Genomic DNA, 144,179 nt, shown 5'->3' with positions numbered 1-144,179 from the left:
GTTCCTCTGCCCTTCTGAAGGACCTTCAGTCCTCTCGTCTGTTGAATTAGCATCTTTCAGTGGCACACAGTTCACTTTGAAATATAGCTGATAAGTAATCAGGGAAAAGCATATTCTGCAGACAGAATATTATCTGAGCAGTTTTTCTGCAGAGAAGAGAATCTTAGGAGGGACCTTCACCTAAAAAGTTTCGAGTCCACACTTTCAAGTAGTACAGGATTTTTATTTTATTTTATTTTTTTGCTTTTGCTTGTCATGCCAAGATCTCATTAGTCTAATCTGTATTTGCAAAATTAGTTTGGGGTACAGCAGTACATTAGTTTGTCAACCGCCTGTAAACACTTCAAACACCATCAAAGATTTCTTTTCTGGGAGGCATTCTCATTGTACCTGGTGTAGGTATGCATGCTCCTGATAAAAGTCCTCCAAAAAACCCATCTACCAGGGAGCAAAATGTTCTACAACATTCTAGCAAGAAATCCACTTTTGCACCAACTTCAGAAATTCCTCTGCATAATTGCAAAAGAACTTGCACACCATTAAGACATTTTAAAGGCAGCTGAAATGAAATGAAGAATAGGGTAGAGAAAAACATGATGTCTGCCTGTAAAGCAATGGTCAGGACTTATCCAGAACCCAGTATATGGTACAGGCCATGTGATCTCTGAGAGGTTATGACAGAACTGAAAGAGCTCCTACTCGGGTGATTGGACTGAGCAAAGACTCGGAAAATCCTTCATATGTCAGAGAAATTGAAAAGATCTGATTAATTTGCCTTAGAACAGTGAATAATAAGAAGGGATATAATACAGATCTATAGAAAAACAAAACACCTAGAGATGGTAGATAGGGAACATCTCTGCTCATGCATTAGCAAGGGAACATTCAATAGGTGGAGAGGCAGCAAACTCAAAACTGGCAAAGGACATATTTTTTCTCACCAAGTATAATTGGGCTGTGGAATGAAAGTAGTCAAGAACCTGCAGAAAATGAAAAAGGAATGCTTATTTTAATGAGTATATTATTTTAATAAATGTCAGGAATATATTTTGCTGGCATTGTGTTGTGCCTACTGCCTAACACAGATTAAAAAAGCCTGCAAAGATGTATTACAAACACTATGCTCTACTTTGCAAGAATGTGTTTACAGTCTTGGGGATTTAATAACTTTATAGTCATTTGCATTGTTATGAGGAAGAAATTTCTTTTGATGAGGATAAGAAAACAAGGCTAAGGGGAGTACTCTTGCATGCTTAGCGGCATAGCACAAGCTCCTCTCTGGATCTGGAGTCAATTCATTTTCATATTCTGTCAACACACTGCAATTCTCTTAGAGAGGTGCTGGTCCTTCAGAAATGGTTTTGTTCCTGACTGCTCACTGAAAAAAATGTGCAGAAAAAGGGGGCATTCACTCTGCAGCAAGAAAAAAAAAAGGAAAGCAAGACAGGCAATGATGACCTTGGAAAACGTTCTCTGTGCCTTTTTTTTTCTTATCTTTTTAATTGAATGCATAACACTAAATTATGATCTTTCCCTTGATCAGTGGACTGTAGCATTCTGATGGCACGTTCAGATAGAAGGGTCTGTCACACAGTATAGGGAAAAAAATATGTTATTATCTGACTTTTCCAGATTAGAAGCTAAGGCACACAGAATTATTGAACAGCTGGAGCCTGTGCTTGAGCCAAGAGCTGAACCTGGATCTCTAGAGCCACATTAACCATAAGAGCAACATTCATAACCTTAAACTGTGTTGTCAAACTGTGTCTGAAACTGTGATGACAAAACAATAGCAGCTAAACAGAAGACTTAATTCCAGGTCTCCAAAGAACAATATTAAAGTATCTTTTTCCATATTACTCCAGTAGGACCCAGAGACCCTGCCTTTGGCTGAGGACTCTGTTCTGTTGGACACTCTTTAAACCTATCAAAAGAGATGCTTGGCCAACCAAATGACAAAATACAAGTGGGGAAAAAGAACTATTTCAGATTAAATCCTATGCATTAATGATTTTTTTTTTCCCTTAGTAGCTATGTGAGCTACTTAGCCAAGTAGCTAAGGATTGCCTACAGCCTGTACACAGAGAAGTTCTTTGGTGCATTATTACTTATTTTGATTTTACACCCTACTTGCAATCCTACTTGTAAGTTTGAAATTCCCTTCCCTGCTCTCTGGCATTTCAAACTTCACACTATGAAAAAAGATTGAATCATGTTGTGCTTGTGTGTGAACAAAAAATCGTCTAGCCTTTTTTCAAGTAGGACTTGTACTCAATTCTCCTTATACAAAGGCATGTAGTGATTGGACAAGAAGCAATGGTTTCAAAAAGGCTTAGATTAGATATTACAAAGAAATTCTTTACTCTGAGGGTGGTGAGGCCCTGGAACACTGTGCCCAGAGAAGTTGTGGATGCCACATCCCTGGAAGTGCTGAAGCCCAGGCTGGGTGGAGTTCTGAGTAATCTGGTCTATTGAAAGGGGTCCCAGTCCATGGCAGGGAGATCAGAACTAGATGATCATTAATGTTGCTTCCAATCCAGCCCAGTCTATGATACCATAATTGCAGGTTTTTTTGCTGTGGGCTAAAGACCAGGGAGTAGTGTAGTCTCTTCTGTAAATTTATTGTGCTTCTCTTAGTAAAAACAAAGTCTGATAGTCGTAAAGGCAGTATATAAGCAAAGCCTGAATAATTTTACTGCGCCAGTGTCAGATCTTGTGTCCTGTTTGGGGGGAGGCGGGGGGTGGAAGAAGATGTTTTAATGAAGATGTAGAAAAGATTGCTGCAGATTTTAGATTGTGTTTTTGCTTTAACAGACAGCCCTTAGGTGAAAATTAGATTAAAGCATTGCATTTGCTTAGTCTGACTGCTTTTGTATACTATAACATACTGTCCTCAGCCTCAGAGCAGCAGGAACTTTCCACCCTCAGCCCCCATGCAGCCTGGCTAATGGAGAAATCGCTCCTGGGTGGATGAAAAATTTAAGTGAGGTCATTGTAGGTTCTTGCAGAGTGATACACTACCAGCAATACATAATGAAAATTCATCTCATGTTGTGAAACATATTGAACTGCTAAAATAAACAAAGTGCTGGCAGGGAATGTTCTTTGAGGTTATCTTTAGATTGAATCTGCTTGGACTTTTGACACCTACTCAGCAATGTCTCTTGGCACACAAGAAACATCTTATCAAAATGCTGAAAATTTTTAGTCAGTAACTAATTTATTCCCTCATAAATGTTTTTATTTCCCAAATCCTCTCCCTCCTTTCTTATTTAATGTTTGGATTCTTAGTCATAATCATGGTGTGAAGGAGATAGAACTTGTGACCTTGAGAAGGACTTACCTCTCTCAGGGTAAAGGTTTTTCATATTAATAATCTATCACTAAGTTTTATACCGTCACTACATTAATTTCACTTGTTACTATGGTAATGGTATGTGCATTTATTTTACACGGGTAGGACCTCTAGTTTTGCCAAGAGGAGGGCAAATTGGTAATTTTTGAGGAACAGTATATTTATGCATGATATGTACATACATGAGTATGGTATTTAAGCACCCAGTGTACTTACCTTACATTAAGTTTGGAAGCTAAAAGTAGTGCAAGAAACAAGCCAAAACTAAAACCAAGCCGAAACAAAGGTGGTACATACAAACAGGTTACACATCCCACGTGTACAAGGGACCTAAATAAAGTCCTCTGTGTGGGAGCAAGTAATTAGCACCCATATGAATGAGGCTGTGTAAACTTTTGCCTACAAATAGAACCATAACCTCAGCTGCAAACCAATGACTTCTTCCAGAACACAGATTTATCTTCTACTTAATCATAAGCACTCTGCATTATTAATTGCAATTCAGCACCCTCACAAAATGCAATCATACATAGAACCATAACCTCAGCTGCAAACCAATGACTTCTTCCAGAACACAGATTTATCTTCTACTTAATCATAAGCACTCTGCATTATTAATTGCAATTCAGCACCCTCACAAAATGCAATCATACATTCTCTGCAAATCTCCTGACTGTCTCACCTTGGGATCTTATTTCTGCAAGCATTTGCTTCATGTATCCTTTAAAGTCTAACACTGACCCTCCCTACCCAGTCTTTGAACTACTGCAAGACAAAACAACAGAAAACTTAATTCTAAACAAAAGATAGTACAACTCAAGTACACAAAATATTTCGAAAGTAAAAAGAAAACAGAGATATATCTTTACTGGCTGTAAAATCCCAGCAGGACAGCTAAGTTAGGGCTTTAACAGAACAGCCAAAATATTTGTACTTCAATCTGAAGGTGTGAACATGCAGATATATTTCCAAGGACGAAAGCAAATCTGTAAATTTTGAGCTTCTGGGATTTGCTAAAAAAAAGGAGAAAACTGAAATGTTTTTTCTTAAATGTTCTTTCTGCTAAACAAGAGTAAAGCAAGGACATTATGAAGGTTATAAAGGAAAGCATTTCTTTTCCATAACTGGTAAGCTTATTGTCATAGAGGAAATCTGCTCCAGAAAAGATTTAACAGCAGTCAAGAGGATACTTGCTCTTGCTGTGAATAATTATGACACTAGACTTCTCCTAAAAAGTAATAATGTTTTACATCTCATTGTACACCACATATGAGTTTTTCGCCTTCCCATGCTGCAGAATTAGCGAAGTACAAACCCCTTTGGTGCAACAGGCTTGAAGCAACAAAGACAAGTCTTAAAAGTAAGTGAGCAGCTTTATGTGAGACTTCATTCTCTAGCCCAGTCAGCTTTATAGCAATCAGGCATTGTACATAAACCTTATTCCCCCCAGACAAGTTTTGTTGCAGTTTGTAGCCAGGAGGAGAGATACTGCACTACAGCAGAGTGGAAGAGGAAATGAAGCAAAATACCACACTTAAAGGAATTTTTATTGAATTCCACTCTATATTCCCTGTCCTTAAAGAGTGTGGCATTATTTCCAGACCTAATCTCATCAGGAGAGACTTTGGCCAAAGAATCCCTTAGGAAAAGTAGATTTTGACCTCTGTCTTCAGAGTAATGGTGCAGCAAACCCTCTTCTGTGTAGAGGGCATTGTCTTTTTTGCCAGGGTTTGGCTCATATAGTTTTCAACATAAGAAAAAAATCTCAGACTTTTTCTCCCATTGTGAGAGAATATGTGGCATTGAGATTTTAAAAACAAAGCCAAAAGTGTTTTCTGTGTAAAAACAATCCTTGCCAGAAGGTGTTTACTGAGCAGCACAAGTGTTTTTATTTTATCGTAATTCCTCTCTCTGCACCTCTCTACTCCACTGTGGTCAGGTTCCCCACAACTGTTCTTATTGTTATATGTTCCTGTTCTTCTACATTTTCTTCTTGCTGTAATAGATTTTTTCCCCCTTCCTGTTTCCTTCCCTAAGAGAGCAGGGACTTGCTGACATTTTACTTTGTATGAAACTTCTGAATACACCCCATTTGCAAAGGTTCCTCTTTAGTAGGGAGACGGAAGTCAACCTTCCTTGTTATAGCTTCCATTAATTGTGCTTCAGCAGGTCACAGGAAAGCTCAAGATGTGGACAAAGCTGATTCTATAAAACACCAATAATGGAGATGAAACCTTCTTCTGGAGTATCCTAGATGGAAGTGATTACAGCAGTAAAATACCTTATTTGCGAGAAAAATCATTTAATAATAACTTGGTGGTGATTCATATTACTGCTGTAACTTAGAGATGAGCACTCAGGTGCATCAAGAGCTTTAATAGTGCATGTGTAGATGGCAAATTATCCATAAGGAACCTACTGATTGTGGATAATGCTCATTTGATATTCTCAAAGATAATGTAAGCCTTTGTGCACGTGTCATCTCATGCCCCATGCTCATGACATCTAGCAGGAATACTGAAAGTACAGCGTGCTGGCCACTTCTCTGAGCATAAGCATTCTTTGTCCTGCAAGCAATATGAACTCCTATGGAGTCAGCAAATAAAGAGTTTAGATTAAACGTACAACACAGAATAAGCTAAATTTCATGTCAAGGGCCTGCACGAGTTTACCATACAACATTTCTTTGCTCCACATTAAACTTCTTACTGGAATCACTTTGGTGTCTGATGAATCAGAACCTTGGAAAGATAGGTTTGTCATCCAGCCTCTCTGCCTGCAAATATTTGGTACAAAGTTATGAGATATCTCTTAACACAGCATCAGGATTCCTGCTCTCCCTGCTCCATCCATACCCAAAATGGTCTCTCTCCTGCTATCTCTGTCCTTAGGAACATTCAATTGTTTCATGTTAAGCAAAAGAACTTTGACATAAAGGGTTAAAAATAATGACAGAAGTAAAAACTTTCATACTTTGTCCAGTGTGGCTGTTTTTCTAGCAGCACTTCTTAAAAGTAATCCATGCAATGGAATATTAGAGCTTTTGCTTTTCATCCTCAGCTTGGTGGTAGTGACTTGTATTTATAGAAAATAAACAGCCATGACCTCACATGGAAGGTAAATTTCCCCCTGCCCTTCTCAAACATCCCCAAGGCTCAGATAAGACTGTATTCATCCCTTCACTGATTTGAGAAGTATAGTGTAAATTCTCAGAACAGGAAGATATTTAGAATTTTTTATAAAATCATTTATCTATTTTTAAGTAGCAGAACTAAAAATCTGTCAACAGTCCACACTTCACAGTACAAAAAAGCTATTTCTAATGCTTAAAAGAAAGACAATTATAAACAGTTTTTGAAAAATTGTAACACGTTGTCTAGTTTTCTAAGCATTTTTTGCTGAACATTTTATACATGAAGAAGCGAATTCATACTTCTGTATAGTCATACAACATTCTGGAAGAAAGCCAAGACATTTTGTTTGGCTTTTTCTATTTCTTTCTTTATGGTGGGGAACCCTGAAATATATTAATCTGATCCATAACCACCATGCCCTTGAAAGCTTTAGAGGATCCTTGGGAAAGAAACTCAATAGTTCAAAATCCTTGTTTGCAACATGCACAGCAAATCCAATATAGTGAGCAACTAAAATATAATGAACTTCAGAGATTTGCCAAGCTCTTTGTGCTAGGTCTTTGGCAGGTCTTATCCTTGATCTGCTTCTAGGCACCTTGGTATGTTTATTGATCTTTGTGACCCAGAGGTCAAATGACACCTACATGGAACGGCACCTTCCAGCCACTCCGAAACTACAGCTGAGGAGACTCAGCAGGACACAGCTCCTCAGCTGTGCTTGCCACCAAGAGCCCGTGAGCTCCAGGCTCCTGGCCACCAGCTGGACAACTCCCAAGTGAAGATTGAGCTGTTCTTCAAATGGGCTGCTGTGGGGAATCTTTTCTTTCCATGCGTGCCTCTATTATAATCAGACAATAGTGCTCGTCCTGGCAGTTGCTTCCTTCTCTGAAGTGCTGGGACTGGCCAAAACCCGAGGTTTTTTCATGTATCACTCCTAGCTGCATGTACTAGCTGCCTGAAAACAGCCCTGAAAGTCCCTCCCAGAGCACCTCCCATTTTCCTGTCATTGTGCCCCTGTCAGAAGTGACCTTCAGAGCTTGACCACAGGAGCCATGCTGGTCAGCCCAAGCAATGGGCACTTCTGGGTGGGGATGGGCTGAGGCAGAGGCCACTTTTCCTCTTCAGAAAAAGTCTTCAATGGTAACTGATCACTTCAGAAGTGGTGTAAAAATGGTGACTTAGGAAGTGAAACAATCTCTTAATGAGAAAGTGAAGGGCATCTGCATGTATTTTTGAACAAGGCTTTAATAACCTATTTTATACTAGTGGGGGTTTTGCTTGTGTATGCAGATATGCAAATCAGGACCAAGTGCTCACATAGACCAAAAATACAAACCAATGCATATATTAATTCACTGCATCATTAATAGTCAAACAGCCATTTGTTAACAGGCTAAATTGCAATCATCATCTTTTGAGCATTATTTTAAAGGAATTCCATAGTTCTGAAATTTCACATCTTCCTAAGCCATTGAGAATCTCTTCAAAATGGAAAAGTAGAAAAAATTACTTTTTTTTTTTTCTTAAAAAGACCTTTTTTAGTTACTTAAATTGCTTTGGCAATTTCACAATGGAAAAGCTTTGGGGTTTTTTTAATTGTTTCCATTTCATTTGCATTTTTATTACACCTCTAGCTGGACTTTATTTGTTAACAGCAATCACTTTTAAAATACCACCTTGGGATGCAAATGTTCTTTCTATTCTCTGCATGGTCAAATGCCTTTTGTATCCTAAACTTTTTGGAGGTAGTCTTATGATTAAATAGATTTAAAGAAAGTGCATGCACCTGGCTGTATATAATAAGGAGATGATTGAATGGTGTTGGTGATGTAAACTCAGAAGGGAAGTGATAATGTGCATTAGAGCATTATATTCCCCACTGACTGGCTGTGTTTTATTTCACCTGCAAACAAGTAAACACAGCAGGAGACACATCTTGCCCAGCCCCTGAGCTGCTCGCCTTGCCAGGCTTAGTTTGCAAAGGATGCAGAGCTCCTGCACTGGCTGTGCTGCTCACACTCTGCCAGCAGTGACATGCCACCTCTCAAAGGACACCGTGTTGGAAGCCCTGGGGCCCCTCCTGCCCTACCTGACCTGCAGAAAAAAAGGCTCTTGAGAAAAGGAGTTGCCTCTTTTGATGTCCCCTGCATCCTTATCCTCTGAGCTGAAGTCACTGAGAAAAGGCAAACCCAGCATCCTCTGCAGGCTCTGATCCAGAGGGCACTGCTGCCCTGCACCGTGGGGGTGGGTTGCGAGGGGCTAAGCAGCAACCACCTGCTCAATAGAGGTGAACACATGAGGTCAGATGTGTGAGAAACCAAACAGCCTTCATCTCAAGGCTGAGCCAAATTTGTTGGAAAATACTTCAAAATATGCCACTTAGGGGGAAAAATAATCTTATGCTGGGCAGTTTCTTTTCCTCTTCCTCAGTGTTTTCTGTACCAAAATGACAAATTGCTTTTGGATTTTCTTTGTTTTGTTTTAAGGAAGAACAGAAAAAAAAAATGCAAAGTGAACATGGCACTGACTTCCCTTGGGAGATTTTTTTTTTTAGTTCTTCAGGTCAGTGTGGTCCTTGTGGTTTGGTGACATTTCACTAAAAATCCAGACTTTAGACTTACATTTATTTGAAATGAAACTGCAAATCCAGCCACTACTGATGAGAACTGTAATGCTGACTATTCTTATTCTAGCTACATGGTCTATGGGAATGACATCACTGAATAACTAAAAGACTTGACATCATCAAAAAATTGCATCCTACTTGTACTGTAAAAATAGATCATAATTATTTCTGTAGTGTCTAAAGAGAAATTGATTTTTTTGTGCCTTCTGTGAATGCTGCAGTGCTATTTTAGTGTAATGCTTTTATGTCTATGGCAGCCAATTGCTTTGACCCTGAAGTCTTTCTTGCAGTAGTGCTGACTTGCTGAATCAGAGTTCATTCATATCCTCTTGCCACAGAATAATATGCTGAATACAAAACTTGCCATAATAGCAATATAAAAAATGCCACGAGATAACACAAAAATAAATATAGAAGAAAAAATGGAAAATACATAAAATAATAATAAAAGACCTGTCAAGTCCAAGTAAATGTGAATGGCAGTGTGACTTTACATGCCACAATTTTAAGTGTTACTCTTTATCCCTGAAGGGTTCATATGAGATCTTTATCTGGCTTCCTCTGGTGTTTCAGTGATGGTAAAAACACTAAAGTCAGAGAATTCAAGTCTGATTCTTGCGTCACCTTTTATTATTCCCATAGTGAGACAGAATATCCATCCTGAACTAGGTAAAGTGTCTAGGAGAGGTAAAGGGTCTGTGGAGCTAAAGCTGAAGGAGAGGCCGCGTTCCAGAGACAGCGAGGAGACAGAGAAAGAAAAACAGAAAAACCACGAGGTCAATCTGCCCCCGACCTAGGAATTCCTCCGATAAAGAAGAATTAGTGCTAAGTGTCATGCAAGATGAATATGTATGAACTTATTGTGAAACTGTATGCATATGCATTTGGAAGGGGGATAAAAGGAGGTCTGAAATCTTCAGGGGTACGCATGCCCTTTTGGGGAGTCTTGCGTCCGGCGCGCGTCGTAATAAAGCATACCGGGCTTTACAACTTTTACAAGTTGTGAGGTTTCTTCTTTTCTCCGCAAAACATTTTGGCGAGCCAAGGCAGGAGTTCTCTGTCCCCGCGGGGGCAGGGGGGATAGACGGACCTCCAAGGCGCGCCCCAGGATTTTTTCCTGGTGGGGCTCCGCTTGTCTCAACTTGCCACCTGCGAGGACAGACAACGACCCGCTGGCCTGCGGAGGAGAATACGGTATGTATGGGGCCCCAGGGGGGGAAGAACAAGGAAAGAACAAGGGAATTAACGACCCAGAGACGTCTGGGATCAGCCGATAGAGCGGCTGTATTAGAGACGGGGTTCGTTCCATCGTCCTGATAGAGCAGGACTGCCAGCGGCTCCGGGGTAAGCTAGCTGCAGCTGATAGAGCGGCTGTATTAGAGACGGGGTTCGTCGCCTCGTCGTCCTGATAGAGCAGGACTGCCAGCGGCTCCGGGGGTAAGCCGGGTGAACCCGTGTATGCGTGTATTAGAATTCAGATTCTGATAGGGCAGAGCTGAATTCGCGTATGTTTCTTCTGTTTGTGCGTGTGTGAGTGGTGTCCGGACACTGTGTTGCTGTATGGTTAATGTGTGTGGCCAGTGCACTGTGTTTGTGATCGTGCAGGTGATATGTGTATGGTGTATAAAAGAGAGTAAATCTACAGTGCCCTACAGTGCGGGGATGGGTCAGTACTCCCCGTGTTTGAAGCAGCCGAGTGAGGCCAGAGGCGCCGGCTGCAGCAGGCTGCGGGGGCAAGGAGAGAAGTGCCTGCGGAGAAGCGAGTGGAGGAATGTCAGTGATGGTATTTATCGTGTTTGAATGTAGTGATTTGTGTAGATTTGGTACATTTTAACCGTGAGTATGAGCTCAGAGAGTTCCTTTGCCTTGGATGTTTGGACTTGATCTCTAGACTGTGTGCTGTTATTTTGATTGTGTCCAGGAAAAATTGATTTGAGTAAATGCCGAATTATGGTGTGCTGTGTTGTGTTGAGAAAAGTGAGCACTTTGAGAAATAAGCCCTTTCCCAGTGATTTTGTGTGGTGATTTTTTTCCGCTGCATTGTGGTAATTTGATTCTCAGATTGTATAGTGGTGTTTGTGGAGATTTTAAGATTTTGTTGCAACAAGAGTAGCATTTTACATAGGAGAACTATAGTACGGTGATTTATGTTTAACTTCGATAAAGCGAGTTAAAGGAATTCCAAGAATTCTCCCCCTCATAGTAATTCAAGCCATGGCTCTAGTGAATTTGAGATAAGGGGAGGGGGGGAAGTGAGTGCGTGTGTCTGTGTCTGCAGGTATATCAGAGTTTTGGCTGTGACTAGCACAGCCTTTTTGCAAAGCAGCAAAACAAGTGTAAGTAGACACAGTGCCTTAATTAGATTGTGCAAGAAGAGAACTAGAAAAGACTGATATTTTGTAAAACAGAGTTTATATAGAAGAGGTGAATGAGATGAATTAGTTAATGAGACTTATGAGATTTATGAGACTTCAGTTGGTACTGCAGTAAGTCTTTACTGGAAACAATCTGCTGTAGGGATTTAAAGTTCTCTGTAACAAACAGAATAGCCTCCCTTTGTGAGCAATTTCGGGGAGCCTTTGGTACATCAAGAGGCTAGCAGGCTGTGTGAGGTGACAGTGGCTGCGCCCTGGGCACAGGGACAGCTCTGGCTGCCCTGTCTCCCCAGGGAACACGGGAATGGCCTGTGGGCAAAAGCTGGATGTGCAGGTATTATTGCAGTGCGGTGTTTATGAGAAACACTGGTATTGCTGTTTTGCTGTTCCAATAAGTGTCAGGGTACACGCCCCGAGTGTAAATTAAAGGTTTCTGGTCAAGCAGATTCAGAACCTAAGGTCTTAGAGCTTGTGTGTGGGAATTACATCTGATACCTGCCACCTGGAGCTGTGTGTATAGGAGGAAAACTGAGAAACTACTGTGAAGGTCTGTAAAAAGGTTTGAATGGAAGCGGGATAGGGCAAGGAGAAATAAATAATAAGAACTGACCAGAGCAAACAGGTTCCTAAATTAGCCCCTTTTGGGAGGGGCTCATTGGGAGGAGGTTGCCAGTAAGAGCAGCTCAGAAAATAAAAAGATTTATAGTGCTTCATTGCTGTTAGTACTGTTTTATAACAGGAAGATAAATGGGATAGTTTTTGTATGCTGAAATGTCTTTTGTTTTAAGAAATCACCCAGAATGACAAAGAGACTGTGAGATCAGACTGCTCTCTGGTCTTGGCCCCTGAAAAGGAAAACAAGGCAAAGAGAAAGCAAATCAAACATGTTGTTCAGCATGCAGCATAAGATAGCAACGTATGAAATCAGGCAAGGATTATCACGCTGAAATGCGAAGCAATCACAGTTCGCAAAATGAGTACATATGATTTGTAAAGGCTTCCTCCCAAGGTAAGGGAGGAGGGGTAAAGGTAACCTTCCCAAAAGGGAAGAATTTTTGTCAGCACAAGGGTCATGTGTTCAGTTTTAAATAAAGCTTTAGTACCTGTGGAGAATGTTTATGTTGTAGTGTGGGGAATGAACAACTGGCCAGTCTGAAAAGGCATACTTTTGAAAACCTTTAAAGTAACATGTGTACTATGTGTACCTAAAAGCTTTTGTACAATTCGCTCAATTTGCTAAATATTCTCAAATGAGAAAGGTTACTCTGGAGGCAAATAATATAAAGATGTTAGGCTTAATATTAACAGACACTGAAATTAAGAAAGACATTAGTAAGGAGATATTAGAATAAGTAAATAAGTGTTTTCAAGGGTATGGGCCTCTGCTGCACCAGGGAGAGTGAAAGATGCTCCCCCATGGGATGCTCCCCCATCAAGCTTAATGAAAGAACACAACCAGTGAGAACTGAGTAGTACCCTCAAAAGGAAGGTAAGGAAGGAATCAGTCCAATAACTGGTAGTACTGGATTAAGAGCTGTCAATAAGATAACACAGAATTTGTACCCTGTGGTAGCAAATCCATAGACCTTACTAACTTGTTTAACACCTGAGCTAACCTGGTACAATAATACTAATCAAAAGAGACGTACAACTGCAAGGGGTGGGCTACCATTGAAAGAGAGCTAGTAATCCCCTCCCATTTTCGTGGTTACTAGTGAAGGAAGGGCACTAGAAAACACACTAGGGCCTAATTACTTAAAGCCTTTTATAGAGTGTGGCTCCTTTCTCAAAATGACCGAGGCTGCGAGTGATACAGAGTGCACTGGAATGAAGTGTTGACTTTGAAGTAGTAATTCCCACAGGCTTTCTAGAACACACATCTGATTGAAAGGACTGTTGTATCATTGTCAGGAATCTATATGCCACTATCACTCAGGTGAGCTGATAATGTGATCCTTGCCTCCAGACTAACCTCAAAATACCCCCGGGCCAAAACTTGGTCAGACTGGGAGAGGCCATGGGCCTGTATAGCAGTGGCAAATCAACTTTTCAGAACTCCCAAGGAAAGGGGGGTATCAGTATTTACTGGTATTAATAGATACATTTTCAGGGTGGCCAGAAACATTCCCCACCAGAACTGTCAAAGCTCAAGAGGTGACCAGATCATTTTTACAAGAGATAATACCACGCTTCAGAGTTCCAGCCACAATATCCTCAGATAAAGAATCACCTTTCATTTCCAAAATAGTGCAACAGATTAGTAGCCATCTGGGCATAGATTAAGAACTTCACACCCATACTGCCCCCAATCAAGCGGCCAGGGGGAGAGAATGAATCATTTGATTAAGCAGCAAATCGTAAGACTGGGGCAAGAAGCTCTTCCACTAGCACTATTGCAAATTCAAACTAAACCTTTTGAGCTAAAGGAATGCTGAATCCTTTTGGAATGCCTTATAGAAGACAATAGAATACAAGGGGAATGTCCAGAATGTCCACTTACATGGTGGCATTAAGCAAACAGCTCAGAGTAATTGAGAAACTTGTGGCTGGAACTCGGAGCAGGGAGTTGGATAGCCTGGGGTTGATGTATATGTTAAGTCTCTTACAGAGAAGACTTCGGAACCACAGTGGGAGAGACCACTGCAAGTACCTCTCACCACCTTCACTGCAATCAAAATCAAGGAGCAGAATGCTGGATCCATCACTCTCGGGTGAAGAAGGCCCAGAAGCCCTTCAGGAGTGACACCAGGAGACAATGAACTGAGACTAAAACTTATTCGGGCAAAATGAGTATATTGCGGTCGGGAGTAGCTCATACTTTAGTGTACAGAATTGTTTTGTATGGAATTATAACTGAAGTTTTAGAACTAGAGAGTACCTCTACCCAAAGCAATGCTGAATGGCCTTGGTCCCTGGCATTTAATCAGTATACTGGATCCATAGGAAAACCTTCTGAGATAAAGAAGGTTTATATTAAACATATCTACTGTAGTAATCCACGAGAATCAAGTATGTGAGCAGTAAAAATAGCAAGAACAGGAGCTGTAAACACTTCAAGGAATCTGAAGAGAAGAAATCAAAGTAAAGTGCTTAGTCATCAATAGGATGGCTTATGAGAGACCAGATGTAATTAGTGTCTGAACCTCCCCTGGTGTATATGAGCACCAGGAAGTCTGTGATGACCTAAGTGAATCAGACTGTTGGTGTAATTTCACCCTGACACAGCCTGTAGAAGTGACCTGCCTTTGAGCTCAAGTTACTGTCAGATTTTCATTTGAATTCAAAGTGGACACTGCACTTTTTACCACAGCGGGGCCTTATAAGGTGATTTTCCTTATTTATAGCTATCCCTTTTCCTACTGAGATTTGGATCAGTGATTGTCCCAGTCTGAGGTGGTTGGATTCTGCTTAAAAGAGGTAGAGAGAGAGAGACCCCCTCAGAGCTCAGCAGCAGGCTGTAGGATTTTGAGCATCACTTTTGTGCTGAGTGTTTCAAATAGCAGAAACCTGATCCCAGTTTCTTCTGAGGCACTGCAATGAATTTAGGCTTTTCTCTCAAGATTTCCCCTCCATTATCTTCTGCCCTGAACACAGTCCACAGCTTGATCTTAGCTAAGGGCAAGGTGGGTGACCAGGAGAGACATTCCTGCTTGCCACACATCTGGGAAATCAGGTGCTTTGGAGGGAGAGAGAGAAGTTAAGATTCCCTGAAGTCTCTACATTTCAGAACAAACATCTGTCTCAAGTATGACCTAAACCTCTGTCAGATACACTTGTGAAGTGTGTCTGAATTTGTAGTAGGAGCCCAGCACATCCCTCTGGCAGGGAGGGATGATCATGGACAGAAAGCAGTTCCTGTTCCCCATAACAAACATCTAACTGGCATATTAGGGACAAGATTAGGAGTTTTAAATAGAATTGATTCAGAAATACTGATGAATAAACTGGCTGCTGCAGCAGGTAGCCTAACAAAATTGAAGCAGCCTTTATAGTAATCTCTACTGGCATTAGGAACTAGCCAGTGACAGGTTTCAAAAGTACTGCCAAAGTAAAGAAGAATGAACAGGCCGGGGACCAAGACCACAAATTGATAGTAGAAGCACTTAGTATAGTTCAAGATAATGTGTCTTTAGCTTTCAGTTGTATACAAGCACAGTTATGGATACAAGCAACAGCAGCTCTGATCATATAGGAAAGGGGTGAAGGTAATTTTCCAGCTGAAATTCAGAAAATTGAATGGGATAATGCAATTGATTTTGAAAGGAAGTTTTAATCCTGGTGGATTATGGTGAATTTCACCTATGATCCTATTTCTAATGTGGCCACTGCCTTTGTGCTTACCATATGTAATGCCACTGTTTATGTTATCCATCCCATCATTGCCCTAAGATTAAACCATGAAGAAACAACACTCTATCCTTCAGAACATAGAGTGTGGGCACAAAAAGATGAATGAAAAGTGGCAGGTAGTAAACTTAGAATCCTGCATTACTAGAGAACAAATGGGATTCATTTGTGAAAGCAATACTGCTAATGCCCAGGATGTGTTTGGACACTGAACAGAGTATTTGTCACTTTGAAATTCATCCAGTCACTGACCAGAAAACTGTGCTCGTATATACTGGAAAAGGGTGTATGTTTGAGAACTGCTTGTACTGCTGTACAAATTAATAGCAATGATGTTATTCTGTCTAGTAGAAACCATTCTAATCTCTGTATTTGTATTTGTAATTTTGTTAAGATTATTGGGTGTGATTTTTTGTATTTGGTACCAGTAACATCCCACCAGCTGATTACAGCCAATTACACAATGTATCACAGACTACCACCTACCCCTATCGGGGTGAACCTTACATTGGTAAAACAATAATTAAGCACCAAGACCTATTAGAAGTCTTGAAAGAAATCCGAGAAAGTGGAAAGAAAACCTTAATTACTGTCCAACATGGTACAAAAGAAATAACCAGAGTTCTACAAAGAATAAAATACGGATAATCACTGGTGAGATGTGATCTTTGGGTGATCACCAACTGCAAATGGAATCTTTGATAAGTTGTGCCACCCTATTCTAGTTTTACTAATATTAGTTGGGATAAGCTTAGGATTATCTATTACATTGTTAATTTGGAACTGGAGAATGCTACAACGAATAGCTGTACTAACCTCTTTGTCAAATGTACATGGTAAAGCGCTAAAAGACACTTATTGTCGTGGAAATTTTCCTTAAGTAAAAGAATTTACTTATTTCCTAGGAAAGGGGGGAATGAGACAGAATATCCATCCTGAACTAGGTAAAGTGTCTAGGAGAGGTAAAGGGTCTGTGGAGCTAAAGCTGAAGGAGAGGCCGCGTTCCAGAGACAGCGAGGAGACAGAGAAAGAAAAACAGAAAAACCACGAGGTCAATCTGCCCCGACCTAGGAATTCCTCCGATAAAGAAGAATTAGTGCTAAGTGTCATGCAAGATGAATATGTATGAACTTATTGTGAAACTGTATGCATATGCATTTGGAAGGGGGATAAAAGGAGGTCTGAAATCTTCAGGGGTACGCATGCCCTTTTGGGGAGTCTTGCGTCCGGCGCGCGTCGTAATAAAGCATACCGGGCTTTACAACTTTTACAAGTTGTGAGGTTTCTTCTTTTCTCCGCAAAACAATAGGATGTTAAAACTTCAGAATGGTATAAAATGGTTAGGGAGTGATGGAGGTGCCTGAATTTCTCCAATTCCACTGTTAAAGGTGTAGTGCTGCATTGTTGCGACTAGATCTCAAAGATATCCAGAGGCACTTTATGTGTTATAACATTAAAGTTCTTGAAGTATCAGAAATTCCATATCCTGAAAGGAAAAAACCTCTAAAAGCCTTGATGCTTCCAATGAAGCAGTTTGGACTTAATGCCTTCTTGGAAGCCCATGCACACCAATGCAGATTAATCTTTCCCCTTTCCCTTTCCCTTTCCCTTTCCCTTTCCCTTTCCCTTTCCCTTTCCCTTCCTTTCCTTTTTCTCACTGCTGTTCCTTCAGCATCCAACACACTTTATATCTGGGGTCACACAACAGGAGAGGAGATTTCTCCTGCTGCAATTTAACACCAAAGGCACCCCCTCAACCATGCCTTGATTTGTGCCTGGGATTCACCTGACCTCTAACCGGGTGGACACTCATTCCTGTTTTGTGTTCAGAGGGACACTGTTGGGAATTCAAGAGATATCCACGTGCTCCCATTCTTGCCTCTGTCAGCTGAGGGAGTCACCCTGACCTGCTTGCTTGGAGAGCATTGAATACAGCACAGACCTGACCGTTTGCTGACCTCCACCCAGGTGGGGATTAATCCTCTCTGAATCAAAGGATACATAATCAGAGCATAGCTCATAATCTGCAGTTAGCTCCTTTAAAAAAGCAGTTCAGAGGAAGGTCCTGCCCTGCCTGTTGAAAGCAGGGTTCTGTGCAGCCAGAGCACTCTGGAGGCAGCACCTTCAGGGCCCAGCTGCCCCTCAAAGAGGCAGGAGGTGAAGTCTCTCCTCCTGGCAGGATGCAGCCCACACCACTCTCTGGTCTGGCAATGAGGGAATGAGGTGGAAGGGCAGCAGGGAAAGAAGGTGGGAACATTGAGGTACACCCTGACTTCCATAGTCCCAAATTCCCACCTTGCATCCCTTCCCTTCTGTGCCTTTTTTTCTGAGTTACTTGACCTTTTCCATACGAAGCAAAGGGAGTCTGAGTACCTAAACAAGGACTTTAAACTTCTGCTAAACCCTCTGGGGCTTGTGACACCAAAATCCTGTTGAGTAACTAGGCACCGGTTTCAGTGCACTTTTCTGCCAATGACAGCCATAAGCAGGCTACTGCACAGCGTGGTCACACCACCCTGCTGTCCACTGGCAGAAAATTCATCATGGACAAAAGAAGACCAGCAAGTGCTTGAATATGCTTGCATATCTCCCTGTCCCAGCAACGAGAATTTTCTTAAGGCCTTGCACTGATCAGGTCTTCAAGCCATGATGGACGTGTCATTCCTTGTATTTCTTCCTGTTGTGTAGTCCATCCAGTAGCAGCGTTTACTAATGATACTGCAATGAATACAACCTGGAAGTAGAGAAGCATGAAACTCAGAGGCAGAAATAAAGAGGTGAGATTTTTTTTCCAGCCACAACTGAAGCAGAGGCTGTTCTGGTTTCCAAAGGATTTTGGTCTTCAAGATCCTAAATGAATCTTTATTGACATGTTATACAGCTGAAAGAAGACTGATGGGTAATAACAGGTAAATTTAAAAGCTCTATTCAAAAAAAACTGAATTCAAAACCTCAATTTCTTTTTTAAGAAACACCATTGAAAGATAAGAAAGGACTTTGTCTGTATACCAGCCAAAAGTATTCTATTTCATTAACTCCATTATCAGCCTCCATTATTTTCTTCACCTGGGTGGACTCCTCCAGCATGCTCAGATTCCTCCGGGCAACATCCACAGTTACATATTTTCCCCAACAGCTTCAGTGACCTGACCACACTGGGGCATGTACTGGGCTTACAGATCCCACAAAACACCTAAAAGCACCTGCCAGGATCATGGGGTGAGACCTCTCCACTGCAGTCCTGAGCAGCTTAACAAGGGAGGAAATTAGGGAGTCACAGCTTATTTACAGATGAACTGGAAAGTGTGAGTGTGAGGTGCAGTCATCTTCCCCTTCATGTTTCCTAGAGTGCAGTTATGATAGAATAACTTTGTGTATGTACCCTGTTGAGTAGGGCTTGGGTACACAGCTAGCTACTTAGGCATGCAATGTCAGATACAAAATTTAAGTCATATTCTTGCCAAAAGCAGCACTTTTACTTGATCATTTGTAAACAGGCAGTTGTAGCCATCCAAATCCTACTATATCCGAAGAAAGTGCCTTACACAGCTCACAAGCTGTGTGACATGGTGTGCACTGCTCCTGCTTTTGAAACTGGTGGACTGGAATGGCAGTCTGCCATGTCTCAATGCTCAGCAATCAAAACAGTACATAAAACTTCCCCAGATGTCTGACACTAGACTGCTTTCAAAAGTGTAGCATAAAACAATTGATTTTGTGATGTTACTCCATCTCAGTTTCTGATGTCCTAAAAAATTAAACCATGTCTAGCTTCAGAACAATTTTTAAAAATCTTACATAGTTTTCAGGCACTGCTCCTATCACCTTCCATGAAATTTAGGATTTTGCCCTTCTCTTGCATGTCCTGTGTTCCAAGATGACAGATACATTTCTGGACAGTTATGTTCCATAACTGAGGACACCTGAGGTGTAGGAGAGTATTTTTGTTTTCATAAGAGAAAGAAATAGAAGGAAAGGTAGAAAGGAGAACAAGACATTAATCCAGGATTTACTGGCACAACAAGTAAGCAGTGTTATTTTAGGAAGCTCTTCAGAAACAGGATTCCCTTAGCCTGTTAAGTCATCAAAAATAAAGCATTAGCCAAGTCCTCTCTCGGTGTGATGGTCACACTGGGCAATCCTCTTCTCTGCACACACATGGGAGCAGTGACCCTGACCTGCAATGAAAGCCATCCCAATGTTTGGGGGCATAAGTGGGTATAAATGACTCACTAATCCTTTAATATTTCCGTTCACAATGAGGATCAAGTCTAAATGACAATGACATGATCCTTTTTCAAAATGAAAGGGATGAGTCTCTCTTGTCTGTGCCTCACTGACCTTGTTACTGTTCTTATATTCTAAATAAGATGGTGACTGTGGCTAAGCACAGCAGGGAATAGTAACTCTTCAATTTGTTCCAGATGTGTCTGATGAGACAATTCCTCTCACCACATGATCTTGCCTCTGTAATAACTAATGTTGGCATATTGATCAGCTGAGGTGGCTGAAGTAAAATCAGGTTTCCAGCACACATGGAAAATCTGAGCCATGAGGTTTACAGAGGAACTGGGCTGGGCCCTGCAGGGCACAGTCAGAGCTGAGTTATCTCTGGAAATGCAGCACTGTCCCCCATCCCAGGCAGGGGGTGTGTGGCTGACATCTGCTCACTGTGGGAGAATCGAAACATGCTAGTTTGGCTGCATTGCTGAGGAAAATAAAACAGATGAAGCTGCGGCTTAGGTCCTGTCAGTAACAATGCTGTGAGAGTCTTAGTCTGCCTGAGCTGCCTAAGTCCCACATAAGTAACAGATGAGTGTGAAGGGAAAAGAGACCCTGGTCATCTAATAAAGATGACCACACAGATGAAATCAAACAGACCCAGACTGGGATTTAGTCATGTTACCAAAGCAACCTGCAGCCTGTAAACATCTGAAAACAAATGTACGTAGGGTTCATGCTGACTCCTGCCAATCTGTCAAGAAACCCTGGAGGAGGAGAGCCTGCCTGGAGGGGACCAGCAGGGTGGCAGGCACCATCTTCCCTTGCAACAATCCACAGGGGAAGGCTCTTTCAGGACATTAAAGGATGTGCTGATTCAGGGATACCCCTCAGCCCCACCATCCTGCCCATTGGTGGGGAGCTGTGTGGCAGAAGTCTCTGAAAAGATCTAACAAAACCACAGTACTACTTCTGTGAGCAGTGAGTATACTTTGACCGCATGAAGGTGAGATTAGCTCTCTCTCTGTACCTTGCTATTAGTCCATGTGACTGCAAGCCTGAGGCATACTGTAGCAATGTGTTAAGACTCCATAAGTACCTCACTGAGTGACTCAAACATAGCTGGTGTGTATTCAGCGCATTTCAGAAGAGGGGCTCATCCCTTCAGAGGTTTATCAGTTGCCATTTTTAGTTTGTGGTGTAGGAATTCAAGGGCAGTCTGTCATGAGATCATGAAAATAATCTCCTTGTGCTTCATAGGTAAAGAGAGGTTGAGGTTTCTCTTTTTAAGTGTAATTTGTTTTATTACCAATTAACATGTTCCTGTTTGTCAGACTTTTGATTGAAGTTCTAGGATATGTTTACACAAAGTCATGCTACCACCCCTAATTTGATGGCCTATTAATACTACTAATAATACTATTATGTGCCAATTCAATATGACTCTGTAGGGCTTGCAACTTGGAGCTGCTTCAGCAGTTCTACCCTTTAGTCATGTCAACAGTACTTGAAAGATCTAAAATACTTAGATTTAGACCAAAGCTCACAGCTGAGATCTTGCTGGACATCACTGGGTTTAGTTTGTGTTCAGAGCCAGAATTAAGAGATATTTGACATTACAAAATATTCCAAAGTATTCATTCCTAATAGGAGTAAATAAACATAAAATAACAAGGTCAATAAAGGATAATACATTTCCATTGCAATCTATATTTATACAGCAATTTTTAATTGAAAGACTAGCCCTAGAATGCAGAGTGCTATGACTTAACAACTAGGAATTGCTCTTCCCACAACCTCAGCAGAGTCACCTGTGCAGAAACAGACCTTTAACAGCATGCCAGAGTGCTCTGTTTGAATGGAAACTACAGTGTCTCTCAAAACGGGGAGGGATACAAAGACAAAAGGAAATTATTAACCCTAAATAGAATTTGGCCAGGAAATGATGCTGACTCACTCATCCACAAATTATATTGTCTTCTTCTAACTTTTCCTGCAAAAGATTAAAATCTAGTGACTTAGAAGACATTGTCTACTTTTAATTGTCATGCCATGCCTTTATTGATCAGGGAAGTTGACATTTGAAAGGACTGTCCAACACAGGGCAAAATAAAAAGCAAAAACAATCCCTGAGATATCCATTTCTGTTGTGTCCATGTCTTCTGTCTCTATGTTCTACTCCCACTCGATGCAGTGGCAAAACCAACTTGGATGTCAGTGCTTTGATGTTGAGCACTGAGATTCCACTTCCCATAGTATTTTGCTGTTGGGAAAAGGGCCTGATGGAATACAGCAGGGATGTGCACAAACTGAAGGTGGCAATGGCAAACACCAGGGAAATTGTATCACAATTCTTCTTTCAAAAGCTATGAACTGCATGGAAATACACCTTATATAAATTTCAAAGCTGTTTTCAATACAGCACTCTTGTTTTCGTGCACCTGTGCAGTTTGGCTTAAATCTCCCAAGCACTGTCATTGCAAGGTGATCTTTATGAACATTAATTCAATAGCTGGATGGCTAATACAGCATTTTGATCTCTGACAGAGTCCATACCAATCCTGAAAATAGCAACCTGAAAACACTTTGTCTTGATGCCTGTCTCTGAATCAATGAAGTGATCCAATTCATTTGTTTCAAGCAGCTTGGCCACTGAGCTGTGAAGCTCTGGCTCGAACACCTGACACACATGAGATGTTTTAAAGGGAAATCCTTTTAATGTGCCAGCCCTTATGCAAGTGAATTCACCTTGCAATATATTCATTTTTTATTTGAAATAATTGTGTGCAAGTAGAAGGAATTGTTTCTTTGAACAAATGAAGAAATCCTAGCACTTTATACAGTGTTTCCTATAAGACTGTCAACAGAATAACTGAAATTCAATTATTTGGATTTGCATTCCCAGGTAGATTCTTATTTTAACATAGAAGATTTTATAGATAGAGACACTAAGATCATTTAAGGCAGGAAGACTGCTAATCTTAGATTTAGTACCCCATTTAGATTACCAGAGAGGAAATAGCTCATCTTTGCTTGTGAGGCTCTAGAAATAGCCCAAACCTGATGTAACTAGTGCTTAAAAAGAAAGGTGTTTGCACTGATAGCAGACAAATCAAATTATTGCAAAGAAAGTGGGAACCCCCAAGGCACATGCTGTAGCTGGTGTGACACAAGAGGCATTCCCTACATGCAGGCTGAAAAGAACTCTATGGGGTGCAGCTTCACTGCTGAAAAACAAGCAATTTAAGAGTAAGAACTAGCTAAATAAAAATTGCATCAATGATGAGAGACCACTTCTGTGAAGAATTTTAGGGGGGAATTATGCTGAAATAGATGAGTTCTTTGCACGTTCACTGCAGGGAGGCTGTTTGCTATTACACACCTCTCTCCCAAGGCATCTTCCCCATTACCAGAAAAGTCAGGTATTCACATCATGTCCTCTCACGTCATTTTTAATCGATGATTTAGTTAAGCCAAATATTTAATTAGAGATTTCAATATAAAAGCAATTAGCAAGCTTCCTATGTATAAACCATAATTATGATGCAGCTTAGTAACAGAAGAATGACTAATAAACAACATTTTGTTGAAATTCTGTTTAGATAATTTTGTGATATGTTTTAAACTGCTGATTTATTTTTGACTCACCAGTCTTGGCTAAGAACATTAAATCCTCCCATATCTTGTATTTTTTGTTGTAATTTTTATTGCTTTGCAAATGCCAGTGTGTCACTTTGCTACGCTGTGACATCACAACAGAGCAGCTTGTGGCAATGGCATCACATGCCTACACCATAACAATGCAAATAAAAGTCTTGTTAGCAAGAAAAGAGTTTCCAGAGTTAAATTAAAATATAATTGCAGGTTTCAGGACATGGACCTGCCCCAGTAAAATCAGGCTGATCCTATGAAAGCTGATGCTTCAGCTAAGGCACTTATTTGTAGCAGGATCCTTCATAAAACCAGAACAAGATAAACAGGAAACACTCTCTATGTCATCTAAATAATAAGCTTCTTCAGCAGACTTCTATTCATGTAGGGGTCATCCTGCAATTATTGATTTATGATTATGGGGTTCAGGGGAGAGGTAAGAACCACTTTGTTGACAGCTGAGAGGAAAGAGTTTATGAAGCAAAATGAGGCAGGAGGGACTGAGCTGCTGGAGGATGGGATAGAAGGAGGGAGAAGCAGGCGAGTGCCCAGGGAGTGGCATCTGAGGGGCAGGAGCTATGAGCTGTGCATGCCTGTGGCTTCCTGTGTCACTGAAATGCTGCAGTGAAGAAGCAGGCAAGGAATTCAGCTCTGCGTCATTTACTTCATATCTGGTAACATCTCAGAAAACTCTCCCCTTGGAAGCAATTTCAAAAAATGCTCACAGCAATATCTTAAGGCAATTACAAATACCAGCTTATGAAGGAGTTAGCATGCACACAATAATATTTCAAAAATCAGAGATAAGAAATGTTGGCTACTTAATTTCTGCCCCCAGAAATCAGCTTCTCCAACCACTGCCCATCTGTCCAGTCTGCTGTGTCCTATCCCCATTTCCGTATTCACTTTTGCTAAAGGATAGGAAAGACACGGATCAGCAATTTTGTTCCCTTCCCTTCCTAAAGCAGGAAAGTTTCACTTGATTCAGGAATTATTCAATGGCATCCATGCAAGCAGAGAGACTGGACACTGATGGAAGCCGGACATTCCAAGCTTCTCCCATGCTTCTTCCCTCCACCCCTACCTCCCCCTCTCCCAAAACCCAGGCATCCCCAGCAGAGTGGGAGAAATGCTCTCCAACAAGTTCGTGAAGTACAGAAGATCATCACTCTGCCTTTATCTTCATAGACTTCACCACCTATGGATATATAGCCTGGTTAGGGTAGACCACGGTCATCTTTTCATACCTAGTTTTCCACACATAATACCTAGTGTCCCAGCTGCCATTATAATGTGGATTTCTAGAGAAGTTATGGACTAAGCCTGGCCTTATGTCTGGTACTAATGCTGTAAAATAAGAAACTGCCAGCTTTTTTCCTTCTCAGATGCTCTTTTTCACCACCTTCACAGAAGGGAGCTATTCAAAACTGGAGATAAAATTATCAGGTATGGGCAGAAGAGTCATTTGTACAATAAATCCCTTGCACATAAGGCTTCCTGCATGTGCATGGTGTTCTTGGATGGAGGCTCTGCCTGCTGCAGCAGAAAGCAGCCATTTCTTTGGAAAAGGTATGCTTGAACAGAGTAGTGGGTCATTTTATTGCCATAACATTATTTTCACTTCACTGCTTTGAGTAATCTGTAAGACTGCTAGGAATTTAAAATAAATAACAAAAATTACCCTGCACGGAAGTAGATAGAGTATGTCCATGCCTGGTAGTAGACTCAAGTAATCTTCATTTTGTTTGGAAGCAAGACCAAATATCCTGGAAAAGACAGCCCATATTTGCTTTGTGGAACAGGGTTCCTTTCGCAGTTTGAGCCAAATCTCACTGGATTTGGTTGTGCCCAGGAACCTTTGCAATTGGTTTAAATGGGCTCTGTGTCAGGGAAAATTGGCATCATTTTCTACTAAAATACCTAGCTTACTTAGAAATCCCTCTTAAGTTTACTGGGGAGAGGATAAGTCATAGAGTCTGGATGTGTCCTGCAGAACAAATCAGCCTTTCCACCTTCAAAGCTAAATACAATTCTCTTGATTTGCTGTTTCATAAAGAGTTATAGAAATACAAACTAGAAACAAAGACTCCAAATGAGAAAAATAGGATTAGTTTGAAAACTCTTAGCTTGTGGAAAAGTTAAATAAACTAGTGTATTAAGCAGTGGCAGACTGTTAGTTAGCCAGGAAACATTTCCACTTTGGAAGTGTGTACCCAAATTAAAGTGAACAGGACATATGGGGACTATGACAGACTGAGTATTGTCAACTGAGACAGCACACTCAATTGAAAACTCCAGGAACTAGGAACTAGGAAAATCTACACACCTTAATGTTGTGTTTCATGAAGAATGATCTAATGGTCAAATCACTAATTTTGGGAAAGCCCACAACCTCTTCAGGTAAACAGGAGTACTGATGTGTGGCCACAAACTGCTTCCACTGATACTAATGGCAAGATATTTAGTTATTTCAGTATGAATTTAATTATTTCAGAGGAAAGGCTCAGGATCTTAGATTAAGGCATGAAAATGTATCTACATACAAATGAAGCAGCATCAGCAGGAGAGAAACCCTGTAGTGTGGAAACAGCTAATTGTAAATGCAAGTCCATGAGAGATTCTGAATTTATGTTTGCAAGAGACAGACAAGACATGAAAAACAAGCCTTTTAGCCAAGGAAAATGGATATTAATTCAGTTCCTCAGCTAGGGCACCTGTGCAAACAATACCATCCCCAGGCAATTACAACAGAGAGCTCCATAGTTAATAGGGTAATGCTGATTAACACCTGACCACTTCATGGGGATAGAAGAATAGGTTTGGCAGATCTGCAAAATAAAATTATGTCACCTAAAAAGCCATTATTTCACACTCTACAAGAGTGCTTCTACAAGAACATTCTAGATTTGAATAACTTTGCTCAGAGAAAAGTTGAATATGTAACTATTTTTGTGAGGTTTGAAAAAAGTTTTGATTTGGTAAATCTAAATATTCCATGAATGCAATTTTAAAACAAACTTTATTTCTAACCATTTTTAAAGACCAAGTATTTTTGTTGTAAACCAAGCTAATTTTTTAACCAGAAAAATATTTTGCCACAAGTGGTACTTGAGTAGTTTAAAAACATTCTTCTAATGCTTTCCTAAAGTAGAAGTTTAATTAAATCAACTGATGCTCCTAAGTAATTTTGATATCTACTTTTTTTATAATGTTCAGTAAAAGGCATCATCAGAACATGCCTGCTCCAACAAATCCTATGACAATAAGTTTTGACAAAGTTTTGAGAAAATCAGTTATATCACAGTCCTCACTGTAGCAGTTTACTTCACCCAAAATCTTGCAGGTGGTTTTGGCTTTTCTGTAAAAGTGGACCTTAGAAACATGTATGACAGTCAGACAATCTCCTTTATTCCCTTCTCTCCTTTTTTGTATCTTTTCTGTAAGGCCGGAAAGTTTCCTTGTCCAGGAGCATTTAGTCTTCAGCAAACATGCTTCATTGATGTTTGCATTCAGCTCTCGTTTTTCCGCTTTAGGAGGGAAATGAACACCATGCGTTGATCACTAATACTAAAAAAAAAAAAAAAATCCAGGATCTAAAAAAATAGCCAAGAGGCCTATTCTTATCCTATTGCTAGGAAGACTAGAGATTTGTGGGACCAGAATACTTTCTATCTTATATTAAGGTCTGTAATTAAACTGACAGGAGTTAAAGTAATCAGAACCCTTTAGATACTTTTAGCATCAAGCACATATATATCATCCACCTATCCTCAGACTAGACCTCAGTTTAAGGTTAACTTGAATTTTATGACAAGCTGATTTAAATAAGAAGAAACCAAAGCCAAACCATGATGTAGCTGCCAACAGCAGAGCAGGGCAGCAGCCTGTCACAGAGAGCCAGCTCAGGGCATTCCTCAAAGCAGCCTATTCACAGGAAGGCAAAACACAGACAGGTTTTATTTACAGCTTCCCACCACCATCCACACCAGCAGCTAATTGAGAATGTACTATTTTCGTGCTTGATCTTTGCTGAGCTATAAATGATGGGCACTGGAGAAGTATTTTCCCTCACACACTTAAGCAGTGCAACTTGCACTCAGGAAATTTCTGAGCAGACACTGACAACTGCCAAAAGCTCATTAAAGATTATGGAGTCATCATGAAATGATTTTTGAGTGACCTAAGAAAACATTTTATGTAAGAGACTTTGTGGATTGAGGAGGAAGGATGTAAGCAATCCCTTTAAGTGCAGGTTTGGAACTAGGTGTAGGACATTAGGCATAAAGTTTGGAAACTGTGCTCCTTTTATTTTGTTCCAATCCCAGCTTTGCTGGGTGAGTCAGAAAAAGGCTGGCAAGCAGCTGTGTGAGAAACTACCTCACAAGAGATAAGGGAACACTGAATGCCTCTATTACCTTGGTTTCCTCACTACTTAGAATGAAATTACAGTGCAGGAGTCTACCCCAGCTTTTCCATGTGCTGACCTCTTGCAGGACTCAGCTGCTAATTAGGTTTGCAGAGCAGGATAGAAAAGAGAATTTATAGAAGGCTCTGGGTATAGAGATTGAAGAATTTGAATTTGGACTGCAGAAGAAAGGAAAGAAAAATATGAGTGAGAAATTATTTTGCTAGAAAGATTGCTGTGCAGAGCCACATAAGACTGCCAGTTGAAGATAAAAAGACAAAACACAAAGTAAAGTTGGCATGTAAGCAACTCAATATAGGAAGAGAGAATTATTTTGCTTCATATTAGGAGAAATTTTGGGGCAAGGATCGTGTTTTTTACAATTTCCTATCTAGGTGGGTAAAACTCTGCTGTCGGTTCTATTGACATAGTTATTTTTCATGTTGTTAAGATTAAACTGGAAGTGGAAGTCTACTGTCCTAGGAATCGTGTGGGTGAGGAGAAGAGGACAGTCTCACCCTGAATTGCTTATAGTCAAAACAGACAAGACAAACAAAAACTAGAAAATGGTGACAAAACAGAGACCCACTTCAGCAAACAAGATGTTACCTGAGGTTTCACTGGGGCAGGGACAGGAGTGTGATAAGTGAAAGAAGACAAAGCATAGGAAGGTGACAGAGGAGGGCAGGCAGGACAGACAGACACACGATCATCAGAGGCAAGTCCAGGGGAGACTAGAGATGAAGAGCCTTGGATAAGGCTTGTGCATCTCAGCAAACAGCTGCTTGGCACCAGCTAGTCAAAGCTGTACAAAATATTATCAGTGTCTGTGAGGCTCATCTCACGTTTTCTGTGGCTCTTGGCACAAATGACCAGCTATGTCCCTGAAGGCCACTCTACTGGAAGGACAAGAATTCCCGGACCTACTGACAGATATAATTTTTCGCTTGAGCGTTTCTAAATATGGAAAGAACTGGAAACATTTCAGTCTGTGTATCTTATTCTGCAAAAAAAGGGGGCATTGGATCAGGAAGAATTGCGTGGAAGTCCCTAGCAAGTTCTTGAAATTGTTTCAGCAAGGGAAAAAGTAAAGGAATGTGCTTATTTAAGTTCAAATGTTTGGCTTTGAAATTTTTCAACAAATATTATGTGGATTTGTTTTTAAATTAATTGGATTAAACTGTACCTTCATTTTATTGGGCCTTAATTTTTTTTTCTTAATACTGACTAAGCCAGAAAAGTCACTAAATAATGTTCTAAATGCAACACAAGCCTAGTGGTATTGGACATCAAATTTTAGAATGCAGTGAAAAGTTTGTGGCTGTACTAGGTAAAGTAGTCAGAATTTATCATTAATGCTATCATGAACAAATGTTTTATATACTACACTGTTCTTTCTTTCTTTGTTTTTCAGGGTGATCTGGACAAATGTACACCTGATTAGTTGATCCAGAAAATTCTGCTTGCTCATCACCAGCAATGTTTACTTACCCTGCTCTCCAAACAAAACAGAACTTACTTTCAGCTTTTCAGAGGCTAGACCTTTCCACTCAAACACTGGAGAAAACAGAACTGGCTGCATGTTATTCTGCAGGTTAGCCATTTCAAGGCAAAAGGAAAAGGAGCTTTGGAGTTCATCTCTATTTGTGGAAATTAACTCTCCAGAAGAGTTTTTGCATAGAAAATGAGAGGTTCCTCATTAAATACCTCAGAGTCCTCCACTTCCATGGTCTCCCACAAACAAAGGTACAGTCTTTAAGAAGCCATTTCCAGATTTGGTGTGAGTTTAACAGTGAAAGATAACACCCTAATTAGCCCCCAGGAATGAAATGGAAGCAGAGCTTAGCACAGAGTGCATCCTTTAAGAAAGCCTGGCCAGCAAGCCAGCAGCAGCATGCCACTCCAGCTGTAAGCCATCCCAACCCACAGCCAAACTATGCAGGGCCTAAACTGTGCTCTGCACTGGGCACAGCAAATAAGCAATCTGGCAGGCAAAGAATCTGCACACTAAATTTAGATGTGTTGCCACTGTGAGGACAACCATCATGGTCACTATGGACCAAGGGAATATGAAAATCACAGCCTTCACCTCAAAAGGTAATTGCTTGGGTATGATGTAAGTAATGTTCTGTTGGCTCTTCCATTCATTTTAAATGTATTGTTGAATAAACTTGGGCTTCATCACAATAGAAGCAAACTGTACTGACTCGTGGAAAGAGCACCTCTGTGAGTAAGTCTTCAGGAACCCTTCCACTATGGACAGAGATCACCCAGGCCCAGGTGAGGAATGTGTCATGAGGTTGAACAAGCACAAGAGGCACTTAGAGTTGCAGTCTGGAGAGCTACAGGAAGTCTTTCATGCCAGTAGAAAGAGTGCGAATATGACATGTAGTTCATCAGGAAACCAATGAAGGGTTTAAAGGGAGGAGAGGTTGAATTAAAAAGGCTTTTTTTCTTTTGGCAAACCAAGAGGAAACAATGGAGAAGACCATAATGAAAACCACTGCAGTAGTCATCCACCCACCCATGCATTCCTGCATCACATCCAGTGTGTGTTCCTTGTGGGTTCCTTCCTCTCCTTCCAGAGAGGCTCCTTGGTGAATGCTCTTTTTCAAATATGGGCCTGGAGAAGAGGCTTGGTTCTGGCTGTGCTTGCCACAGAAAGAGGGCAAACAGAACTAAAAAAACCTACTTTGCCTTCTGCAGGAATTTTAACTGATTTTGCCAATATTTTTTGCATGAGAGGAATCCAATAAAGTGACAAAAAGAGATTGATGTTGCCCAAGCTATGAACATAACTTCCCTCATGACTTTTCATAATTGCTGCTTGAGGTGTGTATATAACACTCTAACTTATCAGAGGTATGCACACAATTCTGCCCATCTACTTTCAGAATACTGAAGCCTTTAGTATAAAATGCACATGAAGGAGAAAATGAACAATTTATGTACAGATTCATTCAAGGTCATCTACAAATGCAAATGTCTTCTGCGTCTGGTTCTGCTGCTTTAACTCTACTTGGAATTGATGGTGAGGAATGGCAATGCCAAGATCTGTATCCCTTCATCCATACCTAGATTTCCAAAAGAAGCCAGAAGACTGTCTCAAGAACAGGAAAGGAAAGGGCTCCTGGCTTGCACTGACTGAAAAGGGAAAGACAGGGAGACCAGTCAAGAAACAAGAGAGGATACAATAGCTAGGATACTAGAACACTTAAATTTTAAACACAAGAGAGAGGCATGGTGTCTGGAAAAAAGCCAATTTTCTTCCATGTTTCAGAAACAGAAATATTTTATCCCTGACACTGTGCTGCTATTCTTTTTTCTCTTTTTCCTCTGTTGTATCCCTACAGTTTTAAAAATTAATCTTCTTTCTTTTTCTCCTGGAGAAAAACTTCTAATTTTTTGCAAAATAGAGATGAAAAGGTATCCAAAATGAAAAAATCTGGAATAAACAGGAGTTCTAATAATATAACTAGGCTCATTAGAGGAATAACATGATCTAAAGAACATCTAATGACACTCAAAACCACATCTGCAGCTTTTTATTCATGTATCTGCTAGGCTGAGAGAGGAAACACAATTAGTGCAGAATCTGAGCCCCATGAAAAACAAAAAGAATTTTTTTCATTGCCTTTTGTGAAAATTGGATTAGATTCTTTGTGCTCATAACAAAACATCCAGTTTGTTAGAATACCAGCCAGGCAAAAGCCCTGCAATAGGAACATATGTACATTTGCTAAAACTGAAAGGCCCTTCCCATTTCTTTACAGGACTGGGGGCTTCATTCTAAATAATCTTATCTACAAGGAATTATAATTCTCCAGGCAACCACCATGTTCATGGCAAGCAATGGCCATGAACTAAAGTCTTAGAGGACAGAAGAGAGGTAAAAGGAGACAACCCGAGTGAATGATAGACTCACTCATTTATCAGGAATCAGAGGGAACATTTCTTTGAGCATCTACAGACTGGACTTTGTGTCTGTGTCACCAATTATCTTAGTGCAGTTACCAGGTACAAGGTCGTGACAGTATTGAATAAGAGGCGCTATGGTACCACACCCAGATGATATCCCTGGCATCTAAAGGTCTGGAAATAATCTGCTGCTTATCAGAGCTTTGAGCTGAGCAGGACACTGACCTGAAGGAGGGGGTGGGGACCAGCACAACGACTCCTCTGACCCCAGGAGAGACACATTTGCTGCCCCAGGCAGGGCCACTTGGAATTGAGCCACCATTTCAGTTGTCTCTTAGCCTTCCTTGTAAATCTACGAAATTTGTCATTCTAGGCAGGATAAAAAGGATTTTCTATTTTGCTTTTCTCAAACCTGAGCTTTGCTACCCTGTGACAACCAGCATTTTTGCAAAACTCAGTTTGCAGACAAATAGAATGGGCAGTATCATGACAATGTGCATTTTCCCAGGTTATCTCAGCAAAGGAAGGGGTGGGATTCACTTCTTTAAAGCTGGAAATGTTTGGGTTGAACATACAAAGTGTCTACATCTGGAGGAGCATCTCGGTGACACACTGAAGTACAGCCCAAAAATCTGTAGTGTGGTGGTGGTTTCTAAGCATTATTGAATGCAGTAATATTCCAGTAAAGTTCTCGTTTTGTGTGTGAATTTTAAGATTTTGGAAAGTAATGCCCTACTCTGTGGTAGCAGGCCTTTCCAAAAGGACATCTGCTTCCACTTATTCACAGTCTCTGCTTCCAACCTGAGTATTATAAACCAGTTATGGAAAGAGGGGATGCTCAGATCACTGTTCTTAACTGGCCTCCTTTCAGGATATGATACAGAATTCCATATTAATTAAGACTGAATCAGGATTAATTTATATAGTGTTTTGTATGGTTTTGTGGCATTCATAGGGATCATTTATTCTTATTTCCAGTCTGATAAGAAAAGTAGTTTAATGAGATCGTGTCCTCAGATGAGCCAAGTGTAGTCATGTACCTTTCATGGTCTGAATAATACATACCACTAAAGACATGGGGACAAGTTCTTAGTGTAGTAATGGTTTATATTGCTGAGCACTACTGTCTTGGCACGTTGAGATCTACAGCACCAAAAATGAGAAGGTTCTGTCTTTCATATACTGATTATTACTTAAAAACTCTGCAGCATAATCAAGCAAGTGTGAGCAAAAATTGGTCAGGTGAAAGACTTACTTACTTTTTCTTTTAAATTTGTTTTCCTGAATGGTCTATCTCTAGAGCAATATCTCTGTAAGTAAATACTTGTTGGAGAAGTGAGGATTGTTTGAGAGAGTTTCAGAAGTTTTGCAGATTTTCTGCATATTTTTGTGGTTGAGAACACACAAATCTGCAGTTCTGACTCATGTCAGGTTTGCAGGAGGTTTGAAAGGCTATCTGTAGTAAATGCACTGCTTTCTGTCATGCATTTTCCCTTCCAGTGCTCTATGAGGAGGCACTGAATGCCTTGTGAGAATTTTTCTAAATTTCTGATATTCATATCCTTTATGGTTTTTCCAGATTAAATAAAACTAGTGCTCATTTTGACCTTATGACTGGATTTCCCAAGTGCTGACAAAGTTGTATGTGCTCATCTCAATGCATCTCATTAAGGAGAAATCATTGAAGTAATTTTAGTGGCACTCCTGTATGATGAGCAGATGCTCTATTTGGAAGTGCACCTTCCAAGTTCCTGCTGAAGCCCAGACCCCCAGCCCAGAGCAATGATGTGCTTCCCTTCATGAAACTGAGGATTAGGGTCTAGGGGCTTATCCTGGCAAGCCTTTTAGCCATAAGCCAGAGAAGTGGATGAAAACAGAGAGTGACTTTCTTTTCCACTTTTAGAAATAAGTATTTGAGTTGAGGAGAGAAGCATACTGGAAGCTTCTAAGACATTCCTCTGCATAACTTAAGGATTTATCTCACTTTCATGCATTTCATTACGTTCTCAGGAAAGCGTGGCATTGGTTCTTGCCTTGTACTCCTTGGGAGCCCATGGCTTCATTTTTTTCAAGCCCAGTGATCTGTCTATTTCTACCTGAGGCTTCTGATGTGCTTCTGATAAGCTACAATTCTGATAAGCTACAATTACAGATGAACAGGTAAAACACGAATTCAAGGGCATTGCTGAAATGCTGGGCTCAGCAACCCTTACTATCTCTACCTTTGTTTTTCTACATTAAGAACATAACAGCTGAAAAATAAAATTCGCAGATCCATGCTATTCTCTGTCTACTTATCTGGAACTCATAAGCAAACCTGACATGAGTATGAGAAAAAGAATCCTGTCCACTCTTGCATTCAATTTCTTGTTACCACATTCGTTCCCTTTTACTGCACCTGCCCACCTGCAGCATGCACTAAACCAGGTCCAGGGATGATGTGGACTAAAGCTTACTTGCAGAATAAGAAAGGGAGCCAATCTCTCCCTCCCCACTCCATCTTTCTATCTAGTTGGGCATGGATTCATTGGGATTTTGTTGGCATATAGTGGGAGCTTTAGTACGCAATCAAAGGGCAGAGGTGGGGATAGGGAAGAATGATTCCTGGGAGGGTCCAGTCACAACTCCCACACCTCTGGGGCCTCATTCCTGCTCACCAAACCTCTACAATTCTTTTTCTCACAAAACGGAAACACTGCATGGTTTCTGCATGCAGCTATGTAGCTATGTGTGTATGTGTCTATGTATTGAATAAGCACGTGTAGGAGACCCAGTATTTCAACAAGAAGGCAAACATTTGTGACCTCTACCTGGAGAGAAGCTCATTCCAGTAGCTCAAAAGGGTTGTTTGAAATGCAGTCATTGCTGGAATATGAGGGACACTGCCAACTGCTTTGAAGGAGGGGCTTTCCCCAAGAAAGCCGGGGTCATTGTGATACTGAACAGTACAGTGGTGCAGATCTGTAACACAAACATGAGGGCTCTTGCCCTTTCCTGCCACCACCCTCCCTGCTTTGCACACACATTCCCTGTCATATGATGCTGCAGTCTTGTGACTGCAGAGCCTTTCTTCTCCCCCACATCCTCCACACTCAGGTTTCACCCGTCGCTGTAACCTCTACCTCCACCCAGTCATGAAGGCTTGAAAAAATGCAAGTGAAGCTACAGTGGTAGTCACAAACCAGCTCACTTATATAATGACATAAAATGGGAGCCCTGCAGAGCTCAGGTCAATCTGTGTCCCAAGAGAATAGGGCAGTCATCTGGTTACATATCATTGTCACCTTTGGTGACCTTTCATACAAGCTCAGCGTTTAGCTGATTTCTGCTAACTCCAGCGGTAGTCCGTGGGCAGGCAGTTCCTTCTAGGTGTAGATACCAACATGGTTGTGAAGGGCTGCCTGATGAGCCTGGCTTCTCACAGCCTGAGAGCAAAGCACGCCTGCATGCAACAACAGGGCTGAAAAAGTTCAGATGATGCTGGCTGATTGCTTTCAGCTAAGTGATCCCAAGCAGGTGTCCTGGCAGCACTTACTCTTGCCCTTCTAAGTCAGCAAAAGAAGATAGGAAGTACCTGAAGTACTTAGACCTCTGAAATGTGTCTCTGCTACAGGCAGGAATTAGCAAGAGATCAAGTGTGCCCAAAGATATTTGTTCAGTGACATGAAATTCATGCAATATTCTTGCTGCTACTCTCTGGACAGACTGAGAACCATGTGAACAGACACCTCTTCAGACCTTGTTGTTGATATACACACATATGTGCATATACATCTAAACATTTATATAAGCTCTGCAAACAGAGCTTACCAAATCACTTGCACTAAGTGCTTTTCAGTGAGTATTACTGTCATCTTTTGTACACTGCTTACCCATTAACACCTTTGCCATGTTTCCCAGATTCTTCAGTATTTCAACAAATGATGTGTAATCAACAATGAAATTGTGCTACTATCTTGGAGCTACTTGGACAAGCTATCTAATCCTCATCCTCTGAATAAAATAAAATAAAAAGAGGCTGACAAATCACCAAGACTCCAGAGAGTAAGGTTGCCTGCAGAAGGAGAAAATGCTTTAACGGGGAAGGTAGAGAGTGGTTTAAACTGTTGCTCATTAAAGCCATTTTCCTATACAATCTTCTGCTTTCTTGCTCAAATCCAGAATCAGACAGGGAAGACATCCTCTACCTTGAGACATGAAGAATCAAATAGTAACTCTCATTCCTTGCTGACAGGAATGAGAGCTGGGCTGGGGGAAAACTGAAGTGTGAGAAACTGACAATTGTAAGAAAGAGGAAATGCCATTTATTCATTCAAAAAAAATCAAACAATGACTACTTAGGACAAAATGTGTATTAGTTCCTCAGGTCTGTTTTCAAGTGCAGTTTCACTGAGGGACTTGTTTACAGCACAAGCCACTCCCTGTACCCTTTAAGAGCATTTAGGTCATTGCCTCATCTGAAGTGCAAGAGCTTCTTGACGCAGTTTCTACAACAATCTCATTCTCTGATCATGATGTTGGCTACATTTACAAAACTCAAATGGCTGTAGAAACTACCTGCATGTACAGTGGGATTGTGCATTATTAATCCATGCTACTGAAATGACCTAGGTCAGTTTGTAATATGTACAGAATCTCACCTTGCAGAGAACAGAAAGAAAAACTGGTAGTGTTTATGGAAAGAGAAACAATCCCCAGATGTTTCTCTACAGCTGTCACTGCTAGCTGGGGAATTTTCTGAACAGTCCTCAGTTTAATTCCCCAAAGCTTGCCATGGACTTTCATATTTGTGTAGCACCATAGACTTTCATCCAGCCTTACACCACCTTTCTCCTGACCCCAAGCATAGTCCACAGCCCACCTCTGATGAATTCACCCCTTTTTCACACAGATCTACAGCCCCTCTTGTCCCAGTCCCATGAACAACCCTACAGGTCAGCTCTCTTACTTATGGAATTCATCCTTAGCATATTTTCCATTCAATGTGTGCTCAACTCTCTACAGAGCTCTGCTCCCCAAGTCCCACCTCCTTCACAGCCCACTTGCCAGTCATGTCATTGCTGGAGCAAGAGCTCGGTGCTGGGTTCTGGGATCTGTGTACTGATGGCACATTTTTGAAGATCATGGTTCCTAGGTGTTTGGTTTGTGTGTTGCCAATTAAACTCACCTCCAGTGATTGTTCTGGGCCTCTTTGAACAAAGGATTGAGGAGTTAGGAGAAGTGATGACATTAAAGGCAACAGAGCTGTTCACACTGTCATAAATAAACATTTGTGCCACTGCTTGGCCAGAATGGGGCTGATTTCATTCAAAAATCAGCCTTACAGATTAAGCCCTTGGTGTCTGAACTTTTCTCCTGCTGTTTTTAATAGAAAATGTCCTCATTTAGAAACAGATCTTTCCCATGCACACCACAGGGGAGAGTAATTATATGTGATAGAAGTCATGACATCTAAGAGGAGATATAAGGTATCAGAATTCCCTGCCTTCCTTATAGACTTATTCTTAGATCATTGCTGGTTTAATTAACTTTTAAAGTTTAATTATCCTGTGGACTATAGTTCTGATTAAATGATCTGATGAACAAAACCTAGCCTTTAAGTCAGCATAGAAAAACTGTTTTTAATACAAGAGGGAGAAATTGCTCAATTTAACTACACATTTCTAAATCCCTGTAGTCTGCTTTCACTGCCTGATTTCATTAAATGCCAAAGCTACTCCCAGTAAAACAGGTCACATGCACAGAGTGAAGGGAGATTCATGACCCTCTTGGTTCTTCCTGCAGTACCTCTATCATCATATCAGTCCCTATGTAGTCATGCTGACACCAGTCAGGTGTCAAAGGCTGACCATAAGACCAGGGAAGTAGATGATGGATGTCTTGCTTTTTCTCCCCCTTCCCCTCTCCTCCCTTCTCCCAAATGCCCAGTATCACCAACACCTGCAGAGCCACACTCTGCTGCTGAGATCCCTCTCTCCAGCTGCAGCTGCTCAGTGGGTCACAGATCAGGTTGACCAGCCGCCTGGAGTTTAGGGAGCTGGGTTAAACAGGAGAGGCTTGAACACCTGGGAATTTGACATTGCTGTGCCTTGCTTCAGATTTGGTGTGCAAACCAGGACAGCTTGTGCAGACACGGACAGACGGGTCAAGGAAAAAGAATATGGCACAACAAAGAAGCAGGCTGCTACATGCACCTGAGCCTTCTGTTTGCCCTGTCCGTCGTTCCTGATGACAGCTTCACAGATTAAGCATACACAAAGGGGTGGTGCTGTGTCCTGTAAAGCCTGGCCCAGGGCCATGGCCATCATGCCCACCCAGAGCAGCTGTGCCTGTGGAGGTGACCTACACACAGGACAGTGTTTTCTGACACGATGCTGACAGTCAGGCAACTCTTTATAAGCCACCTGTTTCCAGGAGTGTTGCATTTGGTCGAGAATTGATGAGTTAATTGGAAGCTGGGAGTGCTCCCTACTAAAGCAAATCATTCCCCTTGGGGGAACCAATTTTTAGATTCTATAAATCATTTTGCTGGGGAGACTCAGCTAAGCTAAAAGATATGAAAATTATAGCCTGGATCCCTGCAGCTTTGCACTCTGGCTTTGCATGCCTCTGCATCCAAGATAGCCCCTCAGAGTTGCTGTAACTCATCTGTAAGGCCAAGGGACAGGTGCTCCCAGGATGTGACCTCGCTTAGCCCCAAGCCAAAGGCTGCAGTGGGATGAGGAGTTGACAGCAGCTGCTCAGTTATCCCTATCTCACCCTTGCAGAGGCCCTGGCAGGGCAGCAGGAGCACATGAGCTCAGCCCCTTGACAAATTCTAGCCACTAACTGTCCCTGTATTATAGTAGCAGCCGAGATCAGGTTTTTAAGATGGGCACCAGTTCCCAAACTGGTTCATGGGGCAGTACTCATTTGCCTCCCTGTTACTTCCCACCACCACCCATCACTGGCTGATCCCAGGCTCCCCCTGTCCCTGCCATGAGGATGCTGGGGATACCAGAATGCCATCACCAGGGCAGCTGGCACTGGCACTGGAAGGGGCCAGACACCCAGCTGGGCTTCCTGCCATGTGCCCATGTGGAATGCAGCCCTGTGGCCTATCTGGGAGCCCAGCAGAGCCTCCCAGACCCCTTGGGAGGTAGGGAACCCTAACAGCCTCGAGCCACTGCTCACACCCCTCACCCAAACACTTCCTTTTGACAGCTGATGAAGTGGAATTCCAGCTAAAATCGAGGTGGCCAGAGGCAGGGATAAACTCATGAGCAAGTGACCAAGTGACTGAGAGCAGAAAACACAGCCAGGGCAGCACTCCAGGACAAGTCATCCTACAAGGAGCTCTTTGTGCTCAGCCAGGCAGCACCATCATCAGCCCTGCCATGTGCCACACTCTCTGAAAAACAAATCTCTGCCCAGGCATCACAGCTCAGGGTTTTACCCCCAACTGCCATGGGGGTTTTCCCTCTCCCCTCCCATTTCTCTGTGTCTGTCCCTCCCCAGCACTGCACAATCTGGATCAGCACAGCAGCCCCAGAAACCCCACCAGCCAGTCCAATTGACTTCCCAGGCTGTTTGCAGCTGATCAGCAGCATGGCTCCTCACTTCTGATAATTTCCAGCCTTTCAGCATTGCAACATTACAAGCTGAGTCTGCCAGAGAGGCTGGTGATCACCAAAACGGACAGCTTTTATTGCATTTCTTTGTCCTTTACTCATAAAAATACTGCCATCATCTTCTTGATGCACTGCTTGTCAAGTTGCTGGTCAGGGAGCAAAGGAAATGCCTCCTTAGATGTCAGAGAAGGTGACATGGCTGTCAAACATGCAGTCAATTCAACATCACTGGGAATGCAGCCTGGCTGCAAAAACAGAGGGAAGTGTGGATATGTTGTGCCAAAGGTAATATTTCATCAGTTTGGAGGGAAATATTAAATTGATTTAAATTATAGTGAGTTGTGAAGGTGCCATACTGCTACTTATACTCACCTTTCCTCATACTTGGTCCCAGTCCTTACCTCTTGCTGCAACACTGAGGATGTCTGGTGAGGTCAGTGATTTCCCAGACAGGAATACAGCTTTGCAAAGCATCTATCTGTGCAGAGCCTGATCCACCTGCTGGGTTTGCTAACTTGCTCTGTGTAGAATCATAGAATGGTTTGGTTGGAAGGGAACTTAAAGATCACCTAGTCCCAAACCCCTTCTACTAGACCTGGTTGCTCTGAGCTCCAGTTCTCCAGCCTGGTCTTCAACATTTCCAGGCATGGGCCATCTGCAATTTTGCTGGGAAACCTGCTCTAGTGCCACATCATCACCTTAACTGTAAAGTATTATTTCCTAATATCTAATCTAAACCTACTCTCTTGTAGTTTGAATCCACTTCCCCTCATCCTGTAACTACATGCTGCTCTTGTAAAAAGGTCCCTGTATCCTTCCTTGTAGGCTCCCTTATATCCAGATCAGTAGGCTATAATAATCCATAGCCCATAAAGTATGGAGGGAGCCAGGGGAGGAAATATGAGAAAACTGTACGTGGTTTAAGGCTCCTTTTCTCTTCTTTGACAGTGTACAAAGTCATTAATGTAAACACAAACCAGGCCAGCAGAAATTTCCTCAGCAGAAGTCTAATAGAACACTTCAATCAGACACAGAGCTACTCCTGAGCAGTGGCTTCATGCCTTACTGACATGTGGCACTGAGCTAATGCAAGGCGTGCAATTACCCTCCAAATGGCTGTCACTGAACTGAGGGATTGTACAGTGGTAGCTTTCATGGCTAATAACTGAAAATAGAATCAAACCTCACATGAGCTGTGTAAATGTGCACTGTTTAAAATTAACTTCTATTACATGGTAGGATGGGTTATATTTATACCACAGAAGCAGACACCAAACATAATTATTACTATAATTATTTAGATTGCATTGCCTGGAAAACGATGTTTTAATTCTTTCTTCATCTAAGTCTTTTTTAAATACATAAGGGCACAGAAAAAATGAATAAAAACAAGAAATGTGCCTTTTAAAATGAATGCACGTTGACCATCATGAATGCTCAGTAAGATTCTCATCCTGTAATGTTGGACATGAAAGTTAGTTATCAATTTGCAGCCTCTTAAATAAGTCTGTAATATTGAGACAGCCAGGATACAGTGATCTCTATGGGTGATAGCACAGTGCAGATGATCCTCTCCCATGTCTCTCCACATGCTGATCAAATGATGTTCTCTGTCCTGGAACTAGATTTCATCCACATGTTCCCTGCATCCTTACCCACTCTTTCCAAGAAAAACAACAGAGAGCTCTGCATGGCTATATTAACAGTGAGAAAGTGATGATGACTGGCTCCATGAGTCTGGACTTGCTCTGGCTCGCAGCTGGCCAAACAAACCTCCCTGCATGCTGTAGCCTGCTCTTCTATTGATGAATCACAAGCAGAAGCTGAAGCACTTGAAACCAATAAACCAGTTTCTACTAGCCTGCATTTCAAGCTGCCATTTTAAGGGGAGTATGTCGGAGTGGGTAAAGTAGCTTGAGCCCTCCTTCTCCTTTCATTAACTCTGGCTGGTATCAGGTGGTTTGTTCATGGCTTCAGGGCTGACAAGCTTTCCTATTTCTGCCTGAACTGCACCCTGAATATATTTTCCCCTTCAGTAGTCACAGAACTCGTTGGCTGATTGGAATGAAATTTGACAACCTTTGAATACATTGTACCTGCGAAGTTCCTGCAAGGGTCAGAAGAACAGACAGCTACTGGAGGGGCCTATGAGTGAGGCTCAGACCTTCAGAAACTCTGAGTATTAGCTGCAGAAGGGAAGAGAAAGTCAGATAAGAGCAATGAGTACAGAACATCAAGTCAGTCTTCTTACAGAGATGAATCTCTTGGCTGATTTAACAGAACAATATTAAGATTTTCTGCCCCCTTTTCTTGTACTTTTCACATTTCAGTTCCCCTCCAGAATAATGTTGTACCAGTAAAAACCTTTGAGGGTTTCATCCATGTCTTGAATTCACTTCAAATCAAGGAGTAGGTTCAAAAGCTAAGCAGAAACAGAGTATATGCATACAGCTCACTTAGATACAGCCCATTAAAAAAAAAAAAAGGCTAAAAATATGACTGACAGAAACATGCCAGTAATTCTTGCATAACTCCTAAGGTTTTGGTTTTTTTTTTTTCCTTCTCACTGAATAACTTCATTTGCAATTTTGTCTAAACCTAGGTATTTCTCATGGGCAGCTTAAAGAAGTGACCATATACCAAACATAATTTTAGGTTTCTTCTTCTGGCATGGCCTTTCTCCGTTCTTTCTTATCCAGATGTAAATTTCTGAAAACTTTAATCTCCAGGTTCAAAGAAGGGCCACCATGCACAAACTCATAGCTGTTTGCTACTCCTGGGATAGGCTCCTCACAGGGTGCAGTGGGGAGCCCTGCAAGCAGCAGTGGACAACAGCAGAAGGGAAGACAAACTGGTGGAGGGCTATTACAAACAGGCCAGAACTCCTGTATTCCAAAACTTCTTACAGACAGGTATCTGAGTACTTTCACTTAGTATTCCCAGGCTTTCATTTACATTAGAAAGGCTGTGTCAGTGCTCTTCCTTCAAACACACTGAGTGGACATTAAACTTTTCTTCAGTACCATGACTGATGCTGGCATTTTTGTGGTTGTAAAATGTTCTTTTAACTAGTGCTCAGAGGACTGCCTGAAGCAAAGATTTCTTCCTCTGAAGTTTAAATTCCCCCAGGCAAAGAAAGGACAATTGAACCTGTGTCAACTGACCACAACTCAGTTGGACATTTTACCCTTTACCAGAAACATAAAGATGTTTTTCTCGTCCAGCTGTTTTAAATTACATTTTGAATGCAGTGTGGTCACATTGGGATATTCTTGGAATTCCAGCTGGATTAAGTTATTAAAGGGAGATGAGCAGAAAGAGTTCTATTTTCTTGATTCTGATTGGGAACAGAAATAAGATGGGCTTCAAGTTGCTCATCTCTGCCAGGGAGCTAGCATGAGGAGTTTGGACATTGTCAGGTGGGCTGATGGCTGAGGACTTTGTGTGACTTTGTTTTAAAAGTTTACTTGGTTAGTGATGTTCTCTTAATGGCCAAGAGAATTGTTTGAATTCCTGCATGACCCAAAGACGACAGTTATACTAAGTGTTGGTTATAATAAGTGTTTCAGATTTTTGGAGAAAAGACTTTGTACCAGGTACAAAAAAGAAACAACCTAGTACTGAACCCTGAAGACCCCTGACAATGAGGAATTCCAGCCTGCAAACTACAATCCTTGCTGAAGATAAAGGAAAAAAATAAAAAACCAAACCTCAAGATACTGTTTGACTATCTTTGGGAGAAAATCAATTTTCCCACCTCGAATCTGGTTATTGCTGTGACCCTGAGCATCAGGGGAAGATACACAAAGCAGATTGCTGAGAATATCTAGCATCTTCTGCCAGTGGTCTACCCTGTCATTGTCCTGCTTCTAAGTGGTGACCAGGTTCTGACACTTCAGAAAGTGGTAGGTGTATAGGGAATTAATCAAAATATATCTTGGAGACAGGGAGAAGGAATCCTTTCATAGCCTGAAGGCAATCATGAGAGGTACTCATTACTGATTGCAGGCTGTGATTTAGAGTTCCTTCCACCAAAGGACATTTATCAATGATTGGATCTTGTCACGTCTTTGTCAGTAAAAGTTTAAAAACTCTCTACTCTCAGATATTCATCCTGTGTGCTAACACTTGTACGAAACACCCACGCACTTTGTGTTTCTTTTTTGGGAATAAATTGCGGTCTTTATGTCTCCCCTCCTACAGTCTGCTTGGCAGCCCACAATCCAGCTTTGTGGCTCCCCTTTGAAACCTCTGCCGTCTTTCCCCAGCCTCCCTTGACAGCAGGGACCAGAAGGGCAACCCACAGTGGAAGGGCACACAGCAGTGGCTCACTAATGCCATACTCCTCTGCTTCTGCTTTCTAAATAGCTGTCAAACACTTCTGACAGAGCACTTAAAGCACTCACTAAAGGTAGCAGCAATAGTGTTCCCGAAGGTAAAACTGCACTGCACTCCAAGTTACTCACTGAGAATTCAGGAGGCACCGGGGTTCAAACACTGTGTTTGGCACAGGTCCTTTGGGCTATCTTAAGAAATTAATTTGACCTTCCTATGCTGCCGTCATTGTTACCTCATTCCCATTTCTGTGGGACATGTGCAATTCTTGCACTGCACCTTTACCACCTGGTGTATCTGCAGGCACATCTGCTCAGACCTTCCCTGCTCTGCCTTCCCTCTGAGTCAGACGAGTGAAAGCCTTCCCCGGGCTGGAAGCTGTTAGGACCTGTTACTGAGGGCTCTGCCCATGCTAGTTTTTCCTGCTTCCCCATGGAGAAAAGAGGCATGCCAAGGAGTTGAATTTACTGTTGTGAATACGGTGTCTTGGTGCTGAAGCAGTCTCAAGTCTCACTTTTCTCCTGTCCAGCATCTGATTCTGTCCCAGCTACAGTGAAACACCAAACCTCTCATAACCCTCCCTTGCCCTGCATTGCAAGCTTTTAGCTTGCAGTGAGTTTAGTCTGGGGTACCGTGTACACTGAGACTTTAAACTTACTATTAATTGTATGATCCATTGGTAGTGTTGTGGATATTTTACAGCTGGGTAATAAAATTATTATCGCCAGATGGAAAATCCTAAAGCCTTTGTCTTTAATAAAAATAATAAATAATTATATAGTGAGCTACAAGTCTCCTTGCTCCCTATCACCATTAATGGTGGAGCAGAGCTAAATGTATGTCTGCAACTTCACAAATGTTACAAGGATAGCTAACCTGCTTGACACGTGATATAAATTAGCCATATGAGATTCACAATATTCTTTCAAAGCATGGGCATATCCAGGCACTTCTACTGCACAGAAGCAGGAATCATGTAATGCTTCTTATGGCTTGCTGTGACTTCCCTACACTCTTGCTGTGTGGGCTTCTGTGGTAATATTACAGCAAGGTTGCATCCCTACAGCAGAGGGGATGATAATTAAAATGGCAAACCGGTGAATGAATGTGTAAACTAGTAAAATTCTAGGGTGAAGGTTTCGGTATTGTTCCTGAAGCAGGACCTAAATTCACTTATTCCTTTGTTTATCATTTTAACCTTTTATTTTTTAAGATTTAAGCCAGGGATTTTCTTGTTGGATTCCTCTGAACAGTCAGCCACCAAACAGTCTCTGTGATGCTTGTTCTTGCAAATATATGTCTAGACATAATTTAGATTAATTCTCCATAATGAAGCCGTCAGTTTGAATATATTACAATGCCAAGTGCATAATGTGCAGTTGAAATGAGAGCTCCAAACAAGATTTGCTCCGGCTTACCTGGTGTGTCTTAATATACTGCAATTATTCTAGCAGGACAAAAAACAGGGAACATGCCTCTTCCTCAGTTAAAAGGGGAAGTTTTACAAAGTTGTGTGGAATTAATGAATTCAGATTACATATATTCAGAGGCTGATCCTGCAGTGTTCCTACAGGCTTCCTCTTTAATGGCTACCCATCCTGTTTGAGCCTTCTTTTTGAAAGGGTTATGGAATTTTTAATGGATTTTTGATGCTTGTGTCAAGCTTATTGTTACAGAACATGACAAGGTATTATAGTCTATTAAGTATGGGCAAATTCCCCTCTGAAGACAATTTCGTTGCCATGCAGCTAGAGACTGTGTTCCTCCCTGCCACATGTGCAACACACATTTATGGAAGAGACAATGACAGCCCTTTGTAGGAAGACAAAATGGGACTTTCTAGAACTTGCTGCCCCAGGCAATTCATCACATGGCAAACACTGTCCACAACAAAGGTTCACGGTCCTTGCACCTCTTCAAAGCTGTGAAAGAAGTAAACAGACAGTATGAAGAGCATAGTCACCTTCAACTGGGGTGGAAAGTCAGACTTTCTTATTACAAGAGCCCTGGAAATGCTGTCCTGGAAATGGAGGACAGGGAAAGGCCTGGCTGGAAATGGAGGGAGGGAAAGGCTGGCTGGAAATGGAGGGCAGGAAAGGCCTGGCTGGAAATGGAGGGCAGGGAAAGGCTGACTGCTCTTTACTCCTACTGTACTTAAGAGGATAAACTCCATATACCTTCTCTGACAGTGGAAGGAGTTGCAAAGGGAAGTGTCTGATTTGCATAGCAATTTTAACCCATAGCTAAAACCATCCTGCCCTAATTTTATATTATAGAATCACAGAATGATTTGAGTTTATCAGGCTAATTGACTGATATCTATGCATAGATATCCATATATGTATGTATTCATGTGGATTTACACTGACTCTGCTCTAATATATGATTTAATTCTCTGGGCTTTCATAGGAGATTTTCAGTTCTCTCTATTGGCACCACAGCTACTGGAATATGTGGCATGGCAGCTCCCAGAGCTGCGTCCATCTCAAGCTACACCTTAGGAACTGATAATTTGAAAGTGTGATAGAAGCAGAGATGAAGTGAAACTCCCAGCCACCTCTTGTCCATACTATATGTCATGTCCTAGAGTAAAAATAAGTTTTAATATCAGCTACCTATTTGGGAGATGGACAAATTTCACAATTTCAGAGAAAATTAATTCAAGGCACATAAAAAATGAGATTACAAGTTCCAGGCCCCACAGATGTCTGTACTGTTTACAAAGAATCTAGGACTTACGAATCTGGTCTTACACTTTGACCAAAGTCCTTCAATGTCCTTATATCATCCACTTCAGAAGAATATGGTTCAAAAGGTGTGAAGGTCAAAGAAAGAACAAGTACAACCTGCACCATGAGGGCTTCTCAAAAATTATTTTTCTTGGAAAAAGCAATGAATTCTGTTCCAGATTCATTCTGATGGCATGAAATCACTACCGGCTTTGCAGGTATGAATCTAAATAAGCAGTGCATGCCAAACCTGCAGTACTGCAGACTTGTCACCTGCCTGCCTACCTAAAACCCTGCAGCTAAAAGAGCTACAGTACCCAGAACATTTTGTAAACCATTAATCTAACTTATCCTTGCGAGAGAGGTTAGTCTTACAAATGCTCTTCCCCTCAGCTTCCAACAATGAACAAATCACCCTGTAGAGTAGCTGCTTTCAGGTTTTCATAGCCCCTTAAACATTTTAGTTTAACGTCTCAAAAATAATGCCTGGTGTTTGATCAGTTGTCTCCAACTTTTTGCTCCCAGTATTCCAGTAATTGTGGAACCACAGTATCATGAGTGCATTAGAAATTCTACAGGAAATTAAAGAGCTGTGTTATATTACACATAAAGTGAAGGTCTAATCAGATTACCACAGAGACATTTAGTTGTAAGTTTTTTGCTCTGTTTTTTTTTTTTTTCGAGACATAGAGCACTATCACTGTCTAAATCAAACAGAATACTCCTGAGCAGTCTAAATTCTAGTCTTAAAGATCACTTCTGAGAAATTATTTTAGTTAAATACATTTTAACATGAAATGTCATAAAAGTCTTCTCTGGTTCAAAATGAGAAATAGGGAATTTTTTAGGGGTGCTTACTGACATGAGGAGGTACAGAGATCCTTGGGGTCCAGGGATGGATCTGTAATCAACTAATGCATATGTAAATGTGCAACCCTCTCTTATTAAATTCAAGTTTGCAGAGAGGAAAAAAATAAAGGGAATAAATGGCATTAAAATAGTTTGGGGATTTTTTTAGTCTATTCTTTTTAAGTTCTCAGATACCTGGCAAGCAGCATCAGAAGTAAAATTTTTGCCCAATTTATTTTCTAGACATTTCCTTCACCAGGCCAATTCTATACTCAAAATGAAATATGTCACATCAGCTCTGGTCCTTTCTACAGCTATGCAATTACTGAACAACAAGCCCAAAGATATTTGCAAGAACAACAGTCCTTGCCTGGTTTTCCACAGCTGTTTCTGCTCTCGCCTCCCGTAAGACACTTGACAGAATAATTACCAAGCATGACAGTATATCAGCTTGATATTCAGACATGACTTTTACATCTCTTGGCATGCCAATCCAACACAAGATGCAGTGGCAGCCAGAGTGGGAGCTCCCACTGACAGAGTTTGTCCCAGGACACTGAAAGAGTTAAAAACCACATGGCAATCTTTCCACACTATCACAGGCAGTTAATCTCACTTGAAGGAACACATTTTGCCTGCAGACACCATAGCCGCGGGGTGTGAGCAGGAAGGGGTGAGCGGGCAGAACGGGAGTGGCCCAAGGGCACAGGGGAAGCGGCTGGGACAGAGCCGCCAGCTGCCTCCCAGGGACCCAGCCCAGGGGTGCCCTTCTCATCCAGGGACGCCAAGGAGCACCTGACTGTCCCTACATACCTGTCCCCACCCCTGCACACTGCAAATGTGCATTCCCCGAGCTGCATTGCTGCGGGAGCAGCTGTCACAATGCCCAGCGGCTTCAGTGAGAGCCGTACTCACCAGTGTTTCTCAAAGAGGAGAGATATGCCTGCTGCAGGGAAACCGAGTTGGTGCCTCCTGGCAACGCTGTAAAGCCCCCTGCCCCGGTTCTGCCCTGCAGCCTTTCTTCTGCTGATACAAGACCCATGTATGCTTCGATGCCTTCAAAGCACACGCAGAGAGTGTTACCGAAAGATTTAATTCTCTGGAAGGTGATTGTGAAGTACTCCCTAATTATAGGAACTGCATTAAAATGTTCCCAAAGAATACATCAGCCTGAGGGCAGAAAGAACTATTCCCAAGAAATAACATATTAGGCTACTGGGCTTTTTTTTTTTTTTTTTTTTTTTGTCTGCTTGGTGAATATCCTCCAGCAATGTGCATTTGCTTTAAAATTATTTATCTGAATGCATTTGAATTGATTATTGTCACTACCCTTCTATCGCAGGGAATTATGCTGCATAATTGTAACTGAAGCTGTGCTGGCTGGTTGGAAGCAGTCACACAAGATGCAGATTTTATTCCCTGAGTGAAGAATGCAAGTATTTCCATAGCAAAGTATTCATGTTTAAAGTGAAGTCTCCTTGAGTGTGGATGTTTATAATTCCAGATTCCTTCAGAGCAAATATTTGTGTCTATAAAATCCATTTGCAAAAGATTTGACAGGATGTGTGGATGTATACAGAAAATAAAGGTCAAAACCATAAAAGTGTACTGAAAAGGATAAAAGTAAAGTCCTTGAAGTATGGTGTGTGTTGGCATGCATGTGCTACAGGTAAGAGCTATTTTAAACAAAATATTTGTACCTGTGTAGATGTAAATGTGCAGTTTTCTGTACCCCACAGAGAGATATTGTGTGTGTGTGTGTGGATGTGCACGCGTGCACAAAGGAGAGGGAGAAAGAAAATGAGGGGGAGAGTGGGAGGAAGATAGCTACAGAGCCAGAATTCTTTTTTTTTTTTTTATCTCCCATCAAGATGATTATAGTGTCCTTAGAAATGAGAGGGCTCTACCAAAGATTTTCAACTTCAAAGAAAAGTTCTCGGTGAAAGCTCATCCTCTCCATCTCTCATTAGTAGGCAGAAAAGCCTTTAACATAATCTAGCATAGAAAAGCAGAAGAGTGTATTTCCTTCCCAAGTCAAGCAAAACATTTCACAGGCATGTGATGGTTTAAAGAAGAAAAAGAAGCAGCAAGACTTTTAGGTGACTATGAATACAAATTTGAAAATATGAATGCAGCTTGGAGCTATTTAGGGGTAACCTTTGATATAAAACTCCTGTGGTAGCTTCATTTCTGGTGTCAGTGTCCTATTTTTTCTATAAATTTGGGTTGGATTTTTTTTAATATCTCCTTTTATTTCCCCAAATAGACTCTGTGCGTGTGCAGGAGGGAAAGATTTCTCTTGCTTGCCTGTGTCTAGACGTGGACAATGGCTCCATGTGTTCTGTCATGCCCTAGAAGCTCCCAGCCATCTGCTGAGCATGCCTGCAGCTTTGGCACAGAGTCTGCAGTTGCAGGTGTGCACTGAGGCAGATCTCAGGGCTGCCCACTGTTATCTGTGCAATCTGGTTGAATCCATCCTGCACACCCGGTGTGCAGCAAGGAGGAGGATGAACGTCTGAGCAGATGAAAAGAAACACAAAAATCACTGAGATCTAACTTATCAAATCACATCCAGCAGCTCTCACTTCACAGTATGAATGGGTCCTGTTTCAAATTAAATTAATTATGTTGAATAATATTATCATAGTTTAAAAAATCCTATGCATTTAGGGCCAAACCACAACTTAAGAAGTTTACGTTGTTCAGTACATCAGATCCTAGAGAATTTCCATGGCATCTTGAATCATAGACGAGCTTGGGTTGGTAGAGACTTTTAAAGGCTACGTAGTTCCAACCCCCCTGCAATGTGCAGGGACATCTTCAGCTGGATCAGGTTGTTCCATGCCTGATCCAGTCTGGCTTTGAACCAGGGGTGAGTCATGCACATCTTCTCTCCATATCACATGTTCCAATGTGCCACCACCCTCTCCTAATGAAGAATTTGTTCCTACTCTCTAACCTAAACTTGTCCTCTTGGAGTTTAAAGCCATTTCCCCTAGTTCTGTCACTCCATGTCCTTGTGAAAAGTCCCTCTCCAGCCCTCTTATAGGCCCTCTTTAGGTACCAGAAAGCCACAATGAGGTCTTGTTGGAGCTGTCTCTTCTCCAGGCTGAACAAATCCACCTCTCTCCATTCCTCAAAGGAGAGGAGAGCTCCATCCCCCAATCATCTTCATGGCCCTCCTCTGGTCCTGCTTCAACAAATCCACGTTCTTCTTGTATTGGCAGCTCCAATTGGTGTGGGCTCCAATTGTGGGGTCTCACCAGAGTGGAGCAGAGGTGCAGAATCCCCTCCCTCACCCTGCTGGCCAGGCTGCTCTCAAAGCAGCCCAGGACAGGGCTCTTATTCTGGGCTGAAAGTGCACATTGCCAGCTCATGTGTAACTTTTCCACCACCAGTACTCCTAATCCTTTTCATCAGGGCTGCTCTCAATCTCTTCACCCCCAGCCTGACCCATTTTCAGGGCCCTTACTTGGCTTTGTTGAGCTTCATGAGGTCCATGTGGACCCACTTCTCAAGAGTCTTCTCTAAGAGATTCCAGTGGTCAAGTTTTATTAATTTCTCCAGTTGTATTTTTTTGTTTTCTTTCCGTATGCTGTGCGAGTGGATTTTGTGGCAGCTTTCTTTTTGGTACTGAATATTTTACAATCCTTTGATTTAATTACCTGCCTTTCCATGTCATTATCTGGAGGTAGAAGCTACTATTTAGTGACAACAAAAATAAAGACTAAAAGAAGTAAGAAAAAAAACCTCCTTCCATTTTCTTCTCTTCCTTCAAGGAAGACTCTTCTAGCACAAATGGAAGTTGCAGGTCCATTTGCCGCCAGAGCCAAAAGCACAAATCAGACACTGATGCTGACATAATGAGCAATTCTCTATGCCTGGGAAACTATCATCCAGCTAGTTTTCATTGCAGAAGATTCAAAGATATTTAATGGACAAATATGTGTCTAGAGATGCTAGGTCTAAGGCACTACTAATCTGTGTCAAGTATGAAATCAACTGTCTAATATTAGATGGCAAGTCTCCTGGCTTAAAGCAGTGTGCATATGAAAAGGTTCTTTTTCCTGTTTTTTAGTATCATCCCTGTGATTGCCAAAATATATAGGAGCTGTAGGAATTTTATGTGCCAGAAAAAAAGAATGAGGAGTGGCAGGCTGATATACTGTTTGTAGTAAGTTAGCAGATCTATAGAATAAATTTTTATGAAATATAACCAGAAAACACATACATAATGTTTACAAAGACATGTGCCTTGTAAACATGCTGGGACTTCCAGCCTATGCTGCCCCAGCTTTTGCAGCACTTTTGCCAATTGCCTCACAAATATAAGCTGCATAATTTTAGTAGTTAGTATCTGGAATGTGAGAGCAGAACAGTAGCAATTTACATCTCTGTTAGCTCAAAACCAAAACCATAAGGACTCAAAAAAACCAAAACAAGCCCTATGAACTGAACATATAAGACCTTTACTGCATTTACAATTTGTATAAAAATGCAACTTTATGTTGTAAGGCCATAAAGAAACAATATTTTCTTTGATTTCACTGTGGTACATGAGAGCTCAGTGTCAGTGATACCCAGAGTGAGCTTGTCCATAGGCAAACTGCTGAGTATTCTGTCACTCACCATTAGCAATTATCTCAGTATGTTTACAGTGTAGTAATACAGCAATTCTGCTGTAGGCTAGAAGAGATAAATGATACCTCTGCTCAGCCAACAGCTCTTTCTTGTAATAAATTACAGGCACTTATCAGTTCCCAAAATATTCCTTAAAGACTTAAGAAATAAAATTTAAAAAAATATAAGTAACCCTAATTCTTCAGAAGTCGCTCCAGACTGATAGAACACTATACATCTATTTAATTTCAAGTCTACAAATTGAATAGTGGGGCTGGCAGAATGAAAAAGGATTTCTTTGAAAAACATTCCATCACAAAGGTATTCATTTGAAATGAATCAATTACTGCAGCACTGCAATGTCCTCTTTCATTTGTGACCATTAGGCAACTTTTCAAAAAACAGTGGAAAAATTTAAAGTTATGGTGTAGAAAGCCAAAAAGAAAATGCAATATAATACAAACAAGTTTTTTTTTTTTAATCTGTACTTTTTTATTTCACTTGGTGTTAAATGATGATAACATACAATAGAAGGAGGAGAGACATTAAGTCCTTTCCTGCCAACATAATTCAATATGACATAAGCACTGAAATTGGGATTTTTTAAATTGCAACCTAAGATCCCTCAGAAAATGTAACCTAGCCCAAACCTTTCAAAAGCTGGGCAGTGGTGAGGGGAGGGGATCCTGGAGGTAAGCACCTTCATTCACTCTTGTGAGTGTGACCTTCTCAGGGCTCAGCTCAGGATTGCTCACATTGAATTTCCATAAAGATGGGCAATGATGAAGAACTTTATTTTGCATGTAGCTCCAGGGACAGCACCTAAAATTGACATTGAAGCTAAGTACACTAGATTAAAAGAAACAGCTGTATGTAATAGGTCCCGAGTCACATTGTTGTATCATCAGAAGAACATTCTGAAAACAAGAAATCACTTCTGAATTCTGAAGAGGTTTATGGTTCAGTATTTATCATCATTAAATGGAATTTCCGTGCATAATGACAGGAAGCAGTCAAACTTCTGCATATTTCACCCAGTCACAGATAGAATTTGGATTCTACTAAACATAATGCAGCATAACATAATTTCTGTTTTGGATGAAGCTTGAAGAGATGCTGACATTTTCCGCTATTACTTTTGTGATCTTTATGGTTTCTGCTTGTCCTCACATCTAGATCTGTATCAGGTGGAAAACTCCTTTTTAATTTCAAAGTTGATCTGGCTTTAATTGATCCAAAATTTGCATGCATGGTCCTGAGGCTGATGTAATTAAGGTTTCACCTTTTAACAGTGAGCACTGTCTAATGCTAGAGGGTCATACAGTATTAACCTCAAATACACCAAACCTTCTTACCTCTTGACTCTGTATCTCAGAGGAGGCAGTACTGAGAAAAGGTCAGACCAATCTGTGTCAAAATTGAGGGGTAAAAGGTGAATGACAACTTCCAGTCAGAATTCACTGTCTCTGCTTTAACATGTTGCAAATGGGCAATCTTGGATGTGATGCACAAATGTGCATTCTGAGCCTCTAACATGCTATGCCTCCAGTCATGCTGCATGTTTGATACAACTTTCTCATATTTAACATAACCTCAAGGGCATGGCAAAACCTATGTAAGAGAGGCATCTGTGCTGAGAGCAACTTGAGTGTAAGGGTGCAAAATCTCATCTCCTGTAATAGCAGGGTGGCTGGCTGCAGGTGAGCCATGGTGTATGCTAAGGCTACAAAGCTGAAGACATCTGCCTTTGGATTTGGCTGTTAACGTGTTGCTGCTGACTGAGCTGCTAAATTATTGTTGTCTTTAACTCTGTCATGGAGATGCCTTTGTGACTGTGTGTTCTTCTTTGCATGCAGTTCCATATATTAAGATGTTCCAATAAGGTAAATATCAATGTATTTTGATTTTATTTTTTGCCTGATTTCCCAGCTGGTCAGACAGGGAACATTAAAAGCAGCAATTGTGGAGATGAAGAGGGCATTAGAATGTTTTTAGCCACAGAGTTGATGCTTGCAGTCTGAAGGAGGCTGTTATGGTGTCCCTCTCTAGCAAACAGTAAACTGAAATCATGAGTCTTTTTAGATAGAGCCTTTCCTTTTCTAAGAAATTAAGAATATGGTGCATTAGGAGTCCAGGTGATATTCAGGACACTTCAGGGTCCCTCTACAGGCTATCAGATAATGAAGTGGATAGTTGCTCTTTTAATGACAGGTTAAGCAGCTGTTCAATTTCCTTTTTGCATATGCTACACAATATATGGGTTGTAGCTGACTAATTTCTAGTTTATTTCTCAGAAAAATGAAGCAAGATAGGGACTGACTGGGTTTTGGTTTATCCTGTGTGCCAGCTGCCAGAGTCTGAGCACCTACATTAACTTGGACATGAACATCCCCCACAATTACACCTCATCCCATGTCCTCCCTGCCCTTCACTCGTCCATCTGCACTCAGAAGAGACGAAGGTCACCAGTAACTGATTTTGCTAATAGTTCTCATCATCTCTCACAGTGCCCAGAGAGCATTTCTCTACCTCAGAAGAGCCTTGCAGGGAGATTTGAAAGGCCATTTAGTATAGAGGAATATTTTCTATGTAGCCCCAAGTCAAGCCTGCCCAGATCCTGCAGAAAACTCTATCAATTTGCTTGCTTGGAGATAAAGTCCAAGGTTTCCTATATGGGCCATAGACACAGAGACCTTGGTCCATGTCAAAATTAGGTTAATTCAGCTAAGTGCAGAAATCAGCAGAATTTGTCAGCAACAGACAAGGTGACCCTAATTGGTTCTTTGATGATTTGAAGCTATTGTTCCTTTCCTTGCTGGATGCCTGAGAGGATCAGAGTTTGCCCTAAAAGCATTATTGTGTGGCATTGTGACCTCTTAGCCCTCCTGTTGAACATGCATAAGACTCTTGCTCCATTAATTAGTGATAGATATGTATCAGTATGTAAATCTGATGTCCATCTGCTACGAGCCTTGCCACTCACCAAAACAAGTGACATGGTGCCTGCACAGATTCATTGACTGTCCTGCCAGCAGTAATTAAATGGTGAACAGACAAAGAATGAGTTACATTACAACAACTGACAAGAGTTTCACTGTGCCACTGGCCCAGAGGCACCAGCCACTTGCATTTGGATCCCTTGTACTTGTGAGGACCTTTCCATCTGCAGCTGGTGAAGGAGGTACAAGCCTTCCTTGCAGTCACTTGGATAGGTCTGCATGGCATACAGGGAGACTGCTTTGTCAGCTTTGAGTGACACAAATGTGGAACAGCCATCACTCATGGAGCTCAAAGCCAAGATGCAGCACTGGATAGCAGTGCTGGTTCAGGGCCTCCAGCATCTGCCAGCCAGGAGCCCTGGCCATGGTTGTGTCTTGCCTCAACACCAGCACAGGTGTTGTCTCACTCTTGACCAAAAGCCTTAGTCACTTTGGGAACAGACAGCTCTGCCGCTCATGACAAAATCCTGCAAAATTGAAGCTGATACAGCAGAGGATTCAAGTCTCAGCTGTGCATTGAGCTCCTGCTTTTATGCTTAGGTTTGGTTCATGATAAGGATCTGTGTGAAGGTCAAAGTTTTGCTTTCATCATGTAGTCCCTGCACTGATTTCAGAGCTGTTACTGAAGAGGCAGTTTCTACTGTAGTCTAAACTAAAAACATCCAGTTAAGCAGTGAGTAGAAGAGAAGCCGATATTTGCTTTTCTGCTAAACGTGATATGAATTTTAATGTTCCTCTTAGCATGTGAGAGAGAAGAGGTCAAAAAGTAATATATTAAATGCTTTTTTTTGTAGGAAAATCAGTCAATTACTTGTGGTTCCAAATTAATTTATTTCAGATCAAAGGAACAACATTTAAAAAAATCATGGAACCAGCAACGGAATTGTGTAACAGAAAATCAAAGGATTTGCACATGAAATACACGCTGATGGATCAACTGTCTATTGCTGGATGATAGAGAGAGGCCTAGCATCACATAATAACTGGTTTTGTAATGTAATAAGGTCTAGGGCCGAAAAAAAAGTTCAAAATATTAACCATTTTAAACTCACATCTGTCTGAAAAGAAATGCTAAAATATTATGCCCTCAAATAAAGAATTTGTAAGTTTCGATAGGTTTGACAACACTGACATTGCCTCAGGACTCCTAACTAAAACCAGTGGTACATTATGCTGGGATAATCAAATGTTGACATCTGTGCAAGAGCTGAATGCAAAGCAGGTCTCTGATCCACAGGAATTCTTGAGATTTCTAAGCTCACTCAGGACAAAAAGAAAAGGAAAAGAAATTCTGTGTGATGTTATAACAATAAAAAAAATTACCTTTTTTTCCTGAGAACTGACTTTTAGTTTTTAAACCTTTTCATGATACAGTAATGAAAATTGCTGCAGAAAAAAAAAATTATCTTGTGTCAGAAAAGAAGACTTTTGCTTTAAAGAACCAAAAAGAGGTATTTTGACAATTTCAATTTAAATTATCATGGGACTTACTAAAACCAACTGCCTTTTGTGAATATCTTCTGTTTTGACATATGGAACTTTGTAATGAAAAGTGCTTTTTCCTGGAAATGCTCTAATTAGTTTTACCTTTCTTTCTTTTCATGGCACTGTCTGACATATGACACTGTAATATAATAGGAATTCTCTTTATGTTCCTAAAGTATTATCTGAATCATTTTCCATATGTTATTTTTGTTTATGATATATTAAAATCAAATTTGCTAATTATATTTTTCCAAGCATCATCAGATGTCTCCATGTTTGATCAGGAATACAGTTGGACATAATCCATTAGGGTATGTATCTCGGCACTAATGTTATTTGTTAATGGATATTTTTGACATTATCTGAACCAAGACATTTATTATAAATGATCAAAGGATTTCCTTAGCCTACCTGGTACTTGGAGGTGTACTGAAGGATGCAGACGTATTTACTCTGAATTCAGCCTCTGCGTATGCTGAATTACTGAAATTTGAAGGAGGTAAATATAAGACTAACAAAGGACCTTCAGAATAAAACACAAATCACAAGAAATTTGAAGACAGATTTTTAATGGCATCAGACTTCCATCAATGAGATTTTCAGAAGATTGCAAATCCTGCATACGGATGAACAGACTTTTAGAAGTACCAGTTTCTCTAGTTGAGAGCACTGAGATCTAAAACAGTGACAAATTTTGTTCAGCGCAGAACTCAAATATTTAGAAATGAATGCCTGTGTCGGACAATTTATAACAGGAGTAGTAGAACGTGTCATTAGTATCTATAAAATGGAAGCATAGGAAAAGCCTCTACATAATCCAGGTTAAAATGGTTCCACTTTTCAATGGTTCATACAGTAGCTTTCCCACCCAGAGGTATGTCACACATAGAAATTCATTAGTAATGCCAGCTAAGTGCTAAAGGACATTACTGCTGAGGCCCACAACTGCCACTCAGAAGAACTCAAGTCTTGTTGTGGAAGAGTGTTTAATATGAAAAGGCTGAAGTCATCTGGCAAAACAGCTTTATCCAGGGTGTTAATTTTCTCATATCTTGAAAACCTGTTTCATTTTCAGAAAAGGATGCCCAGAAAGTGGCCTGACACATTTTCTTCACACTTTCAGACTACAGAGAGTTTATCTTCAGGAAATTGAATACTTCTCACTCTAGTGATGTGAATATTCACTTCACAGTTCAGTCCTGATATCAGTGACACAGAAATAACACCCTTGGTCTCAGCTGCAAGTCCCCCTGCTTTGGCCCAAAATTGCACATTTTCATCAGTCACTTCATGCCCATATCTGTTGACATCAATTACAAATACTTCTTCCTTCACTGTAAAATGTGTAATTACTCTAGGGTTTCTAAGGAACTAAAGGGGTTCCCTCCTATGCCATCTGATAGCTATAATGTTCCTTTGTAATAGGAAAGGACATTGGAAAGGCTGTAAAGGAAACAGAAGTGATAAACATCAGCTTATTACTATGTTTTATTCTATGAAGCTCTCAGACTTGTAGTCACTGGACATAGAAATCCAAGAAAATTGGATCCCTTCTACAAGCAGTTCAGAGTTCTAAATTGCCATTTCAGCAGTACAAACATATAGGAGAAATACCAACAACTGAGTTCAGAGTTAGGCCAATAACTTTCACCTGGAGGTGATCTTCATGGATGAGCTTGAAGCAGAACATATCACAGTGGGGAGAAGGTCACGAGGAATGTCATTCCTGTATTTAATTACCTTGGGAACAAGCTTGTGAAGGTCTTTTCAATGATGCCTTCTCATTCCAGATGTTCAGTGCAGGCACGCTCACATTTTGTAGGCAATTACTAAATAAACTCTGGTAGGAAGTCAAGGAAGCACCTTCTGGAAGGGAAGAGCGGCTTTCTGTTACAGGAAAAGCACTGGAGGACTTGTCAAGTGCAAAATACTTTCGAGTAAAGTAAAAACCATGAGTTAGTATTTCCTCTGGGATTCTGCACAGAAAGTTCAGGACTTACCAGGCTATCCAAAACACTGCATTTCTGTTCATTTTTCCCACTAAATAAGAGTGTTTCCATTGAGTTTGTCTAGAATTTCAAAATCAGGCAATATGAACCACAGTTCTGGGGAAGCCTAAAGATGTGTGATTACACAATGTTAGTCAAGAAATGTAAAAATTACTGCAGACACAGACAGAGTCTGAAAACACAGCAGAAGCCTCAGAAAATGGAAAATTTTTTTCTGCTAGAACAATTACAGTGTAATCAAAGTTTCATTATAAATGAAACTGCAATTCCCACATTGAACATATGAAACAATTAGTGACTTTAATTTGCCTTGCTATAAAGGGAGCTTTGCTATAGCAGAGCTTACTGTGAAGATAGAATTGAGTGATTCAGTTGTAACATTACCTGACTGTTTTCAAATGGCCTGTACGCAAATATTTTCTGATACAAGCCTCTTTTGTCTTCTAACCACCAAAAGCACAGTCTTCTGGACTGGCAACTCACCCCCCTTTCCTCCTGAGAATGTGTCATATGCTCTTTTTTGACCCCACCACTTCTTAGCCCAGGCCTTACAAGCAGGCAGAGAGTGTTTGGCAGCTCTGGAGCTAAAATGCAAAAATCAGCTATCCTCAGTTGCCCTTTTGCAGGGATGGATGATGATGTGGCTTATCAGAATGTGTCAGTGTTACACTGCCTTGGAGAAATACCACTTGCAAACACTCCTACACAGACAGCTCATACCTTGGCTCTGACTGTGATGGGAAATGGTGGAGCTGCAAGTTTGGGAGAGAAGCAAGGGAGACTGAGTGGATCTTGGCTCTGTCTCCCCTGCATGACAGCTACTGTAACTGTACTGCACGTGGGTTGTTGAAATTGTTAGGTATTATGAGCCAGCATTAATAAGCTATTTCTCTGAGTCCCTCTCCCCAACCAGCTGAAGGAGAGAATGAGTAATTGTGACTCATCTGATACTTTTGAGAGATCAGGTTTCTTCAGAATATTTCTAAGTTGATGTTGGTAACATCAGAATCTTTTTCTCAGCCCTGTGCCGGAGAGTCATAAGCCAGCCCGTTTTAGATGGACTACATACTATTGTCTACAAAATGTTGATTTTGTATCATCATGTCTTTCTTCTGTTTCTACATGGCAAGACAGAGTGAAACAAAGGAATTTCAGGTGCCAAATTAAATGTATTTATTTACTTGACTGAAGTAGCTGGAAAACTTCCATTCTACTGAATTGCTTTTTTAAAGAAACAGAGGGAAATTGCTATAGTTCAGGGAGCGTGGAGGCCCTGACCTAGAATAGGGGAAGAGGAATCAAAAAGGGGGCATCTAGAGGTACTCCCACAAGGGCCAGCTGGCTAGGGAGAGGGAGCTAAGGCTGAGGGTGGCAATCACTGGGTTTGGGTAGGCAATCCAGTACCATTTGTGTCTAATGGCTCTGTGATATGACTGAAAAAGGCAGCTGAGATAAAACAACACCCTGGAAAGTAAGTAGATGGTAATAGTAGCTGATCTGCAGACAAAAAGAATTCCTCCAAAAGTGAAGGACAATGAGAGCTCACACCTAACTGCTGTGACAGCCAATAGATTTATTTTTTTTTTTTGCCTGGAGGGATGGTAGCTGTAATTCATTTCCCCACCTGCTAGTCAGAGTGAGCAGATTTCCACAGCATGAGAACTCAAGCATGCATGCTGAGCCTGCTGAGGAAAATGAACAGTATCTCCACCCTGACAGCAGTGGCAAATGTCCTAGAGAAGTGTGTGTCCTAGATGCGATTGTTTTTTCTTTTTTAAACAAAACGCACATATTTTTAAACAAAATGCACAAAAGGAGAAAGCTTAGACTACCAAATCCTTACAAAATGACAACATCCTCCACAAAGCATGCTTATTTGTAGTGTACCCAGTAACAATTCCACATTTCAGTTTCAGTGGTGGAGGATTGAGTCGAAGTCTTCTGTGGGTAGCTAGGTATTATTAGTGATTTTCAGTCCTGGATTTCCAGGTCCAGGGCAGTTGCTAACTCACTCTCAAAACACCATGGATTTGTTTAAATCTGTCCCAGCTTGGACCTTTACCAATTTCTGTCCATGCAGAAGCTGAAAGTTTCATAAATCCCTATCCCTGTAAATGTTATGACACAGCCCTATCCTGGTGGATAGCAAGACCAGTAAGATATTCTCATGGTAAGGCCTTTATTTCAGTTTTAACGATTTTTTTCTTTGTCATTTGTGAAGGTATTTTGCAGGGGCTTTTCTTCACTGCAGGTTTCCTTCTACCTGACAAGCTCTATCTGTTGCCTGGGATAACACACCCAGCAGCAGCTTGCAGGCAGCTGGGAAAATCCCAGTGCTGCTGGGCTGTGGCACAGGAGTGCTGGGCCAGGGCCAGGGCCAGCAGTGGTGCCCTGGTGCCGTGGGTGAAGCAGAGACAGCTCAGGGACAGAGGCACAGAGAGCTCATTCAGCCCTGGCTCCAGCTCTGGCAGGTGCTGCTGTGAAGGCACTGCTGGGCTTGGAGGAAAGTTTTGCTTTGGGAATGGCTGCAAGGAGTGGAAAAAGAAGCCAGGGAGAATTATTGACTCAGTAGGGTTTCCATAAAATTTGATTTTTCTCCCTAATGTTTTTTTGGCTCCCTATCTCTAAAAACCTTACAGATCAATCAAGATACAGTTAGGAAATCTAATTAAGGGCCTACAGTAATAATGATGACCTTCCTCTATCCTGTTTTCTTTTTTTTTTTTTTATGTTGAGCTTCTCTGGGAAAAAGAGAGTCCTGGCACAAACAAAGCATTACTGTCTATTACAGTGAAATCTTGCTTGCTTTAGAACCAGATCTCCTCTCTCTCTTTTTTGTGAATGTCAGTTTTATTTCATTTCATGGTTTCATGTATCATTTTATTTTCATTCCTCCTCTAAGTAATACTCGAGGAAATGAGATGCCTGAAATAATCAAACAGTGAAAGTCAAGTATGCAAAAATTAAACTCACTTAGGCACTTTAGCTAAGCTGACTGATCTTGGACATGGAAATTTCCGCAGTTTGAATTCTGCTCAGGTCAGCAGCAAGCAAAGTTCATTATTTTCTGGTGATTGTTTCGTGGCCTATAGGATATAGATTGATGTTTTCTTCCTGTGGAATAGGTTTTATATCCCCTGCTCTCTGTAGGCTAGAAATGGGAACTACGTACAGCTGGACAGAAGGGGATTTCAGCTCCCCTATGAAATATGGAACAATTGCTTCCAGGCCTGGAAGGATTTCAGACCATCAGACCTTCAAATTGCTTCTGATATTGTGTATGAATAGAAAGTGTTGTAAGCCATTTTTAAGAAGTTTGAAGTGCTAGTGGAGGAGCTAGATTTCCTTTTCTATTCAACCAGCACAAGCTGTGAAAGACTGGGTATAATCAAGTGGGTCAGGTGAAGGAAAGACTGGAGTGCTCTGGCAGGGCCCAGCTCTAGCTGTGCCATATTTCTGGACAGCACTGTGCAGAAGGATCTTCATCCTTCTTTTCTCCCAGCTGAGGAAACACCCCTACCCACTTTCTTCTGTCTTCCTACAATACAGTGTTATCTTACTGCAGGAAAGTACCATAATTTCCCTAGGATCCTAACCTTAATTTTTCCCTAAAAAAACTAGTGCTAGTTTTGAGCAATCTTCCAAAGTGCTAAATGCTTTTCTTTCTTCCCTACAATTTTATTAATGTCAGGATTTTATTGCTAGGCATTGTATCTCCAGCTTTAACTTCTGGTGTGTGTATGTGGTGGCTGTTTGTTGGGGTTGTTACGGTGTCATTCAGTGCCCCCCATTCCTCACAGTGACTGGGAGTGCACACAGCAGGCACAGAGGAAGAACTGTGGGGAAATTTGGCTGACAAGCTGCACCATGCAGTCCATGAGGTCCTGAGCTGCATTTGATCAGGGGCAGGGTTGGCAAATACAAGTAGAAGCTGAGGAACAAGTGATGCTTGTGAGCAATACAAGATGAAGAACAAGTGAGAGCTGGCCCAAGGATGGCGTCCACACAACAGGATTCCAAGGTAGATGTTGACAAGGCCAAAGCTAGAGGAGCAACCACAGAAGTGACAAGAACTGCTCTAAGGCAGTGCTGAGATGAAAGTCATATGGACACTCAACTAGACATTTCTGGACATAGAAAATGTTCAAACACCCATTCTGCTCTCTTCAGTTATTGTTCTTACTTTCTGAGCTGGTCCTGGGGTACTCTGGCAAACGAGCTGTGCCTTTCCTCATCATTGGACACCAGGGTAAAATACCAGTCATGGGTGTTGGAAGCTATCCACCTTTCCTGCCCACAAAGGAAGTGGGGGAAGCAGCACCCACAGACTGAGCAGCTGTGTAAGAACCCGTAACATTCTAGAAATGATTTGTCACATGTGGTTTTGGCCCCTGCCAGAGATGTAAGCACAGCAGAGGGAACCACAAAAAAGGGCTGTGATACTAAAAACTGTGACTGTGATACTAAAAACTGTGACTTCATACTGAGCATTCGTCTTAGTCAGTGGGAGAAAAAGCTTTAGTCTGTTAAGGTCGCAGCTAATTAAACTCGTCAATGTAATCTACTTGTTCCATGATAAACCCTGGATTGATTTACCACCTGTTATCTGTGACATTACACTTGTAAGCATTCAAAAGCAAGGCAAATTATTGGTATGCTGTGTTCATAAGAGGCACAACAAGAGAATGAGAATTCTGTTCCAGGCTTAGTGTCCTTTGCATATTATGTCAGTCAAAGGTTATATTATTTATTCAAGAGCTTCAAGAAAACCACCTTCATGCTCTCCCTGTGGGGCTGCCTCACAGGGATTCAAATGCTACCATGTGTTTTGCAGCTCTCCAAAATTCTGTAGCTGGAATATATGTGTATTTCTCTCCTGACTGCCCTAATAAAAAAACTTATTTTATCACTGGGGGAGTATATGACAATTTAATGGGAACAGCTAAAGGCTGTTAAAGCATGAAGTACCTGCAGGACTTGTTTAAAGTGTTTGGTATATTTGGCAGTCCACCAAGCTGATGAAAGCCCTTGATGTTTCGTGACAATCACAATAAAGCACAGCTGAGTGGGTTGTCTTGGCTGAAATTCTTATTTTCCTACTCAATTTTTATGCCTTTTTATTGAAGTTTAATGCAGTGAACATGGAGTTTTATGTTCATTTAAGGTTTAGTTATGAAGCCATGCTTTTTGCATCATAAAAAAAGTCAAACACTTTTTCTTGTAAAAATATCTCTGTCTTTAAATCTTTGGATTCTGGTGTAAAAACAAATATGTGGCATTCCCCTTTTCCTCCTCTTTCAGATTTTTGATCTTCTATGCTAGACACAAGGTCTGCAGACACTGAGTTGCACTCTGATACCTGTAGTAAAAAGAAAAATGTTTGCAAATAAACTCCTTGGAGGCCACAGAGCCAACGTGATTTCCACTGAGAAGAATTCTAATCAAAATATGAATATCCTGAAGAGACCAAGGAGGGCTCTCTGTGATTCAGGGATAGTGTCCTAGGTCATTCCCCTTGGAGCAATACACCTGCATTGAAAAATAACTCCTACAGTACTTTAAAACTATCAGGCTGCTTTAAAACCAGCTGGAGTTTTTCCTCTCTAATGGAAATTAACATAAGTGCATAGTTTGTTCAGCTGAAAAGAGGCAAACACCCAAAGAAAATAAAGAGCAGAAAAGGTCTGGAGGTCAAGGCCCTGGCACCAGGACTCAGGAGATATCCCCACAGGGCAGTCACCACCCCCAGCAGCCTGCAGGGTGCCGGGTTATGAGGCTGGAAGGAGAATGGCATTTCAGTCAGCAGCCTGGAAATCTTATGGAGGAGGTAGAGACAACACAAATGCTTTTGTGAAAAAGAAGGCAGTGCCTGCAGGAGAAATATCTGAGGCTGAGAGACAGATCAAAGCTGTGGCTGAATAGATCAAAGATCTCAAAAATAAATGTACATGCATAGCAAGCTTCCTGGTTTGCCTGAATGAAAGTCATTCTTTTGACAACCATTTTCTTGCATTTCAGATTAGCCAACAAAGCACATGGTGCTCAGGATAGTGAGAGACACCACCAGTAGAAATTGGGCACTCGCCATTGTCTACATCTCTCTGTGTAAGCACCAGAATATAGCTCTGGCAGCTCTAAAGCACAGCAGAGATTAACGAGAGAGCAGTGAGACTGCGGGATTGGCTGCAAGGTGAAGGAGGGTGGTGCTCACTTCGGGAAGCCTGGCAGAGGCATATTGAGAATTCCATATTTTCTAAAAATCTCCTCCATGTCCCTCTAGCTGGGCACTCTGAATTGCTGATTGGTTTTCAAGGGCTGGGCTGAATTGCATCTTGGCAAAATCCATTAGCCCCAGACAGAGGAGCAGAGTGGAAAATTCCCTCTGTCCTTGCTCCAGTGACAATTACTTATATAAAGTGAAACAATTCTGATGAGATATTGGCTTTTCAGCCCCTTGCTTCAGACAGTCCTGTAAGAACATCCAAAATCAAGATTATGTCTTTTGGACTGCTTGGACAAAAACTGTATCTTCCCAATGAGTGTCTTCATTTGTGACCTGGGATCAGGCTGTACTTTCCCCTCATAATTTTAACCAGAATTTTTAACCTGAGCCCAAGAAATATTTCTCAGACTATTATTGGGACTGCTGTGACTACTGCAATTAAAGACAAAGGGGAAAGACAGAAAAGGACAGGAAAGGTCAGAAAAAGGATGGAAAAGGATGGGGAGAAAAAGGGAAAAAATGGGGAAATAGGTATGAGGAAAAGAGGTTTTGGATGAATGCTGTCATACTATGTCCTTAAGAAATTCCAAGTCTAAGATGAGTGCAGCCAAATTGTTTATAAACTGTGATGGAGAGCTAAAGGTACAGAGTTGGGAAATACATGTTGTTGACTTGTAAAAAGGTCATAGCCCACAATCTGCTCTGGCTGGGGCCTCCAATGAGTTGCACAGGTCCAAAGATCTGTGGGATTCTCTGGGGAACAGCCATGGTAGTAGATGTATGTTCATAGTTTCACCTCTCTACAGGCAATAAGGGGAACCTTGCACTGGGATAGGATATACAGCTCTTATTATTAAAGAATCTTCAAAAGAGGAGATAAAAGGGACAGGGAAGAGTGACACAATATCTTCAAAGACTACTGAAAATGGCTTCCACTGAAAAATGTGAAATGCTCAGTCCATTTACCTACACATAGAGATGATTTACCAGTATCCTCATATATATATATATATATATATATATATACACACACACATACATATAAAAATATTCTTTATATTACTGGGCTGACCAATCTTGGAAGTTATGGCTCGAATGAGAAGCCAGATCAATATTAGAAATTAGGGGCTTTCTTGAAACTGATTTTTATTAACCTGGAACATAGGCTGATAGGAGGTCATGAAAATCCCATTTTATTTTCCAAACCTTTCTGGAAAATGTAGCTTAATTAAAATATACTTAATATACTTTACAGTTTAGTTAAACACATATTATTGGATTCACTGGACTTGGTGACATTTAACTCAATTGAATTTAATAAAAAGGAAGCTAAAAAAGGCACCTTTTCAAGATTCTTTCAGTCCTATTTCTAATGAAAAAACCCTTTGGGTTTTAAAAGCTACACAGAAATATCTGGACAAATGTGTCTGTGTCTGCTTGGTTCACATTTATCTGCACTATATATAAAAAATGTACTTTATAGGAACTGTGGGTTTCCTTTAAGCTCATTGAAGTCTCTACAGCATGTCCTGTCACATAACCCAGTATGGCATTGATCACCGGATGGGCATTTTTCCAAACTACCACTGTTTAAATCAGAACAACACAGGAAAAAGAATTTTTTTTAAATTGACCTGTGTTTCTTTTCATCTTACTCAAAGACTGTTCACATATAAAATGACAGCCACCCCTGTCACTCTCCCAGGGGAAAGATATTGCCTTTCAGCACTTCTTTCCCTGAGCCTTCCTACTATCCTTTGTATGGTTATTTGTGTTCGGCTGCTCTGCCTGTGCATCTCTCCCTCCCTCTCTCTCTCTCTCTCCTTCCCCCCCTTCCCCTCCCTCCCTCCCTCCCTCCCTCTCTCTCTGCTGTTGCTGAACTGCAGCTCCCACTGAAATTTGCACAATCAAAACCAGCTCTCATCTCAAGCAGCAGTGAGTCGCACCACCTGAAGAAGGAGAATAGCAAACTGAGCACGGTGTCCTCTGTGCTCGTGCAGCATGTGGCACCAGTGACTCTCACAGGATGGACGGACCCACTTTGTGTGAGCCCCACTTTGCCTGAGCTCTGCTGCCTCTGATCTGAGAGCTGTCACGGGATTTTACAGGAGTGTATGTATTTAGGGGATGGTTCTAAGAAGCTAATAGAGAGCTGCATCGAAAGCTGGGAAAGGCTGCTGCTGCCAGTGCTGTGCTGCTGCTGCAGTAGCTGGTGCAGGAGGATGAGTGTGTAAAGGACAGCTGCCTGAGCCGTGCCGGTGAGCCTGCTGCCCTGCTCTGCCTTCATCAGCTGGAAGAATACAGAGGAAAACAGATGCACTGAGCAAGTGCCACACTGGCACACTGGATCTATCACTGTGTACCCTTCACTGTGGAAAATGGTCAACAAAGACATGAATGGATTTCCGGTCAAGAAGTGCTCAGCCTTTCAGTTTTTTAAAAAGAGGGTAAGATTTTCCTTTAATCCTTTCCTGTTTTTTTTTTTGTTTTTTTTTTTCTATTTCTTTTATTATTGCTGCATTTCTTACTTAGTCAGAGCAGAGAGAAAGTCATTGAAAAAGGAAAGTGCTTTACATTGGTCTACTTTACGGAGCCCATGGGCAGTTCTACTGAAGAGCAAGGGCAGTAGCAGTGCAGGTGAAGAGGAGCAGGGCTGGGGGACGAGTCTGGGGGCTCCAAAGGCATTACATCAGCACTCTTTGCCGTGGAATGTGTGTCTCTGTCACCGCTGACCCCAGGGCTTGACGCAATACAGGCAGCTATTCAGGCTGGGATGATGCACTCCAAAGCAGAGTGCAGGGGTGTTGCAGCTTGCCTCTGACTCGCTCCTCTACATCCACCTAGGGTTATGACTCCCTCCACACCTTCCATTTACTTTCCTGAAGTGTAGCATTACCCTCATCCATTCATCATCTCACAAAGTAGGGAGAAATAGAGAACAAAGAAGCATCTGTGAGCTCAGGAAAATACTTCACAGCTTGTAATTTGCCTGTAATCATAACTCATGCAGGAGAAAAGAGTAAGGCTGAGCTACACCTGAATTTGATTTTCTTCTATAATTTTTAACTTAGATATGTCAGGATTTAGAAAATATTTGCTATGCCATTTATTTGATGATTTCCTCAAAGAAATGCAGGTGTAACTCTATCTCATCACTTTAGCTAAGTCTTTTCTGTTTCTTTGACTCTTTTCTAGTGATAATTCTGCACACTCTTTATTTAACTTGAGAAACAAAGTCATTTCCATGTGGCAGCAGGACAGGTATTCTGGATAAGTCTGGGTAGACCCAGACAGCAGAAGCAAAGCATCAGAAAGAGATTGTTAGCAGGGACTACACTGTGGAAAGGATTTCCTGAGTGATTAAAAGGACAACCCTCTCTTTAAACAGACTGGAGTAGGAGCAGATAAGCTGCTCCATTCACTCATTAGTTCATTCATTCATTCATTCATCCCCATTCATTCTCTCTCTCTCCATTATGCCAAGAATATGGTCAGTCCTTTTAACCCTTCAGGCAAAAAAACAATGAAGCCTACACCAGTAACTAATTTGTAAGCTGAGGTCAAGCCCTTTCAGGCACCAAGCTGCCACATTTAAGGGCAAATGTAGAAAATACTAGCTGGGTCACTCAGAGGAAAAAGGTGCAGTGTTAGACAACAAATGTTGTTTCCAGGGTGGTTTGTAGAAGCCTCAGAATGACAACTCAAACAGCACATAAATTCAGCCCATAAAAATGGTTCTCATCCCAACATGCTTCTCATTTAAATACATTACTATTGGCACATGTATGTCTGATACTCAGCTTACCAGCAAGGTTATCTGTTTGGTTTTTTTTATATCTGCTTGAAGGTTTTACTATAATTGTATTATTAAAGAGGAAAATAACTGGCTTACAATTCCTGTGTAAGGTTCCTATATTGGTAACTGTCTTCTATCTGTTTGGAGCCACTGAGAAGTTATCACTGGAAACCTCTACCTAATTTTGTTCTAGAAGAAGGGAAAATTGTGATTTGTGGGTTTTTTTCCAGACCTACACTGATAATCAGTGAATTTTCTGTCGAAAGAGATTGTTAATTGAAGTTGTCATTGAAGAAACTGGCATGCTGAAACAGTCCTGGACAGTGGAACAGGACAAATAGCTGCCTTTGGTTTCTGAGGGTTTTCATATTAACAGATGTTGCCTTTTTGCTGCTGTGATGAAGATAGACAAAATCAGTAAAACCAATTTAGATACACAAAGAAGGGATTTCTCTCCCTATGCTTTTCTGATAAGAGATATATGTGTTCATTGATGTTTCCCTTACCCCTCTTACCTTCCTCACAGAAAATCTCCATTGTCCAAAGCCAGTGTTTGAAACATACACAAACAAAAAAAAGCTACATGCTCATGACGTGTTGCTGGCTCCCAGAAATATTTCTTGCATTTGCTGGACTGGTGACATGTCACATGTTAACTGCTGGGAGAACAGGGAGAGATGGTTCAAGAGTTGATTTGGTCCCCTGACAGTGATCTGGACACTCTGGCTGAACAACACCAGAATCCTGCATGTACAGAAGCACACTTGCAAGGTTTCTTGGTCTGAGTGTGCTGTGTGGTGGAGCTGTTTGATGGTTTGCATCCCCATAGCACCAGTGCTCCATAATCAGCACCCCAGTGGATGCATCCTCCATCCATCCATCGGGAGCGGGAGGCAGCCCTTGCACTGCGGAGCCCAGCAGTCCTGGCTGCTGGGTGAGGTGCTGCTGTCCCTCCTTACTGACACATGCCTGAAGCCCAGAGAAGGAGAATTTTTATCTGGGTACTGCGCAGGCTTCTCCCAGACCACCAGATCACAGGGTCTGTGATGAAACAAGGGATGGGGCTCTGGTCTCTCCAGTTTGAAATCACTGTGTCTGTATCCTCAAAAGCACACATTCCTAGTAGAGGTGCTTTCCAAGTCTAATTCTAAAAAATCCAAATCAATGTAGAGTAAAACACACTAAATTTTGGAAAGTGCTGCTGTTTTTTCAACTCAGTTAGATTTGTTTTGGAAGAAAGCGCCAGATGTATCTTCATTGGTGTCATTTCCCATTGAGCCTTATGCTGTCATTAAATTGCAATACTGTTTGTTGCTGTGTCCAAGAGTGTAGAAAGGACTGGCAGAGCTGTGTGGATTTAGACTAGGCTGAAAGTGCATTCTAACGTTGACTTGAATTTGAGGAACAGATTTTTTTTAAGCCTGGCTTATTCTCTGATGACAAAGTCCTGCCCCTCTGGGATGCTGCCTGCTGTGTCAGATGATTCAGGGTATGGACTAATCATGTCCAGAGGTCAGAGAACAGGAAGGAAAGGCTGAAATTAAAGGGCAGCACACTTAATTAAAATTAAAAGGGAAATAGAAACTACTTGTTTTGCAGAATAGCCTGTAGCACTCACTTCTGGTGGGGTTGGAACAACAAAATAGGGGCTTCAACCACTTAAATGGGTGCAGATTGGAGAAAACCAATGGATTTACAAGGCCTGTCTTTTATTCATTGCAAGAGGTGTAACAAGTAATTGTGCCTAGAATCAGAAGTTTTAATGGTTAAATATTGGGTTTTAATTAAAGATGACGCAAATCTAGAAAGAGAAGGGGAGAAAAGAAGATGGGCCATATACAGGTACAAAGAGGAAATCTGAAGTTAATCCAATGAAGATAAATTGTAAACACCATTGTTCAAATAATATTTGGCCATGGCATAAAAGGATTGCCTTCTGACAAGGTTGGGATATTAAAAGACATTGTCATCCGATGGCACACAATTACCTTCATTTTTACAACCATTGTTTTCCTTGTCCACTGACATTGCATACTGGATATGGATATAAATAACCCTTAAACAGCTTTGGCTATAAATGGCTGGGAAATATCTTTTTTTTGTATACCAGCAGCAGCTTAACTTCCCCAAAGTTAAATAAAAATGGTTTGTTAATTGGCAGAAGTCACATCCTTCTGTTGTGAGGGGCTTGCAGGTCTCATCCTTCAGAGCTGTGCAGGATTGCCCACACAGCAGGATGCTCCCAATTCAAAAGATCATTGAATGAGGTAAACCTACAAATGTGTTATTCCTTGTCAGCCAATGGGACATCCCAGGGCAGAAGGGCCTTTCATTTTCACCTACTGCCATCCCTGCCCAATGTTTTTTGGCAAGTGGGTGTTTGTGGTATTTGCACTGCCTCTTCTGTTGCATTGGCCTACCTTATGAAGATTTTGGATAGTATTTTACAATATGCGACCTCCTTCATATCAAAACAACATGCCATGTCATATATCACAACACAAACCAACATGGTTAAAACAGAGTGGGTGATGAGGAACCGTCCCTGCCACTTAAATACTGCATTTATGATATGGTAACCTCAGTGAATATGGAAATTCGTTATCCTCTTAGGTATGGACCAAGACCAAATACAAATTTATTCAGAATGTGAAGAAGATAAATGACTGATAAATGGGAAAAGAAATAGCTGTCTTCCATAAAAGGGGAAAAAAAAAAAAGAAACAGGGCATGTCTTAGAGAAGAAGTTTATTGCAGGGATTAAGGATTTGCTAGTCTGAAACCTGATAAGGGAAAGAATATCCATAATCCTTTTTCACTGAGAAAATTTACATTAATTAGCAATTTAGGTCAAGCCAAAGCGAACGCGCAAGAATGAAGAGAAAATAGCAACCTTTGTTTCTATGCAGCTTTTCCAAACAAGCAGTTTGTGGAAGCCATGTCCTTCTCCTCTCTATGTTGATATTTTATGGCACTACATACCAGCAGCTTTCCCCATACACGAGCTGAAAAGACTAACCTGTAAACATCATTGTGCACCAAGATGACAGCCCGGGCTGCACTGGAGCCCAAGGCAACACATGGCTGAGGGGAGAGCAGAATTACCTGAGTTCCATTTTTAGGGCTACAGTAATTTAGTGGTACAGAAAGCCCTTGAATGCAGTACTTCCAGCTGAGTTCCTACAGATTATGGTCCCTCTGGTAGATTGTGCTGGGGGGGGTTGCTCTCTGCTCTGCCACTCTTACAAATCTAGAAATTCATTTAAGGGCTGGAGATACATTTTATTTAGGCTAATTGGAAGCTTACCTAGAAGAAAATGAGAGACAAAATGTCTATACCATGGAAAAATCTCAGCTCTATAGGGCATGACTGATTATACTGCTGCTTTTCTTAGCTGCTTGGGCCAATGTCACAAAAATACATAAATTTTAAAGCTGATTTCCAGAGACAAGGATCCTGGGTGACTGCAAGTAAGGCAAAGACTTGCAGCAGAGAATTTTTTCGCCATCTCACTTGTTCTGTGTGAGGAGGTGCTGAGCATCCATGGCTTTTTTCAGCACCAGTCAGAGCTGTAAGCTGCCAGCCTTGCCCACCACAGCCCAAATGCCTTCATCAGTCTATAACCTGAGCATTGCAGACCACAACTACCATGGGGCTTTTAGGTATCTGAGATGAAGGTGGCCTTGTATCTCTATCAAGCTTCAAACCTGCTGCAAAAGGTCATTGAGCTGACCAGAAGTTTTCTCATCTTCTGCCTATCGACTCCTTCCTGATAAAGCCTATTAAGTGAACACTTACTAAGGATAAGTATGGGATAAGTATGAGAATGGGTGAGAAACAGTGTAAGGCCCCAGTACTAGTTTTCCATTAAAAAAAATTTGTTCTGTCTTCCCATAAACCAAGACGAGCTTTGGGTTGGGATCACTGCTAATATTTTGGTTTTCAGCTAGCATACATGAAAATATTTATGAGACAAAACTGACAACATTTAGACAAGAAAATATCTGTGAGTCCCTTGTTCAAAACTAAAATATGAAAGTGCTGTTAAAACTAAAGTATAATAGCTTGGAATAAAATGAATAAAAGGAAAAAGAAATAGGGAAGAATAGAGGAAGGACAGCAGAATGAGAGAAAAGGAACGAAAGAAAAAGCTCAAGAGAGAGGAAAAAGTTATTTCTTATTCATTTCTCCTTCCTCTAACCTCTTCCATTCTCTTTCATAAAAAATATACTAGAAAGCACATCCATACTCCTTAAACTTAAGCTTGATCTTCTTTCCTAAACACATCTCATAATTCCTATCACAAATTTGTCAAGCTAATGCTTGAAGTTGCCCTGTCCTCTTCCAGTTTTGGAAAAATCCCTCTGCTTGAAAATTAAGAAATCCTCCTTTCATTTTCAGCCTGGTTTTACACATGACCAATTTATTCCCATTTGCTCTTTTACTAACACAAAGCAATAACTTATATAGATCGTGCCCTTCCCTCATCTATACAACCAGTGGTGTATTTATAGAGAGCAGTCATTTCTTCTTCCAGCTGTATTTATCTAGGCTAAAGACAAACCCTTTAGACACTTCCTTTAGGGTAGACTTTCCCTTGCCCAGTAACTCTAGCAGACAGAGACAGCTGTCATATCTGTTGGCCAGGAGATCTCTTTGGGCTTACCAAAGCATCCATACAGTCCTCTTTCAAAGCTCTTTCTCATGGGGTCTCAACCTCCCTCCCACTCTTTTCCCCTGCTCTAGTCCCGTTTTGCTATGCAGATCTATGTGTCACTGCCAAATTTTCTGAGCACAAGCTTAGGTTCTATATCAAACCCATCTCCAGTAGTAATGTTCCTCTTGACAATACACTTTTTGTTTGCTCCTTTATCCCATGATTATGTTTGTAAGACTATTCTTATTCTCCATTTTAATTTATTTGCCCTGGGTTATCACTTGTGTTACTGTGTTGCCAAAGACCATATGGATTAGATTATCCACATTTGCCTCATCAAAGGAAGACATCAGGCAAGTTTGGCATACTGGTAAATTCATGTTGCATGTTATCTCATTTTCTACTGAACTTTTTAAAATTTGCTCTCCCTTCAGATGTGATAGTTTTGTTTCTGTTCACATAGTCCCATAAGTTTTTTTCTTCCATGCTGTACATCATTGTCCTCCTGGAAAACTCGGAGCACAGAATTCACTTAAAGATTTACTCTTTATCTTACCCCATTCTTTCTGAGAAATGGACTTCTCAATTTTTTTTTAAATTTCAGATTCTGACTGGATTTTTCCAAACATGCTCTCAGCTCTTTTACCACTTTCAGGTCCTCATTATCCACCATCACTAAAATCAAATAGCGATGAGGGGAGGTTCCTTTGAGAGCCTGCTCTGGCTCATTCCTTTCAAGATCAGATTAGATATTGCTTGAGCCTGAAGAGTGCTTTGGTCTGCCTTCATTACATGCCTTCAGAGCTGAGCATGGCTTCTTTTTGGGGAAGGGCCAGCTGTGAGATATCCCAGTCTTCTGCCAAGCGCATATTGACAGTGTTTTAAATGCCACAGAGTGTGGAGTCAAATTCTTAGACCAATTCTACCCCAGACACAATGTTGTCACTGCTCTCATAACTCAGCTCAGCAGCCTCAGTATCATTTACCCTTAGTCTAAACATCCAAATTGTCTGAAAAACATTGTGATGCAAGAAAATGTCAGCAAGAAGAACAGCACAGAGGGTTTTGGACACCCTTAGCTGTGTGGTAACTGGTGATGCAAACTGAGATACTAAGAAAGGAGGCAGCTGTGTCTGATGAAAAATCAATGTAATTCCTCTGCCAAATGGGGAGATTGATAAATATGAGCTGCAGGGACTGGGAAGGACTATGAGTTTGGAGCAACTCTGTGTATATGTTATTCTATCTGCTAATTAAAGACATGGCTTTGATGAGGGTTACAAGCTCAGGGGAGGTCAAGGGTTGTGTCCACAGAGAAAGTAATCAGAGAATCGAAAGCAAGGGAAAGCTTATATCTTTCCAACAAATTGGCTGATGTAAAGAAGAAAACAGGAGGACAGGAACCATCTCTGCAGAAAAACATGTAAATGGAGATGCTAAGGCAGTGGAAAGCCTAAGCCAGAGCAAAACCTAAAACAGCAAAACTGTGTTGCAAAATCAAATCAATAACACAGAATGTTTTGGGTTTTTTTCTAAATAGCATGTTATCACAAAATAATTGCTTGTGGTTGTTATTTACAACAGTTGCTTTTATAGCAAGACTATTAAATATAGGGAGTAAGAAAACAATAGCTCCAAAAGCAATAAATCTTAATGTTTATTGAAGACTGTACTGAGAGATTTCCAGATCAGCTCACAAGCAATTAACCAAGACACAAAATGTCCTTACAAGGTAGAATAATCATACCCATTTCACAGATAGGTGCACAAACAGAAAATGGGTAACTCAGTCAGTTAGACAAACTCATACACAAGACAACAGTTATTCTTTCTTTCTTGAACCTTACTCTTAGTTTTCACCACTAAAATAAAAATTTCCTTTCCTTGAAAGAGCAGCAGCAAACATCTGCTTGGGTTTGTGTGGCTGAAATTTGTGCAAGCATTTTAAGCAGCTTAACAGCAGCAGCACCAAAATAATTTTTTTCAAGTGGTCAGAAGTGTTTAATACAGTCTTGCTGACATGGCAGTGGCATCAGAAGATGCTAGATACTGTGTTAAGTTGACAAGCTATTATTTCCAGTCTACTCAGCTCGTTAAAAGATTGCAAAAGGAAAAAGCGTCACAAATTGAGATTCTGCCTGCCCTGCAAAGTCAAGAGTGCCAAGGGGCACGTTTGTCTTTTAACTGTCTTGCAGCATGACCAAGCCTGTTCTCATACTGTGGCCCATCAGGAAATGGCTGGAGAGGGGACAGCCTGAGACTGGAGCCTGCTGTGCTCCATAATCCAGCACTTATTTCACTGCTTTTGTGCCTCCCACAAGTAAACCCCAATAACCAAGCTTCTGCATAACATCAGTAGCATGGATGGTGAGCTGTGCGAGGCATGGGGACAGCCTCTTTTTGCTGTTGGTGTGCACTGATGCTGGTTTGGTGTCCACCACCAACAGCAGCAAGCCATTTAATGTCCCAGCTCCAGTGAAGGAGGAGATACGTGTACAGGCAGATGCTGCAGCTCAGTAGTCAAGGAGCTGCTCTTTCAGATGTCAATTACCTGTCTGCTTGTGCTCTTCAGGGCCACACACATATTTGTACACTGTGCAAACCATGCTATGGGCGTTCAGTTGTCTTCTGAAAAGATCCAGAGGACTACACAAGGTAAAAATCCCTGTCAGTCAGGCAGTGCACATTAGGACATTTCTGAAAACACTCAATATTCAAAAGGAGGAAGGGGAACCCTGCATCCACTGCCCCACTTCCAGCTGACTATTGGTGTGATACAGAGATGGAACACGACTCTGGAGCTCCTGTTCTGGAGAGGCTCAATTTGCACCTACCCAGATCAGCACTCTTTCAGCATCCCTGTGGGCTGGGACCTTTCCAGGAGGTATTTTTAAGGAGATACCTCGCACCAGTACTGGGTGCTAAAAGAGTACACAGGAAAACAAACTCATTGCAACTCAGACTCCTGTGTAACATTTGACCCTGGGAATCCACCTCAACTAGATCAAGAAGCATCATTTGGCCAGCTGTCTAGATTGCAAGCCCTTCAGGGCAGAGAAAAAGACACTGACAGCACCTAAACAGTTCGGGTTCAAATCTCAATTGAGACTTCATGGACACAAATAAGATAGTCAAAATCACTGACTACTGTTGCCATCAAAATTATTTTTATATGACTGATTGGTGAGGAGCTGGGGGCTTTTGTACTTCTAATGGGAAAGACATCTTTTATTTTATTTTGTGCTCTGTTTTTATTAGATATTTGTCTTGCTTCAGTCTGTTCACATGCATGTTTTTAACTGGGGCTGTTAAAAATTTGCAAGTGTGTAGTACAAATAAGTGAAAAAGGTTATTAAGAAAAATGCTTGAACTGCAGGTCAACAATACAATTTTAGATGTATTGCAAAAATTTGCCAAAGAATAGGTCCATAAAATAGCTTGAAATTCTTTCCAAGCTAATTAATTAAGATTCATGAAAAAAAAATATACAGTTCTTTCAGTATCTTTTGTTTTCTGAAAAGATCCCTGCATTATTCTAATGAAAGACTGTTAAGCTTTAATGGCCTAAACTGTAGGTAGGTTGGAATTTGAATAATGATAATTTATTTCTAGCTTTAAAATTAATGACATTTTGAAGCACATCGACATTGTTTGACACACTCTGATTCATGCAAAACTTTGGATCCTGCATCCCTTAAGGGTCAACTCACAGGAGGGCTCCTTGCAAGGACAGCCATTGTAACATCAATTTTTCTGGTTGGAGTGCTGGACTAAACCTCTATGCTGGAAACAAAGAGACTGTGGGAATCCTCTGTGTAAAACCTTTCTGACTGTTAGGCTGTGATATAAAGAAAACTCATATGAAGACAAGATAATGGAAGGTAATGTTGGAGGAGGACAGCCCGTGAAATACAAACCAAAGCAACCTTTAGCTCTGTAGTGTGACCTTTTCTTCTTATGCCAGCAGACTGGAGGTGTGATTAAAACCACAGCTGCTGTGCCTCCAGGTTTTGTGCTCAGTTTGCATTCTGGCTCCATGTCATCTTCTCTCCAGCTCCATGGACACCCTAACCCTTTACACAGAGATATCACTGACTTCACACTGATTTCTTGTTCATCTCAGACACTGGCATACAAAGTTAACTAATTGCCAAGCCTTTTTATTCAGCACTACTACTCAGGGATGGTCTTGAACTCCCAAAAAACAGATGAACTTGAATGCTGCTCAATGCTTAGCAGCTCTGTAGATGGGCATCCTAAAGATCCAGCCACCATCCAAAGATATCTTTAACACTACCAAGACCTTTAGAGAGGTGGAGAGACAAGAAGAAACACAGTCATCAGGATGGAATCTGGAGTCTCTCTTCATAATCTTGGCCCTGAAACTTCTCTTTTAGCTCCTGCATTTCAGTTTGACAGCATCTCCCCAATGCGTAACATTGGGAGTAACAATGCACGTGGTGGAGATGGGAGATGTATCTTTTTGATAAGGAGATCGTGAGATTTGATTCATCCTGTCAGAAAGAAGCATTCATTAGTGTCCATTCTCTCCTAAGCCTATGGTGCCCATGCATGCACCTTCCATCAGCTCCCTGTGAGTGGAAGAGGTCTCATTTCAGATTCAAAAGTTCCTTTATTTTTTTATGTCTCTTCTTCTGTACTGCATTTTTTTCTTTTGTACAGTGATAAGAGAGCAAAGGTCTGGGATATCTTGCTTGGACTAAATAAATTATTTCCTTCTCTATTTAAGATTAATTAAGAACTGTTGAAGGGAAAAAAGGTCAGAGCTACTCTGAGACTGTTCATTCCATTCCCCAATTACTCCATATATACTAAGCCTGAAAGAGCTGTAATTAGATATGAGACAAGCCTCATGAGGTTCTCTTTCTGTGCAGTTCCAAGCAGGCTGGCAGTTGTCCAGAAGTTAAATATGTAAATAAATCATCTTCTTTTCAACAAATTTCTTCTGTTCATCATACTTCTCCCTTTTTTCTCTCCAAGGGCTCACCAACCTGGACCTTTCCCATATAGTAGCCTGTGTGCTGAATAGGCCCATACAGAGCTGAAGGGAGAGATTGCTGCTTCTCCATTGCAAGCTGCTGGAGAGCCCAGCCTAGCAGTGTGCTTTATGAAGCCCTTGGAGTAACCTGTGTGAGCCTTGCAAAACCCCAGCAGCTTCTGCACCTAAATATCTTTGCACATTTGTGTGTTTATATGGGATCCAGACAACCACACTGGGTTTCTTCGTTGTAGGTATGCCACCTAAAAATTGGTTCACCTGCCCTACCAGGTGAATCAAGAGCAGGTGTGCCACATGCCCAGGTGCTCTGCCAATGAGAGAAATGATTTGCAAGGATAGAAAGGAGCTGAGATTGGTGCGTTTGCTGCTTTTCAAAAAAACTGTCTTTAGTGAAGAAGTTACCAGCCAAGTCCACAATGCTAGGCTGACATCTGATTTCCTTTATTTCATGGTCACAATACTAGGAAAACTATTCAGTCCATTTAAAAACCTATCTGTCTCAGGTATTATCTCCTTCTACTTGCCTTCTTCAATTTCTGTTTGCTTTCTCCATTTCACTTATTCTTTGTCACAGTAATTTATATTGGTGACTAGCCGTCCTGTAAAAGGATTTGCACACCAAATTGAAACCATGTAAATTATCCTACCTGCAGGATACTTTTAATATTTTCTCTGATGTCATAATTATTGTTTAACCTGCTTGGCATTGAACCCTCAAAAAATGTTGGCATTCTCAGAGGAAAAATGTGCTAGCTTTCAATACTTTTGCCCAAAATGACTTCAGAATATTTATTTTTTATTTGCAAGAGTTAAGCAAAAGAAAATCTACACATAACAAAGCATATGGAATAAGAGACTCAAAACAATCTGCTTCAGTCGCAATCTTCCCAAAACCAACAACCTACACATGTGGAAGACTCCGACCCACAAGCTGATAAGTCAGCATTGGTGACTTACACTTCAGCTCGTGTTTCTAAAACAAAGCTCTTTATTGCCTTCATCGTGTAAATAAAGTGAAGACCACAAGGAATAAATGCTGGATAATATGTTTCTTGTGTGTGTGAATGTGCCCCTGGAAAAATACTAAACTAAGAAAGGAAATAATGTAAAGGGCAGAAAGAAAGCCTCCCTTGTTTCATTTTTTGAGTATGTCTGGTTTGCATCTGTTACTATGTTTTTCACTTAAGAACACTTATTTCTTTAATACATATGAATGACTGGTTTTGACTGGCAGTTTGAAAATGTGGTTTTACTCTGATTAACTGTACTTTTTGTCTGTACTTAGCCCTTCTTAAAACCATATTTCTCCAGCTATTTTAAAGCAGGAGCAAAAACAACACATGGAACAATTTATTGAAATGCCAGGCAGGTTTGACAGGTGCAGGAGAAACTGCTTAGCTTCACAAATTGAAACAGCTGCAGTTTTATAGGTGATGAAATTGCATTGGGATGGGGTTTCAGATTTGTTAGTTCATCTTGTGTTTGCTGTTTTGTTTTTGAAGCACTGAGTCATTGCCCCCTCTCCGAGGAGGACTTGTAAGACCTATTTCTCAAATGGAGGAGGCATCTAGTCACCACAGAATGATGGGAAGCTTGGTGAAATTCAAGCAGATTTCAGAGCAGATTGAAATGCAACTAGAAAATAATAGTTTTCTCCTCGTGGGATTATAAATAAATGTTGCTGGCAGCTTTTGGAGCAAGAAAGGCTATAAACATTTGGTCCATCTTTCAGATAGCCTGAGCTAAGATTTTATTACATATATCGAAAGAATATCATGCACAGAAAATTTTGAATCATTAACCAACAAATTTTAACCTCAAAAGAGTCTCTTGTATGAAGGAGGTTTACTTTCAGTCTGTGCAATTGCTAGACGACGATGTATGTTTTATTTTCAAATTATTCAGGACCATATGTTCTCCTACAGTGACAGAGTATGTATCAAGTGGTCTGCTTTCCATAAGTTCAATTTATCATCCTAGTGGGGAAAAAATCAGTGATGAAAATCAGTGAATTTTCTTATAAGAATTGGTCACATTTGGCAATGAATTAATTCATCAAAACACTTGAACTATAAATCCTCCTCCTAGCTTAAGTCCCTGCTGATAATGATTTTTTAAGTCATAAATTCTTGTATGGTTTGGAATAAAACAATCTTTTAGATCCTGATAGAAATTTATTGGTGTTTTACACACTGCATCTCAGCGGGGATGCCATTTAGAAGTGGCTGATTTGAGTGGCATGGGACATTTTAAGCAACCCAGTAAAGTGTAAGGTGTCCCTGCCCATGGCAGAGGGCTGAGAACTGGAGGATCATTAAGGTTTGTTCCAACCCAAACCTATTCTGTGATTCTATTACTCAGTATCTCCTGACTTGGAAAAGAAAAGCAAGGACATTTGCCTGTCTGTGTTACCCAGTCTGATAGATGACAGGACAGCCCCAGAGTGCTCCAGTGGGGCTCGACCAAGGCTGTGGCAAGTCCCCCATGGCACTGCCATGCCACTATACACACGGGCCTGCACAGCACAAGTCCCTGCTGCCAGGTCCCAGGGACCTGTCAAAGGCTGTTCTGTAAAAAATTACTGGCATCTTTCACTGGGAACCCCTCTGGGAATACTGCAGCTTTCTAAGGTGTATGGTCTGTCTCACAGCTCTGTGAATATTTTGGCATGTCTCTCTCACAGGGCCAGAAGGACCAGGCATCCTAAATCAGCTCATCTAGTGGTCCTGGTTGCTTTAAAGATTGACAAAAATTAGGATGCTGTGCAAAGTTATATAATAAATTAGAAGGGTCACCTTCTGCCAGATCTAAAGGAGATTAGTAAACTGTAGAGTTAGGCTCAAATTTGAAATAGGGAAGTTATTAAATAGAGGCCACACAAAATATGCTTCCCTGCTCTGACAGTATGAACCTTTTGAATAGTTAAGGATGACTACTGAATGGGACTTGGTGCTGTAACCAGTCATCCATAATGTTCTGCCACTGCAGTCATTATTCTTGCTCTGCAGTTAAACTTTATAATGCTGGGCTATTTCAGCCCAGATTACTGAAGGATGCAAAATAACCATTGCATCAGGAAACTGAGATGGAGAAAATGTACACTGAGGTATCTTTGTTTTGCCTGGAATTTTTTCATTCACCCACCTTTGCTGCCATTCACATCCAACCATGCATTCCCTAGCTCCTGTGCCTGGAGCAGATGCTCACAGTACCCTGCAGACTGATTTGAGCCTTTGACTAATAGATGTGGGATGTGGTGTTTATGAAAGCAGGAGCTAAAATAAGTGTTTCCTACTTACTGACAATTGGCATTACTCACATAAAACACAGAGTAGAGAAGAGAAGGTACCAGAGAGCAGCCTCAGACTGTTTGGACAGGATTTCGGGTTGTATTGTTCGTGTTGTTTTTACTTGATCTAGATGAAAAGCATTTTAACTTGTAGCCTGGAAAGATTACATTTGCACATACACAATAAAGCCCATTTTGTTTTGTTTTGCTCTTTGACATAATACGCAGAGGGTGTTTATACACCAGAAGGGACAATGAATCTATTGTCCCATCTCGTGTAGTAACAAGTGCCATCAGTGCTTGCAATTGATCCAAGAGCTCTTACCTGATTCCAACACATCAGCTATTTATTTATTCACAGAGAGAAGAATCCCATGACACTAACAATTGTTATAAGGTTATGAGAGGGAGCAAAAGAGGAAAATTCTAAGTGGTGCCTATTCAGTTGTTTATAATTTTTTGGTGCCACATTACAAAAAAACAGTGTGAGGGCACTGCAAAAGTTAATTTAGCTATTAATGTGAGATGTGGGTTTTGCAAACTTTCTCCTGCACAACTGGAGCAGGCAAGAGCTTTCCCATTTACTGGAACAGGAAAATCAACCAGGCAGTTTGCACTGTGCCCATTAACAGTAGTTATTTACAATACTGATGTGCCTAACTTTTCTGCTGCTCTTCATGCCTTGAACTACATGATTTACCACTTGTTCAGCAGAAATATTTAAAACCATACTTAGAGGACTCCAGATTCCTGGAGTCGTTTTGGTACCCATCAACTTTTGGGATTAGTGCCTGAATGCAGTCACATGTTGACATATATTTTTTTAAGAATCTTGCCTTTGCCGACTTTCTTCTGTGGCCCGGAGACATGTCATTCACACTTAAGATCATAAAAATCTGCCTTATTTACTTGATGTGTTAACATTGCAAGTGATGACAACAACAAGTACTGAAATATTTGCTGTGCCTTCCCTTGGATAGATGTGATTTCTGCCAGATGCTGTATATTCCCTTGCAATACCAAAGTGTGCTGGGGCTCCTGTGAAGAACATTCCCTGCACTTCTCCACCCCGAGCTGTGGCAAATCTGTCCTTCCCCAGATCCCCCTCACATGCAGGTAACCTTTTTCCTGGCACAGCTGGAGGACTAAACTCTCCTTGAATCCAAGGCATGTACACCCAGCCTCGGACAGAAACAAAGTGCTCTGCTCTTTGGCCTGCTTTTTAGCGAGCGGCTTCTCGGCTTTGCAGGGAAAGCAGCAAATGATGACTATGCAGCGAGTTGCCCTTCACTTTCCCTTTTAAAATAAAATGTGATTATTAATCAACAAAGTGGTGTGTTTCAGGGATCTGCAGGGAAAAAAAAATAGCTCGAGGTGATTTGACAAAGTGATTCTTTTGCTGTGCCGCATTTCCCATGGGACATGACAAATTAAATGTCAGAGTCAGCTAGAGAGTAGCGCTGGATCTCAGTCGGGGCATTAATCAGCCTGCCTCTCGTTTACCACTTTCCACTCAAGTAGATGACTGTATACAGTTTGAACAATGGAGCTTTTCATTCCCTAATCTACCTAATTGTAATTTAAATAGGTTTCCTGACAGTCGCCCTCGAGACTTCGGGGGAGATGATTCCAAGAGCTCTGTGTCCACCTCGGGTTTACATAATGGATGAAAATTCAAATCCTTGTCCAGGGTGCAATTAGATAACGTCAGGAAAAGGAAAGAAGGGATCAGATGAACAGCAACTGGAGAAGGGGGAATGTACATTTGATATCAGAGGGAGGCAGAGCTCAAACACAGGCGCATACACTGACCTAGATCACACTCGAGGCGTTTGGTTTTGTCCGGCAGGGAAAAGAATATCCAGAGACTTTGAAATTCAACATGCAGAGCAAAGGAGCTGACTAAGAGCCAAAATAACCCATAACTGATGCAAACAAACTTTCACGAAGAATGGCATTTAAGTACAGAAAAATTCAAGGGCACAGAGTGGTTTATTCCAATTTCCCACAAAAATATGAAAAAAAGCCCGTCCAAAGTTTCAGAGTGAGAAAATGCTGCTGCACAGAGCACAGGGTTGCACAGGCTGTCAGATTACATTTGATACTATTGTGTTGATGGGTGTGATGTTTCATTGAGAACTGTCTGATAGTACTGGTCCTCCAAGCAGTTTTTCCCACAGTTCTCCTCAAGCCATTCCAGCATCCAGTTTATGCTCAGTCCTCAGCAAATGTCTTCATTTTTAAACATCTAATGGCCTATCAAATTTGTCTACAATCTTATGCTGTTTTTCTTTCACACAAATATTACTCCAGGATATGTATCTTCCCACCTTATGCCCAAATCCTTCTAAAATCCACAGTCCATATCAGACACAGGGGCTTAGTGCAGTGGAGTGACGGCCACAATTACAAAGGGCCTAATCTTGCAAGACATTATGTCCCTGCATAACCTGCCTTTTCTTTTCTTGTGTATTCATCAGTTCTGAAGGTCGAGTGTTCAGATGAGAAGCCAGCAAAGAAGGTCATCTTGTCCTGTGAAGCACCAGTTTTTCAGATCCTCCAGTGATAGGGAGGATGCTCCAAGATGGTCACTGGTGCCACTGGCATCTTTTGTCCTCTGAGCAAGAGCCACATCTGCATTGGTAGAGGCTCCGGGGAACAGGCTGGTGCTTCTCTCACGGAAAACATTCCTCATAATTGCAGTGATGGGGACTGGCTTATGGATAACCGATTAAAGTGCAGAATGTGCTGAGTCGACTGATGCCATTGACAACTGAGCCATATGAAATTAAAAGCTTTATCTGTTTGCTATTACATAACAGGACAAACCAGGAGTGAAAAAAAAAACCCCTGGAACTTGGCAAATCTTATTTAATCACATCTGGTAATTTTCAAGTCTAAGATTATCACTGTTGGATATCATGTTTTTAGAAAGTAAAGCAAACAAAGAAACTTGAGAAAACAAGGCTCAGAAAATAAAGAGCCTTTAAAAAATACTTGTGAACCTTTCAACAATGCTTCAGGCCATGGCTGGGAAAAGGGTATTTAGAGCTGCTCTCTAGCAACAGTCACATTTCAATTTAGTTTGGGATTAGTGAAACATGGCTACAGATTAGAAGGGTGCAGAACATTCCTTTGAACTCACTTTTCTTGAAAGAACTCACTGTTCTTGAAAATTTTCATCAATTTTATTTGTTATCATTGCAAGAAATGCCAGAAATACCAAACAATTTTGACTACTTCCAGAGCTCCTTTGATGGTCCAACAGAACCACCAATAGAAAAAAAAATTAAAATGTGGCAGGGTGGAGAAGTGTTTACTCCCAGTCATGAAAGTCTGTGAGTGTGAAGTTGACTGCATTTCTTCCAAATAATTTGTTCTGTATCAATAAAAACCAATAATAAAAAGAAAGAAAATAAAAAGAAATTTAAAAATGGTAATTTGACTTGAAAATGTGAAAGTTTTGATTTTGGAAAAGTTAAAATTATTTGCTTTGACAACCTCAAAACTCTTCATTTTAAGAAATTATTCAAATAAGTAGTTATATTAAAGCTGATTACCTCAGACACGTTTAGAATCTGCTGCTTATACTCTATAATGGTGGATGAAATTGCTGGGCCTTGTTTTGGAAACAAAAGTACAGAACTTGTCAGAGGAAGTTCAGAGGAGGATTACTTCCTGCAGGTAGGAGCAGGCTCTAGTTTATTTAGTGGTAGTGGGTATCTTGATAAGAATTAAAAAAAATAATGTATTTGAATAATAACATATTCCTTACAGTGCCACGAAGAATTATGCACTTAGCACATTGCTATTTGAGCTCTGAGGAGACCTTACAGCATCTTCAAGTACCTGAAGGGGCCCTACAGGAAGTGTAAAGAAAGGCTTTTTACAAGGGCATGTAGTGACAGGAGAAGGACCAAATTCACACAGAAAGAGGTTTAAATTAGGTATTAGCAAGACAATTTTCATGATAACAGTGGTGAAGCTCTGGAAGAGATTGCCCAGAGAAGTTATGAATGCCCCATCCCTGGAAGTGTTCAAGGCCAGGCTGGATGGGGCCAGGAGCAACCTTGTCATAAGGAAGGTGTCCCTGCTCTCAGCAGGGAGATTGGAACTAGATGATCTTTGAGGTCCCTTCCAACCCAAATCATTCCATGATTCTGTGATCACATGATGCCCTAAATAGCAAATTATCATCTGCTACTTGTTAACCTTAATTTGTCAAATCAGGGAAGAAACTCTGAGAAATTTCTTTAAAATTCTTTTACATTTTGTGCAATCCAGTGTAGGATTTTTTTGGGGGGAAGTGAATTAAAAAGAAATGAACCTTTGCACTTTGAATCCCTTAGTGACATTTAAGATAGCCCAAGTCAAACAGAGCTATAGATCTAAGGCACTTGTCTAATGTAAATGTAAATATTAAAACTTCAAATAATCTTTGAAGTCTATTAAGGTTAAAGCTAGACAAAAGCCTATAGTGTAGACTTACAATTCAGTGACTAATACATATACATAACACTTCAATAAACTTAACTGAGGCCCTCTGAAAAGTAATATATAATCTACAAGTATCAATAGAAGCCCAAGACCTGCATAGCCATGGCCAGGGAAATTGGTTTTCTTCCAAAGTCTGATCTTGACCTTGCTGCTATGAAGTTGCTGCCAGTTCCTACTTTCAAATCAGTGTTTTCAATGACTTTGGATATGGATGTATGTTGAAAGTCAGTGGTGAATCATTGAGTTTTCTACACTCTTCTGTGCATTTTACTCAATCTTATTTCAAAATCAAATGTAGGGTTTGTCTGCAAAGGGATACTGAGGGGCATTAGTCTGAATTAGCTAAAGAAGTGAAATTAGAGTAGTTGAATGTCATTAAAGTCCTCCTGAACCTCCCAATTCGGAAGAAAACCTGAAATTTTAACTCAGATAAGTGGAGTAAATGGCTGCAGAACTAATTAAACCCACCACAACTCTGACCCAAGCTGCCCACACAAGGGCTGGATGCGCATTTACGTGGCTCGTGACTGCAGAGCAGACTTTAGCCCATCCATGTAGGCGAGCCCTGGGAGCAGCCTGGCACGCCGGTCGTTGGCAGAGCCCCTTGGCACCGCCGCTCCTTGGCAGAGCCCAGCCCCAGCGCAGCAGGTCCGGGCGCGTGGGCGGGCACCAGGAGCGCCTCACTCGGGGGCAAAGGCTGCACGGGAAAGGAAAACAACTTCCCTGGGCTCAGCTGTGCAGGCCCTGGGTTCCTATTGGTGTTTGTTGATTGTACATTGCTTTTCAGAGTGACTCAGTTAAGTTTATTGAAATGTTATGCGTGTCTTGCTGAGTCAGCGCGGCGTCCTGGACTGGATGTACGTGAACCTGGACTTTGTCCGACCTGATGAAGATAAACTACTTTTAAAGCTCTCCTCTGACAGCGCATTTGTGGGTGTGCTAACCTATTGGAACTTCTTCCAACCATTAAAAAAAAAAAAAAACCAACAATCATGCTGGTTCATTCAATCTCAAAGCTGGATTCTCCTGAAATTTTTTCTCCTTAGTTTCCCCAGAGCTCTGCTTCATTCAACAGAACAACAATATGACCAGAGTTCATATTGTTGAGCAGCGTTCATGATCATGCTTATTTTTCATCTCTCAGTACAGGCCATAATATATAAATAGTATGGACCTATCATGTGAAAACTTTGGTTTAGCTCAACATTTTTAAACAGCAATATGTAATGCATAAAAAAAAGATGTGTATCTGGCTTAAAATCAGGAGTCAGCTTGGAATAAATAATAAATAAAGAAAAATTATTCAGAATTCAGTGTGAGCTCAGGAACCACTTGCTGATGCTAGAGAGAGAAATGTCATCTACATTCTGGTGTGTGCAGCTTCATAAAATGCACTCTGTGTTACTTTCCCTCATCATTAAAGCACCAGTGGTTAATTTTTAATTTATGATAATTATACTGCAGAATGTATATTTCATTGCCATTAAAAGGTACAGCTACAAGATCATTCAATACCAACACATTTTGGTGTATCAGGAGCACCAAGGTCACATATTGAATGCTTTTTCATACACAGGAAGGCTAGAGATATGTAAATGGAAACACAAGAGAGTGAAAAAACAGGTGAGGTTACAATAGGAATGATTGTTTAACTGTATCACTGCAAATGTCATTAATTTGATATCACAAAACCAAATATCATAGGTCTTAATGAAACCTTAGATTCACATTTACATGTGAATTCCATATGCAATTGAGTCTCAAGCAAAAGACTGGCCTATGTTTCCTGAATTTTAAGGAAGACTGAACCTGCAGCTCATTGCAGCCCCAGTCCTTTTCTGCTGTCAGTTTGGTTCTTTAATCATGCACATTTCTGCACACTGTGTGCACCAATAGTGAAATGACTGAAGTTGCAGGATATTGAGGAAAAAAGGCAGAACCAGGTCAGAAAATACTTAACTGACCACCAGGTATATATTGAAAAGAACAAATTCAACATTTACTTATTTCAGAATCATTAAATATATTGAATGTTTCCTGTAATAAAACTACACTGGGAAATCAAGCTTTTTTTTTTTTTGTTTTGTTTTTACCATAAATACAATAATTATTTTCAACACACCAAAATCTGAAAGTAGATCAAGACACATAACTGTGTATTTATTTGGGGAGAATAATACATTTAATTATATGCTTAACAATCACAGAATCAATTATGCTTGGCAAAAATACATTAAAAAAAACCCCAAAAAACTGCCTGGGTTAAAAGATCAGTTTCTATATATTTGTTGAAATTAAATCTGAAAAAAAATAATCCCTCCCCCCTACAACTTCAACCCATCATTCTGAAGCTAAAGCAGTCTGGATATTTTGTGGGGATGTTCCGGAGCATGGATGTAGAGGGTAATATTATCCACATGAACTGACACTAAAAAATGCAAATGGAGAATGCACTGGAAAGTGGCTCATTTGCCCACAGAAGGAAATCTATTTGCTTGGTTTCCATAGAGAGGAAAGAGAAATTTTCCTAATGTTAGAGATTTCCGGCAGGTCAGCAGAGCGGGCGCTTTGCTCATGGAGGAGTCACCAGCAGAAGGCCAGTCAGAGATGTCTCATTCTGTTTGTTTATCATGCATGATCCTGGTTACCAGTTGCTGTGATATAGATTTCCACTGTTAATCAAGAACTTGCCATCCTGCTCGTGACTAATGTAAGATAAAATGGTTTTTTTTCCTGATGTAAAGCATCCTCTAATGGCAAATATCATCTCTTAATGAAGAATGGAGCTGCTGAGGCCAGGGATCCCAGAGGAAAGAGATTACATCCTTTCAATAGGACAGTTGGGCTGCCAGCCCTGGCTGTCTCAGCCTTCCCCCTCCAAGATGGGACAGTCTGTCCTGAGACATCCCTGTCCATCCTTTGCACTCTAACTACAGAGTTCTGATCAGATTCATTGCAAATATACCACAGCTCACATAGTGGTCTTATTGCTTTCACAGCGCAAAATAACTTGTAAAAAAGAGCTCAGAGAGGTCTCTCCTCACTTAATGTCTCAGAAAGCCCAATACTGTTGATTCACATCAAAGAGACAGTCACAGAAGTGAAAGCAAAAGCAAACAAAGTGCACAAGGCTGACACCGTGCCCTGCCAGCACAGTGTATTATGCTCGTAGCCAGTGTCCTTCCTACTGCAGTGCACTGGGTCCTGGCTGGGAAGCTGCAGAGATGAGGAGAAGGCAGGGGATGCCAGGTTAGAGGAGTCAGGGTCAAAATTTGGGGCAGGTCAGCAAGAGAAACTGACTCTTGAATGGAGTGATAGGAGGCACAGAAAAGGCTGAGGTGGTTTATGAAGTCAGAGATGATACAGGAGATATTGCTGTTGAAAGAAAGGACTGCAGAGATGATACAGGAGATATTGCTGTTGAAAGAAAGGACTGCAGAAAGCAAGTCTTACAGTTCTATTCCTGCAAAACCAGTCTGCTTTTTCTCATGGGGAAACTGAGCTGTTTAGGCTGGAAATACTTGCTTTGGCTAGTTATCACTCTCTTTTAGCAGTCTACTGCATATTTCAATATATTTATAAGCCTTTATGTTGTAGATAAACTTATGGCAGAGTTGCACAAATCAGCTAAAAATTCTCAGCATTAAGAGCCTGGCAATGATGATGTATGCTCACCTTGACTTCCCCTGGTACTTTTTCCTACAGAAAATTGATCCTGATCCTCATACCTGATTATTTACCCCAATCTGTGCTACTGTCCTCACTGGAAACCCTGTTGTGCCCTCCCAACAGCTGTAGAGCAAAGAGAGTCCATAATCTCTTTCTGTGTTGGCAGGTACGAAGGTGGATTAAGAGCCCGATGGTCAATGCTGAGAAGCATCCACATGCCAGCCTCAAATACCCGGGGCCCACTGTGATGAATTTACCTGCAGGGGATGCAGAGCTGGAGCCCCCCTTCTGCCAAACCTGTCTGAGTGACCACCCTTTCCAGCGAGGGATTGCTCCTCAGGAGGCCGAGTCCTGCTCCTGGGAGAGCCAGAGAAACAGCAAAGTAAGCCACTCTTTCCTCCCCTCAAACTCTGTTTACATGTTTTGTGCTGACAACAGGTCTGTACTTGAAATGGTCCCGTATTTAAGAGACTCTGTGCCCCTGGAAGAGAGAGGATGTTCCAAAACCTGAAACTCTGCTGACCAAGGCTGTTGTGCACATCTGGGCTCTGCTTTCTACCTTGAAATTTGGTGTCCATGGAAAAGAAAAGACTCTTCACTAAAGTGCTGTGATGTCCTCTCATAATATTTGAACAGATTAGCAATAATAATAAATATTACTTCCCTGTTTTACAGAAACTGGGGTGAGAATAGGTGATATTATCTTTCCAAGATAGTGAAAAGGACCCAGACTTGCTAATTTTTTCCCTGCTGTCCAACAAGTATAAGAACACCTTCATCCCCTCTACCCCCCAAACCACATCTAGCTTTCTTTTTAGAAATTAAAATTTGGCTCAGGGAGTTTTCCCAAACAGGAGGTAAACTATTCAGGGGGTCTTTTAGGAGAAGGGAAACCCTGTTTTGCCTCGTCATGTTAGTATGTAATAGATGACACTATTCCTCATCTAGTGCAGGACAATTACACACAGATGTGAAGATGGCAAAATTGTGAGGGCTGAGATTAAATGGTCGAGAAGGGGCTTTTCTGAGGCAGACTTTGCACCTTTTTTTCATTCTTCAGCTCCACATAATCCCTGTGGAGAAAAGCCAAATGCAGAACAGAAAGTTTTCAGCAGAGTCTGTCATCCCTGACAGAATTATCCCTTGCCTGGAAATGGTGTGCAAAAAAAGGAGAGAGTTGTAGAAACATAAAAGCAAACAAATAAGAATCTTTCCAAGTACAAAGCAGAGCAAATGTGACAAGGCATTTATCAGAGCCTTAGCATACAGCTCACAGCAGAAACATTTTTTTCAAGCTACATTTGCTGCATTTTTAAACAGGGATATCCAAGCAGCAGGTAAAAATGGAAGTCCTGTGCACTTCTGAAACCCAGCAAAGGCATTGTGGTTAAACATGTGCAAGTGAAGGAGCTAATTAATCCTGCATTTTACTTCATTAAGAAGATTAATTTTGCTCAGGCTGAAGCATTAAAAAATGAAAGCACCAAAGACAGCAGGATTCTGCAAATTCTTTGCCCTGCTGTAAATCACATGTACTCCTGCAGAGCTGTAGGGCCTCACAACTGATTTCCATTAGGTTTCACATGCATGTGAGGTAGATTTGGCTGAATGCAGATTCCCCTGGACCTCTCTTGCTGTCTCCTTTCTGCAGGCAGTGGAGAGGTTGCTTACTCAGCAGCTGGAGTTTGCAGCAAGGGAGGTATTTTGCACGCTGCTTTAAAAACATCATTATCTGGCACAAGACTTCTTGGATAAAGCTTTCCTGCATAAGGAATCTTTTAAGTAAGTTAAAGCACAGAGTCCTTGATGTGATTAAATGTAAGGTCACTGCCTTTTTCTCTACAGTAGAACCAGGAGGAAGCTTTCAATAATAAAGGCTGAAGGAGTTCTGTGTGTGACCTTTCCAGAGTTTAAAGAGAGTTTCTGGGTGAGATTCTGTTCAAGGGTTACAAGTGGCACAAGCTGCATCAAGTGTGAAATAACTCCCCTCACTTTAAGCCAATGAACTTCAACAGACAGTTCTATATTTCAAGGAGAAGAGAACGAGAACGTGATCTCTGTTAAATCAGCAGGGAGCTTGGATTGTGCCAGTCATCTCTCCTGGATAACTCTTGTTTCTTTTTCTCCACTTCTCTTCCTTCTCTGTTTTTTAGTACTGCAACCAGGTACTGGTATCATGATTATAGTTCCTTTGTGCTGTGCTCAACACCAACCCATACAAGGGTCCTCCTGACCCCGTTCTTTTGCTCAAGGGCAAATTAACTCAAAAACAAATCATCTGTGAAATATTATTAAAGGCTTATTCTAGGCAACATGTTTTTTCTGACAGGCTTCAGGCTATTCTGATCAGTTTGAAAAAGGCCTTATAAAAACCAACCTGATTAAAACAAATCACCCAAGGGGACACGTGTCTGTATTCCTATTCTTATTTCCAGTACAGAACAAGGGAAAAAATCATTACTGCTTGTTTACTGTGATTGTAATTAGGTAGTGGAGTCTTTAAAAATTGACATAGTGTAAATAAGATTATTTTGAAACTAAAAGTATTTTAAATAATGATTTTTTTCTTTATATATACTCTCATTTCCACTTCCCCAGGCTTTTCTATTAACGCATGTGCCAGCTGGAATTTATAAAAATTATTACTGATGCAACCTCTATTAAGTCTCCTCTGTTATTTGTACGATAGTGTATAATCTCTGCATTTTTATGATTTTATTTTTCTGCTTTGCTTACAGTGGACTAGATAATTACCAAGCATTGCCAGAAAATCATGCTAATTTTCACATGACTGGCTTACATAGGTATATTATTGTTTTTTGTAACCGATGTGGATTAGTTATATGGGAGCTTATATCTGCTCTACTAGTGTAACAGCTGAAGCCCTAAGAGCTTGGACCACTGCCAGGGTAGTGATTTACAATAACCAAACCTCACTTTTCCACGTCTATCTGCATAGTTCAGGTTGCACATAACTCACTGGCTTGATGAAGAGGGTAAATTTGCTTTCAAAATAAATTACCATGCTGTGTAATGAATACCTCGTGTGAGTAAGCTGGTTTTGAAAGTGCAGGCAACCCATCTCTTAGAGTTGCATTGCAGTCTGCTAAATAGGGAGAGGCAAATATGGTGAAAAATGGGTGTGATTTCAATCTCTCAGGTGAGGGTTTACCAAGCTGGATTATAAGAAGCAAATCATACTCACATGCACACACACACACATATAAAATTCTTTTTTGTTCTGCATGACCTGTGTATTCCACTTGCACTGTATTGTTATGCCCTTGTTTCAGACCTTTCTCTAAATAAGCAAAATATAGGACCTTGTTAGTGAGCTCAAAATATCTTTCTTCCTTTTTTTTTTTTTTTTCTCAGAGCCAAGAGCTAGGTTCAAGGCTTGTTCTGTTCTTTCCTCTTTGTTTAAAAAATCTCCTGCTGCCCTATCCATCAGCTAGCGTCTGTCCTGAAGCACCACAGACACATCTCTGTCTAGGAGACCAAAGCCTTGAATGTCTAGAGCTGTCTTTTCTTTCCACAGCCAGACAAAAGCCCTGTGCAGCCCCTAGCTAAGAGGTGGGAGGAGGGAAAGGGCGAGCTCAGTAAGCCTTTACTCCATTTAGGCAACGTGACTTCAGCTGGCCGGGAGCGTGTCCAGCACGGCCGTGGCTGTGTGACAGACGGGGCACTCGGGGGTGCTGAGCAGGGTGAGCACCCAGCAGCCCCAGGAGGGGCCATCCCCACATCAGGGACCACGTTTGGATCTCTTCATCCCCTCCTATCATGTCCGTGGGGCAGGCGATGGGGAAGAGATGGAGGCTCCTGAGGCAGTTGCCTTGTCTTCTTCCACCCACGGCAGTCCATCCATGCCCACTGTCTTCTGTGAAGGAGCACCAGGAGAATCTTAATTAGGGCTGCAGGGAATTCAGTGCTGCCACCTTTTTGGATAAGTCCTTTGCAGCTTAGTGGGAGTTATACTCTCATGGACACTTTTGGACCGTGTTATTAGATCCATAGCAGGAATTAATTTTACTACTGAAAGTCTCTCAAGGATCCTGTGAATAGAAGAACCCTTGAATTCAGTCAGATTTCAGCACTGAACCATATTTCAAGTCTTGCTTCAGAGATGAGGAATACCGAAAGAAATATACCCAAGCCAAAGGCTGGACAGCTATTTGAGATAGTTCTAATTACAAATCTCTCCCACAAGTAACACACAGCTCCTAGAAACTTTCCTTTGAGATGGGGTAAGAATATGTTTCAGATGAAACATTTTGCATAAAGGGGCATCATAAAAATTAATGCCTTTTAATGGACTAGAAAAAAGTGGAGATGAAAAAATCTGACTAGCTCTCCATAAAGAAAGAGTTTGGTGACAAGTCTGAGTGGGATTTTTAGGGAAATATGGTTTTCTCACACATTTTAGATAAATAACCCTCCTACATTTAATGATCCGCCTTGGTAATGAGGCACCCTGTGATTTACACCCTGGTAAGTGCTAGTTAATACACTAACATATGCACATACACAACAGAGGAAATGAAAATCCTGAAAGCCCAGTACGGGACAAAAATACTCCTGGAACCAATACATGTGAGAAGTGCCACAATAAAAGACAATTTGGAAAAGAAAAGTAGATTTTAAAAAGGAAGCTTGGGTAGCAGAAATACAGAATTGTTCAGTGAAATCAAGTCTGGAGAGGACTGTGAGAGGCTCCAGCAAACCTGGGCAAATTAATAACCTGATGGCAGATTACACTTGATAGAGGCAGAAACACAGTAATGCACTTTGATGGAATAATTATAACTACTCAGTACACCCTGCAGGGTCTTGAGTTAAGTGTGATTATTCTAGAAGGCAGCCTGGATGCCACAGAAAGTAGCTTGGCTCAGGTCAGTCCCATGCTCAGCAAAGCAGACACTCTGTGCTTGCATTTAGGAGTACAGCCCTCCATCCACGGAGTCTGCTTCTGTCCCATATGGAGAGACATGGGGAGGATGTGGAATACATACATCTACTGTGGGTGACAGCAGCAGTACCAGGGCAACACATGCCTCTGAAAGGCCTTGCAGAGCAGGCTATCTCCTTCTTTTCTTCATTTATAGAATGAAATCCACTTTGGAGTGTCTGTCAGAGACCCTGGTAAGTAGGATCCTTTGGAAAGACGTTTTCAAGGAGCAAAGGACAGACAAAGAAGCAAATGGTCTCTAAGCCTATAGCTCAGACTGACATTGATGTGAGCTTTGTTGTCTTGATGGGATGCCTCATGCAGTGATTTAGGAAAGACTTATGAAGATTATCTTGATGAGTTTAGGCTTCTCTTTTGTCCCTTCTTGTTCTTCTTCCAGGACAAGGACCTGGCAGAAAAAAAATATTAACATCATTCCAGAAAAATTATGGTGTTTTATTTGCCAGCTCCATGGTAATATTGAAAAGTAGAAATAGGTCTGGAAAGGGAAAATTAAAAACAACTGGAAAATTCCCATTTAAGCAGAGAAACAACAAGAAAACCTTGTATAAAATACTTCATATTATAAGCAAACTTTAAATATAAAGAGCTACAGGGATATGCAACTGTCTTCCAAAACAGAAGAGTTAAACTTAGTGGCATCTAGCTGAAGTCTAATATATTCATGCATAGAATATTCCTGCCCTTACAGAGGGTTACTCCAGATTCCAGGGTATGTTTTGCTATGGCCCCTAAGACTGGAAGATGGGGGCTTATCTCACTGAGCTGGGAAACTGCCCCTTGTGTTCATAAAAGTGACACACAGAGAGCCAATCAATCAGACAACCTTTTTCAGAGCTCCATGTTATACTGAGAAGGACACTTGCAACATAATCCTAAGGAAGAAAATGTTAAAACCAGTAAAGGAAATAGTTCTATACTACATGTGATTTAACTTCAGAATCCACAACCACTGGAACTCCACAGCTTCTCTCACCATTTTTCACTTACAAGTGAATCCAGACTTGATACGCTGCTCCAGTAATGTATTGTAGCACCGTCTGAAGATTAAAGAGAGTTTTAGAGAATAAAGTGGTTCAAGATGAGCAATTAGAACAGTAAAGAAGGTATTTTGTACTTCTATTCATTCTGCAGTTTCTGCTTGTAGAAAGTGTGTCTTTTCTGAATCATCACAACTCAAAGTTGCAGCTTAATCCTGAGAATTGAGTCTCTAATGAAAAAGCCATTTTTCACCAGCAGAGCTTATAGCTATTTCCTAAATAGTTGTTTCTAGCTGACTACACTAAAGCTCTTTCAGCTAATGATATAAATGTGTCACTAATGAGGTTTTGATGGAATTTGGAATTGAGCTCATTTGAATACTTACCTCCCCCCATAACTACAGGTTTATTTACCTGCCAATAGGTCTCTGTGCTTTTGGAATTTGATCATCTGTATATATGAAGACCAGGCACTCAAACATTATTTTATTGCAGATCCTATAGCTTTAGCAAAATGAAACAATCACAGATTTCTCTGTAGCTCAGATTTCTCTGCAGCTGTGAGTATCAGCTGTGAAAGCATCACACGAGTGAGGTGGGAACAGGCTTTGTTTCAGGGATTCAATCTCAATGCAGTACGTAGTTACATGGGTTTGTAATGGATTGATATAGGGTTATTATGGATAATATTTATTTAGACAAGTCAAAAATGTTTAGCACAAAGGCATTTTCAAATGGAAATGGCAAAGCATAGTTTATAAATGCACAGGCTAAAATTATGTGTAATTTCAGTGAATGGGAAAGACTGAATAGCAGACAATTGCCTGTGGGGGGTTTTACACAGTCCCAACTGACAAAGAGAATGTCTATACAGCACAGAGCATATAAATCATCTCCATGGCTCAAAGAAATTATGGGATACATCAATCATCTGCTTTACAAAAACGCAGTGAGGCACTCAGTCATTTGTACATCCATCACAGGTCTGTTCAAGTGCCACAGACTTAGTAAATTAATTGGACAAGTCAATATGAAAATCTAAAAACATGTTCTCCTTCTTTCTGAATGCTGGTTCAACACTACTGAAGATAATTAAAGTATTTCTTATTTTAAAGAAGCTGTCAAGTGTTTTCCCTGGGGATAGCTATAGCTGGAAAATGATTTATTATTCTTTCCATGGGGTTTCCATAATACCTGAACTGGAAATGACATTTCTCTCTCTTTCTTAAGTTATTTTTTCTTTTAATATGGTTTTTATCTAGCACTCTTTTTGAGTCAGAGATTCAAAAGACTTTGCTGACAGTCAGCAAGATGAGAGAAAAGTATTCCTTTCTCCACTGGTGGTAGTAACCCAAAAATACACAGCAGAGTGGGTATGAGGAATCTGGGCCAAACAGTCGACCAAATTTCTGTTTAATTTTGTTCTGTCACGCAAGACAGACAAAGCTCATTTCTGATTATCAACTCGTCAGCCTCATGAGGCCAAGAGATTTTTCTCACTAGAATTGAAGAATGTTCTGCATTTCTCCAGAATCCAGCTTCTGGTAATACTTAGTATCTGATATCAAAGAATACAGTGGACAAGACCAGTAAAAAAAGCAGTTAGTTTGAAAGAATTTTTTTCCCCAGTCAGTCAAATGCTGTGCTAGATTCCTTTGGTCTACAAAGGTTCTATTTAGCAGGAACAACTGGAGTTGCTGTTCTCAACTAGAGTTTGATTTTAATCTGTTTATTGCCCATCTTGTAATCATTGCTTCAGCTCATTTTGAAGATAATCCCGTGCTTCACAGTAGATAAACAAAGGAGTCTGTTGCGTTGTGTGACAAGGTCATAAAAACAATCTGACAGGCAATTGATACTTCTCTCCTAAAGAGTAACAGCACTACAGATAAAACAAACTCTTTCATATATGTGTTGTTAAGACCACGTACAGATAGCTAAAGATTAGATCTGCAAAGTAGCTGAGGGCATCCCCTGGGCAGTTTGCGTGCACCCCTCCCCACCAAAAGACATCCCATGGCCTGCCTAGATTGTGCTTTTGAGCATTGACAAGGGCTGGTCTTGTGTGCCCTTTCTCTCTGAAGAAATTAATCCCTGACCCCGAAACAAGTTTCTTAAAGAAAACTTAGTTTCTTCCTCTGGCTCCTCTGTGTGCCCCAGTGTGTCTACCCCTGGAAGTCTCAGACCAAACAAGACACCCCAAGTGCCTTGGTCAGTGCCAGTAACACAGTGAACAATTTTTTCCTCATCTTAGCACTGGAGAGGTTGCATTCCTTTGCATTTTATCAACAGGTATCACTATTTTTCTGTCTAGAAGTTCCAGATAACCTCTTATGTACAATTTTCCTCTTTGCACAAAGAGGTTATAATTGGCAAAGAACTCCATATTGTAAACTCCTGTATTCTGTAAATCCTATTAAATTAGTCAATACAGTGCCTACAATGCTGCTCATTTAAGGTAATTTAATGGAATCCACACCCCAGGACTCCTCAGTGTCTCTTCTCTTAATACAGTGTGCTTGCTCTATGTCTAATTATAGAGTTTGCATTTTGTGAAATCTTTTCATCCTTCTGAATAGTTAGCTCAGGATGTTCTAATAGAGTTTCTGTAATGCACTCTCTGGATTTGACAGATGCATGATAAATCAACTTTTTTGGCCATTTGCATTAATGGAAATATAATTATTTCCAAAGCAGCAGTGCAGCTGCACAAAGACTTTGTTTGGCCTATACTGTATGACACCATATTAACATTTACCTTTAAACCAAATAGAAACTCTGCTCAGGCTCAAAACTGTCACACTCTCTCAAAATTATTTTGGAGCCCTCCTAGAAAAGACATTATTGTTTTTAAAATCCCATGATAGTCTTGCATAAGTTGGAGAATTCATTTCATAGGGGGAAAAAAAATATCAAATGTTCCTGAGACAGAGCTTAGGGGAATTGTGGGTAGGTGTCACCTCATCTGATGTCTATAGAAGTCATATGAATCTGGAAGGAATCAGGCCCATGGGAATTCAAGAAATTAGAAATGCCAGTTTAAAGGAACTTAAAAAGAATTTAACCCTTTTAATTAGGAAATCCTAAAGTGTGAGCTGTCATGTGAAACCATGTGGGTTTTGCTTTCCTGTGAAACTAAGAAATTTTTTGCAGATAAGTGGACTTACAGACAGAAGTAAAACCAAAACAACATACAAATGTGTTTATTCCAATCAACATTTGACAAGTGGTGTGGTAGCACTTGATAACATCTTTCTTTGTTCTGGAGTAGAATCCATTCCCTACAGTTACATGATTAAATTTTGCACACACCTAAGTGCTTTAGAATAGGCTAAGCAAGCAAATAGAAAAGACAAAAATGTTGGATTTATTCCTCTAAGCCACGAAGAAGGATTAAGAATGGTCTTGAAGAGGATGTGGTAGGATCCACTCTTGCCCTTGAAGATAAGCTGATGGAGTGAGGGTTCCTCCCACATATTATTACTGAGAGTGTGAAGTGGAAATCTGAGGACTACGATTTAGGTAACTCAAATCTGTTAGGGGAAGACAAACACCTTTTCTACTCCCAAAGCATCTTCTAACTACTAGCTGGTAACACCTTGTCCAGGTGAAACTGGAGGATGCTGTGAATGCCACCCTTTGCAGCTGCGTCACTGTTAGAGCACACACAAAACCCTGTAGCTTGTTGAACCCTGGGCTGCCTTCCTGAAACCCCTTATTTGAGTATTAAGGGGTTGTGGGATGAAGTGCAGGTGGGAAGGAAAGCTCCAGTTCCTCCCTGCCTCCTAAAGATCTCATTCTTGAGAGTGGCCAAGTTTTGCCATCAGCCCTATTCCAAGGAGACTCATGGAAGGCAGGAGAAACAGATCTGATTTCTATAAGATAGAAGGACCTGTCAAAACTGGAGCATTTGTTGACAGGCTTGGTCTATTAGATAGAAATAGGGATTGGTGCTCTTGAGAAGCTTTTCAAAAGCCAGTCTTAAAAGGCAGAAGTTAGATAGCTGATATTTCTCCCTCGATTGTCAAGATATTGGCTGTTGTTAACTGTGAAGCACCTAGTGCTGCTGAAGAGGTACCTGCAGAGGTTCCTATACACCCAGAGTTACAGATTATACCCTAGAAGGTTAATGTCTAAAAGCTAGCTTTCATTAAGATGATGATGTTTGGTTTCTTAAGGATTTTTTTTTAATCTAGCCCGCAGCAATTGAAGCTCTTTGAGAGATAAAGATATTTTGGCTTAAAAAGCTGTCCTTTCATCAAAACAATTCCCCAAGCCCCAAGATACATTTACTGAAAGAAAAATATAGCTACATGCAAAGCCAAATGCATACAGAAATGCAATACAATCCTTTTTTCTACATAATAAATGACAGCTACTGAGGGAATGGCTACAGATGAAAAGAACAAACTAGCTTTCTTTTCAAAGCACCAAAGGGAAACACATGGAACAATGAAGCTGTTGAGTAAACTCTGTCAAGATAAATATCATATATCTGAAAAGAAAAGTACTTTTACAATCCGATTACTAAAACTGGAAGAATTTCAGACATCTGTGTACTTCAATCACCAGGGTTTTTTTGTCAAAATTGGAGTCCAGGGCTTTTCTGTTTAGTTTTGCTTTCATATGCATCACTGAGACGTTATAAAGTTTTTAGTTTCAGCTGTCTCTGAGGGTGGCTTTTGTTTTTCAAATTCAGCATGTCAGGTAACTATGCTTATTATATTTCTAATGTGTCAAAACCACCATTTAATATCAATAGTTGCATTGATTATGAACATTGATACTGCCGAAGTTCCACCCTGATAAAGTACTGCTTTTTTTTTTCCACACTATAGTTTTGGGGTGGACTCTGAAGGTCAGGATCTGGGAATTCATCCCTAGAAGGCACAGATACACCGTAAAAGATTTTTATGCTCAGGTGGTGGTTCCTCCATCAAAACATGCCTCTTCCAGGGTCCTGTGCATTATTGGCACAACTGGAAGAAAAAACTCAGCAGCAAATCTGCCATTTCCTGCACTAGGTACAGCCACTGCCACGGTTTCAGTCCAAGGCTTTGTCTGCATTTGGTGGGGCATTTCACACCCAATTGAGAAGACAATCTAATCACAGATCTGGCTCCTCCTTGCCCTCTTAGGCTTGCCTGTGGTGGCAATGTTTGCAATCTTTGGCCCCTTTGTCCTCTTAGAGCTATGGAATTGCTGCAGTGGTCTGTGAATCTGTGTTTTTACTACATTAGCACATGCTGAAATCTCTACTGAACCTACCCTTGCCCCAGTCTATGACTGCAGGAGCACAGGAAAAAGGCAATTTGGACACTCTCCAAGCCTCTTGCTGCAAAACTCAGATTGTATCACTGCCATGGATGCCATTAGCAGCCTGATTCTTCCTTACATTTCATTCCAGCAATACTGAGAAGAGTGGAAATAAGACCTGTAGGAATATTTACGGATATATAGGCCTATACAGCTTCCTTTATGAACTGTCAGCAGATCTTCAGAGGACGTTGTTCCTTTAAGTTTTGCAAAGAGTTTTCGTGGGGGAAAAAAGGTCTGGTGCCTTCATACAACATTTGTCAATATTATTTTTCTTTCAGTGAAACTGCTGTGTATGCTTAGTTTTGAATTTTCAGTGTCTTGGCAGCAGTCTTGTGGTGAGGTTGATAGTAACAGACTTGCTCAGTTCTGTCACAACCTCAAAATCTGTTTGGCTGTAACATGATTGTTGCCAGTTTTGGATGGGTTGGGATCGTATGCTATCATTTCACTAAGAATGCTGCTTCAATTTCTTTGAGGGAGAACCATAGGCTCTTCTTGGACCAAAGCCACAATTAATAAGTCAATTAATCCTGCTGATGGTCTTAGAGATAAAGATAGACCACTGCTTATGTTACATCTGCTTTAAAGTTTTGTGTACAGCTGGAAAGGAAAAGACCTACATGCTGAATAAATCTTTTGGAGGAGTGGAAAAACTGAATCTCTGACTCTAACCACAAGTGGGAACTTTCTTCAGAGAGATGTGTAGTTATCCCACAGCATTCCCACATCTGATTAGGTAACTGAGTGCAAGCAAATACTTGTACTTTGAAAGCAGGAGCAACTGTTTTTCAGAGTTGCAGTGATTGTTGACACTTATAGGTGTGTTAAGTATTTTCCTATTTAACAAATCCCATTTTTCTTGATGCTATGACCAGAGATAAAGTGAATTGGAAGAGAAATTATTAACACATCCAGCAGTCCTGTTTTGGTGCTTTTATAATTTGAAATAAGCAGTGAAATATACCTTGTTCTTTCCTTACCTCTCAAAACACATGGCTAAGGACAGCTCACAGCAGCAGAGGCTAAGGACCAACAACAGGCTCGGTGGACATGCAAGCAGTTGGATGTTTAACATTTAACTTTTGGCCAGCCCTTTTGTTCAACTTCAAGTCTTGTTAACCATGACAGCATCAAATATCAAGCTGTCAAATGTTCAGAACTAACACTGTTTGCAATTGCAAAGCCAGACTGCAAGGACCATGCAGGCCCTATTAATTCCTTCCTTAGAACCTGCATTATGGATTGCAAAATTTGGTTTAAATCTGATTGAAACCAAGTTTCAGCCAAACTGGATATTGCTGCATGGCTGACCAGTGCAAAAAACATCCATCCAGATAAGAATGATGTTCATACAGAACTTTATGGCTTAAGTCCCTCATTTTATTTTTTGGGTAGAATGAAGTTTTAGAGTTTCATTTTACCTAATGAGCTGCATGAGTTATTCAGCCACTTTTGTCTCCTGTCAGGAGAGCCAGAAGAAACCCACTGATAAGAGCTAATCATACCCTTCACATAGCAGTAGCCTATTCATTTAAGTAATTTCAGTGTCTCTACCTGAAATGGTGAATAACATAACAATCACTGCCCTCATTATCAGGCCAGCATCACTCCACCTCCACCACCTCTTGCAAAATATGGGTGTAGAATAACATGGGCTTGTCATAGTTGCATATGATTCCATTTCAAGCTTTGCACTCACACAGCATACAAGAGTGGCACTATTTAGACATCCATTTACATCTCCTGTACAGCTTTGCTTCATTTCTTCCTCTGAGCATTTATGCAACAACCATTGCAACTATAAATGAACATAAGTAAAAAGGTACAGTTTTTGCTAATTTACTTTATTTCTCTGCACGTATTTGTAACAGAGTTTTCACTCCTGAAGACAGAGTGAATTTTTTCATTGTTTTAAACAGAGAACAAGACTATTTATTCACTGTGTCACTGAGTTGTCAGAAATTAATGGAAATATGATTTCAAGTATAGCACAGGTAGACAATGACTCTCCAAAACCATTTTGCTTCTAACCAGCCTCATTTCCTTTCCATTTTCAGGTCAAATGATTCCTTAGCAGAGAATAAGAAAGGGAGAATGATCAGGCACTTTAAAAAGAAAGGGCCAAACCCAAGTACAGTAGACAATCTTTTCTGGTAATAATATGTTCTTGACCTTGGTGTCACAGGACTGAACTGCAGTATTATGAAAATATCAACAGTTCCCAGTCAGTAGGATATTGAAGCTGTCCCTCGAGCAAGTGACATTTGGCTTCCTCGGGTCATGTACATCCCAGGCAATGGGAATGCAGCAGGGCAGATGGTGAGTGCACCATGCACTTGCTGCTGGTGGGTGCAGGTACATTTCAGCTCCTCCTGCAGCCTCACCTTCTGTTCTTCAGTCAAGCATATCTGCCCTGTATGAAGAAGTTTATGTTCCAGACAAGATTAAAGGATGTGCCAGCCAGCATCCTTGTACACGGGGACAGGGATGACTGTAGGGAGCTCCCCACCACTGCCAGCACAGACACTGCACAGGGCTAGGGGACATAAAAGTGATTAGGCTATGGTGGCATTCGGGGTGGAAAAAGAAACCTGGTGAATACCAGGAAGATTTATAGGTCTTACAGAATCCCTCAGGTAAATTGGTTCTGATTTTCTCAATGGCTATAAATCTCAGCTGACTCAGTGTGGACCCTGCACACACCAGGGCCATTATCCTTTACCTCCTCTCACCAAGCTGCAAAGACCTGGAGCTGTGCTACAACAAAACTAATTATCCAGGAACAAATTTAGCCCTTTTCCTGAGTAATTCACCCCTGTTTCTGAGCAAATCCTATATACATGAAGTTTTGAGGTCTTGATAATCCTATTGGCAGGATTTCAGATCCACTGTCTCACTTAACTGAGTTTCAGTCCCTTTGTATCTGAGTACATAGCAGAGCTACAAGCCTTGGAAAAAGGGTCCCCAAGTGCTTGATGAACATCAAGAAAATACACAGGAAAAAAAGGGCTTCTCTGTTGGTATAAACACCACTGTATGTGTAAACTGATTGTCATACTTATGTAAGAATATATTAGAGGATATCACTTCATCATGAAAATGAATTGGAGGATTGGAAAATAAAGCCTATTCCAGATTCTTTGAACTGAGATTTGAGTTTGAACAAATCTTCAAACTCTTTGTTATTTAGATTTTTCATCTGTAAAATTGAGATAATTATCCAATTAATCCTCAGGCTCAGTATTTCAAGATGCCACATATGATCAATTTTCCCTGCCTCATGGAAGGCATACATCACTGCATGAGTGGTCACTGGTTTTATTTCTTCTCACATACAGAAAAATACAGAACAAAACAATACTGCAACTAGTTTTCTATACTAGTGCCTAGGACAGAGTGAGAATATAGTCTAGAAGGTCTGCAAACTGCCTACACAAAAAACACAATTAGTATCTGAAGCGAAATCCAGTCATATCTTCTCCCTGGCAGTAGATGCTATGTGGCTGAACAGCCAGAGAACAATTATCACTGTGGGCAGATGTGATTGCTGCTGAGACATCTCACTTGCTCATCCATGGAAAAATGCTCCCTGCTCAGGCCAGAAGCAATTGAAAGCAAGCTGGGAGCATGCAAGGTTCATTGATTATTTCTGAGGGTTTACAACCCATGGCAGAGAACTACTTTAGGCAAAGTGGGAACTGACTCCAACATTTGCCCAAATCTTTAACCAAACCTTCAGTGAATTCAGTTAACATTCACTTTCCTGCATTAACTGTTTGTAAATGAGAGTGGGATAATGTGCAAGTGAATGACTGCTCTGGTTAGAGATGGCAAGGACCAGAAAATACAGTCTTATGACACTTTCAGTCTGATTCCTGGGAAACAAGGAAGTATAGCCTTGGAAGGCATCCACAGCTCTGAGGGACCCTGTGAACATGTGGGAGCTCTGCCCACTCAACATACCTTGTTCATTGTGAGTGCTGTGTCAGCTCCACATACAGATACATTTTCATGCCACGGTTTACTTAACAGTTAAATTCCATGCGCCAAATTATTTCAGACACATTTTATAATTTTTATTATAGCATACAAAGCATTAGTTTCTTTGTGATAGTTAAATTGTAGTCTTTAGTTTGACCTCCTTAAGTCTACGTAAAAAGAGAAATATGGCAATAAGTCCCAGTTTTGGATAGTCTAGACATGATCTCTGTTTCTATTACTCCTTCTCTTATTTTGGAAAATACAGACAATGTTAATTAAATGGGAGGTTTCCTTTCTGAACTTGATTTAGCATATAGGTACATATTATTGTGAGTCAACTGGAAGGGCTCAAATTTATAGCTCTGTTTGCTACTTTGTAGGAACTGTAATGTTCTGTGTGTTTCTCCCTTGTGTCAAACAAAAGATTGTTTAACCCTGGATGAGAGGGCCACGATGACTTCATCAAAAACTAATTTGAGAGGCAACTTGACCGTGGTCTACAAATATCTCCCTGATGGAGCAGCCACTTGTAACACAAAGCTCTTCAAAGAAAAGATATAAAAGCACCCTGTGACTGGAAGATCAAGCAAAAGCAATCAATAAGAAAAAAGTGAAAAAAAGGTTGAACAAATAACTCATATATAGAAAAAGGTGGATTTTACATCACTGGAAATCCTGAAGTTCAAACCAGGCATAAAATGCCAAAGGTGAGGGGGGTGAGGTAGCAATAAACCTTTGACAAGATTCTGTAGCCACATTATGCAAAATATTGGACAAGATCATTGTACCATCTACTTCTGACTCTACAGTTAGGTACCTGAATTTCCACTCCATTAAGCATTGTCTGGTCTCAAGATTCCTATTCAGTCCCATGGAACAAAACACAGATACAAATCTGAACCCAAAGTCAAACTTTAAAAATCTGAGGCTAGAAAGCATGGACCTCATATCTTGACTTTTACGAATTTTTAAACTAAGAAAGAAAAATGTAGCTTCTAAAAAATGTTCTATTCAATGCTTTTATTTCCACCATCTGACATAAATAAAGATGTTAGTTGTTTTATAATGATCAGTCTAAATAACATTTATATGCATTATTTGGACTAGTGTAGTTCTACTGTAGAAAAAGTACTGATGAATTTCATGTAAGTATAGGTAAGAAAAGTGCTGATTTTCACTGCTGCTTGTCCCTTGACTTTGTTTTCTCAAGAGGAAGGATTCTTTCACTGTCTGAACAGGTGATATAGCTACAGCATGCTGTACATTCATAATGAATTGCTGTCTGATGCAGCATTTGCACTGCACTGCAGGTTTGCAGTTTCATTGTTCCCGGGGCCCTGTCCTGTGAACCACAACACAGTCCTTCCTCCTGTTACATCAACCAGTCCCATTCACACTGATCTGGCTCCCAACATCATCAAATTCAGCTCTGGGTTGCACTGTTGAAGGCAATGAATCACAAAAGCTCTGATTCACAGAATGTTCAGTTATGACCCTGAGCTTGGCTTTAGGCTGGGATAAGGTCCTTGGTTCAAAAACACAGTTAACCCAGTGCCAAATTCAGTTAGCCCAGTCTGCCCTTCTGCAGAAAAATGCATCTTCTCTCCCCTGGCAATGGTCAAGAAACATCTGGAAGAGGGCTATGTGGTTATGTTTTTGCAGGTTAGATGTGAGCTACTCCAAATAGCTTGAGCTTGTACAGATTAGCTGAAAGTTTTACAATATCTTATGTATCTACTAATGCCATTAGATGTTTGTACTCTGCTTTGAGTTTTTAGTCCACCAATAATATAATTTTCTCCCTTCCTTGATAATCTTAATTGAACAAAACATTGCCACAAATAATAAGGTTTCTCACAATTTGCCAACTGTCAAGGCAAAAGCATGATATTTATTGAAAATAAAAGTTGGAGTCTGAATAAAATATTGCTTTAATGAAATGAGGATGCTTTTCCCAATAACTAAAGCCATGCACAATGCTTTTTTGCTACACAGTAAAGATATGATAGGAATTTATTTGAATAAATCAGTAACACAGATGAACATTATTGTTTTCAGTCTTGGTGATTCTTCATGGAAGACCATCCTTCAGATCCCACTGGGGTATCTATAATGTAGCTGTCCCACAAAAAAAAAAAAAAAGAAAAGTATTTTTCACAACTAGAAAACTTTCTTTCCCCTCAGAGAAAAAGTATTTTGCACAACTAGAAAACTTTCTTCCCCTTCTTCCTGCCTTTGCTGCTCTGTGCTGTGTGTTTATGGCAGCAATAGCCCAGGGAGCCGTGCTGGCAGCTAAGGGCACCTTCAGCTTGCTGTTCCCAGGACTGGCACCCTTTGCAGAGATGCTGTGCAAGGATGCATCACTGTGTGGAGAAGCACAGAGCTTGGAGAAACAGCATTGCAGCACATGAACTGCCTTTCTCTCAACTTTGCAGCTCACTTGACTATGGGCCTGTGATGCAGCACCATCAAACCCAGTCCAAGTCATGGCTGGTTTATGGAAATCTTACTCACTGCCTCACTGCTTTTTCCACCGCGGGGAAGAACTTAGACTTCTCGCATTTTTTCAAGCAGCTATGCAAACATCTGAATATTCTTTAGGCAGTCTAGGACAACTTGCCAGTAAGAAGCAGCACCTGTAGCCATGTTCTGGCCCAGGCAACTTCAGATTCCAGACTCACCGGGGGTTCTTGCTTTGCACACCAGCATGGGGACATCTGGTCTGTTCTCATTTCAGAAGCTGCAGATGACTGTGGCCCCCAGCAGTGGTGACAGCCCTTCCTAGGCACTAGGCCCAGGGGTGGTGGCCTTGCCAGATGTTTTGGACTTTTACTCAGACAACACCCCTGAGACTTCAGCAGCACTGAAGCAGCCATGCCAAGAGAAGTGTGGATGACTGCCATTAATTTCAATGGACAGCTGGCTGTTATGACTGACTGCAGAAGTTTTAGCCACCGACTTTATGACTCTTTTAAGTTTAGGTGAGCATTTCACAAACACAATCCACAGAGCTAATGCACGCTTGGCCCTATTACATTCTGATGTTGTCCTCATTGGAAGAGATTGTCTACAGGAATAAAGATGTAAATCCAAACACATTAACTGTCATAATGAATTCAGTGACTTATTTGTGTAATTGGGAACCTCAAGCAAAACCAGGATATTCATTGTCAGCCGAGTGGCAAAAATATGCTGGATCCTGAGGCTGTGTCTTGCTGAATAAGGTAGATCCTCTACAGGACTCCAGCAAACAGCAATGAAAGCAGACAGTTTAATAAATAAGTATCATTTTGTATCAATAAGCAACATCTTCTCTTTCTAATACAAAGTGTTTGTGGTATTTAGCCTAGATAATATATTCTGCTTCCACTGTTGGTATTGATGTCCTTTCAAGTGAACAGAATATGAAGCGGATAATGAGCTCTTGCTGTTAAGATGTTCAGCAATGAAATAATTAACAATGTTGATGTGTAAATTAGGTTTCAGAGTTTAAATTGCCTTTGCAAACCATATTTCTCTGGCTCTTGGTTCAGCAGAGCAGGTGAGGACTGGGTGAAAGCTAAACAGCAACAATCTTTCTACAAGCACATGCGGTAGACTCACAGGTCACTTTTAGACCAGAAGTGCTACCTGCCGTGCTAACATTGTTATTCAAAGAGTAACTTGTCTTCTTTAAACTGTCTTCTTTCTTCCTTTTTTGGGGCTCTCCACCCCTGGCACCTCGCTGTGTGCAGTGAAGAAACGTGGACTCCACATCACAGCAAAGGAGGAAGCAATTTCCCCAGGTCTCAGCTCCTTTGGGGCTCCCACAATCACAGAATCATAGGATGGTTTGGGCTTGAATGGACCTTAAAAGATCATTTAGTTCCAATTCCCCTGGGATGGGCAGGGACAATTTACACTAGACCAGGTTGCTTGGAGCCCCAGCCAACCCGGCCTTGAACTCTTCCAGGGATGAGAAACCCACAATATCTCCAACAACTTGTTCCCATGTCACAATACCCCCACAGTAAAGAATTTCTTGATAATAACCAATTGAACCTATCCTCTTTCAGTATAAAGCCATTCCCTCTTGTCTTGTTACTACACACCCTTGCAAAAAGTCCCTCTCCAGCCTTCCTGCTAGGCTCCTTTATGTACTGAAAGCTGATACAAGGTTTGCTCAGGGCTTTCTCTTCTCCACACTGAACAACCCAACTGCGCCTACCCACAGTGATGCTTGTATGAATGTCTGGATGCCTTTAATCTTTCCCATACTGGCTGCCATGAAAAAGATGAGCTTTTTCAGAGTATTTCATGAAGTATTTGAATTTCAACAGCCTTTCCCATTCCTTTTCCTACATGAAGAATGGGTAGCCAGTCTGCCTACTCTCTCTTTCCCAGTCTTTATTTTAGGGGTCTCCAGGCTGAGGACACACCAGGAAGCATCACAGCTGAAAAGAACTGTGTGCCTAGGTCAAAAGGTTCAGAGAAAGAAGTGATGCAGTTGCTATTTTATTAAGCACTTATAAAGACTGACATCCTTTACTTTCTAAAACAAGAAAAAGCTGGATCATGCAATTTTTTTACATATTTGCCAAAAATATATAAAGCACTGAACATTAGCCAAAATCAGTACTTCAAGTTAAGTGTTGCTTGCACTGACATATGAACTTCTGACTTCTACTTCCCTTTATCTTCTTCCAATGACAGTGAGATTGGGGGAAACTCAAAACATAGTCTGGTGCTGTTAAACTCTGCTTCCGAGAAAGAGCTCTTGCAAACCAAAGGATGTAGTTTTCCACAGCTGATTCCTAGGACAAGGCTTAGTGGGAGGAATCCCTCTCACCTGGGCTGTTGGTCTTTCAGGGTCCCATTGTTGGAGTACAAGAAATGAGGGAAGGGAGAAGTTGTGCTTTGTGGTAGGAAAAAACTTGCTGGTTTACACACTGCATTGTATGGATATTGTTTTATAGAACTGAACTACTGAATTGGGAGTATGTGAACATAATCCAGGAAAGCATACAAAAGAAACATTCTGCATACCATAACAAAGGGGCTCTTCTCAAGGCAGCCACAGGTTTTAAGAACCTCAACTGAAATGGAAGCATAGACATAAAAATAGAAGGTGTGATTAAAGTGTCACTGTACATACAGATAATTCTGAGGAAATTAAAAGAGAAGAAAAGTAAATTAACAAAATTATTGAAATGGATGCATTTGTTAGCAATATCATACCCAAGTAAAGTGGGCACACTTAGTGCTAAAGGAGTTCCACTAGCTATTTCAAACTAGGTTTCCTACCCATTCATGTCACTTCTGTACCTGTTGCTCTCTGTGTTTCACAAGATGTAATGACCTTCCATCCCTGCCGTGGAACACAGAAATGTTTCTGGCTCTGGCCCTGCAGACTGGTGTGCTCTGGAGTGCAGTCAGGTTGTTGTCAGCTCTGTGACTTCCTGGCATTGGCCCATGACGACCACACAAGGGTGATGCTGCTGCAGTGTCAGTGTCTGCTGTGAACCCTCCCTCTGTCAGCAGGAACAGACTTCACTCCCACCCAGGGCTGCTCCTGGTTGATGGATACACTGGTGATTCAGGTCCCTTGATAAAAGCCCCAACTGCCTTTGCTTGGACATGCAGGACATTGTGTTGCATAAGGTGAGAGAGAGACCTGGTGATGCTCCAGGGGGTCATTGCTTTAAGTGCACTGTTCCCCTTCTCCTCTTTAGTATCAGTTTAGCATGAGTTTGCTTGCATGGGAGTCTTTCCATGTGCCCATCTATACAACTTTACAGACTTTTACTTTTGCAAAATTTGATAGTGATGCCTCTTGTTTCATGGCAGAGTAGCCAAGTGTTTCCTCTTTTACCAGACTCCATTAAGTAACTGAGTTCAGAATTTGCAGCTTTCAGCATCCAAAGTCTGAATAGTATTGCTCATGGACATTGTGGACTCAACACTTCTGTCTTTGACATAGTGGCTCTGCCCTTATGTACTGGTTTGTACATACAAAAAGATGTACTTTTCTGTAAGGGTAGATCCAAATCTAGAATTTGCTTTTCCTTAAATGCTCTTCTCTGTGTTTTCTGAGCTTGTTTTTCTGGGAATTATCACAGTTCTGCCTGGAATGCAACAAACTTTCTCTCCTTCTCTCTCTTCATCTTGCACCTACTTTCTCATTCCTTCTTTCCCACAGTCCCTCTGGCTCTTTAATCAAGGAGTTCTACAGTAGCCAGAACAGTGGCTGTCCTGGATGTCTATTTCTTCCATACTATTTGTCATGTGTTTATATGAATAAAGATAATGAGAAATATGCAATCAGAAGAGCAAGTCACCTTTTCAATGTTTTGCAATCCTGTGCATCCTCCAGACAGCTTCACACCTGTTTAGAGTGTGTGTAATGGGAGTGAAGTGCCATTTGAGTTGGGACTCTTTTGGATGAAAGTATTTCTAAAACTAACAACATAAACAGCACCACTAAAAACTCTCCATACCCACCAGAGCTCCAGACCCACGCTAACAAACTACTCAATCTGTCAGGACTGCAGACTTGGAGAAAAGTGCATTTGTATGAAGAAGTATTTAGGTTTGATGCTAGCAGGAAAACTTCTGTCTTTGGACGCCAGAGCTCTTTACCAAAAGCCAAAATTCCAGTGGGAATTCTTTAACTTGTTCTTCTGCAGCACCTTATTTGCTGTTTGACTGCTGCTTCCCATTCTAATGCTGGATGCAGTGTTTCAGTAGGATGGAGAGCCTGGGAAGTACTTTGGGGCAGATAGGCTTAGCAATGGTGTAATCCTGTTGACTGGCTTCACACTCACACTCTGGTTATCACCCAGAAACAGCACCACTGAGGTCAGAGTTTTTATCAAAGTGGTGGCAGAGGATGGTCACACTCCTGGTTCTCAGAATTTTTCCACAGCTGTGACTGAAATCTCATGTGCGAGTAAGAGAGGTCTAGAGGGCAAGCAGTTAGAGGCATTGCAATAGCAGGGATGAGGATGAAGTGTTAATCAGGAAGGGGAACAGGTGTCTGCAGATCCCACACTGGTGATATCCCAAGGATATGTGAAGGGATTGCATCTGTGCATCCCCTACACCAAATTCCTCCCCTGTTAAGGTTGTCCCTGCTGTGAAAGAAAGTGGGCAAAGTAGCTCTGTGCAAACAGTTCCATGCCAGGAGACAGACCCTCTGGGGCCCTGCCCACCATTTCCTTTCCCTTTACCTCTGCAGGGCCGAGGCAGGAGAATGGGGCTGGACCATCTGGTCCACAGTGTAAAATCAACACACACACTTTGAATGGAAAAATGCAATTCAAAATACAGTGACTCACAGGGCCCTTTTCTTTTCTGAAAGATCACAGTACCTCACACTTCATAACTTTACCCCTGATTATAGAAACAGCTGGAGAGGGGCTTGGAAAATGCACTTTAGATGGAAAACAATTTTGGTCTTAAGTGTTGTAAAGCAAAACCCACCTCAAAAGAAAGCTCTCATGACCTGATGTATTCCCTCTGTGTTTTTCAGATGAAGGAGCCCCAGAGCAAAGGAGATTCGCTGCCCAAGGTGGAGCCCAGGAGCCTCTGGGGTGGTGAGGACACAGGTATGTGTGGTGAGGACACAGGTATGGGTGGTGAGGACACAGGTATGTGTGGTGAGGACACAGGTACGGGTGGTGAGGACACAGGTATGGGTGGTGAGGACACAGGTACGGGTGGTGAGCTGCAGGGCGGGCGGCGGGGCTGAGTGGGCAGGGTGCTCTGTGTCTGATGTGCCTTCGCTCTGGGCTGCAGTGCTTTGTCTCCAGGCCAAGCCTGACTGAAGGATGTTTTTCATGTCAAAATGAGACACAGGCTCTCACCCACTGAGCGTTTGCTGGGCAAAAACAACAACTGCCTCACTTGTGGGCATGGGCACAGCACACAATGTGCAGCACGCAGGCTCCAGAGGAGCTATGCCATGACACAGTGAGGAGAAACAACAGGATTCCAGCAGATCTGTTTAATGAGCTGTCAGACACGTTTCAGCATTGAGCCGTGGTGTGAGCAGAGCTCTTGTTAGCTGCAGCAAGAGTCCTGTGAATGCATCTGAGGGCAAAAGTGGCCACCCAATGACCCCTGGACTGTATGCAGGAGAACTGAGCTGTGCACAAAGAGAAGCCTCAGTAGTTTTGGCATAGATAGAATAAATTATGTTGAGCTCACATGCATTCTTATTACTCTATCGCCTTAATGTCTTGGAGTTCTGCTTTTTTGGAGGGATGAGGAATTTTTTTAGTGTACTTTGTTTGTCTTTCCCTTTGCTTAATCATAATCTTAGATATTATTTACAAATGGAAAGTATACCAGATTAACTTGGATTGTTGGTGCTATGGCTAGATTATGTCAGAACTGCATTTAAGCCAAGAAAAAAATTACCCCTAAAAATGCTGCGACTACACAGGGCAAATGCCCCAGCAAACATAAACTGCTCCTAACATGACAGTAGATGTCTGATCCTGAGGCAGATTTCCCTTGGATTTTTAGGGATTTTCTTCCTGCTTCCTTTGCCATTTTTGCAACTGTTCCCCTGGGAAAAATCCCAGAAGCCTCTGTCCCCATTAGGAGGAAATCTTTCACTTCCTTGCTTTGATTCTGAATACTTAATGCTCTTGGTTAATTCCCCTGACCTATAACCAGTCTTGGCTTCTATGCGTACACATTAAATCCTGATCTAGATGATAAACTTTTATGAAACACATTTAGAAATAAATATAATTAGCTAAACACACTCAGTCAGTCATGAGATCTCACAGTAGTGTGTGAATGTTGCAAATTACACTGATTCCTAAGCAGTGGTAGCTATAGCTATAATATTTTTTTCCCCAAAAATATAGGAGTCCACACAGGGAAGCTGATTTAACTAATTTGAGTGGTGTTTTCTTTTGCCTGAAGTGCACTAAACCAGTGATTACCCCACTTTGAGCTACATGTGCAATAGGAGAGCTCTTAATGTCCTTTTTCTCGCCCCTGCTCTCTCTTCTCTACCATGTTGTTGTCTTCTCAGTTAAGTCCACAGCTGCCTACACGTGAAACCACATCTGGGGAATGACCCAGTTAAAAATACAGTATTTAGGCACCACTTCTTGGCAGTGGTGATGAGATGGGGGATGCTGACTGCTCTTTTACCCATGTTAATTGGGTATCCAGGCTAATTTCAGTTAAAGCAGAAAAAGTGCTCAGGGCTCTGGGACCTCGTTCCAGAGTAGTTGAAGTTTAAGGGCTCTTCTGCCAGGACAACTGCCAATTGTAAAGATTAGAATTTCATGCCCATGGCATTTCTCAGTTTAATGAAACATCAGCCTTTTTTCTACTTTTCCCTCATCTTTTCCAATAAAGCCCTATTTCTTGACACAAAAGCTAGCTCAATTAAAAATGTGATGAAAGTGCTCTAAAGGCACAGCTTGAAATTCAGCTTTGCAACTTAGAGAATTATTTTACATTTGATTTTTCTTTTAATGCATTAATTTATACACTACAACATGGTAGCAGATCAAAGGTCTAATAAAACCTAATTGCAGTTAATATACCTGGCTCTCTATGTGTCATACTGAACTTGCACTAAAAAAGAAATGTAACAGTCTGGATTGAAGACATGGGAAGTCCTTCCAGATTTACCTGCAGGACAACCTTGAGCTGATGCTTCAGCCACTGGTGTCAGGCAGGAAACAGAGCTCCATGGAGACTCAGTTGCTGCAATATGGAAGATCTGTGATGACTTCGCATTCTAAATTTTTTTGTGAAAAACTGTGCTTCCAGCACTTGTAGCTCTGAATAGTTTTTCTCAAATAAAAACCAAAACCATGATTTCCCCTGAGTTCAGACCCCTGCAAAGGGGGTGGTGCTGTCACAGTTGTCACTGTTTCTTGTGACGAAGAACAGACAACGCTCTTCTGACTTACAGAAGAGCTGGCTGAGGACGAGAATCAGTGCCCATCTGTGTCCTGTTCCCTCTCTTGAGTATGAAGGAAGGCTGGACAAGCTGGGTTTAACTTATTCCTGGAAATACTCAGTAGTGGGGAATCCTCCATGTCCATTTCATTGGACAACCCATGCAGATATAACATAGAACTAAGTATTTGTGGGGTTTAACAATTTATTTGTTTTTAATTGGTATCTTTTCTTGTTGATTTATAAATCTGATACCTGACTTACCAGACCATATAGTAAAGGAGGTCAGCCCCAAATTGGCCAAACCAGAGCCCTGGATGATTACTTCCAGAGTGTGGCATTAGGTGAAGTTTCCAGAGGATCTGCTACATTGCTGCAGTTGTGAGGGATGAAGGCAAGGGAAGGCAAGAGGATGAAAAAGACATCACTGGAGAAAATAGCAGGGTGATGAGGAGATACCATATCCAGATCTGACCTTTTCTCTTGCCCTAACATTTCCTTCACAGTATCCCTTCCAGACAGTATGCAAACTGTCTTTATTATGTTTGATGTCCTGTTATGGAACATGAAGATTCCAGCAGGAATCTACATTTTGGCAAGACCTTCAGGGCTTATAGGAGAGTAAAAAACGTTTGAAAAGCAGTACAGGGGTCATCATGTACAAGGTTTTTGTGCGTTATGAATACAGCTAAACAATAAATCACACAAATGCATGGGTTGTTGCATGATTAATAGGGTAAAGCTCTAGGAAAATGTGGCACAGAACAGAAGCCGAGTGTCAGGGGTATCCTGGTTGTTCATTTCTAGTGATTGGCTCCTGCCCAAGGAGAACTATTGCTTTGAATTTTACAGACATTGAAATAAGCTAATTAAAAAGGTCATATTGAATGAAGATCCCACAGGAAAAGATGCTATAATTTTCTGTATTTTCTTATGTTGCTTGTAGAAGTGACCTTGTCAGTGGGTATGTGCTTATGTTGCTTCCTTACAGGGAAAAAATACAATTTTTTTCTTCAGTAGTGGTAGCCCAAAGTTTCTCTGTTTTATATTTTTCTGCAATACATTTTGCAAGAGAAATCAGTGTGGCTGGACTTCTCAAAGGGTGAGTGAGGTTTGTCCAGGACAGGTTTGTCCCTAACCAAGGCAGAATACAGTGCAGCAGCGCGCTGGAATTCATCAGCCCTTAGCAGCACACAGCACAAAGAGATCAAGCAACAGAACAGCCTGACTGAGGGGACTTTTCTTCCTCTTCACACCAATGCAAACACCCTGAGATAAATGTGTTTCAGAAGAGAGAAGGGCTAACTAAGGCTTGCTAAGCACCAGCCCCTGATTCCCTTCCAAGGCCCTAGGACAGAGCAGGCTGTTCCCAGATTGCCTCAGGAAAGGGTCGAAAGCCTCTTCTAGGACACCTTCTGCTTCTTGGGTTCCTGCTCAGGACATGAGAGACTTCTGTTCATGCGGAGAAGAAACTATCTTTTAAACTTTCCCATGAAAACTGTGGTGATGACTGATGTCGAAGACTGTTGGAAAACCTCAGAAATCTTCCCACTTCTCAGGAATTTGTGGACCAAGGGGTGTGATCTCAGTCACATTATAAATTGTTTTAACAATCACAGTGCTCTTTGATACCCTCTGTAGTCTCAAGCAGATTCTTTTATATGTTTTGTCACTGTACTTCTCAGAAGGTGATTTGTAAATCTGTTCAGTGGTGAGGGAAACGAATTAAAAGCCTTTTATTGTAATCAGAATTTAATATGGTCTAGCAAAATTGCTTAGTTTACCTGAGATATGCTATCATTTTCATTTAGTCTCTCACATAATTTCAACAGCATTGTCTTGAAATAATTACTGAAGAAGACAAGCTCTCATCTGTGTAAAGCACAGCAGCATAAACTCATTTACTGCAAATTAAAACAGATGGAAAATTGCTGTTGCTTTTAATATGGCTGGACAAAAAATAAGATTGCAAATCTGTTAAAAGAAAATGCAAAACTGAGGCTTACAATCTTTCCTAAACAAAGTATTTATAGCACCCCAGTAAAAATAAGTGAATTTATTCATACTAAGGAATTAGAAACTTTAAAAGAAACACCTCTCTATAAAAAAAACATTTGGATGCCTGTAGACAGCCCCAGGGGAAAAAATAATTGAACAAAGATTTCATTAGAATCACTCAGAGAAAAGACACAAATATTGAAACAACAAATAAAGAAGGTTCATTCTAGAAGCACACCTATATATCACTATGTGGATGTGAATCATCCCACTAAAACTAAGAAGGCTGCTTGTCTACAAATAAAAACCAGTGTCTGCACTGGTTTGTAGAACTGAGAGTATACATTCTAACACAGAGTGACCTGCCATGGCCTGGGCTCTATGGATGCCCTTAAGCTCAAGACCAGCCTGGCTGGGGAAACAGAGATATTTCTTCATGCACACAAATTTTTTCCTCCTAGGTCTGTTAGTACATAACAGATGTATCAGAATCCCAACACAGTTTTAACAACAGAAAGTACAGGTTCTGCACATGTCCTGGGCCCTCAGCATCGTGCTCTGCCTGCACATCTTCCAGCACTTGCACAAATGTAGATTTGAAGGGGAGTAAAAATTGAAGGCACGCTATCTGCATGAGATGTATTTCATTTAAAGCAAGAGTTAGAGGTATTCTCCTTATTACCAGAATTACCTTAGCTGTTCTACTTGGTTTATATGATCCTTCACTCAAAAAAAGAAAAATGTATTCTTCCTCTTCCCATTCAGGAGGGATTGGCTAAATGAGGGACAACATGAAGAACTCTACATTAAGTGTTTTGACGGAACAAATACATGGCTTTGGTGTCATAGTGTTTTTTAGAGGGCCCCTGTGGATCACCCATCCCACTCCAAGGCCAGACTATGATCAGTGCTGGAGCAGGTCAATGTGGATTTAGTCTGGTCAAGGCTTGGAAACCTCCAGGGATAGGGTTTCCTCCAGCCCTCAAAGCAACCTGTATCCAGGCTACTCTATGCTCCAGGTGGGCATTTTGTCTCCTAATGGCCAAGCTGAACACTCATCTTGCTGCCATTGCCCCCTCTTGCACCTTCTGTCATCACTGGGAAGAGTTTGGTTCTGATGTCATTGTAGCTCTTGATCATGAAATCATAGGCTGCTGCTCAACTGCCTTTGACCTCCTCTTCATCAGATGCTCAGATGCATGCTCAGATGCATGCTCAGATGCTCCTCTTCATCAGATGCATCAAGCTCAGCTCTTCAGCCTCTCCTCAGTGCTCCTGTGCACTAGAGCCTTGACAGCCTTTCACTCTGGCTCCCTCCAGTTTCTTAACATCTTTCATGAGGTGGGTGGCCAAAATTGTCCCGGTTTCCAAATCCTACTTGACTTCACCCTATGAAATAATAACATGAGAAATGATCTCAAATGATTTTGAAGCTGACTTTGTCTCATGATGTAACACTGAAGGTGACTGTAGCTGATGATGCTGCTTTCAGAGAGCTGGCTTCAACTTGAAGCAGCCAGGAAGAAAGAAAGGCCTGAGAGAGACAAGAATGTGAAATGAAGAAACAGATTAAGCCAAAAATGTCACTCCAGGGAGTAGTGGAAATACTGGAAAGAAGACAGAGGACAAAAACAAAGCTGAAAAAGAAGACCAAGGGAGCAGTATAGGAAATTACACCGTAACACTTTTGTTACACTGTGATCCAGACAAATGTACATTAATATGATCTACTTAGCAAATGGGGATAGGTCAAGTTTGAAATCATTTAAGCTAAGAAGTTTCATTCTCCAGAGAGGGAAAAGCCAATGGCAAAAACAGTCCTCCAAATAATTGTCTTGCTCTATATCATTGAGCATGCTGCTCAGGACCTTCATGATGACAGCCCTTGAAATACATCTTTCATTTATTTCAGTCCCTTTATAAGTCTGCAGGAGAATTACATTCCTGTTTTGGAGCGAAAGGTCCAAAATATCCTCTGTTAGGGATTTTGTCTTAGCTTTCTGTGCTGCTCACTTGTACCAGCATACCCAAACTTGCCTGCCAGCTGACTGAGGAATGACTTAATAAGGGGAATCAATCTGGGATTTGAATTGGCCCTCCTGGAAATGCTATTTGAAGTCTTCCAAAACAATGAACAAATTGTCCATACAAGGACTTCCTCTACAAATTACTTCATTGCATTGAGGGCAGTACACTACCCTTCCCACAACTCTGCAAACATCTGACTAACATCAACTTGCTCAAGAGAAAATGAATAAGCAGAACTTCACTTTACACAAGAAGAACCGTCACATTTTTGGACTTTTTCCTGGGTTCTGGAAAAACCAATCACATGACAAAACCAAAGGAGTGAACAGCCCTGACATCACAAGGGCTGTCAGTGTACTCCAGACTAGATAATGTTTACAGAAAGATGATGAGGACTAAATTTCTATCCTGTCAAAGCTGTGTATGGTAAATAAATGCTTTGGCATGCAGGATCAGAAAGGGCCTTCATCATGTTTGCACCTTGTTGCTGTGCATATTTCCCCAGAGTTTTTGTAGCACAGATGTAGCCCAAAGTTTTTGGAGGTAAGAGAGAATCAATTCCTCTCAGAAAATGCAGCCTGGAAATAGCTTTCTCTTTTTATAGAAGCCAGAGCATTGTTTATTGATTCTTGCAGCCCAGAATGGCTCTCCAACACTGCTATTTCCGTGGGATGTTGTGTTTGTGTGACCTGCCTTCAGCTGTTGTGCCGTGTTGCTATGTGCAAAGGCTGACAGCTGGTGTGTTTCGCTCCCAATTAGTGCCTGCCTTTCACTCCAGAGTGAAGTAATACCTAAACACACGGCCAGATTCCAGTTCTCTATGGAAATGCCCCCAAAACAAGTGAAAATACTACCAAAACACATGCTTTGTACCCATTTCCTGATCAGTCACACGATACTTCCTCTTTCTATATGGAGTTCCCCACACACTCCCACATAAGTTCCTTTTTTTTTTTTTTTTTTCCTTTCTTAGCAGTCTAAACATTTCATATTGTGAAAAGAATTCAGCATCTCAGCAGTTCCACATTTCTTGTAAGCTGGGCCCACAGCAGTGACACGATGCTGAGCCATGCTCTGGATGATGGCATATAGCCTGGAAGCCTGCATTTCTTCCTGTGGAGCCAATTCAGAGTAAAATGGGATTTTGAAATATATTTCACGATCTCCTGTGAAAAGGACGGTGTCTCACAAAACAGGACTTTTTACAAGTTGATAGCTGTAATATATTGATAAAATAGTTTTTAATCAGTTTAGCATTTTTAAATTGCTTAAAGAGCATTTTAATTGCCTCTTTGCTCCAAGCAAAGGTTCTCACGGTCCAGTACCTCATCTCCACTAATGGTTCATGTTAGATACCATTCAGAGATGTTTCACAGTCTTTGACAGTGCTAGAACATCAGTTGGTGACCTAAAACAATAGCTGCATTTTTTTTTCTAAGTAATCAGTAAAGCAAAAGAAACATGGAAATAAATGAAATAATATTCTCAAAATAAAGGCAAGTTAGTGGACGCCCAAGGCTTAGCTTCATTATATCTTTTTTGTGAATTTGAATCTTATAGCTGTGCTGCACAAGGTGATTCATTGATAGTTTTGCAAAAAAATAAATAATCCCTAAATTAACAGGGATTAGGACTTGAGAGACACTGTTAAAGGCACAAGATACTGAGAAATGCCCTGAGAAGTTTATGCCCTTTCCTGGCAGCCACAAATAGGCTTATACAACAAAGTGGGACCTGATGTATCAGTCTAATAATATTCTTCAATATTTAAAACCACCACATCTGAGAATAAAAATGCATATAAAGAGAAAACACTCATTACATTAATGAAATAATGTTGGTTCTCAGTTTCTAACCTTATAATAGACTTTCCTCCACTCTGAGAACAAAACACATCTTCTTCTTAAGCTGTTTTTAACAAATATGTTCACTAGTTCATTAGTCATTACTGTACATGCAAATATCTTTCAGTGAGCACAAATGCTTGAATAGGAGTCATTTTATATTATTCTATGATTCAACTCACACAGCCAAAGTGGCTTGGAAGTTCACTAGTTGTGGTTGCAGCATGTAAAGACAAACATACTTGAAATAATCAAGGCGAATGCTCTGGGGTTTCAGTACTTACAGACCTTTCATCAGTGTGACCTGAGACTACATAAAAGAGTTGAAAGTTCTGTGTATGCTGCTCAACAGAGTTAAACAATCTAGAATAAATATGTATTAAATTAAATGCACAATCATACCTATATACATGTATATGCACATAATACTAAATATGAGAAAACTGTGGTCTGTAAAAAGGACTTCACAATGCTATCTCCAGACAAAGCTGAGCATACTTTACTACTCTGTACTATCCATTTTGAAACAGATCTAGTGAAATTAAAATAGGATTAGGCAGATATAGAGTTACTAGTCAGCTGAACCTGGCATATGCAGATCACTGAGTCTTTCATACTTTCATATCTCCAACACCAGCACTAACACTTTTTCTTCCTTTCTGAGAAATGTCTTTCCTTTCTGTGGCCCGTGTCTGCCACTAAGCACTAAGGAACTCAAAACTGTGGATCAGGTAAAAAACAGAGTGCTACTTTCAAACCTCATCAAACCTGGGAGAAGACAGCATTTGACTTTGATCCCAAGTACAATAGTTGTGATTTAAACCACTCATTTGAGTCAGTCAGTCTGGGTCAGTCACCAAAGGAGCAAAACTGCTGTCTGGTTTTGCTTTGTAGGAGGTGGGCTATATGTCCAATGAGTTGAGCATGGGATTGAAAGTCACAAGCCTCACAAACTGTTTACTCTATTTCAAGCTCATCATATGACAGTGACCCAAGTCATCCAACTTCCCCATCTTCTCATTCTTTAAAATGTCGCTGCTAATATTTGCCTGTTTGAAGGTTTAAAGGGCTCAGGATAAAAGCATGCATAAGTGAAAATCTTTGCTGAGTGAAAGTCATGAATAACAGCACTGGTCAGAGAGTTCCCTATAACTATAGAGAAATCCACAACGCTATGCTTTGCAAGTGACTAAATGCTGCCATTGGCAGCTAAATTATGCTCAGCCTTTCTGCATTCAAGCTTTAAATTTGCCCTCAGTGGCTCATCTGTCTACACTAGTGCTGAACATCAAAGGCAGAAAGTCTTGTTTTCAACCTCCTATCTCATTGGACAGTACTTTGCTTAATCTCTTATGTCTTAATTTCTTCACCTGCCACTTTATCTGTTTTTCTAAAGAACTCCACTGTCAACAAAATACAACCTGCTTAGTAATGTTTCCTATATTGTAGCAAGCTAAGGCATGTTCACAAGTCAGAGTTCCAGGACTTAATTTTTCTGCTGCTCTAGTAAAAATATATAGAGATTGTTGTGTCTCTTTCTCATATACTTTCTTTTATAAAAAATCCCTAGAATAAAATTCTATAGTGTTATTAAGCTTGTCTTGTGTGAAAGATCAAGGCATTATATTCAGCTAGGCAGTGACCCTCATCTCATGTTCTAATCTCTATCTCATGTTCACTAATCTCTATACCCTCAGTGAGATGACCACCCTCAGTGGTCATCTCACTGAGGGTATAGAGATTAGTGTCACACTGAGAACTGAGTACCAGCCACACTGCATTCACCAGCAATCCAATAAGATAAACCTGCTCTTCCCCTTTCCTGCATGCAAGAATTTTCTGAAAAAAATTTCATATGATAAAGTTCTGATGGGAGCACTACAGAAGTATCACAACTGCTTGGAGCAAGGCACACTTGCAAATCTGTATTCCTTTTTTTAAAAAAAAGTTTAAAATAACACTGCAGTGAAGGCATGTAAGATCAATAACACCATGCCTTGCCCACTAAGTGGGCTGGGACATGTCTGCCTCCAGCTTCAGCTGTGCCAGCTGAAGAGGCTGTGCCAGCCCAGCTGCTCATCACCTGGCTGACTAATGCAAGTCAGTGGGAGCTCCCACATGGAGATCTGCCAGCTGATCCAAGGGTTGGTAACACCCACCATGTGGGTGCTGATGAGCAGATGCAGATGCATGGGGGTGCAGATGCCTTTGCTGAAGGCTGGAAAGGTCATATATATACTCACAGCCTGTGGTCCACTGCATGACTGTGCATGGGTGGGTCTCTGTGCTTGTCAAACCTCCTGATTCTTATTCTTGCACTGGATGAAAATTTGGAGATAGTTAAATATGAGTTAAGAGGAAGAGACAAGAAATGTCAGAGGAAAGGTTGTTGGACATGATATACATAGCAGCAAATGCAAGAGTTGTTACACAGACAGCCAGGTTATACATTCCAGCATCTTCTCTTGGTCTTGAAGCCTAGTAAATCTATGGACCAAACACCTGAGCTTTTCTTTGCAGAGTCACACAAAGCAATTACAAAAAACTAAAGGCAATTTCTAGCAAAGTAAATAAAACTCGTATCAAAGGTTTCCAATTTACTTTGGTAAAGGTGTTAAAAAAATGGGCTAACTGGAACACTACAAAGAGATTCATGGTGCAGTGAATAACTGAACGGGTTTGAAAATGGCATCGCGAAATGAAAAGAGAAAGTAATGCTGGGAATGTTTGTGGCTTTTTCCTTCTGTGTCTGCCTATGAAACAGCTGTGGGATTTCTTTGTCTTACTGTAATATTCTTTGTGATGATCATGTGCTGTGGGAAAAGCACTTTCCTGGCATTTCCAACATGTTGGATTGTGGCAGGCCATGCTACCAGTTGCCAGTTCTCACTGAGGGTATAGAGATTAGTGTCACACTGAGAACTGAGTACCAGCCACACTGCATTCACACTGCATTCATAATCAATATGATTATACTTCCTTCCTCCCCCACAAATCTAGATTCAGGTCCTTCCTGGAACAACAGCCTTTTAGGTGCCAGTGCTCCAAAGTCCCCCACTTTTCACTGTGATGGGTGGCTCCTGCTGGGAAGGGAACCAGGGCTATAGTAATATCAGATATCTCAGTGGAATTCCTCCAAGGTACAGCAAATGCCTCCACTGCCTGCTCTGGCTCTTGCCATCCAAAACTGTCTGTTTACAATGCATGTAAACCTTACAAATAAGGTTGGCACATAGGGAATATATATTGCTGTACAGTAATCTTAATTCAGATACTAGCATGGGAGAAAGTTAGCTCTGCATTTAATTTTTGGTGCTGCCCCAGATCTCCCTCAGATGAGACACATTGTCTACCCTGTGGTTCAATTCCCACCTTTGTAAAATAGAACTAATATTTTCACATCTCTCTGAGATTATATCAGGCACAGTGCAAGGCAAGATAATGTCAATTAATTTCAAGAAAACTGGTATGTCTAGTATATCCACTCAACACACAACCACACAGGGCTGCTAGCTGGAAGACATGTATAATCCAACCTTGAGGAGTACTATGGAGAGTTATAACAATGTTACCAGTATTCTTTCAGGTCCATAACTAGACTGGACTAAGGTTGGGAATCTCTGGCTCTGGCTAACATATATGGTGTTTACACTTGCCACAGGACTTCTTCTTTTATGTAAATATATATAGGCCAGGAATAAAATGACCAGCTCTCTCAGCATACATTGACAAAATTACTTTCTAAAGTGATTCCACATCTTTTACATGTAAAACTTCAGAAATAAGAAAAAAAAAAACCCCATCCATAATTCAAATCAGCCTCTACTTATCTGTGGGTTTCAAGACCAAACTCATTCAAATAAACAGCAGACACTGCCTTATTCAGGCCACAGATGCAGAGCTGCCTTCAGGGTGCTTATCTGTCTTATCTGTCTCCTCTGACCAAGGAGGGTACATTTGGTGACTATATGTGCCTAACTTGAGTATCAAAACCTAAGGGAAGTAAATATATTGTGAATGAATATATAAATATTTTTACTCCATTTTGGACCAGTTACCTAGGGCAAAATTAACACTTCTTCCCTTACTCTCTACCTTAGACTAATTTGTCTACATTCAGAAATGCTGTAACAACCCTACATTTATCTGGGTTCTGCAAGAGACCCAATATCTTCTAAAATTATAAATCACTAAGCACAAATCACTATAGATAACCCCCTATTCATCATGCATATTTTGCACCTTCTGCCCAGGACACCTTTTAACACTTCTTGAAAGAAAATGTCCTACAAATAATAAGGAATATCGAAACTCAGCGTGATGGCAAGAGACATGATGGTATCACCAAGAGGAAAAGCATTGACACCTGGCAGTGTGTGTCTTCCTTTATCAGACCTCTGTTTTCACATTGCCAAAAATCAAACTTGTTTTGAGTTAAGACCCAACTGAACAACTCTCTGTCAAAAACTCCTCTCTTTGACAAATTCTCTCACTATTTACATCATTTAGTACCTTATCTCCAGTGTTGCTGGAGGACTTACAGGCTTAAAAAGATCTTTTCTTTCAAGATAATGAACTGATGATGATGACAATCATGATCATGGGGGTTTTGTACACACATAAAGGACATTGAGATATCATGATAGCCAACACCTAGTGGAACACTAGATGAAGAGATAAGAGAAAAAGAGATGACCCCACAGCTAGGTTAGTTCAACTGACATTTGTATTTCAGCACATCTATTTCATGCAAGACGTGCAAGGAAACTTGTTCAGATTATGCCCTTGTCAGAAAATGCATAAATGCCCTTCTGCTATTATCCTGTAAAAACTAGTTTTGGAAGAAAACGTCTGAGTGCAGGAGTCAGCTGACAGTGTAGGCTTACACTGTTCATTCTGGAGCTCCTCACATAAGGCTGCCTTGTGACCAAAGGAAACCAGCAGACTGAACTCATAGCATCACTAAGAATGTTCATTTTTCTCATGACTTGTTTTTCATCACTTTTCCATCATATGTTTTCACCTCCTTTTCCATATTGCACTATTCAGTTCTGCTAAGACTAGATCCTGTGCAGTCACAGCACATGAAATTTCATAATATCAATAATGAATTCAAGTATCTGTCATCCAGTGCAGTTTTATGAGGACTCTAAGCTAGACAGACTACACAATACTGCAAAGACTTTTACTAACCTTGGGGTGGCACACTCCCAGGAAGACACGCTCAGGGGAAGGTATACAAACACGGTTTTCCTGCAGTCATCCCTCTCTGACTGCTACAGGCTGAAATACCTGCAACATTTACTCATAAAGTCACAGCGACAACAACTGTGTTAGACTCTAATCCATGTGCTGGGACTAAAATGGAGCTCAGGGCACTGTTTATCAGCTGTTTTAACTAGAGGTCAGTTCATCTAAAGAATACTGTAATTTTCCACTGGTTTCTACAAGCATGGGAATTACTTTTTTTTCACAGCACAGCCCTGCATCACTCTGTGATCCTGTGAGCATAATCCCTTGGCACTAAAGCCTCTTACTGACAATGCAGTAAACCTGCTCTGTAAGCATCAGAAAAGGGAAATAAAAGATGTTCAAATTTGTATTTCACAAAATATGACACTGAAATCAATTAGATGTTTCCAGATCAATAGGGGCTTCAGTCAATAAACCTCCTGTCAACACAATGTCTAGAAGACCTGTTGACAGCATTTGAAAGCTCCTGATTTAAAATCTCTGTTGGGGTTGTTATTAAAGCTGTTACTCAGTTACTTTATCTGTTCGCAGACACCATTTATGGGGTCAGCATGAAGGTCTCAACTGAAAGTTTTGGCTGTTGCACATAAAACTTAATTACAAGGTCAGAGACTTTTGCTCAGTATTTACAGGAGGAAAATAAAAGCTTCTGAAATTTTGCTTCAGAGGACAGATGCTGTTAAGGAGTGCCATTGTCTTCTATAGTTGGGGACCGTGTCATTCCTGCAGTTCAAACTGAACTGAACTTCATCTTCATTTAATTAACCCAAAGCCAAATACTGCTGAAAATATTTGCAGAATTTGAAGAACTTTCCTTCCAGAGTCAGCCAAGTAATTCTAGGAACCTGCTGTATCCTAAGGTCTTGATTCAGTAAGATAAGTAAGCAGGAATTCATTTATTCAGCATTGAATTCATTGCCAAACTGAAGTTCAGAAGTTATCAGAGAATTGAATTCCTGAAGGATTGAGGCACTGAGTTCCAAATCAGACAATGAGGACCAGTACAGAATCAGAAAGGAGCTCACAGGTTCATGAAGGCTGCTGAAGCCTCTGACCTTCCTGAAGGGCAAGAGGGAGAAGTTTCTGTGTGCCCTGAGAGCAGTGTCAGGCAGGACTAACACCTGCCTGCCCAGCACAGAGGAATAAGCCCTCCAAACAGCAGTTGAGCTGTACAAATTTACACAGCTCAACTGCTGCTGAATGTGCTTTGAAGTGCTTTGAGCAATACAGGCCCACGCTAGTGATGAGCTGCTGCTTGTTCTTTAAGATAAATCAATTCACATCCCTCCTGGCTTTACTTCAGGTATGTCCCAATCTCTGAGTCAGCAGGACCCTGGGGTGACCCATACCAGCATGTTTGTGTCTGCTCTGCCCTCTGCCTAAGTGTTCCATGCTTCCAGCAGAGTCTGTGTCTTTCTGCATCTCTCGCAGCCTGGATGCGGGGCTGTTTTGAACGCTGTCATGGTGAAGAGCTTGATGAGCAAGTGTTTACCTAGCGCTACTTTTGCATGGAATACATGTACTTGGCAGAGCCAAATGCTTCACATTAGGTTACAAATCAAATCAGTTCTTTTCCTTCTTGCCAGTGAGCAGCAGTTCCTGGAGTTTTCTGGTACAAATAAAACAGTGTCATGCCACTCAGATGTGCAGTGTAAGATTGTCAGAAGGTGAGGATGTGTCCAAAGTCCATGCAGGTCAGTCGGGGTTACTGGGTTAGCCGGTCACTTATCATTATCTAATATTGCAATATGACATGAGAAGGAAAAAACAGGCAACTATTCAGGGATATGCTTCAACCCATCCCTGGCTTACAGGGATTTGTGGTACGGGAACATTTCAGGTCAGACATGCTGCCTGTGTAGTTAAATCTTGGGTGTTTTTTTCCTACTGATTTGTCCACCCATTCTTTAACACATCCACTCTTTTGGAGTTGTGTACATCCTGGGCCAAAGAGTTTTATAAACTTTTAGTATTCTGTTTTTGGAGTCTCCCTTTCCCTTTTATTTTCAGCATCTACCCTCTTCCTTATTATTATTCATTTTGCTTTGAAAAACTCTTAATTTATAATTTCAGGACAGTTTGTCAATTTTTTAGGCTGAGATAACAAGTAACATGAGTGTGGAACATCACTGTGATTCTTTGATTGTTTTCCTGTATTTACTTTTTAGCTGTACAGCCCTAAGCCATTGTCTATACAAATTTTTGATGTGATTTATTGAGATATTCTGAGGCTCTCATGTGCAAGACTTGGCATCTGAGAAATGGGATCTTTGATTACTTGTTCCTTTCTTGCACTCTCTCCTGCCTTTTAACTCTTGAGGCTTGCTGCCGTCATTGTAAGGAAGTTTAAAAATGCAACTTTAGGACACCCCGGGATTTGGAGAACCCAGTTATGAACTGCTTAAAACGCTACATTAACTAAAAAAATAATAATAATTCGTCCCTTGGGTGGCATTCCTCCCTTCCACGTTAAGAACATCGCGCTACGAGGCACGGCGGGCACGGGGAGGGGGCGAGGGCCGTGCCGGGTGCGGGGGCCGGCAGGTGGGTGCCGCACGGAGGGACAGCACAGCGGCTTCCCGCGGCGGGGCGCGGCCGGGGTGCGCGGCGCCGGCGCGGGCGGTGGCGGGCGGCGGGGAGCGGTGCCGCACGGGCGGACGGGGGGCGCCGCCGGGGCGCTGCCGGCGGAAGGCGCAGGGTGCCAGGTCGGAGCGGGGCGCCGGTCCCGCCCCGGCATTATCCGGCCGCCGGGGAAGCCCGGCCGGGAGCCGCAGCCCCGAGACCCCGCGGGCAGCAGCGGCAGCAGCCCCCGCCCCGCCGCTGCCCGTGCCGGACGGGACGGGAGGGGAGGGGGCGCGGGAGCCGCGCCGTGGGTGCGCGGCCGCTCGCACCGCGCCCTGGCCGGGGAGCGTGGGCAGCGCCAGCTTCCGTGGGGCAGGGCCGGCCGTGGCCGGCAGGTCAGGGAGGGCCGGAGCGGCCCCCCCGCCCCGCTCCGCCCGTGCGTGTGTTTGTGTGCGCGCTGATTACAGTAATTTTGAGGGTGATGTTGCAACGGGGCAGAGTGTGCGGGGCGGCCCGTGCTGAACTTTATAACGCGCCCGCATGTCAGCCGCCCTCGATAGCGCGTCCATAAAGGGGTCAGCGGGAGCGCCGGCCGGCCTCGCCGCCCTCGCCGCCTCCCTCCTGCCTGCGGGCCGCCCGGCCAGGAAGGGGAGTTATTCGGGATTGCAGCAGCGGCCGGGAGCGGGAGCCCAGGCACAGCCTCCGCGCCGCCGCGCCGCGCCCGGGGTCCCGACAGGCAGCAAGATGAGGGGCAAAGAGGAGAAGTCGTCCCTGAAAGGTGGGTTCACCGCTCCGCCCTGGCAGGAGAACTGTTCTCCACGGGGAAAAGAACCTTCTCCCAGCAGCGGGGTCCCCGCGCAGCGATGCATCGGGGGATACAGGCGGGTGCGTGCGGGGGGCAGCCGAGGCAGCGCTTGGCACGAACAGAGGCCAGGTGACTTGGCGAGAGCAGCGGAATCCTTGCAAAGAGACCGACGCACAGCGGGGGCGAGGGCACTGGTGTCGCCGGCTGGAGCGGGGGCGCTTGCGGGCGGCGTGGGGGGCCGCGGCTGAGCCGGCAGGACGGCAGTGGGTGTCAGCCTCTGGCAAGCTGTGCAGAACTGCGGGCGGGTTGTGCCCGAGACTGGGAGCCGCTTGCCTCTGTGCACAGCCGGCAGCAACGTGCCGGGGGTCATCGCCTTGTAGCCTGGAGATGCCAGCAGGGATAGGGGCAGGGGACGGGGACTCTGGTGACCCTCCCAACTGTGGATCTCGAGTGGTTTTTAACAGCAGTACTCTGAAAACAGCATGAAGATACAGAGACAACTGTCTGCTTCCCTTTCAATCTATCAAGCGGGATTTTTTGAGGATAGTTTTAAATCCCAAACTTTATTGTGGAATTTGTTTTTCTTTTTTTAAAATTTTTTGTTCTCCACTTACATTAATGACAGTGGCAATCTCTGTGTGCAACAGAGTAAGGAAAGCCACAAGTGAGAGAATTTAGAGCCCGTCAGCTGCAGTCCACATTTCCTTGCTTCTCCCGTCGCCGCTTCCTTCCCTGGCGCCGGCTCCCTTCCACTTCCCCGAACCGGGACGGCGGGGCCGGCCAAGAGCCCCTTGCTCCGGGAAGGCCACCAGAGGCGCGGAGCCGGCAATCCTCCCTCTTTGCTTTTTCCCTATAACACCATTGTAGCGCTTTTGAAAGCAACTCGCAGGGCTCTGTCTCTCTCTTCTCTGGGTCATCCATGTTGCCGTTCAAGGTGAGCAGCTGCCTGTGACGGCTGCCGTGCTGCGCTGCTTGCCCGCTCTCTCTCCCCTCCGAGGCGCAGGCTGCAGGCAGCTGCCAAGGGATGCCACCCAGCGGCCGGCATTGGTTCTGGGGGGAGGCAGCAGCAGCGGGTACCGAGGGAAAAAATAAAGAGTAAAAAGACCGACTCCGGGTGGGGGGAGGACGGGGGCAGGTTGCAGCTGGAGCGGCTGGCCGCAACCCAGCGCCCTTCGTTCAGACAGAGAGGCGAAACACGCGCATGAATAACACCCCGTCGGGTGGAAACTTCCAGCCGCCTGCAGGGCGCAGGAGCTCGGCTCCCCCCGACCCGTGCCAGGGCTGGGACGGGGATGCGCCCCGGCGGGGGAGCCTGGCGGCAGGCCGTGGTCCTTGCCGCGACCCCCGGGAGGAGGGCTCCGGCTGCATCCTTTCACCTTGGGCGCCGTGCATGCACCAGCGCTCCTGGTGTGCCCCCGGCGCGCCCTTGGGGAAACGACTGAGCCATTAAATCCCGGGTACACGGTGTTCCCAAATGACCGTGTACAGTAAAAACAAAATCTGCAGAGCGGGGCTGTTTCCCTTTCTCCCCCCCTCCCCCGTTATTGCACTTGTCCAGCCCTTGGTAATCTCCCCAGCTTTTCTAGAAGTAGATTTCTGCTCTCTTCCCAAGTTCAGGGAACGGATTTTTTTTCCCCTGTTGTTTCCCTTCTTGGCATTAATTTTTTTTTTTCCTTTTCCTTTTAGTTATGTCCCAGCCAGGATCAGGGCAGTGCACAGAAGGGACATTTGTTTGTTTTATTGAAAACCGGGCAGGAAATTTTGTTCTTCTGAGTCACTGCGGCTCCTTCAGGGAGACGTCAGCGTCCCTTATCGCCGCTCAGCCGGTGCGGCGGGACCGGGAGCGGACGCAGACTGCGGGCTGGTGGGGGGACACCCATGCTTTCGGGAAGAGGTGGTCGTCCTAAAAACACAGCCAGATTTCAACTTTATATAACCGTAAAATAAGTAGGGCCGGATAACAAAAGGGGGGGAGTGGGAGAGAAAAAGTCAGGGTTACGGGAGTTTGCTGTCAAGGGAAAAAAAAAGGATTTGACTCGTTTGCCTGTGGATGCTCGGCATCCTGAGGCAAGGTCCTGCGGGGGTACTGTGTGGGGGCTCCCCTGAGGGCAGCGCCCAAGGTAGGGCGGTGGTGAGGCAGCGACGATTGCCTTCCCCTCCCACCCTCGACATCCCCCGAGGCAGCCACTGGCCGTCCCCCACAGGACGTCGGGGGCGCGCTATCGTCGCCGCCCCGCCCCGGTCCCGCCCAGCGCCGCCGCCACTTAAACGCCGCCGGGTGCTTCGCCAAGTCAGTGCGGTGCTGGGAGCTGGTGGTACTGTGCTCTTGCTGTGTATCCCGCTCTCGCTTCAAAATGACCGTGAAAGCAGCTGAGGCGTCTGGTCCTACCTTGACTTACTCGAAGATGAGAGGGATGGTGGCCATCCTCATCGGTGAGCGGCGTGCGGACTTCTTCGAAGAGACTCAAGGGGCTGTGATTTTCTGTCACGGTGGCTTAACGATTTTGTTTCTCCTTTCCTTTTACTCTATAGCTTTCATGAAGCAGAGAAGAATGGGACTAAACGATTTCATTCAGAAGATAGCCACCAACTCCTATGCATGCAAGCAGTAAGTGTCAGAAATCTTGTGGGGAGGGGATTTCAGTCACAAATATCCCTAGATATTGCGAGGTCTAGTTTAAAAATAATGTTTGCTTACCGCAATTCCTGCGGCATTACTGTTACGGAAGAATTTATTTGTCTTGTTGAGGTATTAGTCACTTCGCAACCATCCCCGTGAGCTGGGTTTGGAACAAATAAGTCAGAGATTTCTAGGGACCCGTCCCTATTTTGTGCCGTACTTAGTGTGTATGTAAATTTCTTTGTATGATGGAACTTACTGTCGCTAGAAAAATTTTACTCTTTAAATCGAATGGGTTGTTTTGGTTGCCTTCTGTAGTAGACTCAACCAAAACTCTTTCGCGATACGTGCTTGCCCTCTGGTGGAAAGATCTGCCTGTGCTGGTCCCGGTAATTCCTGATCATGTGTGCTCTTGTCCTTGCAGCCCTGAAGTTCAGTCTATCTTGAAAATCTCTCAGCCTCAAGAGCCTGAACTTATGAATGCTAATCCTTCTCCTCCGGTAAGTAGATTTTACTCAGTGTGACGTTTTTAGAACATCAATTCGGCCACTAATAGAAGTGTAGCGAAATTAGCATCATGAGTATTGCATTAGTGCAATCTCATAGCACACTAATGTAAACAAGGAGGAATAGTTGGGTTAGACACAAACTTTGTTTCAAACATAAAAATGTTTAAGAAGAGTTATGAGTTGTTATTTCATTATGGAATGTGTCGAGGACTTCAACATGCACTTTTGAGTAAGCTATGGTTGTTAGACTCTTCTTAGGCAGTGCCTGTTAGTTAAAGATATCTGTTAGAGATCAAGTTTTAGTGGTAATAAGAGTGTTAATCTTTATTTTCAAGGTCACTTTATTTATATTTTTAGAAATGATAAATTGTTTGGACTCTCACTGCTGAGCTGTTTTAAGGAACGTGGTTTCTGTTTTTTTTTTTTAGCCCAGTCCTTCACAGCAGATCAATCTCGGCCCATCATCCAACCCACATGCCAAACCATCAGACTTTCATTTCTTAAAAGTGATTGGAAAAGGCAGTTTTGGGAAGGTAAGCATAACTTTTATTTTCATTCTAATTTATTTATTCTTGAGCTCTTCTGTGAAATACCGACGAGTGGGGTTTGTACTGCTATTGGTGAATGGTGATCGCTCAAACCAAACCTGAGCACATCCAGTGCAGGAGCAGGGACTCTGCATTTGAATGAGTCAGAAGAGCCAGGGAACTCAGTCCTCTAATGCTGTGAAGAATAGATGTACTTGGCTTTTGGAAGAGAAAGAAGCTAGATGTAGTATCTTTGGGCTAGATAGTTCTGCCAGAATGGTTAACAGTGTCAGGCATTTCCAGCAAAGGGCTTGCACATTCAACCAGAGGGATGTGGCAGTGCTCAGAAGCTAATGTAAAGGCTTATTGCTGGCTGTGTTTACAAGTTGTTCCATATTTCAGTATTACTCAGGTCTGCGATTTTATGCACTTTCAGGTCCTCCTTGCACGGCATAAGGCAGAAGAGCAGTTCTATGCTGTTAAAGTCCTGCAGAAAAAGGCAATCCTGAAGAAGAAGGAGGTAAGCTGCTCTTCTCAATGCCATTGCAATGTCCATCAAAAACATTTTTACTGCTACCGCTAAGCAAGTGTACTAAATGTTAATGGGTTTCTGATGTTTTCAGGAGAAGCACATTATGTCAGAACGTAATGTCTTGCTGAAAAATGTGAAACACCCCTTCCTGGTCGGGCTTCATTTCTCCTTCCAGACTGCAGACAAATTGTATTTTGTCCTGGATTACATCAATGGTGGAGAGGTAAGCAGTAAGAAAATTATTAGTATTTCCTATCATGTGCATGGTTGTAGGGTAGACATTTTCACCCTTCCTTTTAAATACAAAAAAAGTTGCAAGGGGAAAAGTCATGGGGGAGAAGTTACTAGATTCAATGTTTCTGCCTGCCAACTTTTGAACTACCAAAGGATCCTTAGGCCATTTCCTGCTATTGTTCTCCTGTGCTATATATGTTGAGTCTAATTAAGTGCATTGTTAACAGGCTTTGGCGCCGTTTACACAACTTTGTTCTCTCTGTCTCCTGTAGTTGTTCTACCATCTCCAGAGGGAGCGTTGCTTCCTGGAGCCGAGAGCCCGATTTTATGCTGCTGAAATTGCCAGTGCACTGGGCTATCTGCACTCCCTGAACATCGTTTATCGGTGAGCAGCCTTGTTCAATTTGTTGTACAGAAAAAAAAACATGTGCTTTGTTTAAATAAGCATTGAAAAGTTCAGCTCCATAGGAGCTTGGAATTGCTTTTAATATTTTGTGGTGGCTTAATGAAACAGCTGCACCTAAAATATTCTCGCTGCACCTCCTCTAACATTTATCTCTTTCATCTCTTCCTGCAGAGACTTGAAGCCAGAGAACATCCTGCTTGATTCACAGGGGCACATTGTCTTGACTGACTTTGGACTCTGCAAAGAAAACATAGAGCACAACGGCACAACCTCCACCTTCTGTGGCACACCAGAGGTACGGCCAGCCCTCAGCCCCCACTCCCACTCTCAGCACGACAGCAAGAGCTGTTCTTAGCAGTGAAAACTGACTTGTCCCAGGTGTATGTAAGGCTGGTTACATGAGCAGGGGGCATTATGGGCCTTCTAATAATAGGGCTGCCAGTGAAGACATGTAGGATGCATGGAGCTTGCTGAGCACGAGAGAGCAGCTCTTAAGCCATCTGCTTGTCTGTAAAAATACTGTAGCTTTCCTTTAGCTTAGATGTTGCTGGGATTCAGTAAGCTGCTTTCATTCATGAATGGGGAGGCGTTCTTGGTTAAGATCCCTATGGCTCACATGGCTCTTTCCCTTCTCTTACACAGTATCTTGCTCCTGAAGTTCTCCATAAGCAGCCCTATGACCGGACTGTGGACTGGTGGTGCCTTGGAGCAGTCCTGTACGAGATGCTTTATGGCTTGGTAAGCAGCAAATCCTTCATGACAGATCAAACTAGCTTACTCAACCTTTTCCCACAAGAAACCCCATGCCTGCTCGTCAGCCTCATTAACTCCTCCTTTTCTGATTCCCGCAGCCGCCCTTCTACAGCCGGAACACCGCAGAAATGTACGACAATATCTTGAACAAACCCTTGCAGCTGAAGCCAAATATCACTAACTCAGCTAGACATCTCCTGGAAGGCCTCTTGCAGAAGGACAGGACAAAGAGACTCGGTGCCAAGGAGGACTTTGTAAGTGAGAACTGGCCAGCGCCCTCATGCAGTGTTGGGAGGATGACTGGGCCATACTGTTTACATTAGCTTGGTTCTGAATTAATCTATTTTTCTCTCTCTTAACAGATGGAGATTAAGAATCACATCTTCTTCTCCCCAATTAACTGGGATGATCTCATTAATAAGAAGATTACACCCCCTTTTAACCCAAATGTGGTACGTATCACTTCTAATTATAGAGTGCATGGAGAGTGTTTTTACCCCTTGTCTTTGTGGGGTGCCCAGGAGCCAGGGGCAAGTGGCCAGATGGGTGTGTTTGGGGAATGGAACTTTCCTTCCCCTGTATCGGTGTCCAAACACAGTAAAAAACACGTGGTAATTGACTTTTTGGTGATGATCCATCTAAATTTGGCTGGTTTTTTTTGTTGTCTCACATGCTTCATTTGCATGGGAATTTTAAAATAATGCCCAGCCTCCCCATTTTACCAAAGGAGAAGTTAAGGTGTAGGGAGCAAGTAGCTTACCTATGGCAGAATTAAAATTGGCTTGTCAGATACTAACACGTGAAGTGAAAGATCAGGTTGTGGAGGTTGCTCTCCATAATTTTCTGAGCATTTTATAACTTCCTTTAATAACTAGGAGACCAAAGTCCTGCACTGCAAACTGCTGTGTGGCAGAGTGGCATGTTTGCATTTAGCTTCTGTTGCATGAGCTTAGTGGGAGTGCAGCCATACTAAGTTGAATCATCTTGTTTTAGGTGAGTCAGTGTGCTACAGTATACAAAAAAGGTTAAAGTAAACTGTTAAAGGCTGCTAAATAGGAGGCCTGAGGTGATAACATTGAGTCTCTGTACCAGGGTGCTTGTCTCCATAGTGAATTGAATTGTGCACTCACAGAATCTTAAGGTCTAAATTCGTTTTCTGTCCTTTCCACAGAGCGGCCCCAGTGACCTGCGGCACTTTGATCCGGAGTTTACAGATGAGCCAGTCCCTAACTCCATTGGCCAGTCCCCAGACAGCATCCTCATCACTGCCAGCGTCAAAGAAGCCGCTGAGGCTTTTTTGGGCTTCTCATATGCCCCACCCGTGGACTCTTTCTTGTGAACGTTTTTATTTTATTCTTTTTTAATAATAATAACTATTATTTTTATTTTTTGTTTGGCCTTCTGGTGGAACTGCCAGTTGACCAGTCACCTTGAAAGAGAATTTGCACATTTCCACCATGGCAGCTTTGCAGCCTTAATTTCAACTACACTGTTTGCTGGAAGCTTTTTTGAAGAGCACATCACTCTCTAAATGAGCTTTACAGGCTTTTCATTTCCATTTGTTCTTCCCCCAAAGTGGTGCTGTCTCCTTGGGAAAGAAAAAATAAAATGACTGCTGCCATAGACTGCTACAGCAGATCGTAGGAGTAAGAACAAGCTGTTTTGTAATCGTGCTTGAAAAGCCTTGCCTGGAGATCTATCTGAAGGTGATAAGGATTTTATGAAATGTGCCTTTTTTCTGATGAGATCTTGTGAGCTCCAAAGCTTTCCCTGTTGCAGAGTGTGTTTCTCAGTTCATTTATGTGGGTTTACTATGTGAACAAATGGTATGCGTGTGGTCTGCGTACTACAGATGGACTTAGTTTAAAGCATCAGTGTGACACTTGCAGGATACCACAATGTGGGGCATTGTTTGTTTCTTCCATATTTGGAAGATAAATTAAGTGTAATTTTGAAATTTCTTTTGTAAATCTATACTGTCAACTAAAATTATTGAAATGGGCTCACAATTACTTGTATCCAAATGCTTGAAGAAAGCATTGCTGCTATGAAAAAAGATTTCTATTTTTAGAAAGGGTTTTTATGGACCAAAATGCCCCAGCTGTGCAGTCGGTCAAAGATGTTGGTTTCTTTTTTTTAATTTTTTTCTTCTTTAGTTTAAAAGATACCATCTGTAAAACGGGCATTATTTATGGTCTTGGGATTTGAGGGATTTTCATTCCTGATTGTATGTATTGTAAAAAAGATCTGTACATTCAGTTGTAACTCTAGATGTATATTTAAACTTACAGACTTACTTGTAATGTATACCATCATTGTAATGTAATATAATTAACATGGTTATATGTATCATATTTTTTTGTGACCAGACCCATAGGTTTGCAGTAAAATCCTGAAAAATACTTCCATGAACTTTGTCTTATTTTAAAACAATTTAAAATAAGTCCAAGCTGCCCATCAGCTAAGATAATTTTGTTTAGGTGTGTGATGGTTATTCCATCAGACTGCACCCATAGAAGTCTTGCCATGGATAAAACTTGGCAAAGTACGCGGATATGACTTGGTCTTCCAACTATGGGTGTTGGGAGTAGTTGTGTAGCATGGGTGTTCTTTGAGGTACAAATGCTCCCATTCCCCCAAAATCAGTTTCTCTGCCTCAAGCAAAGTGAAGGTGCTGCTCTCTGGTGTGGGCAAGGCACAGCTACACTTGAATGATGTCCTTAGGTAACCAAGACATGAGATGTTTTAACACAGCATTGCAGACATACACTACAAACAGACTATCATGGTACTTTGGAAACAGCTCCTGTTGGGGAGTCCATCTTGGAGCTTCTAATCTTGCTGCTGTGATGTGAGGCAGTGCACTGTACCCTGAGTTTACCAGTATTTCAACTCCAATAGATACTCAGGAGTTGGATTTCACTCACTGTTCATATGCTTGCAGCTGGGGTAAAACTGACTGTTTACCTAAAACTGTTAGTTTTTTATTACTGAGTACTGCTACCAGATGGCCTGCAAGAGGGACTTCTGGCCAAGAAGCAAGATCACCTACTTGCTTCTTGGGTGATCCTGTTCAGTTTCCTTTGTGTGATGATGGATGGCTTTTTTTCTCTGGGGAACTGAGCCTCTGCACCTTCTTTACAGTTCCCGTTATCCACTGGGTATTTCAGTTGTTGGTCTTAGCAATTCTGAGAATCCAGAGGAACAGTTGCTGAGAAAAGTTGGACAGTCGAATGTTGCTCAGGCTGCTGTGATAACAGCAGTCTAAGCAATTCGCTAATAGGGCTGGTATTTCTATTCATTACATTTCTGAGATAAAAGCCTGCAGTAATTTTCCAGCTTTTATTATCCATTCGATGTAGGAACAGAAAAATGTGTATGGCTTTAGCCATAAACTGTTTCTGGGAGACAACACTCAGGGCTGAAAATGCTAGTTCATAGCAGCCAAGAAACCTTTGAGGTCCAGTTATTATCTGAAAGAGATGCAGTCACCTCCCTCTCAAACTCCCAACAAACTTAAATTCATGCATTCAAAAACTCCTTGAATAGTGCACTAACAGGCTCTGCAAAGTCTTCCACTGCTATAATGTTCCTGAAACATCTTTTGTGCCCGTGACTTTGTAGGCTAGAGATGTTAAAATACATAGTGCTAATTTGTCTCTACAGAAAATGAAGCTGTACTTGCCAAGCAACGAAGCTGTGCATACACATTATCTTTGCCTCACATTTCCCAGCCATGAGCAAGGTGCTGTGTGCAGATACGCGAGCAGAGAGCTGCAGCTCCAGGGTAACAGAACGTTAAATGCTGCCTATCATTTTCAAGGAAAAAAACCTGCTGGAGCAATTAATAATAAAGAAGTATAAAACTTCAGTGACTCAAAGGTGTACATCATGTGCTTTTCATCTCTGCCAAGATGTAGGGTATTTAATGGATTCCTTTTAAAAAACAATGTCTGATTGTAATTCTAAATGTTCTACCATGCGTAGGCTTATTATGTTGCTGCTGTTTTCTGCAAAAGTCTGCAACTGCTAGCAATGAATATTCAACACATGCCACCTCAATTGTTTGGTGTTGAAAAGGGGAAAAAGTTGTCCATGATTTTAATCTTGCTGATCTTGATGTATTACAGTCATGCCTGTAGGAAGAATCTGTGGAAGTCACCTGGGTTTTGGGTTTGTTTTTTGTTTGTTTTATGGAATTCTGTGTCTATAAGACCTCTATTTCCTGTAGAGAAAAGTCTCTGCACTGAGAGGCAAAGTGCTAGCATTCCTGAAATCAGAGGTGGCATAGGTGTTATGAGCTGTTTTGACTAAGACCTGAATCTGTACCTAAATTTCACTCATTTTAAAATGGAAGTAGTCATCCTCACTTTCTGCTGGTGGCAGTGTGGTAACTGCCACCAGCTTGGATAGCTTTATTTAGCAGAATGGTCAATGCAAGTAAACTTCAAACACTTATATTGTACTCTGCATAGCAAGCATAGCATGCTTGGGCTTTCATATGCTCTTTGGGTGGATTGTATTGATAATACATGCAAAAAAATTGAAATACATAAATGCAGACATCTCACGTGGTTTAGTATGTGCTACTTATCTCCATGTACCAAAAGCCATGAACCGTTTCATGAGCCTTAGGGAGATAAGAGAAACTTCTTAGTGACTATTTTTCTTCTGCTCCATATACTCAGCAGGCTGGAGGACAGACTGGATAATAAGCAAATTGAGCAGGAGGTTTCTGTCTCTCCCCCAAAAAATTCTTAAAAAGTAGTTTATGCCTACCCTCTGTAGACTTATAATGAGCCTGGAGAAATTAATGAAAAAAAAACAAGACTGTAGTACAGCCTTGCATCTCTAGTGAAACATTTCTACAGATAGGTGCTTGAAATGAGGGATGCTGCTCAGAAAAAAGCTTTGGCTAGTAGCCCTAATTCAGCATCTCACCTGGAGTACCTGAGGGTAGGTGGGATGAATCTGGGCCCATCTGGACTCTTGTAAGAAGGGAAATGAAATATTGCACAAAATTATGCTCCTATTTAGCTGCAGTACCAGATCTACAGATGTTTATGTGATACCACGTGGCTGTAGTTACCCTGGTGGGGCTGCTATGACAGTTTACAGTAAAGATGTTTTCTGATGCTCCCCACAGTTGCAGTTCCTGCTATGAAGGCCTACATTTCAAGGTTGGGATAAAATTTTCCATGCTGGCTAGGCCTGGTTATGGAAAATTTCTGCAAAAATGCTTACAAAACATTCGAAAGATATGGCGGGGGGGGGGACGGACACCCCCTATCTGAAATAGCAATCTTCAAACAATTAGTACAGATTTGTACAATTTGTTCAGCGATTGCTGAGAGTCAAGCCAGGCTCTGGGAGGTCGGTCTCTTCTGTGAGAGACTGAAATGCGGCAGCTGCTGGCTCTCCTGCACAGGTCCGGGGGGCACGGCAGTGCCAGCGTTTGGTCCCCACGCGTGTCCCTGTGGTCACCTGCGGCTGTGCGCGGTCAGTCCTGCAGCTCCGCGTGTCCCCGAGCCCGGGCAGAGCGGGGCCGCGCTGTGGGCCCGGGCCGAGGCTGACACCCTGTGGTGCCGCCGGGCAGCGCTCGGCTCCCGCCGGGAGAGGGAGCGAGGCGCTGGCGGGGTGGGAGCTTGTTGGAGCTCAGGGACAGGAGGGGAGGGAGACGGCGCCTCCGGGAAATGGTGCTCTCCTCCTGCCCCTCGTGAGCCATTGGTTCAAGCTGGTGCTGAGAGAGGGGCAGGAGCCATGGCACAGCTCCGGTTCCTCTTGCAGACGGGCATCCACCCGTGATGATAGAGGGGCTGCGTTCCTGGAGCTGTGAAGGCCTTACTAAGCCCAGATTTCCTTGTCAGATTCAGTCTTCCCTGTAACATCCCCATCGGGACTCATCTGCCTCTGAGACGCACCAGGCTAGCACAAGAATTCCCTCCCGAGTATTTTTTGGTGCCCAGATTCTAGCTGCTACAATGGGTGCTGCCCCTCTCCTTCTCCTCCAGCAGGAGGGATAAGCAGCACCAGGCCAGAACAGCATTGCACTGTGCCCATGGCTCCTTCAGCAGCTCCTTATCTGGAAAGGCTGGACTATTTAGGAAGGGATCTACAGCCTTGGCCTGTTTATTTGGTAGGGATCTGCTCACTGAATTGTCTCTCCCCAAGAGTGAGGATGTGAAGAACTCGGTACTCTGTGGAGGGTCTCTCACATGTTGATGAGGAGGAGAGATCCCACAGTTCAGGCCATCTTTTATGAATGTAGTATATGAAGCACACAAATAAGTGGTTTATAGGATAAGGCCTAAGCCTTCTTAGACTTTATCCTGCTTTCTCAGTTCTCCTAAACATCCTTCCCTCTGCACATTAGAGTCTATAGTTATGATTGGTCTCTAGTGGTTTGGTATTAAGATTTTCTACACTGGTGTAGAAAATCCATATACTTACTTTTGAAATCTATAGAAACATATCTTTACTTTTGTAAAGAGGCAATATTTTTTGTAGTCTACCAGAGAGTAGAAATCTAGCACACAGTCCTATATATATATATTTTAAAAAATGTAAGTCAATCAGTTACCATTTTTGCTTTTCTTAGGGAAATAAATTTATTAGTTCAGGTAAATGCACATACTGCTCTGAAGGCAGCTGGACAGCTAATATCTCCCCAAGTACAAAGTATATGCCATACAGAGTAGTTTCCTGCTGAGAACTGCTCTGTATCAGTTCAATTATAGATGCAAAAAATAGCCTGTGTATGGATTTGAACATACGTAATATAGACCATACAACCACAGTTAATGACTGATTGTGCTGAAGTGAACACTGAAATAAAAATTAAGAATGATATGTGGGTGTACAGGGACCTAGCTTTTCTGAAAGAACAAAATAATCCATATACTTTTTTTTAGTAATGATCATGAGACTATGGGACATGCTTAATTGGCTACTGTAAAAGAGGATCGCAAATGTGACTTATGTTTCCAGATTTGGGTCCAAAGTTTCCCTGTATTCCAGGATCACTTTGGCTTCCAGACATCAGGTTGGTACTAAAATATAACTAAGGTTATATTTTACTGTTGTTCTGTGAATGATAAATTTGCAGACTTGTAAGAACCATTCCTGCTTAATAAGAGATTATCCAGTTATTAATTTTTCAACTCTGAATATAGAATATAATCTTGCTGAGAAACACTGGGCCCCATGCCAGTTAACAGTCTATGGCTAAGTTAATTAAATCATACCTCTTGATCAGTATGGGTCAGACCTGAGCATGCAACATAGTCTGTCCTTACAGCGACTATTCAGGTACCCAGAGAGAGAAAGTGATCTCACTTGTCTTAAACAGACATGTTGGGTGCTCTGGTAGGGATGGTTTCTTTCCATTGCCTATAAATGGAGTTTTCACTGACTTGTAAATGCACTTGCTTAAAACAGATTCCTCCTCCCTCTCAGATGATCATTCAGCATGTGCATATTTTGCTTACCGTCTATGTGTGTTTAGCAGATCACATCCTAGGCACATGGGATTGATATCAAAAGACATGGAACTAACTGGAAATGATGCAGCTCACTAGGGAGTTGAAGAATTTTACCTCTGCAGATGCTGATAAGCCCTGCAAGTAATTAAGAACATTTAGCAGAGAAAAACGGTATTTGTTTAAAACATGACTGCAAGCCAGAAGAAGGCTTAACAGATTTGACAATCAGCTTCCAAAGCATGGATTTTTAACTTAAGGTTTACAGATGACTACAGATAAACTGCTCCTTATTTTGTGGCTACTACAAAGAAGTATTTCAGCTACTGACAACAAGGACATGAGAATTAGAACAAGCAGTCTATAAAATGGAAAGTGCTGGAGCACAAATATGAAAAGCAAAAAAAAAAATTTTATTATTTCTAAAATACTTATCGCTTTGGATATCTGCCCTGTTATATATTAACAATTATTAATGTGACATTGCATCCCTTGCCATGTTCCCATCATGCACAGTATTATGACAGGTAATGGTGAAGAACTGAAAATAGATAAGACACTGAGACACTCCATTAAAATATATAAAAGGAGAGTGGTTCTTGTGTGAAACACTGCCAAGATCTACAGGGAGTTGTACTAAATCATGTAAACCTGTAAACCATTTTTTTATGTAACATGAGAGCATCATAGCAGAGCCATTCAGCTGGCATGAGTCAAACAAAACATTTGATGGGGGCCTGTTACCATCTGGGTCAAAAATAATTCACCAACTGTTCATGCTCAAATACTGCAGTTAGTCACTCTGAGCTAGATTTTAGAGCCTTACAACAAGCAAAGCCCACAGCATATTCACTCCACTGGAGTGAATTTTATTTATTTACATAAATAAAAGTTAATGTTAGTAACTACCTGCTCTACTGCTGTGTGTACTATAGCTCTTGCTGATACATTCTGATGTGTATTTTTTTGTATAATCATAGAATCACAGAATGCTTTGAGTTGGAAGGGAACTTAAAGATCATCTAGTTCCAGCCCTCCTGCCATGGGCTAGAAGATCATCTAGTTCCAACCCTCCTTCCACTAGACCAGGTTGCTCTGAGCCCTATCCAACACGGCTGTGAACGCTTTCAGGGAAGGGACATCCACAGCTTCTCTGGGCAACTTCCTCCAGTGCCTCACCACCCTCATAGTAAAGAGTTATGTATTTCTTTTTTTTTCCTTCACTGCAAATGTGAAGCTTCTGTTGCAGCGGACAGGCCAGATGTACAATGTTTATTGGTTTCCACATCACCTTGAGTGGAGCAGCCTGGTAAGAAAATCTGCTGACAGTGCTCGGGAATTCCCTCCCTTGCCTTATGGAGCCACTGCTGAGGTGGCTTTTGTCCCTGCTGGAGGCTATAAAGTAAAACAGGGTCAAGCTGCTCAGATGCTGTTTTATTCACATCTGGCTTAGACCGACAGCTCTGATGTGTTTCCACAGACCACTGGGCCAAAATAGCAGTTCATTTAAACAAAAGAGAAGGGTCCCATAACACCCCTCATTTTCCTTATTACGACACAAAATAATGGTCCAGCACAGGGCTGGAGTTGTAAAGGGGAGTAGAACAACAATATTCTGGTAAAAGTGAGACTTGTCTCAGCACTCTCACATA

At 41.6% G+C, this 144,179-nt stretch overlaps 1 protein-coding gene across 3 annotated transcripts; it reads left to right on the top strand.

The window, feature by feature from the left end:
* The first annotated feature begins 66,786 nt into the window (after window positions 1–66,786).
* On the top strand, window positions 66,787–137,510 carry SGK1 (serum/glucocorticoid regulated kinase 1). 3 transcript variants are annotated; one of them, XM_064708102.1, is made up of 14 exons: window positions 66,787–67,338; window positions 89,987–90,202; window positions 112,577–112,652; window positions 132,001–132,076; window positions 132,513–132,588; window positions 133,026–133,130; window positions 133,561–133,644; window positions 133,748–133,879; window positions 134,163–134,275; window positions 134,468–134,591; window positions 134,939–135,034; window positions 135,148–135,303; window positions 135,412–135,501; window positions 136,221–137,456. In XM_064708102.1, the coding sequence occupies exons 1-14, from the start codon at window positions 67,270–67,272 to the stop codon at window positions 136,386–136,388; spliced, it is 1,581 nt and encodes a 526-aa protein (XP_064564172.1). In that variant the 5' UTR covers window positions 66,787–67,269; the 3' UTR covers window positions 136,389–137,456. The 3 variants fall into 3 exon arrangements, with proteins under 3 accessions (XP_064564172.1, XP_064564173.1, XP_064564174.1); XM_064708103.1 differs by lacking the exons at window positions 66,787–67,338; window positions 89,987–90,202; window positions 112,577–112,652 and adding an exon at window positions 129,118–129,441; XM_064708104.1 differs by lacking the exons at window positions 66,787–67,338; window positions 89,987–90,202; window positions 112,577–112,652 and adding an exon at window positions 131,745–131,901 and having other exon boundaries at window positions 136,221–137,510.
* Window positions 137,511–144,179: the final 6,669 nt, after the last annotated feature.

This window comes from Zonotrichia leucophrys, chromosome 3, assembly GCF_028769735.1.
Source record: "Zonotrichia leucophrys gambelii isolate GWCS_2022_RI chromosome 3, RI_Zleu_2.0, whole genome shotgun sequence".
NCBI lineage: Eukaryota > Metazoa > Chordata > Aves > Passeriformes > Passerellidae > Zonotrichia > Zonotrichia leucophrys.
The sequence above is the reverse complement of the archived record's forward strand: the minus strand, read 5'-3'. Positions and strand labels throughout refer to the sequence as shown.

Bases quoted from the DNA above. Each gene is read 5' to 3' on its own strand.
- SGK1 (XM_064708102.1), top strand. From the start codon at position 67,270: ATGGTCAACAAAGACATGAATGGATTTCCGGTCAAGAAGTGCTCAGCC. The intron at 112,653-132,000 runs GTATGTGTGGTG...TTTACTCTATAG, and splicing joins CTGGGGTGGTGAGGACACAG to CTTTCATGAAGCAGAGAAGA. The intron at 135,502-136,220 runs GTACGTATCACT...TCCTTTCCACAG, and splicing joins CCCCTTTTAACCCAAATGTG to AGCGGCCCCAGTGACCTGCG.